The 133,980-nt window shown below is 36.5% G+C and overlaps 1 long non-coding RNA gene and 1 pseudogene across 1 annotated transcript; both read left to right on the top strand.

The window, feature by feature from the left end:
* The first annotated feature begins 63,962 nt into the window (after nucleotides 1–63,962).
* On the top strand, nucleotides 63,963–86,558 carry LOC149748889 (uncharacterized). The gene is made up of 3 exons (XR_016393518.1): nucleotides 63,963–76,188; nucleotides 77,646–77,833; nucleotides 81,667–86,558. It is a non-coding gene; the product is annotated as an uncharacterized LOC149748889 (long non-coding RNA).
* A 26,197-nt stretch (nucleotides 86,559–112,755) lies between these two features.
* LOC149748890 (calmodulin-alpha pseudogene) lies at nucleotides 112,756–120,407 on the top strand (annotated as a pseudogene).
* The last annotated feature ends 13,573 nt before the right edge of the window (nucleotides 120,408–133,980 follow it).

The following is a 133,980-nucleotide window of genomic DNA, read 5'->3' on the forward strand; positions in this document are numbered from 1 at the left end:
ATGTATCTTGGTGAATGTTCCATGTGAGCTTGGGAGGGATGTGCAGTTGACTCTTAAATAACATGGGTTTGAACTGGGCAGGTCCACTTATACCTGGATTGTTTTTAAGAAATATATAGTCAGCCCTTTAAATTCTTGGGTTTCGCATCTGTGGATTCAATCAACTTGGATTGAAATTTCCATTCATTTTACTACTACATTTTATATGAGGGACTTGAGCATCAGCAGATTTTTGTATATGCAGGGGCTCCTGGGACCAATCCCCCTCAGATACCAAGGGATGACTGTATTCTTCTGCTGTTGGATAAGTATTTTATAAATGTCAATTAGATACAGTTGATAATGATGGTGGTTCCGTTCAACTGTATGCTCACTGATTTTCTGTAAGCAGAATCTGTCAATTACTGATAGAGGTCTGTTGAGGTCTCCAACTATAATAATAGAGTTGTTTATTTCATCTTGCCATTCTATCTGTTTTTGCCTCACTTATTTTGGTACTTTGCTGTTATGCACGTACACATTAAGGATTAAGTCTTCTTAGAAAATTGACCCCCTTATCGTTATGTAATGCCTCTCTCTATCCCTGATAATTTTCCTTGTTTGAAGTCTGCTTTGCCTGACATTAATATAGCTACTCCAGCTTTCCCTTCATTAGTGTTAGTGTGGTATAGTTTTCTTCATCACTTTACTTATAATCTATGTCTTCCTTTTTAAAGTGGGTTTCTTGCAGACAACATATAGTCAGTTTTTTTTATCCCCTCTGTCATTTTCTGTTTTTAATTTTTATAGTTGCATTTAATGCATTCACATTTAAAGTGATTATGTGTATAGTTGGATTAATCTCTCCCCTTTCTGTACTGTTCTCTATTCATTGCACTTCTTATTTCTTGTTTTTTAATATTCTACCCCTTTTCTGCCTTATCTGGTTTAATTAGGCATTTTATATGATTCTGTTTTCTCTCATTTCTTAACAAATCAGTTATACTTCTTTTTAAAAAATGATTTTAGTGGTTGCCCTAAGGATGGCAACATGTATTTACAACATGTATTTATAAGTCCACTTCTAAATAGGTCTATATTATTTTATGAGTGTGTAGGTACCTTAAAATATTTCATATTCATCCCTTCTAACATTGATGTCACTCATTTCACTTATCAATAAGTTATACTCATCCAGTATATTGTTGCTGTTGTTAGTTTGAACACTTATATATTAAATCAAGTAAGAAAAATAAAAGGGTTTATTTTACCTTTATGTGTTCCCTCTCTAATGCCCTTCATTTCTTTACATAGATCACAGTTTCTAACCTGCATCATTTTCTTTCTCTGAACTTTAAAAAAATTAAACGTCTTTAAACATTTTTTGAAAGGCAGATCTACTGGTGAAAAATTCCTCATTTTTGTTCATTTGAGAAAGTCTTTATTTCTCCTTCATTTTTGAGGAACAATTTTCCTTAATACAGAATTCTAGCTTGGTGATTCCTTTATTTCAACATTTTAAATATTTCGCTCCACTCTCTTTTTGCTTGCATTGTTGATGACAAGAAGTCTGCTATAAATCTTATACTTCTTTCTTCATAGGTAAGGTGTTGTTTTTCTGTGTGTGTGTTTCAAGATTTTTTCTTTGATTTTCTGTAGTTTGAACACAACATGCCAGGTGAAATTTTTTTTATTATTTATCCCACTTGGACTCCTCTGAGTCCTTGATCTATGGTTTGGTGTCTGTCATTATTTTTGAAAAATTCTTAGCTATTTTCACCTCACAAATTATATCAATCTTGTGAACCGAAATCACATGTTTTTTATTACCAATTCATACTCTCCTCTAATAAGCCATTCATCATAGAAGACCTGCCACCTTACACTTCCTCTAGATCCACCTCTGCTGAGACCATTGCATCAAAGTGAGAACTAATCTCAAACTGATTTTTCCAATTTTCTCTTTGCACAGTGCTGAGTAGTGGGAACTTTAATTGTAACTGATCAATTTTTGTCTTTTATATAGTGTGCAGAATGTTTATTTGCACAAAACATAAATAACGTGTGTATATATATGTGCATGTATATGTTATATATATATATATATATATATATATATATATATATATATATATATAAATGTTATGATTCCTTGCTTGGAAGGATGGAATCTAGGGCAACAAGAAAAGGGGGAGTGAGACATGGTCTTCCTCTTATCTTTACCTTTTTTTCTCTCCTTTTCTTTTTTTACCTATTTATTTAATTCATCTCCTGCTACAAGAAAAGTGATGGAAAATCAGTCTACTGGTCATCATTTGATGCAAATAAAGAACATGGGCTTAAGGTCCTATACATTTTACTGGTCCATGTGCAAGAATAGTCCAAATCTGAGCTGTGGTCCATGATGTAGAACAATGGTCCAGGTTTTCTTTATTCATCTTCATTGCAGGTCAGAAGTGGCTTCAAATGAGGGTTATGGAATAAAGAATGGTTACCGTATCTCTAGGAAAAGGGCTTGGACCTGATGCAGAGATGGGGATAGGCAAAAACTTGGGTTCTTATGTTTTCTCTGGTGCAAACAGGAAGGCATTCAGCAAGCTGACTCCCACCCTGGAGAACATGACAAAGTAAATAGGGGCCTTCCAAGTGTGAGCTAAGCCCTCCTTGCTTGAGGCACCTCTAGACATGGGAAGCCCCAGATGTGGTTGGGACATGCCTAGAACCCCGGAAACCCAGAGTCTAGCCATCACTCCATTTTCGACCTGATTCAAAGCTATCATTGCCTCTTTATTATTCTAGAGATTATAAAGAAATTATTATTCCTGATTAAAAACAGAATTATCAAATTTAAAATCATTGTGATAGCAGTAAGCAGCAAGTTATATTCCTTAGAAAATCAATGCAATGAAATACATATTCGTCATACATACATACTCAATTTTTCTCAGAATTCAGAAGAAAATAATAGAAACTAGGTGTGATGAGAGAATAGTTAAGTGAAAGAGGGTGGAAAATAAAATCCAATCTACAGAAAATTGTAACTTCATGAAACAGTCACTTTTACAAATTACAAGATTTTTTTTTTAATCCAGAAAGTGACATAGTTATTTATCAGTTACTAGTTTCAGATCCCTTTCAACATTTCTGAAGACACAAGTCAAGATGAAGCTGATAATTGCCCAACATTTGATCTGATAAAAACATAATGCTGCAAACGAAGGAGATCCTCTGGTGAATGGTGGACTGAGGGGGGAAAAATGAAGCACGTTTTCACCTCATGGAACTGAGAATGCATGAAGAAACGCTGATAAAATATTTGATTAACTTAACCACAGATGTTCACAAACTGAGTTTTAAATAGATATTTATGGTTTTCCAAAGCAACCAAAGCAGCAGCCCATCTTCATGGGATCAGCTAGTGAGTATCAAAATTATTTAATACACTCTATCTCCTACTGTCAAAAGTGAATACTCTCAAGTGCTTGGCCTTTTGTAGAATAGTGGTCAAGGACAAACTTGAAATGTGTTTTCTCTTGTACAGCAAGTTAACATTTTCTGTTAAGTTTCTGTTTTCTCTCGAAGGACCTACTCTTCTCTTGATGGTAAGTTATTCTCTTTAAGGACACGCTGTCCCCCCGCCCCTCCCCTCAACTACAGTAGTATACTTTATTCAGAGATTTCTGTAGGGCACAAATATCATGATATGATAATGCAAAATACATATGTACATTTTAGTTAGCAGATGGTTGGTCTCCTTATATAGATTTTAAAATACAAATCAAAATAAAATTCAGATGGAATAAGGACTTAAATATATAGAGCATAAAATTACTGAAATAATACAGGAGATAACAAACTCTGAGCTACACAATAAAAGCAGACATAATGATTTGGTTAAACACCAAAAGCTTCAAAAAGTTTAAACAAATCTCAAAATAGAGAAATAACTTCTGCAATGCAAAATAATCAATATAGGGGCAAGAGATTTCATTAAAAAATAAAGGTAAATATTATATTGAATAAATGCCAGGAAGAAGAAATTCAGGAAAGCAAATGTAAAAAATGTGATAAATACAATGAAATGCTCAAACTAACCAGTCAGTGTTCAACACAACAAAATTTAAAATAAAAATAATATGAATGTTTTGTCTATACGTTTAATTCATGAAATTTGTTAAATGTAAACTATTCAAATTGATGGAAATATAAACATTGGACTAATATTCTGAATTGTTTTGGATTTTGCTTTCTATTTGATGGTAAGATTTAGAGACTTTTTCATGTCTGTTTATAGATTTATAACTTTTTCAAAATACCTTCATAGCACATATTCTGGATTCTTCATAATTTATTTGTCATTCTTATGGGGATTTCGAGTTGTCCTCACTTGGTTGCTATGCCAGCAATTCTATACGAGAAAACCTTATCCATACAATTTGGTTTCGATGTGTTTTCTTAGCGCTCATTAATTCTCCTGAAGAAACCTGCTCCTGTTCCCAAACTTTAATTCAGGAAACACAAGGATCGTCACCTAATTTTAGAACTTTGTTTTGTGTTATTGAGCTCTGTATTGTTAATTTTATGATCTCACAGTTCTTCCTCAGTTTGGTCTTATTTCCTTATGCTAACAAAATCTTCTTTTGAGAGCTAAAAAATATTTTTTATTCTTACTGAAGATGCACTTAAAATATTTTTCATTAACTTTTACTTTTGTTGTTGGCACCAAATTACTGAGAAAAGGGCAAAAGAAACAACTTTATTCAGCCATATAGAATTACAAATCAGTTTGTTGATATTTAGTAATATTGGTTCTTATTATCCATTATCCTAAATTAAAATTTAGTATATTTACAGACGCTCAGAAACACTAGGAAGTTAAAATTACATATTATTTCTTTGCTCTTGAAATTACATTTGATAAGCTTTTGTATTTTTTAAGGAACAATCTGTGTCTTCACTTTTTGATGTAGCATTACATTAAGAACATTTTCCATGTTATTAAATATTTTTTGAAAGCATGTTAATACCTACAAAACATTCCATCTTATGCAAGTGCCACATAATTTATCTGTGCCTTTATTACTCGATATTAAATGTGTTTCTAATTTCTTCTATCCCCAAACATTCTATAATAAGCATTCTTGCACATTAATCCTTGTTAATTGCTTTATTTCTTTAAAATAATTATTATAATGCTATATAAGTAAAGTATGCTGTGGGCACTCAAAACCATAGAGAAAACAGTACATCTAAATGTATTAGTGTTTAAGAATCATAACACATCGAGGGGGATTTTAAGTGAATGAACCTAGTGATTAATTTTAAGAACATAAAACTTGAGACAACCAGATATTGTGTGCTCCCTAATGTGAAGAAATAAGAAGTGTAGCACATCAACTATGAAGAACTCTTACCAATCAAATCTGAATCAAAACTGTAGTTCCCAATCACTAATTTGTTAAAAAAGAAAAACATGAAAATCAGAGAAATATGTTAAAAATAAAACAGGAATACACACAGAAAAATGCAAAATTTTGTTAACTCTACAAGGCAAATGACCACCCACAAGGAAGAATAAACTTCATGGAAAAAAGAGAGAGGGACAACGTATAGATTTAAAGACAAGAGAATAATCAACCAAGCTATCAATATTCTGAGCCCTGTTGGGATTCTGATTTCAATAAAACAACTTTGGAAATAAATTATGATACATCATGCAGATATATACACTGACTAGATTTTTTAATATAAAGGGTTTATTGTTAAATTTGTGGCTGGATAGCTGGAAAAGCTTTTGTCTTATTTTGTATTATTTTAGTCCTTATGCTATTTTTTCCCCGATGAAATGTTATGTTTAGGATTTTCATCTATACTATTCAGGGGTTAAAGTAACTCTGAAGTAATCCTAAAGTAACCTTAAAGTAATCGTGTTTTGGGCAGAGCCAAAACACGATTGGACATATGTTGATAATTATTGATCTTCTCTATATTTACATATTTTTTGAGAATTTAAAATGCCACAAAAGGGAGCAACAGGAAATGAGTTTACTATTTCGGTGGGGAATAGATAATACAGTCTTGTTATATATATATATGGTTTATCCTGAAGAGATTTGGGAAAGGGAATGATATGATGGGATTCACAAGTGAGAGTGCACTCTTATGAACATGGACATGAATTCATCCAGGAGCAAGGAGACCATTAATACCTTCCTCAATTTCTATAGTTCCAGTCCCCTCTCTGTCACACTCTTATGGGCTATAATTTCTCTACAGAATGATAATAGAATGATAAAGAATATAAGAATGAATTAAAAATGAGATGTGAAAGCCAAAGGGACTCCTTGGTAGAGGCAAAGAAGCCCTCGTTTTGCAGCAGGAGTGCAGAGAAAGCCAAACATGAGGCCTGAGATTTATTAGTCTGTGCGACTAACTTCAAAGGAGGTTAAACTTGGCAGATTTGTTATACCAAGGGCATTGCCCCCATCGGGAAAATCTGAAGCTTTAACACACAGAATCTAGACATGCGGATGATTGCTCCTGAAGATTTTGATTCCTCTGACTCTTCTGAACCTTCTAAGCCTGCAGAAGTGTTCCATTCCTTTTTGCTAAGAGCAGTCATCTCAATAATCCTGAAAGGCAGCAGATATACCACTCAAGATCTGCCCTCACTTTCCCTCCTGGCCACTTGGCTTATACCTAGGTTTTAAGTCACAATATCAAGCAACTGAGGATGCACTTGGCTTCATAAACAAAGTAGTGTAATTTAAAGATGCTGCAAATCTATCTGACATGTATCAGTAGCCATCTGGGATGTATGAGTGGCACTGTGTTAGAAGATTCTTTATCAAAGGGACTGGAACATAGAATTGGAAAGGGAAGAATTTATTTACCTGAGAATATTCTTTGGAGATAAAGGATTTAGTGTCCTGGAAAGAACCTCAGGAGATTGTACAAACTAATAAGGTGGCTCCCAGTGGCATGGTACACACAGTGGCCAAGCTGAGCAAAATTGAAATGCATGAACTGCAATGTCAGATGATGGATAAAGAAATTTAAAAGTTCAGAGAAGTAGACATGCTAGAATGGATGTAATATGTACAGTCAGAAGATAAGCATGATGGTTATGTTCCCTGGGAAGGCCCAAAGGACACAAAATTTATCAAGGCCATATGAATGGCCTGGTGAGACAGGAAGCATCATTAAAAAGTTCAGGGGCTTCCCTGGTGGCGCAGTGGTTGAGAGTCCGCCTGCCGATGCAGGGGACGCGGGTTCATGCCCCGGTCCGGGAGGATCCCACATGCCGCGGAGCAGCTGGGCCCGTGAGCCATGGCCGCTGGGCCTGTGCGTCCGGAGCCTGAGCTCCGCAGTGGGAGAGGCCACAACAGTGAGAGGCCCATGTGAAAAAAAAAAAAAAAAAAGTTCAGTAGTGTCTCTACTTTTCATTTTAGGGCTGGAGATAGAAAATACTGTTACAGAATTTATCTAGCTGAAAACAATGTCCATGAATGGACTTTAAAATAGTAGAGCCTAGGTGGCAGCAGGTAACTGTCAGTAACCAGGTGGTACTTAACCACATATGTTGTGATCACTAGCAAAGTTGGAGTAATAGCCCTGGGAACCAGATACACAGGGACTTACAAGGATGGTTAATAGAATATGACCTCGCTAGGGGCAAAATAGATTGGTGGCTGACAAAGTCACTACTCAGCTTGAACCAGCAGAAGAAATCAAGGTTTGGTGATTGGACGTCTGAGGATAGCCACCCTAATAAATATGTCATGATTCCTTGCATAGGTTTCAGACTGGGGACCATTGTTCAGAATCAGAGCCCACTAAACAGTGGTTCCAAGTGGAACAATTGCAATACCATAGCATGTATACAAAGCAATGATTTGCTGCATTTTTCCTCAAGAAAATTATGGCCATTTACTCACTTGACTATAAATTGGGAGATGGGGATTACTCACATTTTTAGCACTGTTGGTATAGGTTAAGGGTTTCTGTGATATTGAACTACGAATACTTTGAAACATTATTGTGGCCTTCCTATATGTATGGGGGCATATGGGAGACAGGTAATAAATCACTTACATAGACCACCTGATTGTCATTTCCCTGGACCCTGAATGTTTAATTGGTATTAACATACTTGGAAGTTAGTACAACTTTCAGATTGGGTCCTTGGTTGTAGATAACTACCAAAATAGGGAAAGCCACATGGAAGCCTCTGAAACTGTTCCTGTCATGAGAAAGTAAGTAAAAATATATAAATAAAAATTGTGTCATATATGTATTATATAGAGTTTAGGAGATTTATATCAGCCATGAGTTTCTAACAGATGCAAGGATGGTGGTCCTTATCACATCCCCAGTTAAGTTACCTAGCAAAGATCTTGCAAAAACCAGATGGATCCTGGAAGGTGACTGTAGACCGCTGCAAGCTCAGCCCAGTAGTTGCCCTGATTGAAGTTGCCATGATGGATGTGGTAACTTTGTTAGAACAGACAGAGCCTCAGGTTCTGGTATATGGACATTGTTTTGGCATATGCATTCTTTTCTATTTCAGTAAGAAAAGAGGATCAGGGAGAGTTTTTGCTCACTTCAAATGTGTTATTTTTTAGAGCTAAGAAAAATTCTAGTAGAGATTTGCTGAAAAGATAGTGTCAGAAGCTCATTTTACCATTTTGGTATCATTCTTTGACACAGGGAAGTTGATTCTTTCCTCACATGCACCTAACATACCTTGTTTGCCTTTTGAAAATTTATGCTGCTATTAGACATCAAAAATTATATCACACGGAAATGTCTTCCTGGGAGGGTGTGCTGTTACTGTTGAATCATCTTTCTGTGGTATCATTAGGTACAAAAGCTTTGAAGTAAGACCTAAAGCCAAAATTCTCACAGATGTTGCATGAAAACAGACTTCAAAAAGGCTCTCTGCTCTTTCACAGGCAGGTAAACATCTGTGAGAGAGAAAAAAGAAAGCAGGAGAGACAGAGAGAAACTCACTTAAAGGCTTAACTTTGAACAAAACAGGCCTTAGGCCTTTTCTTTCAAATTGATGTCTCTATTTATATGACTTCCTTCCCCCCTACTAGGTAACAATTGAAGTCTCACTTTGTGAACTAATTTACATTGACCTCTTCCTTAGCCCTCAATAGTTCTTTTTAAAGTGAGGTTTGTTTTCCCTAATGAGGATCAGCTGTGAGCAGGGGCAGCCAAAATAAATTCCCTTTAACAAGCTGTGCCTCTGCTTAGGCTGAAATTTGGAGAAGAGGAGAGGCCAAGAATACATAAAAGATCTTGAGCCTGCCGGTTAACATTGAAGATCCTATAAATGCAATGTATTTAGACTCACCACATTTTTCTTTATTAAGGAATTATTATATTCCAAACACTAAAGCTACAAAATGAGGATAAACAAAGCCATGAAAAGAAAGACCATCTTTGATAGCTCTTGGGCCATAAATTAAACTTTCTCTATTTTTAATAAGTGTACGAAATTTAGATCAAGGTTCACTTTATTAAAATTATTTGTTTTTCTTTGTCTTTTCATTTTATCAACTAGTGGCTTAGAAGTACTCATGCCATCACAAAATGAAGAACAAGAAAACAAAACTACAAATTAGAAAGGGTCAGTCTATCAGGATTATAGCTTGATCTCTCAAAGCCTAGAGCTTACTAAAACCTCAAAATAATTTCATCAAACAATGTTATAACTGGAGATAAACAGCCCAGTTTTCTTTAAGTTTTCAAGTCTCTTGTCTTCTATTATTAGTTTGTCATATGATTTATTTTTCAAAAAACAAGGATCTATCAAATTGTGCCACTAAATCTCTTCTCTACTTTGATCTTCATTTATGATTTAAGGCAAAACAGCCTATGTGATGCTCAGCTTTATGGAATGTAGATTCTTTCCTCTTCATGTATAAGCCAAGCTTCCTTCACCTCCAAGCATTCTGGAACTGATTGATGGCAAGCCTACCTCAAAAAGTCTTTTCTTATCCTCAGTAAGAATATAACAATAAATAGGAAGAAATGATGATGCTACTGAAGCCTGTGAGCACAGCTGCTCATTTCATCAGTTCTGCTGTTACCTCTGGCTCAGAGGTTCCATTTTCTCTGCTTCTATGGGATGTGTCAGGACTGCTCTGACAGCAAGCCCCATAGGCACATGGCATAAAGCTTCTTGCTTTTAAAGCCGGCTTTTACTGGCTCACCAGTTGAGTGTAGTAGCAGTTCTAATAATAACTGGGGAGCTAGTAGAATAATCCAAAAAGTGCTGCCCTCAAATTCTGAGTTAATGAAAAGAAAACAAACTTAGAGTAAACACATCATACTCTGAAGATAAAAGAAAACATATTCTTCTAGTTAACACTAATTATATGAATATTATTATTATCGTATTCTTTTTTCTTAAAAGCTCATGAGCTTTGGGTCAGAAAAATGTGGGTGGAAGTCCTGACTTTATAACCTATGAGCATTATGACTAGAGAAATTAGAATAATCCTATAATGTCCTTGAAATTCTTGAACTCAGCTACAAATCGCTTGGTCTAATCATATGCTGATTAAGATTTTGTGATGTTTAAATAACATAACATGTATTCATGATTAGGATTATGAGGGACACAGAAGTAATCACTCAGCATGGATTTTTTTTGTCTTTAAAAACAAAAAAACATTAAAACTCTTTCTCTCTGCCAGGTTAAATATACCTACCTTAAAAGCAGGGGGTTCCCTGACTTCTTTCTCCATTTCTATAGATTTTGGTGTTTTATTGGCCATAATGAATTGAATCATGGCCCCCAAAATATAGGTCCATGCCCTTATATTCAGAATGTCTGAATTATTCCTAGTATGGCAAAAGATGTGATTAAGTTAAGAAACTTGAGAGGAAGAACTTATCTTGGATTAACCAGGAGGGCCCTAAATGCAATCACATTTATCTTTATGAGGGAGAAACAGTTTTGAGACAGAAAAGGAGAAACACAAACACAGGAGGAAGAAGCTGTGTGACCCAGAGAGACTGGAGCAGTATAGCCACAAGCCAAGGAACACGTGGAGTCACCAGAAGTTGGAAGTGGCAAAAATAGACGCTCCGCTCTAGCTTTGGGAGGGAATGTAGCCCTGCCAACACGTTGATTTAGGACTTTTGGCCTCTAAAACCGTGAGACAATAAATTTCTATAGATTTAAGGCACCGGTTTCTGATGTTTTTATAGGAACCACAGGAAACTAATGCATTGCCATTTTATCACTTTGCGCATTCCAAGTGTATCTTGGCAACTTATCGATAGACTGTTACGACCTTGAAAGTGGAAATCACATCTTACTCCTCTTTGTGTAGAATTCAGTACCTCGCCCAAGTCTTTACACTTAGCAAGGTCTAGAACAAAATTCCCAAATGGATTAATAAATGCCATCATCAGTGAGAGAATTATTCTGGACCCAGCTCCTAAATACAATGATTAAGAATACTGATTTGGTGAAAAGTCAGCAAAATTGAACAATTATCTAGATGTGCCTTTTGGGGAAAGGATAAAATGAAACATGCATTTTAACACTGAAAAGATTTAAAAGTCACATAGGAAATAACTGTTATTGACTAATCTAAGAGATGAACTGACAATCTAAGAGAAAAATTCGTAAAAGGATTTTTGTATATTGTGTTGATTGTACTTCTGGGTTTTAGTCCAAATTGTAAGGAGGCTGAAAGTTGTTACTTGCTTCCTCACAACAGGAAAAGTGATGACTAAACTGAAAAGCAGCAACTCTTTTTAGAGTCATCAGGGAGCTAAAGCCACAAGGCAAACTGCTGCCCCTAAACCTGGAGAAATAGGAGAATACAGAGAATCACAGCTTATTGGGAGTATAAACCCAGAAGTGGAACAGAATCCCATCACTGGTGCCAATCCCAGTAGGAACACAAACTGTATTGACAGAGTGCTAGAGGCTCAGTGTGCACTAGCTTGAGAGTTAAAATCTCCATGTGGCCCCAATCTTTTATATGTTTTACCTCTAGGAGTCCCATTAGATTCTTACTGTGAGGAATAGAGGAAAAATTCTCTCATACTTCTGGCAGGGGGAGGGGAAAAGTCACTATTCTGAAATATGCCCACATGTCCCTGTTCTTAACAAAGTGCACCCTCAAGGGAAACTTTTACCAGAGCCAAACAGTTTGGAATTTATCTAAGCCTAACCTCACTGGCAGAAGAGAAATACCCAACTCCAGCCCTCCAGCTCTTTGAAAGAGAAGAAAATCGTAGATGATATGTTTGAGTACATGTTCAGGAAGCAGAAATACAATGAAAGAGTAATAACTGTTACAGCTGGTCAGAGAAGTTACCACCCAGAGTGACTGCTTAAGGCATCCTGGCCATTACCCAGTCAATTTGATAAAGAATCCAAGAAAGATTCAACACCAAGACCCAAGATAATTACTGAGGGATGGACTCCAACAATATTACTGAGTTAAAAACAGGAAAGCATGAAGATCAGGAAACAAGGGATGGGATGTAGTAGAGGAAGTCCTAAGTTGAAGATGAATGGAAGTTCAAGGAAGAAGACTGCTGCATGAGTGGAGAACAACCAGTTCAAAGTGTAACAGAAGAGCCATCTGCAAGAAAATATTATGGTTGGGAAAAAGTCTAATTCTAGAAGGAGAATAGATCTCTGGATCATTTGGGGAAAATTTAAAAATAGTTACAGAAAACAAGACAAAGGAAGCACTGAAGTATTTTCTCCAGGAAAACACAAGAAAGACACAGGAAAGATATTCAACTGTGTGCACAACTGGGTCATGCAGTGAACACACTTTACATGTTTTTTTCCCCTATATATGTGTATTTATTTGTTAATTTTATTAAGCAAAGAGAAGAAAAGAGCTATTCTTGTTTCATAGGGGTGAATTTGTTTTTTAAAAAATAATATTCATAAAAGTACATACTGCAGAGGTTTCAGCTTGATTGATAGTGATTTGCAGATATATCTAATCTACTGAACGATCTCAGAATTTCATAAACTTTTACTTGTGAAGAAACATTTTACATAAAACGGCCCTTTGTTAAATTTTGGCCTAGCCAGTTTTTGGTTTTTGCAGCAAAATTATTTGGTTAACGTATTAAAATACAACTATATGGTTTCTTTTTCATTTCTCTTTATCTAATCTTATTTCGTGTTTTTTTCCCTTCAGTTTTCTACCTCATTACACTTTCCTCCTTTTATAATCTCATCCCTTTTTAAAATATGGAACTGATTCTCTTCTAAATAATACACAGTGAATATGTGCATAGATGGAAATTAATTGGGAGAGTTATTACTTCTAAAAGAGGGAAAGGAAAATAGGATAACAACATAGAAATGTGCTTCCTGAACTGCCTTTTCTGTAATCTTTCTTTTCCATTATGGCACATCTATTTTTTTTTCCTCTTTACTGTGTATGCCTAGATTCTGTATCATTTCAAATCCATTTTTTCTGGCACATTATGTTCCAACATAGTGCCATTTTTTTGTTCTTAAACAGATTACTTATTTCTTATATCTTCTTGGGTCTCACTTTGTTTCTCCCTCTGATGGGGAACAAAACACTTCAAGAAATCCATCACTGTGCTCTTAGAGTGGTTTTCCTTAGGCATTGTTTGAAGTTCTCAAAAAAAAATGATTCATATAAATTATGCACATTGTTACATAAAAATGCAAACTAAAGATGAATATAGTATATTCTATCTTCAGAATTCTCAGCTCAATCATGTAACGTTTATAAAGATATTATATATCAATCTTTCTTATAAAATATATTGTCTAAGAAGTTCCACATTAATAATAATCAATTTATTACTAATAACTGACAAATAAATACCACTATTCTTTGAGGCCTATATATTTTTTTTAATATTTATTTATTTGGCTGCACCAGTTCTTAGTTGCAGCAGATGGCCTCCTTAGTTGTGGCAGGCCGGCTCCTTTGTTGCAGCACGTGGGCTCCTTAGTTGCAGCAGGAGGGCTCCTTAGTTGTGGCACATGAACTCTTAGTTGCGGCATGCACGTGGGATCTAGTTCCCTGACCAGGGATTGAACCCAGACCCCCTGCATTGGGAGCATGGAGTCTTATCCACTGCACCACCAGAAAAGTCTCTGAGGCCTGTATTATTACATGCAACTTACATATGAGGAAATACAGAGTTTAGAGATATGAGTAGTTGCTCTAGATGACACAGTTCATAAATAAGAAATGGTGCTGAAATTTAAACATATAAATATTTAAACCCACACATATTTAAATCCAAATTTGGTGTATATATTAAATATTGATAGATATTGTAAATATTGATAAATATTGGTGGTAATCTATTACATTTCATGATAATTTACATTGTATAATATTTATTTGATTTTGACCATTTTTTAGCCTCACAATAGGCTGGCTGAAAGGAAATAAAGAAGATAACTTTTCTATTAGAATAAAATTCTATTTTTTTAATCCATGATATGGAGTTGAAAACTAAAATTCAAAAGATCAATAATGTATACATAATAATGGGTAATATTGGCTTCTTAAATTGTCAAAAGTAAATATGTCAGAATAAGCCCGTGTAAGGTTTAATTATAGGCTCAAATAGATCCATCCCTACAAGCAGGGTAAAGCATTTTCACTGACAGACCATGGAGTCCCTGTTATTGAATTCTGCTCAATACTAAAACAGTCATCAATTTGGTGACTTAAACGTTTAATTTTCTAAAGACACAAGAGTGAACACCTAGTGGAATGAGAATTGTGCACGCAATTACAATTTGTATTGTAGACAACAACCAAACACGGCAAAGTGACATAAAATAAGGTTTGCATGGACTGAGATATTTAACATGCTCTTGACTGAGAATGTCTAACAATGTAAATATATTACTTTTTCCTTGTGGATGTATAATAAAATTTAATGAAAAATCTCAATGGGTATTATGAAACTTAATTAAATAATATAAAATTAGTCTGGAGAGGAAGTTTAGGATCATTTACCATACTTCCCCCTTTTGTGGTCCAAGTCCCCACAATGCCTGCTCTTCTTTACTGGGATTTCCAGTCCATTCACATTTCGACTTCCTTCCATCATCTTCTCATTTCTGTTTCTATATTTTAAATCCCTTGGCTTCTGATTCCAACCTCTCTTTTCCTAGTGCTTGAGAAAGTGTTTTGCCTGTTTTTCTTTCACAGTCTCAGCCCAGTTACACTTACTTCTGGACATATTCTTTAAACTGACTTCTCCAGGCCTAGGCCAGCTGTAAGATTATAGGGAGAAAATCAAACATCCAAGTGTGTGGCTACACTTGTGAACTGTCTGCCTCCAATTGTTTGGCAAAACCACAGTCTCCTTCTGCTCAGTCAACCTCACAATCACTGGGGGAGGATCTAAGTTTTTTAATCCTTCCAGGCCTTCATTCCAAAGCCTCATTTCTCCTTTTTTTTTTTTTTAAACATTTTTATTGGAGTATAATTGCTTTACAATGGTATGTTAGTTTCTGCTTTTTAAAAAAGTGAATCAGCTCTACATACATATATATCCACATATCTCCTCCCTCTTCAGTTTCGCTCCCACACTGCCTATCCCACCCCTCTGCATAGACACAAAGCACAGAGCTGATGTCCCTGTGCTATGCGGCTGCTTCCCACTAGCTATCTGTTTTACATTTGGTAGTGTATATATGTCCATGACACTCTATCACTTCGTCCCAACTTACCACTTCCCCCTCCCTGTGTCCTCAAGTCCATTCTCTACGTCTGCATCTTTATTTCTGTCCTGCCCTTAGGTTCTTCAGAAACAGTTTTTTTTTAAAATTCCATATATACGTTTTAGCATATGGTATTTGTTTTTCTCTGTCTGACTTACTTCACTCTGTATGACAGTCTCTAAGTCCATCTACCTCACTACAAATAACTCAATTTCGTTTCTTTTTATGGCTGAGTAATACTCCATTGTATATATTGCCACATCTTCCTTATCCATTCATCTGTTGATGGACACTTAGGTTGCTTCCATGTCCTGGCTATTGTAAATAGAGCTGCAATGAATATTGCGGTACATGAATCTTTTTGAATTATGGTTTTCTCAGGGTATATACCCAGCAGTGGGATTGCTGGGTCGTATGGTAGTTCTATTTTTACTTTTTTAAGGAACCTCCATACTGTTCTCCATAGTGGCTGTATCAATTTACATTCCCACCAACAGTGCAAGAGGGTTCCCTTTTTTCCACACCTGCTCCAGCATTTATTGTTTGTAGATTTTTTGATGATGGCCATTCTGACTGGTGTGAGGTGATACTTCATTGTAGTTTTCATACTTCATTGTAGCATTTCTCTAATGATTAGTGATGTTGAGCATCCTTTCATGTGTTTGTTGGCAATCTGTATATCTTCTTTGGAGAAATGTCTATCTAGGTCTTCTACCCAATTTGGACTGGGTTGTTTGATTTCTTGATATTGAGCTCCATGAGCTACTTGTACATTTTGGAGATTACTCCTTTGTCAGTTGCTTCATTTGCAAATATTTTCTCATATTCTGAGGGTTGTCTTTTCATCTTGTTTATGATTTCCTTTGCTGTACAAAGCCTTTTAAGTTTCATTAGGTCCCATTTGTTTATTTTTGTTTCCATTTCTCTACAAGGTGGGTCAAAAAGGATTTTGCTGTGATTTATATCATAGAGTGTTCTATGTTTTCCTCTAAGAGTTTTACAGTGTCTGGCCTTGCATTTAGGTCTTTAATCCATTTTGAGTTTATTTTTGTGTATGATGTTAGGGAGTGTTCTAATTTCATTCTTTTACATGTACCTGTCCAGTGTTCCCAGCACCATTTATCAAAGAGGCTGTCTTTTCTCCATTGTATATTCTTGCCTCCTTTATCAAAAATAAGGTGAACATATGTGCGTGGGTTTATCTCTGGGCTTTCTATCCTGTTCCATTGATCTTGATTTCTGTTTTTGTGCCAGTACCATACTGTCTTGATTACTGTAGCTTTGTACTATAGTCTGAAGACAGGGAGCCTGATTCCTGCAGCTCCCTTTTTCTTTCTCAAGATTGCTTTGGCTATTTGGGGTCTTTTGTGTTTCCATACAAATTGTGAAATTTTTTGTTCTACTTCTGTGAAAAATGACATTGGTCGTTAGATAGGGATTGCATTGAATTTGTAGAGTACTATGGGTAGTATAGTTATTTTCACAATGTTGATTCTTCCAATCCAAGAACATGGTATATCTCTCCATCTGTTTGTATCATCTTTAATTTCTTTCATCAGTGTCTCATACTTTTTTTATTTTTGCGGTATGCGGGCCTCGCTGTTGTGGCCTGTCCTGTTGCAGAGCACAGGCTCCGGATGCGCAGACTCAGTGACCATGGCTCACGGGCCTAGCCACTCTGCGGCATGTGGGGTCTTTCCGGACCAGGGCACGAACCCATGTCCCCTGCATCGGCAGGCGGACTCTCAACCACTGTGCCACCAGGGCAGCCCTCTTATAGTTTTTTGTGTACAGGTCTTTTGTCTCCTTACATAGGGTTATTCCTAGGTATTTTATTCTTTTTGTTGCAGTGGTAAATGGGAGTGTTTCCTTAATTTCTCTTTCAGATATTTCATCATTAGTGTATAGGAATGCAAGGGATTTCTGTGCATTAATTTTGTATGCTGCTACTTTACCAAATTCATTGATTTGCTCTAGTAGTTTTCTGGTAGCATCTTTAGGATTCTCTATGTATAGTATCATGTCATCTGCAAACAGTGACAATTTTACTGCTTCTTTCCCGATTTGGATTGTTTTATTTCTTTTTCTTCTCTGATTGCTCTAGCTAAAACTTCCAAAACTATGTTGAATAATAATGGTGAGAATGGGCAAACTTGTCTTGTTCCTGATCTTCATGGAAATAGTTTGTTTTTCACCTTTGAGCATGATGTTGGCTGTGGGTTTGTCATATATGGCCTTTATTATGTTGAGGTAAGTTCCCTTTATGCCTACTTTCTGGAGGGTTTTTATCATAAATGGATGTTGAATTTTGTCAAAAGCTTTTTCTGCATCTATTGAGATGATCATATGGTTTTTATTCTTCACTTTGTTAATATGGTTTATCACACTGGTTTGAGTATATTGAAGAATCCTTGCGTTCTTGGGCTAAACCCCACTTGCTTATGGTGTATGATCCTTTTAATATGCTGTTGGATTCTGGTTGCTAGTATTGTGTTGAGGATTTTTGCATCTATATTCATCAGTGTTATTGGCCTGTAGTTTTCTTTTTTTGTGAAATCTTTGTCTGGTTTTGGTATTAGGGTGACGGTGGCCTCGTAGAATGAGTTTGGGAGTGTTGCTCCCTCTGCTATATTTTGGAGCAGTTTGAGAAGAATAGGTGTTTAGGTTTTCTCTAAATGTTTGATAGAATTCGCCTGTGAAGCCATCTGGTACTGGGCTGTTGTTTGTTGGAAGATTTTTAATCACAGTTTCAATTTCACTGCTTGAGATTGGTCTGTTTATATTTTCTGTATCTTCCTGGTGCAGTTTTGGAAGGTTGTGCTTTTCTAAGAATTTGTCCATTTCTTCCAGGTTTTCCATTTTATTGGCATATAGTTGCTTATAGTAATCTCTCATGATCCTTTGTATTTCTGCAGTGTCAGTTGTTACTTTTCCTTTTTCACTTCTAATTATTTTGATTTGAGTATTCTCCCTTTTTTCCTTGATGACTCTGGCTAATGGTTTATCAATTTTGTTTATCTTCTCAAAAAACCAGCTTTTAGTTTTATTGATCTTGGCTATCATTTCCTTCATTTCTTTTTCATTTATTTCTGAACTGATCTTTATGATTTCTTTCCTTCTGCTAACTTTGGGGTTTTTGTTCTTCTTTCTCTAATTGCTTTAGGTGTAAGGTTAGGTTGTTTATTTGAGTTGTTTCTTGTTTCTTGAGGTAGGATTGTATTGCTATAAACTTCCCTCTTAGAACTGCTTCTGCTGCCTCCCATAAGTTTTGGGTCATTGTGTTTTCATTGTCATTTGTTTCTAGGTATTTTTTGATTTCCTTTGATTTCTTCAGTGATCTCTTGGTTATTTAGTTGTGTATTGTTTAGCCTCCCTGTGTTTGTATATTTTACAGTTGTTTTCCCTGTAATTCTTATGTAGTCTCATAGCATTGTAGTTGGAAATGATACTTGATACAATTTCAGTTTTCTTAAAATATACCAAGGCTTGATTTGTAACCCAAGATATGATCTATCCTGGAGCATGTTCCATGAGCACTTGAGAAGAAAGTGTATTCTGTTGTTTTTGGATGGAATGTCCTATAAATATCAATTAAGTCCATTTTGTTTAATGTATTTAAATATTAATTAAGTCCATCTTGTTTAATATATCATTTAAAGCATGTGTTTCCTTATATATTTTCATTTTGGATGATCTGTCCATTGGTGAAAGTGGGGTGTTAATGCCCCCTACCATTATTGTGTTACTGTCCATTTCCCCTTTATGGCTGTTAACATTTGCCTTATGTATTGAGGTGCTCCTATGTTGGGTGCATAAATATTTACAATTGTTATATCATCTTCTTGGATTGATCCCTTGATAGTTTTATTTTAAAGTCTGTTTTGTCTGATATGAGAATTGCTACTCCAGCTTTCTTTTGATTTCCATTTGCATGGAATATCTTTTTCCATCCCCTCACTTTCAGTCTGTATGTGTCCCTAGGTCTGAAGTGGGTCTCTTGTAGACAGCATATATGTGGGTCTTGTTTTTGTATCCATTCAGCCAGTCTTTGTCTTTTGGTTGAAGCAATTAATCCATTTACATTTAAGGCAGTTATTGATATGTATGTTCCTGTTACCAGTTTCTTACTTGTTTTGGGTTTGTTATTGTAAGTCTTTTCCTTCTCTTGTGTTTCCTGCCTAGAGAAGTTCCTTTAGCATTTGTTGTAAAGCTGGTTTGGTGGTACTGAATTCTCTTAGTTTTGCTTGTTTGTAAAGGTTTTAATTTCTCTGTTGAATCTGAGTGAGATCTTTGCTGGGTAGAGTAATCTTGGTTGTAAGTTTTTCCCTTTCATCACTTAAAATATGTCCTGCCATTCCCTTCTGGCTTGCAGAGTTGCTGCTGAAGGATCAGATGTTAACCTTATGGGTATTCCCTTGTATGTCATTTGTTATTTTTCCCATGCTGCTTTTAATATTTTTTCTTTGTATTTACTTTTTGATAGTTTGATTAATATGTGTCTTGGCATGTTTCTCCTTGGATTTATCCTGTATGGGACTCTCTGTGCTTCCTGGACTTGATTGACTAATTCCTTTCCCATATTAGGGAAAGTTTCAACTATAATCTCTTCAAATATTTTCTCAGTCCCTTTCTTTTTCTCTTCCTCTTCTGGGACCCCTACAATTCAAACGTTGGTGTGTTTAATGTTGTCCCAGAGGTCTCTGAGACTGTCCTCAATTCTTTTCATTCTTTTTTCTTTATTCTGCTCTGCAGTAGTTATTTCCATTATTTTATCTTCCAGGTCACTTATCCGTTCTTCTGCCTCAGTTATTCTACTGTTGCTTCCTTCTAGAGAATTTTTAATTTCATTTTTTGTGTTGTTCATCATTGTTTGCTCTTTAGTTCTTCTAGGTCCTTGTTAAACGTTTCTTGTATTTTCTCCATTCTATTTCCAAGATTTTGGATCATCTTTACTATCATTACTCTGAATTCTTTTACAGGTAGACTATCTATTTCCTCTTCATTTGTTTGGTCTCGTGGGTTTTTACCTTGCTCCTTCATTTGCTGTGTGTTTCTCTGTCTTCTTATTTTGCTTAACTTACTGTGTTTGGGGTCTCCTTTTCACAGGCTGCAGGTTTCTAGTTCCCATTGTTTTTGGTGTCTGCTCCCAGTACCTAAGGATGGTTCAGTGGGTTGTGTAGGCTTCCTGGTAGAAGGGACTGGTGTCTGTATTCTGGTGGATGAGACTGGATCTTGTGTTTCTGGTGGGTGGGACTGCGTCCAGTGGTGTGTTTTGGTGTGTCTGTGACCTTATTATGACTTTAGGCAGCCTCTCTGCTAATGGGTGGGGTTGTGTTCCTGTCTTGCTGGTTGTTTTTCATAGGGTGTCCAGCACTGTAGCTTGCTGATCGTTGAGTGGAGCTGGGTCTTAGCATTGAGATGGTGATCTCTGGGAGAGCTTTCACTCTTTGATATTATGCGGAGCCAGGAGGTCTCTGGTGGACCAGTGTCCTGAACTCGGCTGTCTCAACTCAGAGGCACAGGCCTGATACCTGGCCATAGTGCAAAGACCCTTTAAGCCACACAGCTCAGAAAATAAGGGAGAAAGAGAGAGAAAGAGAGAAGGAAAGAAAGAAAGAAATAAAGAAAGAAAGGAGGAAAGGAGGAAAGAAGGAAAGAAGGAAAGAAAGAAAGAAAGAGAAAAGGAAGGATGGAATGATGGAGGGAAGGAAGGAAGGAAAGAAGGAAATAAAGTTATTAAAATAAAAATTAAAATAATTAAAAAGTAATTAAAAAAGGAAAAGAGAAAAGAAAAAGAAGAAAGCAGAGAGCAACCAAATGAAAACACATATCACCAATGATAATAATCGCTAAAAACTATACTATAAAAAAAGGAAAAAGGAAAAGAAAAAAACGGACAGGCAGAACTCCAGGATAAATGGTAAAAGCAAAGCTGTACAGACAAAATCACAGAAAGAAGCATACACATGCACTATCACAAAAAGAGAAAAAGATAAAAAATATATATCTATATTAAAAAAAGGAAGAGAGCAACCGAATCAATAAACAAATATACCAATGATAATAAACTCTAAATACTAAACTGAGATAAACAAAAAACTAGAAACATATTAGATGCAGAAAGCAAACCCCAGGTCTACAGTTCTTCCAAAGTCCACATCCTATCTTGGGATGATTCCTTGTCTATTCAGGTATTCCAGAGATGCTGGGTACATCAAGTTGACTGGAGATTTAATCTGCTGCTCCTGAGGTTGCTGGGAGAGATTTCCCTTTCTCTTCTTTGTTCTCACATTTCCCGGGGTTCAGCTTTGGATTTGGCCCTGCCTCTGCGTTTAGGTTGCCTGAGGGCGTCGGTTCTTCACTTAGACAGGATGGGGTTAAAGCAGCAGCTGATTAGGGGCTCTGGCTCACTCAGGCCGGGGGGAGGCAGGGGTACGGAATGCAGGGCGAGCCTGCAGCGGCAGAGGCCGGCATAACGTTGCAACAGCCTGAGGTGCACCGTCTGTTCTCCCAGGGTAGTTGTCCCTGGATCACGGGCCCCTGGCAGTGGCGGGCTGCACAGGCTCCTGGGAGGGAAGGTGTGGATAGTGACCTGTACTTGCAGACAGACTTCTTGGTGGCTGCAGCAGCAGCCTTAGCATTTCATGTACCTCTCTGGTGTCTGCACTGATAAGCGCATCTCATGCCTGTCTCTGGAGCTCGTTTAGGCGGTGCTCTGAATCCCGTCTCCTTACGCATCCTGAAACAGTGGTCTCTTGCCTCTTTGGCAGGTCCAGACTTTTTCCCGGACTCCGTCCCAGCTAGCTGTGTGGCATTAGCCCCCTTCAGGCTGTGTTCATGCAGCCAACCCCAGTCCTTTCCTTGGGATCTGACCTCCGAAGCCCAAGCCTCAGCTCCCAGCCCCCGCCCATCCCGCCGGGTGAGCAGACAAGCTACTCGGGCTGGTGAGTGCTAGTTGGCACCGATCCTCTGTGTGGGAATCTCTCTGCTTTGCCCTCCTCACCCCTGTTGCTCTGCTGTCCTCCATGGTTCCAAAGCTTCCCCCCCACGACCCCCCCGTCTCCACCAGTGAAGGGGCTTCCTAGTGTGTGGAAACGTTTCCTCCTTCACAGCTCCCTCCCACTGGTGCAGGTCCCATCCCTATTCTTTTGTCTCTCTCTCTTTTTTTTTTTTTCTTTTGCCCTACTCAGGTACGTGGGGAGTTTCTGGCCTTTTGGGAGGTCTGAGGTCTTCTGCCAGCGTTCAGTAGGTGTTCTGTAGGAGTTGTTCCACATGTAGGTGTATTTCTGATGTATTTGAACTAACTGCTAAAAAATCTAACTACTATATAACATAAACACACCTTTTTTATTGAAATATAGTTGATATACTTTATTATATTAGCTTTAGATGTACAGCACAATGATCCAATATTTTTATAGATTATACTCCTTTTAATGTTATCATAAAATATTGGCTATTTTCCCTGTGCTATAAAATATATTCTTGTGGGGCTTCCCTGGTGGTGCAGTGATTGAGAGTCTGCCTGCCGAGGCAGGGGACATGGGTTTGTGCCCCGGTCCGGGAAGATCCCACATGCCACAGAGCGGCTGGGCCCGTGAGCCACGGCCGCTGAGCCTGTGCATCCGGAGCCTGTGCTCCGCAACGGGAGAGGCCACAAAAATGAGAGGCCTGTGTACCGCAAAAAAAAAAAAAAAAAAAATATATATATATATATATATATATTCTTGTATCTTATTTATTTTATACTTAATAGTTTGTACCTCTTAATCTCCTACCGTATCTTGTCCCCTCCAACCTTTCCTCTGCCCGCTGGTAACCACAAATTTATTCTCTATACCTGTAAATTTATTTGTTTGTTTATACTCATTCATTGGTTTCATTTTGTAGATTCTACATACAAGTGATAACAGCATTTGTCTTTCTCTGCTGTCTTAATTCACTAAGCATAATACCCTCCAAGTCCATCCATGTTGTTGCAAACAGCAAAATTTATTTATGGCTATTATTCCATAGTGTGTGTGTGTGTGTGTGTGTGTGTGTGTGTGTGTGTGTGTCTATCACTTATTTATCCAATCATCTGTTAATGGACACTTAAGTTGCTTCCATATCTTGGCTATTGTAAATAATGCTGCTGTGAACATTAGGGTGAATGTAACTTTTCAAATTAGTGTTTTTGTTATCTTTGGATATATACCTAGGAGTGGAATTGCTGGGTCACATGGTAGTTCTATTGTTATTGTTTCGAGGAAACTCCAAACTGTTTTCATAGTGGCTGTTCCAATTTACATGCCCACCAAAAGGGTACAAGGGTACCCTTTTCTCCACATCCTCACCAATATTTGCTATTTCTAGACTTTTTGATGATAGCCATTCTGACAGGTGTGAGGTTGTATCTTGTGGTTTACAATTGCATTTCTCTGCTGATTAGCAATGTTGAGCATCTTTTCATGTACCTGCTGCCATCTGTATGTAGTCTTTGGAAAAATATCTATTCGGCCCATTTCTTACTTGGCTTTTTTGTTGTTGTTATTGACTTGCGCGTAGTATTTATATATTTTTGATATTAACTCGTTATCAGTCATATTATTTGCAAATACTTTCTCCTATTCAGTAGTTTGTCTTTTTGTTTTGTTGATGTTTTCCTATGCTTTTAAGTTTAATTAGTTCCCAATTGATTATTTTTACTTTAGTTTCCTTTGTTCCGGAAGACAGATTCAGAAACATATTGCTACAATTTATGTCAAAAGTGTTCTGCCTACGTTCTCTTCTAGGAGTTTTATGGTGTCTGGTCTTAGATTTACGATTTTAATCCATTTTGAGTTTATTTTTGTACATGGTGTGAAAAAATATTCTAATTTCTTCTTTTCTATGTAGCTGTCTGGTTTTCCCAGCACCACGTATTGAAAAGACTGTCTTTCCCCATTGTATATTTTTGCCTCCTTTGTCAAAAATTAACTGACCAGAAGTGCATGGGTTTATTTCTTGGCTCTCTATTCTGTTCCATTGATTTACTTGCCTGTTTTTGTGCTAGTGCCATGCTGTTTTGATTACTGTAGCTTTGTAATATATTCTGAAGTCAGGGAGCATGGCCACTTGAGCTTTGTACATTTTTCTCAAAATTCGTTTGGTGATTTGGGGTCTTTTGTGGTTCCATATAAGTTTTAGGATTATTTGGTTTAGTTTGGTGAAAAATGTCATGGGTATTTTGATAGGGATAGCGTTAAATCTGTAGATTGTGTTGGGTAATATGGACATTTTAACAATATTAATTCATGCAGTCCATGAACAAGGCATCTCTTTCCATTTCTTTACATCATCTGTCATTTCCTTTATCAGTGTTTATTAGTTTACAGAGTATAGGTCTTTTCTCTCCTTGGTTAAGTTTATTCCCATGTATTTTATTTTTTTTGATGTGATTTTAAATGAGATTGTTTTCTTTCTGTATCCTCCTGATTGTTCATTATTAATGTATGGAAAAGCAAAAGATTCTTATGTATTAATCTTGTATTCTGTAACTTTACTGAATTCATTTATTACTTCTAATAGTTTTTGAGTAGAGACTTTATGGTTTTCTATATACAGTATCATGTCATCTGCAATTAGCGAGTTTTACTTCTTTCCTTCTAATATGGATGCTTTTTATTTCCTTTTCTTTTTTGATTGCTGTGGCTAGGACTTCCAATACTATATTAAGTAGAAGTGTCAAGAGTGGGCATCCTTGTCTTACTCCTGATTTTAGAAAAACACTTTCAGCTTTTCCCCATTGAGTATGATATTAGCTGTGGGTTTGTCATAAATGGCCTTTATTCTGTTGAGATATGTTTCCTCTATAGCAACTTTGATGAGAGTTTTTATCATGGATGGGTGGGAGGTAGAGCTGGAGATGAATGGGCTAGTCCCAGAGCCAGATGTGAGCCTGGGTTTCTCCTATACTTAGTGGCCACCAGCCACCTATCAGGGATGGGTGCAGGTCCCAAGTTGCTGGAGCAGAAGCCCTGAGGGTCAGGTCCAAGCTGGCTCCATTCCCTCAAAGTGTGTGCTCTCCCTGGCAACAGCACCTTTGCCCCAGAAACACCACTGAAGCAAGAGGGGCTGGAGTGGGTGCCTGGTGCAAGCCCAGGCACATACTGGGCTAGTTCCAGCTCACCATTCAGAGCTCCAGATAGCTCCCAATCCACCATCTCTGTGAGTGTCACCAATGGCTGCCCTTGCCCTTTCAGATGCAGTGCCATGTCCAAGGAGGCTCTGTGCCCCCAAGTGGGCACTCCTCCATAATGGCAGCATTTGCCCTAGTGCTGGAGCTAAAGGGGGCATAGCTGGCACTCAGCATGGGTAGAGCACATGCTGGGATGATCCTGGCACATCAGTGAGACTTCCAGACAGTTTCAGTCTGTTTCATCTACCTTGTTGCTGGGAATAAGTAGTAAGTAAGCATTTGCATGTTCTTCACAAATGAAGTTTTGGTTTCTTACAGCCTTCCTATAAGTCCCACTGGCTTTAAACCAGCTAAGGGGACTCACCTTTCTGGAGTCAGACCCTAGGGCTGGGGTACACATGGGGTTGGAATCCCTCACTCCTCAGAAAAGTTCTCCAAGCTTGTGATACACTGCACCCCTTCTGTGTCCTATCCTAGGGGCACAAGTCCTGACGTGATTGCTTCTCTTTTCCTACCTGACTCCATGTAGATCTTTCTCTACAGCCTTGGTTGTAGAGATTCTTTCTGCCATCCTCCAGTTTATTTTCAGTGAGAGTTGCCCTACATGTATTGTATTTTTGACGTGTTAATAGGGGGAGGTGAGCTCTACATCCTTCTACTCTGCCATCATGACCTGCTTTTTTTTGGTATTAATAAGGGTTACTAGGGGATGGACAGATCTGCTGTTTTCCTATTTTAGCAGTCCAACCAAGTGTAAGTGCTGAGAAGAAGGAAATATGATATTACATCCATCTTCAGTCCTCACAGGGGTGCTAGTAAAATTCTGATGAGTCTACTCCATGGACTGATTATCTCTAAAATTTCCTACTTCAAATATTCATGTATTAATATTGCTGTCATTTGAATAATTCTAATTACTTTTCACTAGGCAACACTAATATCTCTATCATTATCAAAATTAACCATTGTTTTGGTATCTTTATTTGTATGATTAATCACTTAAGAGATTCAGACATTTAATAATCAAATAACTAATTTGTGTTGAGTACTTTCATTTATTTCCATTTATGGAAGAAGAAATTAAACAACTGGTGTATCATGTACATTTCTAAATTTCCATTCTCATACTTGTTTAATCTGAAAATTGAATCTAGGCTCCCTGAATTCATGGTTAACATGCTTTATCTACTACTTTCCAGTATCAATAGAAATGTGCCCCATTTAAAAAATCTTCTATTTCTAAAATCAGTAGGAATTTGGATTGGAATCTATCAGTAACTATCAAAAATCATGTGACACTTGAAAAACCTAAAATAGAATTCTTTATTTTTCATTAAAATGTTTCATTTTATAGAATATAGTATAATATTTAAAGCTAAAATATTATTTTTTTCTAGGTAGTTCCATTACCTGGAAATGTCACTTTTTAAACATTTAAATGATGATTTAGAAAGAAGTCAAGACTCATCAAATATCATATTTACCTGTGCTTTTAAGACAATGGATCAACTTTAATTTTCTTTTTTTAAAATTTTTATTTATTTATTTTTAGCTATTTATTTATTTTTGGCTGCATTGGGTCTCCGTTGCTGCATGCAGCTTTCTCTAGTTACAGTGAGCAGGGCTACTCTTCATTGCAGTGTATGGGCTTCTCACTGTGGTGGCTTCTCTTGTTGCAGAGCACAGGCTCTATGTGCACGGGCTTCAGTAGTTGTGGCACATGGGCTCAGTAGTTGTGGCTCATGGGCTGTAGAGCACAGGCTCAGTAGTTGTGGCACATGGGCTTAGTTGCTCCAAGGTATATGAGATCTTCCCAGACCAGGGATCGAACCCATGTCCCCTGCATTGGCAGGCAGATTCTTAACCACTGTGCCACCAGGGAAGTCCAACTTTAATATTCTTATACTGACTTTAACATCTCCAAATTTTCTTTGTACAAATTTCACCTTTGTAAAACATAATATATTATTAAAACATAAAAGTATCAAATTTTATCAAAATAGAATTAATTCACCCAATTAAATTTTAGCACATTTTAAAATTCTCAAGAATTTTCTAATTTTTATTAGTTTTACATTTTTATTATAACATTTTAAATGTACTTTGTATTTTTAATGCAATTTTCGATTAAAATATAGCTCCTCTCCTCTGGGAGCTCTCTATATAATTGGAGAGTCAGACAGATAAATGGATAAGAAAACAGTGTGTTATTTGCCATGCAGAATAATTATGGAAGGTGCAACAGTAATATTAAGAAAAAAGAGGCTAATTATTGGTATTGGATAAAAGTCAGAAAGCCCTTTGTAGTGGAGACATCTAACGTGAATTTAGAACATGATTACAGTTTACCATGAGAATAAAAATATAGAATTAATTATCTAGGAGTAAGTAGATTCACATAAAAGAGGGAAAATGTCCATGTCCGTAATGCAGACACAAAATGCATGATATACAATGTGAGCACTTATAAGTCTCTAAACAAAAATTTTTAATAGAGACAGCATTTTGACAACTTTCAGTGTTAAGAATATTATTCTCTGTCAATAATATTTTTTTAAATAGAAAGAGAGAACAAAACATTTGAATATGTTTAAAGAGATATCATTCTGATTACTAACTCTAAAGATAAATGTAACAGATTTATAATAAAAGCAACTTAAAGCCCAGAGTGGCTTCCTGTCAACAATATTTATTCTTTAAGGAATGCATGGAAATGATAATGGATTAAAAAAAAGAAAAAAACTAAAAAAGTACAAAAATATAGGGAAGTCTGTTTGCTTTGCATCTGACTGTGGACACATTCAAAGAAACACTGGCAGAGACAAGAATAGTGAATTAAAAAAAAAAAAAACACCCTGAATTGAAAGAAACATTCTATTCTATTCAAAGAACTTAATTCTCAGATATTATTAAAGACATAAAATAAGAAAATATATTTTTCTCTGATGAGATTAACAAAAATTAAAACAAGACAAAACCTAGTTTTGGTTCAGGCTCTTCCAAATATTTGTGTTGGGAATTTAAATCGGTACAATACTTTTGGAACACATACCCTTTCCCTATTAATTCTGTTTTTGGAAATTTACTTTGAATACATTGTCTCACATATGTGTTTTTATATTCAACATTTAACAATATATAACTGATATCATGCAGACAAAACAGGTTACTATTATGAGAGAAAATTGAAGAACCTCTGTACAATCTACTGGTGTCAGGATTTCACAAGAGTTTTTGTGCTTTTTTTTTCAACATTTTAACTCTCACATGCAATTTGCATAATTTACCTGTATAAATTAATAAATTAAATCTTAAATGTAGCTCTCCCTCGGATTCACAAGACAAAATTAATGAATCATATCCAAAACCATGAAGAGTTCTGCAGACAATACTCTAAGTGTTTTGCACATCCTGACTATATGGAGTCCCTTTAATATTTATTAATATCAAAGATAATTAGTGGTCTGAGGAATGCACTTTGTGAAATACTGAGCTATATCACAAGCCTTATGAAGACATTTATTTTAAGTAAAAGTTAAGGACCCCTTTCAGGAATTCATCATCCCAAACAAAATAATATACATTGGTAGAGAAGAAGTCTCTTCTTTTTCTTTAATAAACAATCCTAAACTTGTCAAATACATAAGCACATACGTGGAGATTCTTGAATCTCCAAAGTAAATCTATAGATGTAGTGCAAGAAGGGCAGTATGGGACACAATTACTGTGCTCACCTCATCCTAGGACTAATGAAGCATGAGAGAAATAGTTGTGTACACACATCAATTTGTCATCTTTACATAGCTGCATTGGAATTTTCCTATCTGACACTCTCAAGGTTGGATGAAAAATCACATATATCAACAATATTGAGTACAGAATATCCATAATTGGAGGTCAACGTGTGATTAAAGTTAAAGCCAGATTGGATTCACATCATACACCATAAATGACAGGTTCAGAAGTATAATGTTATACATTATTTATTTGTGTTTATCAAATTATTATAATAACATTTTAATAAAATTTATAAAATTCATTGATCTGTATTTTCTAGATATTTTACATGGATGTGTATGACTTTGATAATAATGAAAAAAGAAAAAAGGAAAGATGTACTCATTTTAGAAATATTTTCCTCAAAAATAATTTTAAAATGTGTTAGAATTTAAAATCCTCATGCTACACTGATGTCACACGCATAAGAATGATTTTCATCTTAACAAAACATGTCAAATGTCTGTGCCAAGATCTTTACCCTGTGGTGCCTTTGTTTTATGGAGCCATGTCTTTCAAAATATCTGTACCTGTGTCTCTTGACTTTATCATAATGCTTGCATATAAGTAATGATCAATTATCAGTTTAAAAACAATGGATATAAGAAGCAAATTATTGTTCCAGTGATTGCCAGTTACACCAACTTTGTGTAATATACTGTGGTACACACATGTTATGAGGTACTGTGATGGTTAATTTAATGTATCAACTTGAATGGTCTAAGGGATGCCCAGATAGCTGGTAAAACATTATTTCTGGGTGTGTCTATGAAGAAGTCTCATGAAGAAATAAACATTTAAATCAGTAGATTGAATAAGGAAAATCTGCCTTACCAATGTGGTGGTGGATGCGGACATCATCCAATCCATTGAGGGCCCAAATAGAACTAAAAGGCAGAGAAGGGGCAATTCTCACTCTCTTAAGATGCAACATCCATTTTTCTGCCCTTGGACATCAGAACTCCTGGTTTTCATCCCTTTTGACTTTGACTGAATTATACCACCAACTTTCCTAGATCTCCAACTTGCAAATCCCATGTAGTCAGATATCTCAACCTCCCAAATTACAAGAGCCAATTCCCATAATAAATCTCCTCTTATATATCAATATATCCTGTTTCTCTGGAGAACTCTGATGAATACAGATGTCATCCACAAACATCATTCTCTCTAAAAAACCTAATCTTAATACATATGTATATTTTGTCTATTTCCTGAAGACTGTACAAGCATTGCAACTAATGAATTCCACTTATTAGTATTTAGTACAAGAATCAAATACATAAAATCTATTATAGTTCATTTTAGCTTGGACTCACTGCTTTGGAGGAGGAAATACATGAAATGAAAATGCTAAAATATTTTGAATGAGTAGAATTAGAATACAGTTCTAGATTTCTCATTAAGTCCATGTTGGGAAAAAATACCAAACTTTTAAGCAAATATTGCAAATTAAAATATTTGATTTCATATTCTATAATAACTACTGGTTATATTTTCTAAAAGTACTGTTTGTGTATACTTTGTGAATCTGATGCTATGTAATGTACTGAAGAAAGGAGAGGTATTGTATCAAAATGCTTTAAGAAGCCTGGAACTAAGTATATTTTCGAAGTGTTCATGTGAAGAAAGTAACTAAAACTGTAATGTATTTTCATAAAATATTTTAAATACTTTGCTCAGGAAAATCTTACTGAACTGAAGAGAATAATAATTGAATTATAATTGCATGCCTTTATAAACCAAGCTACATTTACTGGCTATGTGTAAATATTAGAATAAAACATTAGGTTGAGTTTTTTCTTAAACTTTATGGAATATTTTCAGTTCTCTAAATAGAAAACTAGTTACCAGATATATCTTATATAGAGTGTGGAAACATATTTTCAATTTTGAAGTATCAATGAGTAATTTACATGAATTAATAAGGAAAAAATGTAGCTAGAGAGGAAGGCCAACTTGTAAAGCTACCAATTCAGTTCTACCAAGTTTTGTTTTATTTAGACTCCATTGTTATTCTCCCATTCTTTAGTTTTGTTAAGGTTTTTCCAAATTTCAAGATTGTTCCCACTGACTAATCTTATTAGGAAGTTTTATTTTGTTTTTACTACTGATTTCTCTGCTCCTTGCCTGATGGTAGTATTATTTTTTAGTGCAATTGTTATTATAATCAAATTTTTAAAGGTATAGAAAGTTAATAGTACTTTGGATATTCAAAGTCAATAAATGTTTTAAAAGTTTATATATTTCATATATATTTCAGTTGTTTTCATAAAATGTATAACACATTACTGATAATCAAGGAATTCCCCTATCCCAATCATTTTCTTAACTTCCATAGGCAACCATTTATATGCCTTGGACTTGAGTCTTTTTCATCTCTTGTTCTATCCCTATCTATCTATCTATCTATCTATCTATCTATCTATCTATCTACCTACCTACCTACCTATCCTCCCTATTATCTATCTCTGTGTCTATAACTATATCTTATATACATATATTTATTTGTATATGAATTTTTGTATCATCTATCTGTATCTCTGTATATATAATCTATATATTTGAATGTCTATCTACAAAACCAGTGCAGATTTATATAGTCATATATGTTTTTGCTCTTCTGATGAATATTCATCTTCAGATGGCGCTATTGTATTATGTTTCAAATTTACTTTTTTAAAAAAATTCTTAGATTAAATGTTCATATCTTTTTATCATTCTGGTTTCTCTTATGTATTTTTAAAAATCATTTGTTAATTTTTATCTGCAGTTTATCATTTATATTGACATACATTAAAATAATTACTGGATGACAATGTTTTACTGTTTTATGTATTTTCTGTTATTACTGTTTTATGTTTTATTACTGTTTTATGTATTACTGTTTATTTACTGTTTATTACTGTTTATTATTGTTTATACTGTTTTTTACTGTTTATTTACTGTTTTATAAATTACTGTTTATTTACTGTTTTATACTGTTTATTACCGTTTTATGTATTACTGTTTTATGTATTACTGTTTTATGTATTTTACTGTTTTATACATTTAAACCTATATTTAAACATTTAATATATATATCATATATTAAACATATTTTACTGTTTTATGTATTTTCTATCATATTTTTTATATATTTAAACATATATTTAAACATGTAGGGTATGTTTTATCACTAAACCCATAATTTTGTTTAATTTGAAAAATCTACTTATATTTGTATATGCTGTTATTATTGAGTGTTGTTTAATTCAACCTTATACTAGGCATAAATTTAATATTCCATGTTATTTATTTTTTCATCTGTTTTTAAATTGAAGTGTAGTTGATTTACAATATTGTGTTAGTTTCAGGTATACAGCAAAGTGATTCAGTTAAACCTATATACATTCTTTTTTAATATTCTTTTCCATTAAGCTTTATAGGAGGATATTGAATATAGTTCCCTGTGCTATACAGTAGGACCTTGTTGTTTATCCATTCTGTATATAATATTTTACACCTGCTAACCCCAAACTCCCAATACATCCCTCCCCCACCCCTCCTCCCCCTTGGCAATTACAAAAGTCTGTTCTCTATGCCTGTGAGTCTGTTTCTGTTTCATAGATAAGTTCATTTGTATCATAGTCTAGATTCCACATATAAGTGATATCATATGGTATTTGTCTTTCTGACTTACTTCACTTAGTATGATAATCTCTAGTTCCATCCATATTGCTGCAAATGGCATCATTTCATTCTTTTTTTATGGCTGGGTAGTATTCCATTGTATATATGTACCACATCTTCTTTATCCATTCATCTGTCGTTGGATGCTTAGGTTGTTTCCATGTCTTGGCTGTTGTAAATAGTGTTGCTATGAATATAAGGATGCATATATCTTTTAAAATTATAGTTTTGCTTGGATATATGCCCAGGAGTGGGATTGCTGGATCATATGGCAACTATATTTTTATTTTGGGGGGAACCTCCATACTGTTTTCCATAGTGGTTGCACCAACTTACATTCCCACCAACAGTGTAGGAGGGTTCCCTTTTCTCCATACCCTCTCCAGCATTTGTTATTTGTAGACTTTTTAATGATGGCCATTCTGACCAGTGTGAGGTGGTACTGCATTGTAGTTTTGATTTTCATTTCTCTGCTAATTAGTGATGTTGAGCAGCTTTTCATGTGCCTGTTTGCCATCTGTATGTCTTCTTTGGAGAAATATCTATATAGGTCTTCTGCCCTATTCTATGTTATTTCTGATTTTTTTTTCACTTTTAGGCTTTTAATGTGCCTTGTATGTATTTTGTAATTCCAATTGTGCTTTTCACAATAAAAGCCAATACATAAAATGTAAAGACAATATCTAATTTCCCTAGTATGTCTGTTGGTATAAATATGAACAAATTGCATATGTTTAAGTCTGTGAAGATTTTTATTCTTTTCTGGTGACAGTGTCTATTTTTATTAATTATACATTCTTCTAAATTACCATACTTTATATGTCTTGATATTAGATAGGGCATGTCTGTGTTAATTTGTTCTTTTAGAGTTATTTTGAGTAGTCATGCAACTTAATAATTCCTTATGAAATTTAAAATTCCTAATTAAATACATTTTTGTTAAATTTTATTAAAATTTTGTTAAGTTTATAAATGAGTTTGGTAGAAATTGACATCTAAACAACTTGTACCTTTCAATCTCACACAAATTTTTTATCTTTCTCTTATTTGTGCTGTATGTTAATATCTTATATTTTGTTAGATATATTCCTAAGCATCATTTATTTGGGTGCTTTCATTAACATAATCCTTTTTAAATTAAATTTTCTGATTTTAATTTCTGGCAAGTAGAAATGTTATGGATTTTTGTATGTTTGTCTGACTTCTGCCACAACTGATAAACTCACTTATTAATTCAAATATTCTGTCATTGGATTCTCTTGAATTTACTGTGCTGAAAACTTTATCATCTGTAAATCACTGCAACTTTTTAGTCTTTACTTTCTACTCTCCATGCTTTTTAGTTGTCCTCTCATCCTCTCTCCCCTCATTCTTCTCCTTATCCTCCTCTTTCTGCCTTATTTTTTAAACCTTATTATATTTAATAAGGACTTAGGAGTTAAACTAAAATATTAAAGAGGTGGAGGAATATAGAGTATTTTTAATCTCTAACATGTTAATACCCCTTTGGTCCTTATTGTTCTTTGTCCTCTCCCTACCCCTCCTCCCCTTTTTTCCCCTCCTCCCAAGAATATTATTATTTTTACTAGATGTAGTGTTTCCATTTCATTTTTTTCTTTGATTCAATAAAATTTAGACATTTTATTTTAAATTTCAGACAAATAGATTTGAGGAGGTAGGACTACTTAGGTGATTTAGGTTTGTAAATGTTTTTTGAAAAGAATGTTCTGTCTACATTTATTTGTGTGCAAGCTTTTAATTGTGCTCTTCAAATATATTCTACATTTTCTTACTGTTTCAAAGCAAGGAATTTTAAAACTTATAGTTTTGTGAATTTTTCACATCTCTACTGAATTGTTTCAGAATTTCCTTTTTGTATTTCAATTTAAGGTATATTCGGTGCATAAAAATTTGTGATTATTTTATCTTTATGGATGTTATTCATTTAATCATTAGTTAAATATGCATTCTTACTCTCACTTATTTTTATCTCAGTTATGTTATGCTGCAGTTGATAGTGATATACAAACTTTTTTGAGAGTTGGAAATATTTGCCAGGTAGATAGATATAGATATACATATTGATATTATTTATTTGTTTAAAGTTAATACTTATTTAGCTAAGCAATGTAGTGACCAAGTTCTTTGTCATTGTGTCATGTATCTAATTCTGCATTTCTGTTTCTTTTTTTCTTTTTTCTAAGGCTCAACATTCTGGGTTTCCTATGGGGAGATGTTTAGAGTTTTATTTATATAACGAATTATTACTTCAGAAAAAAAAAGTCAGAATTTTCAAATACACAGAGATCATTACTGATTTATCTATACTAAATTTGTGGACAGCTTATCTATTACATAAAGTATATTATGTCTATAGTTATAAGTGATTGACAAGTCCTTTTTTAAACAAATTTTTAAAATTTTGGTGAAATACAACAAAATATAACAAAATTTATTTAACCGTTTTAATTGTACAGTTCAGGGGTATTAACTATACTCACTTTTTTGTGTAACCATTACTACCAACCATCTCCAAACTCTTTTGTTTTGCAAAACTGAAGCTCTGTATCCATTAAATACTAAATACCTGCCCATTCTCCCCTTACCCCTGCCCCTGAAAACCACCACTCAACTTTCTGACTGAATTTAACTACTCAAGGTACCTCATATAACTTGAACCATGTAGTATTTGTTTTTATGGGAGTGGCTTATTTCATTTAGCTTAATGTCCTCAAGGTTCATTCATGTAGTAACTGTGTGTCAGAATTTTCTACCTTTTTAAAAGTGAGTAATATTCCATTGTATTTGTACACCATATTTTCTTTATACACATCTCTGTTGATGAACACTTGGCTTGCTTCTACCTCTTGGATACTGGGAATAATGCTGCTATGACCATGGGTGTACAGATATCTCTTTGAGACCCTGCTTTCAATTTTTTGGTGTATATACCCAGAGGTGATATTGCTTAATCATATGGCAATTCTATTTTTAAGTTTTTACGGAAGTGCCATACAGTTTCCCACAGCAGCTACACTATTTAACATTCCCATCAACATTATACAGGATTCCAGTTTCTCCACATCCTCACCAGTACTTATTTGCTGTTTTGTTTTGTTTTATAGTAGTGATCCTAATGGGTTTGAGGTAATATCTCATTGTGGTTTTTATTTGCATTCCCTAATGATTAATGATATTGAGCATCTTCCAATGTGCTTGTTAGCCATTTGTATATCTTCTTTATAGAAATTTATTGAAAGGTTTTGCCCATTTTTGAATCAGGTTGCTTATTTTTTGTCATTCAGTTATAGGCAGTCCTCTTGGTTTTCATTTCAAAAAGGTTCTTGTAGAATACAATATACATGTGTGTATATACATCTATGTTATATATAGAGAGAGAGGATAGTGTTTTAATAAAGTAATAGAATATGATAAGATGATATATCTACATTTAAATTGCACGAAGGTTATAATACAATGGAATACTAAATTTTCCAAAGAAAATAGTAAATGGTATATAAGAGGATACATATTTTCTGAAATATGGAATAAATATGAAATATAACTGAAAATATTTTCCTCAGTTACCAATTTAATTCATTTTTTATAAAGAAGTACTAAACGTATTCTGCAATAAAAAATTTTTTTGGTCAAAACTCAGGGGCCACTAAGAAATGTAATATACTCATTTTCTTTTATCTTGCTTTTTTTCCCCTTCAAATATATTGTGATTAAATAAACACATATTCAAGTACTAAAATATTGAATTACTAATATGTTAAATTAATATAAATGAAAGCATAAATTCACAGATTTGAAAGTAAAAATTACATTGATCCTTACACCAAAGAGTAGCATCTTTGAAAATATCACCATGATAACAGAAAAAATAATGAAAATGCATTAGAAAATAATATATTCACTTAGAGTAATAAAGGGGATGGACTTCCCTGGCCGTCCAGTGGTTAAGTCTCCACGCTTCCACTGCAGGGATCACAGGTTCCATCCCTGGTTGGGGGACTAAGATCCCACATGCCACGCAGTGCAGCCAAAAATATAAATAAAATTAAGTAATAAAGGGGAAATGCATGCAGATGTAAACATTATAAAATAGTATATTTAATTTGATATAAGCACATTCTAAAATCTCAAGTAGATGATTTGACAAGGAAATATAAATTTTTAAAAATTGTGTGAAGCAGAAGCAAACCTGGATGGAATCTGTAATGTATAATGATCATAAAACCAAAACAAAACCAAACAGATATAAAACCAAAAAAAAGCTTAGTATATTTTAGGACAGAAAGCTTAGGATCGGCCCCAAGACATTGAAATTTAACTGACCTCAACTAATGCTAAATTCTGCAATTAAAATTGTGGTTTTTTTTTTTTAACATACTTCACAGTATTGAAATTAAAAAGAGCTTAGAATAATTGGTGAAAATAGAAAACTCTCAGATGTCTTTCATTCTTACTGTCATCCATCTGTGAGCCACATCAAAAATTACACTTAATTTGAGGTCACATTTTCTGACTGATTTCCCTAATGTAGCAAATTTTATATTTATGACTATGCAAGTATTATCTACAACATGGACATTTGTATGGTCCAGTGGTTAAAGATATAGGTTTCCAAGTCAAAATGTCTGATTAAATTTTTGCTTTGCCACTTATTCTCCATGTGAACTGAAGCAGATGTCTTAAGTTTCTAAATCTGTGTACTTTTATTTATATTATAGGAGCTATGATGATAATAAATGGCCATCTTTCATAGAATTACTGTGAAGACTAAAAGAGTTAGCATACGTGAAGTCACACATACTCTGAAAAGTTCATGGTACGAAAACACATCTAGAAAAGAGGATTGACTAGCACAACAAGATTTGGGGTGAACAGGGGTCTAAAGCTCAGATCTACCGCTTACTAATTTCCTATGGGCTAATTGCACTATAAATTTGTGTGTTTATATTTAAAAAGGAAATATTATTTATTTCATTTCCCAAGGATTGTTTTGAGGTTTTAATGATTTAATTCATGCAAAGGGCTTAGTACAGGGACTAGTAAAGAAAACAAGTCAATATCAACTACTGTTTAAATAAATTATAACCATCAAAATATTGTTTTTGCAATATCTTCCTTTCATTCGCATGTACCTCACCTCACCCTCACTGTAAACCCAATTCATGCTTCCCACTGTGTGTGACTGCAAGCTGTATGTACATGACTGGTTGAAGGGTGATTATGAAAGCACACACACATAGACACACATAACACCAGTATAAGACACAATACTTGTGTGTGTGTACACATATTTACTTCATACAGATTATGAATATATTCATCTAATTTATTTGAATTCTTCCTGAGCTACCTCACAGTAGGTATCATGACATGATACTCAATTCAGGCTGTGACTTGGAATTATTCACTCATATACGAGTATGATTAAGCAGTCTTATGGTATGTCAGTTTGATAGATTTTGTAAGTTACTGAAATTGTTACTTATTTTACATTCCCTAGTTTTTTTCCAATTTTTTTATTGTTTTAAAGCACTTTCAAATATTTAGAAGAGATTTATAGGCAAATCAACAGTTTTGCAAACATCATTAAGGCTTCTAATATAATTTGCTCCCAGTTCTAGAAACATCTGTCATTTGATACAATGTTTTATGTTAATTCATGGAAAAAAGAAAAATGCCACATAAAATGAGATATATTTTATTATAATAAATTATGGAAACATAGTTTTATGGAACCAACTTAAATACTTACTGGTATTGTAAACAAGTTTAGGAAGATAAATGCCAATTCTATTTTTATTTTTGCGGTACGTGGGCCTCTCACTGTTGTGGCCTCTCCCGTTGTGGAGCACAGGCTCCAGACGCACAGGCTCAGTGGCCATGGTTCACGGGCCCAGCCGCTCCGCGGCATGTGGGATCTTCCCGGACCGGGGCACGAACTTGTGTCCCCTGCATCGGCAGGTGGACTCTCAACCACTGCGCCACCAGGGAAGCCCCGATAAATGCCATTTTTAATGAAGAATTTTCTCACAATTGTGTTATGAAACTAAATACTACATGAATATGTCAGAACCCAACAAATTTTATACAAAGTGTTTTTCACTGGGTAAATTCTAGAAGTTCAGAATGAGATCACTATGTCTCCTCATTAGGGTTTTAAAAATACAAAATTTACCTAATTTACCTATGTCATGATTCAAGAACACTTCATAAGAATGACATTAAAAAAAGAAACATGGAATTTAGACAGTAGGACAGAAACTTTTCCTTTTTAGTTAAATTGTAATAAACTGTATTGTCAATGAAAGTTTACCTAAACTTTGGTAAATTATCAAGCCCACAGTTTATTTTTAAATGAATCATATTTTACATTATGTATCACATACAACACATAGCACCTTAATTTTATACTATTTTAGAGTTATGAGCCACTTTGAATAATTTTCTTAATATTAATTCTATAATGTGTAATATATACTTGTTTAGCTATAATGGTCATTCTCAATGTGTTTTAAAATTCATGTCAATCAGTTTTTAATTTCTTCTAAAGAGAGGCATATGTTTATGATCATATAATTGCTCTAAATTGTGTTTAATGTTATAGAAGATTGAAACAAGTTAAAGTCCCTGAATAGCCAAGGCAATCTTGAGAAAGAAAAATGGAGCTGGAGGAATCACGCTCCCTGACTTCAGACTATAATACAAAGCTACAGTAATCAAGACAGTAAGGTACTGGCACAAAAACAGAAATATAGATCAATGGAACAGGATAGAAAGCCCAGAGATACACCCAGGCACTTATGGTCAGTTAATCTATGACAAAGGAGGCAAGGATATACAATGGAGAAAAGACAGTCTCTTCAACAAGGGGTACTGGGAAAACTGGACAGCTACATGTGAAAGAATGAAATTAGAACATTCTCTAACACCATATACAAAAATAAACTCAAAATGTATCAAAGACCTAAATGTAAGACTAGAGACTATAAAACTTTTAGAAGAGAACATAGGCAGAACACTGTTTGACATAAATCACAGTAATATCTTTTGGGATCCACATCCTAGAGTAATGAGAATAAAAACAAAAATAAACAAATGGGACCTAATTCAACTTAAAAGCTTTTGCACAGCAAAGGAGACCAGGAACTAAACAAAAAGACAACTCACAGAACAGGAGAAAGTATTTGCAAATAATACAACTGACAGGGGATTAATCTACAAAATAAACTATACTTCATTAAAAAATTAATTAAAAAAATTTTTTGTAAGCATCAAAAAAAAAGATGTGATACATATACACAATGGAATACTACTCAGCCATAAAAAAGAATGAAGTAATGCCATTTGCAGCAACATGGATGGACCTAAAGATTATCATACTAAATGAAGTAAGTCAGAGAAAGACAAATATCATATGATATCACTTGTATGTAGAATCTTACAAAAATGATACAAATGAATTTGTTTACAAAACAGAAACAGATTCACAGACATAGAAAACACTTATGGTTACCAAATGGAAAAGGTGGGGGAAGGATAAATTAGGAGTTTGTGATTAACATATACACACTACTATATACAAAATAAAAAGGACTGACTGTATATAGCACAGGGAACTATACTCAGTATTTTGTAATAAGCTAAATGGGGAAAGAATCTGAAAAATGATATATGTATACCTGAATCACTTTGCTGTACACGTGAAACTAACACAACATTGTTAGTCAACTATATTCCAGTGTAAAATAAAAATTTTTTAAAAATCAAATAAATGGGTTGAATGCAATGATTTATTAAATATGAATATTAAAACAGAATGATTTACTACATATTATAATATGTACTTCAATAATGCAATGCATAAATGTAAAAATATTTTCAAAATATGTTTGGGTGTAAACTGTACCTAACATTTAAGCTTGATGTCAGGCCAACCCCATTTGTTTACTAGATGCTCTATTATTCAAATCAGAAAATAGAAAAGTAAGAAATGAAAGTCAACAAAAATATGCTTTCTGAATCCAGGCAGGATATATCTGAATGCAGAGATCACAGTTTACTTACCAGGTGAACATGCCTGTAACTGGAACATTGTTATTTATCATTCCAGGGTAAAGCTTAGACAATCATGTTGTATTGCTTCAATTGCTTCACCAATGCTCCAGCAATGCTTTGTAACAAACACTCCCAAGCTCAGTAGTCTCAAACAACACGTTTTTCTCTATTACAGGTCTATGTATTAGTAGAGTGGCTCTGCTTCAGAGTACTGGCCAACTTGGTTTGGCTTCGGGCTGCAGTAGGTTTCAGGTCTGTTCCTGGGTCTCTATATTCTCTTTGTACCAGCAGCTAGCTAAGCATGCTTTTTTCATGACAGATCATTAAAGCACAGACTGGAAACAAACAATGCTTCTTAAAGCCCTGGCTCAAAACTGGCCTGTAAGTCTGCCCATATTTTCTTGCCCAAAGCAAGTCATGTGAATACAGACAAATCAGTGGGACTGAAAAGTACATAAAATAAAGCATGTGGAGCATTAAAACCTCACATGGCAAAGTGTGAACATATAATTCCAATACAGGGAGAGAGTAGAAAACTGAGGATAATAACCCACCTCCCCCGTCACACACACACAAACCTAGTCATTCTGTCCAAATTTATGAATCAGACAAGAAGATATACCTCCTCAGTAGTGGAGTGAGGAAAAAGTTAGTAAGAGGCTTAGGGTTACTAATGTATCTCTGTTCACAATATAAAAATATCAATAACAGGGAAGAAAAATTCCCCTTTAAAAACTGGTACATAATTATTGCTGTACTGAGTAACAATGATAATACAATTAGCATAAAAACAAGTTTGATTTAAATAGGGCCTTTTCAGAGAGTCAGGAAGGATAATTTCATCTTAACTGAAAATGAGAGACAATGATTATTTTAGATGTCAAAGATCACACACATTGCAATTTCTACAGGCCTCATTCCTTGACAGGTTAAAGAAATTTAGAGGAATTGAAACAAAGATTCCTTCGAGCCCCATTGTTCTACTTTGAAGTTATTACATCACAGATTTTGCTCCAAAATTTATGTTGGGACTAAGACCCTTTACAGAATTTGGACTTTTAACAAGAAAATACTATTCCAAGATGCATTGTGTGTGAGCGAATTGATTGTCTCATTTTTGTATACTGCTAGTTGTATACTGTAGGAGAATTTAACCGGACAAAACAGTGGTATTTACGTTGTCAGATTATCAGCTCAAACACTTTTCAGGGATGATAGTTTTTAAAAAAACTTAAATGAGGCTAAAAAAGGGAAAAATAAATATAGAAACAGATTAAGTTTTTCTTAAATGCCTTTTTGGAGCGTATTTTAAAATAACTCCTGGAATGAATAATATATATATATATATAATATACATAATATATCTAGATAGAAGCAGAACAAAGCCTACCCCTGAATCTTTGAGTAGATTAGAATCTTTGTTCTAGATTAGTATCTTTGTTCATTTACCTGCTTTAAAAGTTCCTTTCCTTTCAAAAACCGACATAAAACTGACTTCCTACAGCACCATTCACGAAAAACTTTTCATAAAGTAAGCAAAAATAGGTGATTGTGATTGATGAAGGTTAAATTTTGCCTGTAGCAACAGAGATTTTTGTTTTTAATATAGATTTTTGCTGAAACTTTTTAAAGATTATAAGCTACTTTTGTTTTATTAAGGTATCCATATCCATTCAATACTGAGAATATTGATATTTTAAAGTTAATAAATTTCATCAGCAACAAAATATCACTTGTTCATTTAATATATTAACATTTTTTTAACATCTTTATTGGAGTATAATTGCTTTACAATGTTGTGCCACTTTCTGCTGTACAACAAAGTGAATCAGCTATATGTATACATATATCCCCATATCCCCTCCGTCTTATGTCTCCCTCCCACCTTACATATCTCAACCCTCTAGGTGGTCACAAAGCACTGAGCTGATCTCCCTGTGTGATGCAGCTGCTTCCAACTAGCTGTCTAGTTTACATTTGGTAGTGCATATATGTCAATGCTACTGTCTCATTTCGGCCCAGCTTACCCTTCCCCCTCCCCTTGTCCTCAAGTCCATTCTCTACATCTTCATCTTTATTCCTGTCCTGCCCCTAGGTTCATCAAAACCTTTTTTTTTTTTTTTAGATTCCATATATATGTGTTAGCATATGGTATTTGTTTTTCTCTTTCTGACTTACTTCACTCTGTATGACAGACTCTAGGTCCATCCACCTTGCTACAAATAACTCAATTTCATTTCCTTTTATGGCTGAGTAATATTCCATTGTAAATATGTGCCACATCTTCTTTATCCATTCATCTGTCAATGGACACTTAGATTGCTTCTATGTCCTGGCTATTGTAAATAGTGCTGCAATGAACATTGTGGTACATGACTCTTTTTGAATTATAGTTTTCTCAGGGTATATGCCCAGTAGTAGGATTGCTGGGTCATATGTTCCTTGCTAATAGGTATTTCAAAAGGGATATATTACAATGTATGAGATTCACAAAAATATAGCATGAAAAACAGAACAATTACTTAAAAGAAACACAAAAAATCCTTGTACTTAAAGTTTTTGCAAATTCTAAAAATAAAATGATATAATGTAGTTAATCATGAACTAAATGGTATTCTTATGCAAACAGATGGAAGGATTCCAAACACAGTTTCTTATAACACTCCTAAATAGAAGTTAATGGCAATATCTTTGCTGCATTCTGATGGTTATTTTTTTTTAACAGGAGTAGGTTGTAGATTAATGGATGGGCTTCATAACTGTTACAATAGCATTTTTTTCTTATTTATGCTTTTGGAAGCTATTACAAAATTGATTGCTAAACTGTGATGTGTTGAGAATGTATTATCTACCATGCTCTGTGCTAAGGATTGGCATACAATTGGCCTTTTGATGCTTTACAGGAGACTTGCAACTTTTATAATTTGCTTTAAATCACACAAGTAAGGATTAGTGTACAGATTCAAACTCATACTCTAGCTATGTTATTATAATCCCTGTGTAATATAACTTAGTTCCCTGCAATAAACATTGCCAGATGACATAATGATTGTGTATCCAAAATGATTTAGATATGCATCTGTCAATGAAGGTGATTTTCATCAGCACAAATTCACTGCGCATCTATACTGATTCTTTTTACTGTCATTAGATAAAGAATGACTATACCCATAATAGATGTGGCAAAAAAATGAAGGTACTGGGCACTCTGTAGAAAATTAAAAATAAAAGTTATCTTTTTGCTAAAAACAAACCAATTACATAGAAAGTATTTTCACATTGCACCAATATTCATTAAGGCTATCAACATATCCTTAAAGAGGCATTCTACATCTAAGTAAATTTGGAAAACACTGAATTAAACACATTTAAAACTCTTGCAGGAATTTTCAGAGCATTTAATATGCAAACTCATAAATGTATGTCACTTAGAAGTTAATATAATATTCACCGTACCTCCAATTCAAATTGTTACAGAATCACTGTTTCCCTCCTCACATTTTTTTAATCTCAAGGAATTAGAGTTTCACCAGTACATGCATTGCAGTTAGAGGAAGACTGGGATGATATAAGAAGACTTCAAGGCAGAGATTGAAAAGTTGTGAAAATGGTTAAATTCATCTAATTGGAAGGAAGAGCATAGATGTTTCAGCTATTTTGTAATAAAAAACTCAAAGACAGTGAAAAAAATGTTACTTGATTAGAAGAAGGCTTCCATGTAAGAACATATTATTTCTGCTGTCATTGAGATAAATGTCAGTGAGGAAATGAAATGTTGAATATAGATTCAAGGAACAATAAATGAATAAGGCATCTCAAAACCGAGTAATAATGTAGAGAAAATATTGTAAGAAAAATTGTATTATATTTAGTAATAAGTATCAAGGAGGTGGAGGAAAAGACAATAATACATGTAAAAGAAAAAGGGAGTAATTTGTAGATCAAGGACCTCGAAGGTGCCTATCCTTGGAAAGGGTATGGGATGCTGCTTTCTATGAGGCAGAAGGGCACTAACTCAGAGGTTCTCACCTATGACCACTTGCTCAGCAGCTGTCACCTGGGGACTTGTTTGAAATGCAAACTCTTAAGGCTCTGTCTTAGCTTGGTTTGCGATAACAAATTTCCATAAACTAGAGGGCTTAGACCAAAAATATTTTTTCACAGTTTTGGAGGCTACAAGTTCAAGATCAGGGTGCTAGCATGAGCAAGTTCTTGGTGTGAGCCTTTTACCTTGTTAAGAGAGGGCTGCCTTCCTACTTACCTCTAGAAGTGGAGGGGTGGGTACCTGGAATCTATGTTTTTACAAGCCCTTCCAGGTGTGTCTATTTTTCCTTAATTTTGAGAACCAATGCATTTGATGTTAATTCTGAGGATATATTGATGTTTTCAAAAAGATAGTGTATCTTCAAAGCATTTGACATGAAAAGCTCAGAAAATATAATGATCAAAGCTTCAGCCTTTAAGAAAGAATAGATTAGGTCACTGATTGAGGATGAAGAAGAGTGAGGATTAAGGACTCCTGTGAAATGCGATGCAATTTTTACAAGATATAAATTAAAGGAAAGAGGAAGATACCAGTGAAACAAGATGAAGTATTTGATTTACTTAAACCAGTTTCTCAAAAAATGTTCTGCAGGGACTTCACTGGCAGTCCAGTGTTTAAGACTCCGCATGGGTTTGATCCCTGGTTGGGGAACTAAGATCCCACATGCCACGCGGTGTGGCAAAAAAATAAAAAATAAAAATCTACAGCCTAAAAGCATGAATGGTGAAAGCAGACAGAATGGATGACACATAATCAGGTGTCTTTTATTTTTACTGGCTTTGCTGGGGTTCTCCAGAGAGCTTGTGATTCTGTTGTGCTATTAGCATTGAAAATAACAACCATTTTTAAATTGGATTATTTTGCTATTGAGGTTGTATGAGTTATTTATATATTTTGGATACTCACCCCTTATCAGATACATCATTTGCAAATATTTTCTCCCATTCTGTACTTTGCCTTTTCATTTTGTTGATCATTTATTTTGCTATGCGGAAGATTTTTAGTCTGATGTATTACGCTGGTTTATTTTTTTTTTGCGGTACACGGGCCTCTCACTGTTGCGGCCTCTCCAGTTGTGGAGCACAGACTCTGGACACGCAGGCTCAGCAGCCATGGCTTATGGGCCTAGCTGCTCCGTGGCATGTGGGATCTTCCCGGACCGGGGCATGAACCTGTGTCCCCTGCATTGGCAGGCAGACTCTCAACCACTGTGCCACCAGGGAAGCCCCTACTCTGGTTTATTTTTTATTTCATTGATTGTGCTTTAGGTGTCATATAAAAAAAATCATTGTCAAGACCTTGTCAAGGAGATTTTTCCCAGTGTTTTATTCTAGGATTTTTAAGGTGTCAGGTTTTACATTTAAGTCTTTAATCCATTAGAGTTAATTTTTGTGAGTATGTAAGATAGAGGTCTAGTTTTATTCTTTTACATGTGAGTTCCTGATTTTCCCAGCATCATTTATTGTATATACTGTGTTTTCTCCATTGAGTATTCTTGGCTCCTGCTATCACCAAAGAGATGAGACAGCAAATGCTGGCAAGAATATGGAGAAAAAGGAACCCTTGTGCACTGTTGGTAGGAATGTAAATTGATGCAGCCACTATAGAAAACAGTATGGTGGTTTCTCAAAAAACTAAAAATAGAACTACCATATAACTCATCAATTCCGCTTCTGGGTATATATCTGATAGAAACTATCACTATGTCAAGGAGATACCTGCACTCCCATGTTCCATTATTTACAATATCCAAAACACATAAACAACCTAAGTGTTCATTGAGATAAATGGATAAAGTAAATGTGAGATATATACATACACACATAGAGAATGAAATATTATTTAGTCATAAAAAAAGCAAGGAAATCCTGACATTTGCAACAACATGGATGGAACTTGAGGGCATTAGGCTAAGTGAAATAAGTCAAACAGAGCAAGACAAGTACTGTAGGATCTCACTTGTATATGAAATCTATAACAAAACTTATAGAAAAAGAGATCAGATTTGTGGTTGCCAGAGATGGGGCATGGGGTGGAAGAATTGGGTGAAAGTTGTCAAAAGGTACAAACTTCCAGTTATAAGATAAAGAAGTACTGGAGATATAATGCACAACATGATGGCTATAATTAACACTGCTGTATGGTATATTTGAAAGTTAAGAGAGTATACCTAAAAGTTCTCATCACAAGGAAAAAACATTTGTGAATATATAAAGTGATAGATGTCAACTTATTGTGGTAATCACTTTGCAATATGTGTATTCAAGTCATTATGTTGTAAATGTTAAACTTATACAATGTTGTATGTCAATTATGCTTCAATGAAATTGAAAAAAAGAAAGGAACATCCATACAATCCTGACTCCTTAGAGGAAGGCGTGAAATTAGAACCAGAAAGATGTCTGAGAATATAGGAGGGGACTGAGATTTAGATTTCCCCACAAATGCGAAAACTAGATTCCTTAGTTGAGATGCTGTTTTCAGATATAAGGATACTTAGGTTATCATTGATGAAACAGTTCCAGGTGATAAAGACCTGTGTGGTGCCAGTGTTAATGAATAATTTCACTAGACTTTGGCCAACTGTCACGGGGACTCAGTCAATTTCTAAAACTGTATATCTCCTTGTTTACAGTTTCCTTTGCTGTGCAAAAGCTTTTAAGTTTCATTAGGTCCCATTTGTTTATTTTTGTTTTATTTCCATTACTCTAGGAGGTGGGTCAAAAAAGCTCTTGCTGTGATTTATGTCAAACAGTGTTGTTCCTACGTTTTCCTCTAAGAGTTTTATAGTGTCTGGTCTTACATTTAGGTCTCTAATCCATTCTGAGTATATTTTTGTGTATGGTGTTAGGGAGTGTTCTAATTTCATTCTTTTACATGTAGCTGTCCAGTTTTCCTAGCACGACTTATTGAAGAGACTGTATCTTCTCCATTGTATATCCTTGTCTCCTCTGTCATAGATTAGGTGACCATGTATGTGTGATTTTATCTCTGGGATTTCTATCCTGTTCCATTGATCTATATTTCTGTTTTTGTGCCAGTACCATATTGTTTTGATAACTGTAGCTTTGTACTATAGGCTGACATCAGGGAGTTTGATTCCTCCAGCTTTGTTTTTTTTCTCTCAAGATTGCTTTGGCTATTCGGGGTCTTTTGTGTCTCCATACAAATTTTAAGATTTTTTGTTCTAATTCTGTAAAAAATGCCACTGGTAATTTGATAGGTATTGCATTGAATCTGTAGATTGCTTTGGGTAGTACAGTCATTTGGATAATATTGAATCTTCTGATCCAAGAACATGGTATATCTCTCCATCTGTTTGTGTCATCTTTGATTTCTTTCATCAGTGTCTTATAGTTTTCTGAGTACAGGTTTTTTAACTCCTTAGGCAGCTTTATTCCCAGGTGTTTTATTCTTTTCGTTACAAAGGTGAATGGGATTGTTTCCTTAATTTCTTTTTCTGATCTTTCGTTGTTAGTGTATAGGAATGCAAGAGATTTCTGTGCATTAATTTTGTATCCTGCAACTTAACCAAATTCATTGATGAGCTCCAGTAGTTTTCTGGTGGAATCTTTAGGATTATCTATATATAGTATCATGTCATCTGCAAACAGTGACAGTTTTACTTCTTCTTTTCCAATTTGTATTCATTTTATTTCTTTTTCTTCTCTGATTTCCATAGCTAGGACTTCCAAAACTATGTTGAATAATAGTGGCAAGAGTGGACATCCTTGTCTTGTTCCTGATCTTAGAGGAAATGCTTTCAGTTTTTCACCATTGAGAATGATGTTCACTGTGGGTTTGTCGTACATGGCCTTTATTATGTTGAGGTAGGTTCCTTCTATGCCCAGTGTCTGGAGAGTTTTTACCAAAAATGAGCGTTGAATTTTGTCAGAAGCTTTTTCTGCATCTATTGAGATGATCATATGGTTTTTATTCTTCAGTTTGTTAATATGGTGTATCCCATTGATTGAATTGCACATACTGAAGGATCCTTGCAGCTCTGGGATAAATCCCAATTGATCATGGTGTATGATCCTTTTAATGTGTTGTTGCATTCTGTTAGCTAGTATTTTGTTAAGGATTTTTGCATCTATATTCATCAATGATAGTGGTCTGTGATTTTTTTTTTTTTTTTGCGTTACGCGGGCCTCTCACTGTTGTGGCCTCTCCCGTTGTGGGGCACAGGCTCCGGACGCGCAGGCTCAGCGGCCATGGCTCACAGGCCCAGCCACTCCGCGGCATGTGGGATCTTCCTGGACCGGGGCACGAACCCGTGTCCCCTGCATCGGCAGGCGGACTCTCAACCACTGCACCACCAGGGAAGCCCTGATTTTTTTTTTTTGTAGTATCTTTGGTTTTGGTATCAGAGTGATGGTCACCTTGTAGAATGAGTTTACAAGTGTTCCTTCCTCTGCTATACTTTGGAAGAGTTTGAGAAGGATAGGTGTTAGTACTTCTCTAAATGTTTGATAGAATTCACCTGTGAAGCCATGTGTTCCTGGACTTTTGTTTGTTAGAAGACTTTTAATCACAGTTTCAATTTCATTACTTGTGATTGGTCTGCTCATATTTTCTATTTCTGCCTGATTCAGTCTGGGTAGGTTATACCTTTCTAAGAATTTGTCCATTTCTTCCAGGTTGTCCGTTTTATTGGCATAGAGTTGACTGTACTAGTTTCTTAGGATGCTTTGTATTTCTGCAGTGTCTATTGTAACTTCTCCTTTTTCATTGCTAATTTTATTGATTTGAGTCCTCTCCCTCCTTTATCTTGATGAGTCTGGCTAAAAGTTTATCAATTTTGTTTATCTTCTCAAAGAATCAGCTTTTAATTTTATTGATGTTTGCTATTGTTTTCTTTGTTTCTATTTCATTTATTTCTGCTCTGATCTTTATGATTTCTTTCCTTCTACTAACTTTGTGTTTTGTTTGTTCTTCTTTTCTAATTGCTTTAGGTTTAAGGTTAGATTATTTTTCTTGTTTCTTGAGGTAGGATTGTATTGCTATAAACTTCCCTCTTAGAACTGCTTTTGCTGCATCCCATAGGTTTTGGATCATCGTGTTTTGGTTGTCATTTGTCTCTAGGTATTTTTTGATTTCATCAGTGACCTCTTGGTTATTTAGTAGTGTATTGTTTAGCCTCCATGTGTTTGTGTTTTTTACATTTTTTTCCCTGTAATTTATTTCCAATCTCATAGCATTGTGGTTAGAAAAAATGCTTGATATGACTTCAGTTTTCTTAAATATACTGAGGCTTGATTTGTGACCCAAGATGTGATCCATCCTGGAGAATGTTCGATGTGCACTTGAGAAGAAAGTGTAATCTGCTTTTTTTTAGATGCAATGTCTTATAAATATCAATTCAATCTGTCTGGTCTAATGTGTCATTTAAAGCTTGTGATTTCCTTATTAATTTTCTATTTGGATGATCTGTCCATTGGTGTAAGTGAGGTTTTAAAGTTCCCCACTATTATTGTGCTACTGTCAATTTCCTCTTTTTTAGCTGTTAGCATTTGCCTAATGCACTGAGGTGCTCCTACGGTGGGTGCGTATATATTTATAATTGTTTATCTTCTTGGATTGATCCCTTGGGCATTATGTAGTGTCCTTCCTTGTCTCTTGTAACATTCTTTATTTTAAAGTCTATTTTATCTGATATGAGTATTGCTACTCCAGCTTTCCTTTGATTTCCATTTGCATGGAATATCTTTTTCCATCCCCTCACTTTGTATGTATCCCTAGGTCTGAAGTGGGTCTCTTGTAGACAGTATATATATATTGGTCTTGTTTTTCTATCCATTCAGTGAACCAGTGTCTTTTGGTTGTAGCATTTAATCCATTCACATTTAAGGTAATTATCGATATGCACGCTCCTATTATCATTTTCTTAATTGTTTTGGGTTTGTTTTTGTAGGTTCTTTTCTTCTCTTGTGTTTCCCACTTAGAGAAGTTTCTCTAGCATTTGTTGTAGAGCTGGTTTGGTGGTGCTGAATTATCTGGGCTTTTGCTTGTCTGTAAAGCTTTTAACTTCTCCATCTAATCTGAATGCTATCCTAGCCAGGTAGAGTAATCTTGGTTGTAGGTTCTTCCCTTTCATCGCTTTAAATACATGCCACTTCTTCCTGGCTTGTAGAGTTTCTGCTGAGAAATCAGCTGTTAACCTTATGGGAGTTCCCTTGTATGTTATTTTTCATTTTTCCCTTGTTGCTTTTAATGATTTTTCTTTGTCTTTAATTTTTGTCAATTTGATTAATATGTGTCTTGGCATGTTTCTCCTTGGATTTATCCTGCCTGGGATTCTCTGCGATTCCTGGACCTGGGTGGCTATTTCCTTTCCCATGTTAGGGAAGTTTTCGACTGTAATCTCCTCAAATATTTTCTTGTGTCCTCTCTCTCTCTCTGTCCTCCTTCTGGGACCCCTATAATGCAAATGTTGGTGCATTTCATGTTGTCCCAGAGGTCTCTTAGGCTGTCTTCATTTCTTTTCATTCGTTTTTCTTCTGTGGCAGTGAATTCAGCCATTCTGTCTTCCAGGTCACTTATCTGTTCTTCTGACTCAGTTATTCTGCTATTGATTCCTTCTAATGTATTTTTCGTTTCAGTTATTGAATTGTTCATCTCTGTTTGTTTGTTTTTTAATTCTTCTAGGTATTTGTTCTTTAATTCTTCTAGGTCTTTGTTAAACATTTCTTGCATCTTCTTGATCTTTCCTCCATTTTTTTTCTGAGGTCCTGGGTCATCTTCACTATAATTATTCTGAATTCTTTTTCATTTAATTGTCTTTCTGGGGTTTTATCTTGTTCCTTCATCTGGTACATAGCCCTCTGCTTTTCATTTTGTCTATTTTTCTGTCAATGTGGTTTTCGTTCCACAGGCTGCAGGACTGTAGTTGTTTTTGCTTCTGCTGTCTGCCTTCTGGTGGATGAGGCTATCTAAGAGGCTTGTGTAAGCTTCCTGATGGTAGAGACTGGTGGTGGGTAGAGCTGGGCGTTGCTCTTGTTGGCAGAGCTCAGTAAAACTTTAATCTCCTTGTCTGCTGATGGGTGGGGCTGAGTTCCCTCCCTGTTGGTTGTTTGGCCTGAAGTGACCCAGCACTGGAGGCTACGAGCTCTTGGTGGGGCTAATGGCGGACTCCAGGAGGGCTCATGCCAAGGACTTCTTCCCAGAACTTCTTCCAGTGTCCTCGTCCCCACAGTGAGCCTCAGCTGCCTCCTGCCTCTGCAGGAGACCCTCCAACACTAGTGGATATGTCTGGCTCTGTCTCCTATGTGGTCACTGCTCCTTCCCCTTGGGTCCTGATGCACACACTACTTTATGTGTGCCCTCCAAGAGTGGAGTCTCTGTTTCCCCCAGTCATGTCAAAGTCTTGCAGTCAAATCTCGCTAGCCTGCAAAATCTGATTCTCTGGGAATTCCTCCTCCCATTGCTGGACCCCCAGGTTGGGGAGGCTGTCATGGGGCTCAGAACCTTCACTCCAGTGGGTGGGCTTCTGTGATATCATTGTTCTCCAGTTTGTGAGTCACCCATGCAGCAGTTATGGGATTTGATTTCATTGTGATTGCCCCCCTCCTACTGTCTCATTGCAGCTTCTCCTTTGTCTTTTGATGTGGGGTATCTTTTTTGGTGAGTTCCAGTGTTTTCCTGTTGATGATTGTTCAGCAGCTAGTTTTGATTCCAGTGCTCTCGCACAAGGGGGTATACTCTTATACTTAATTGGCTAAAATAACTTTTACTCTATTTTCACAAGCTAAACACATTGAAAATTCATTCATAATCTTTCTAAATCCCAACTAAAATTGTCAAACTGGTTTCTATAATTGTGTAAATTCATCTTCTATTGTTGATCACTCATGTTGCAAATCTTAAAGAATCTTATACATTCACTCTCTTTCTTCCACATATGCATAGTCAAAATTTATCATCAGTTTACTTACTATTGGCTTCTCATTTCTATATCCAGTGCTTTGCTCTAGTTTTTTCTTTACTCATTCCATGTGTTCTAGTGCAATTTTTTTTGAAATCATTGTTTCTAACTTTCAGTCTCCTTCATTGAATACTGGCAAATATATTTTCATAAAATTCGTTCCTAAAAGCACTCCTCTGTAAAAAGAAACCTGAAATTTTTCTCTTGGTATATAGAATATATTAACAGCAAGTAGCCATGGAATTCAGGATTCTCTAAAATCTAACTGAAGTTTCCTCTCCACCTTTTGCTCTTATTGTGTCTTCATGTAAATTGTGTTATTCAGCCAAGTCAACATCTTTTTTATTCATCCCGTCCTCTGCTTTTGTCCATGCTTATTAACTCTGGCAGAAAATACCTCTCATTGTTCTTTTGAAAATACTCCCTTCCTTGGAAAAGAATTGCCTAATTTTCTTTCAAATCAGAAGTTAATTTGTTTCTTTTGTATCCCATAGCATTTAAACATTTTATACTTATTACATTCTGATCTTACTACAGTTTTATAGGCATGCCTTTATCTCTTGTCAAAATGTTTCTTTCTTCAGAGTTGAAATGTATCAATTCCTACGTATATATTTGTATATATAGTATAACTTTTAAACTCCATTTGTTGTCAAGCAAAGGAAATGTTGGGTAATTGTCTAAAATGTTTTTTTTAAGTCGTTCTTCTGATATTGATGAGTGACAATGTAATATTCACATTCTTGTTCTTTAAATGGAAGGATTTCAGTACCCATTACACCATTACATACATGGAGAGGGATTGATAGTTGAATTACTATATTAGTTAGAAGACATAGATAAATGCCAAATAAAACCACACCAGTAAGAATTTTAAAACTGAAAATATGCAAGACAAACACAATAAAATGTTATGTAATGTGTACAAGTAAAAGTGTTGCTAGTTTTCTGAATGCATTCCTCAGAATAAAGGGAGATTTCTATTGAAGTGTCATTGACATTCATATATCTGGAAACTTTAATTGGAGTAACTATTATTTATACTTATTTGTAACCAAACCACAATAGTCATTGTTTACAAGGTTAGAGTTCAAATCACTTTATGAAGAAATGCCACTGAAATACAAGTTTCTAAACTATACCTCATGTAGGCACATGTCTATGTATGCTTGGAAATATGAGAGAAGTAGTTTGCATGTAAATCCTGATATTTCTACGATTGAAATGAAAAAAAATTTTTTTGATAAAGAAGACAAAAGAATCAGAGTGGTTTTCTAAAAATATGTTTAAAATATTTACAAGTCCTTCATCAGATTTATGTTTTATGGATATTTTCTCCAGCCTCTGGCTTCTCTTTTCATTTTCTTACTGGTATCTTCTGAAGAGTAAAACTCTTTAAACTTTGTCTTTTCATGGTTAAAGTTTTATGTATCCTAAGAAAATTCTTCCAAACCATTGAATTCAAAAATAATTTCCTATATTTTAGAAGTTTAAATTTTATTGATTCTATGATCCTTTTAGGGATAAACTTTGTAGTTATATGAAGAAAGGATTGGCTCAGGTTCATTTTTCCACATGGGTATCCAACAGTTCCAAAGCAAAAAATAAATGTTTCATGATTCAACCACATTATATGTTTTGTTAAAAAAACAGTTAAACACATATGTGTGTGCCTATTTCTGAGCTCTCTACTCTGTCAATTTTGATGTATAATTATATCTTTATAGTTTTATAAGTCTTGAAATTAGATATTAGACCTCTAAATTTGATCTTTATTTTCAAAAGAGTTTGGCTATAAGTTCTTTGCATAACACATATACACTGTAGAATCAGCTTACTAATCCTTACAAAAGAATTTCTTGAAATTTTGATTGGAATTATAATGAAGCTATAGAATTATTTGTTGATAATTGATATTTTAATATTATTGGATCTTCTGATATGTATTATATATTTTCACATTCAGGTTCTCTTTAATATCCTCAACAATGTTATATAATTTTTATATACAAAACTTTGCCACATTTTAAATTTATCTCTGAGTATTTCATGTTTTGATGCAATTGCAAATGGTATTTTTTTCAATTTCACATATTATGGTATATAAAAATCTATTTTTTGTTGCCTTAGTAAACTTCTACCTTGCAGCATTTATTTATTAGTTTAGATAAAATTTTTGAGGCTTCTTGGTGTCATTCTGCATAAAAGATAACACCCTCTGCAAATAAAGAGAGTTTAATTTCTTTCTTCCAACTATAAACTTTTTACTTCTTTTTCTTCTCTTATTGCACTGGTTAGAAAATTATGTACAATATTAAATATAAATGTTAAAAAAAATCCTTTGCTTGTTACTGATCTTAGTGGAGAGATAGTTCACCTTTCACCAATAGAAATGGTGTTAACTATAGGTAATCCAAGTTGAGGATATTCCCTTTTATTCTTACCTTGCTGAAAATTTTTATCACAAATGGGTATTAATTTGTTGTCAAAAGTTTTTCTCTATTTACCTTTCATTGATATTTTGGTTTTCTTTTTATTTTCCTACATTTACTTTTTGTTTAGATTATTATATTTTAGTGTCTTGAAGTAGATGATTAAGACACTGATCTTATATATCTTTTCCTTTTTTAATTGAAGTATAGTTGATTTACAATGTTGTGTTTGTTTCAGGTGTACAGCAAAGTGATTCAGTTATACATATATCTATTCTTTTTCAGATTCTTTTCCCATATAGGTTCTTACAGAGTATTGAGTAGAGTTCCCTGTGGTATACAGTAGGTCCTTGTTGATTATCTATTTTATATATAGTATTGTGTATATGTTAATTCTAACCTCCTAATTTATCCCTCCCCACCACCTTTCCTCTTTGGTAACCATAAGTTTGTTTTCTGAGTCTGTGAGTCTATTTTTGTTTTGTAAATAAGTTCATTTGTATCATTTTTTAGATTCCACATATACGTGGTATCATGTAATAGTTGTCTTTGTCTGACCTACTTCACTTAGTATGAGACTCTCTAGGTCCATCCATGTTGCTGCAAATGTCATTATTTCATTCTTTTTTATGGTTGAGTAATATTCCATTTTATATATGTACCACACCTTCTTTATCCATTCATCTATCAATGTGCATTTAGGTTGCTTCCATGTCTTGTAAATAGTGCTGCTGTGAACATGGAGGTGCATGTATCTTTTCAAAGTATGGTTTTGTCCAGATATATGCCCAGGAGTGGGATTGCTTGATCATATGGTAGCTGTATTTTTAGTTTTTAAGGAACCTCCATACTGTTCTCCAGAGTGGTTATACCAATTTACATTCCCACCAACAGTGTAGAACCTTTTCCTCCACACCCTCTCCAGCATTTATTATTTGCAGATTTTTTTGATGATGACTATTCCGACTGGTGTGAAGTGATACCTCATTGTAGATTTGATTTGCATTTCTCTTATAATTAGTGATGTTGAGCATCTTTTCATGTGCTTTCTGTCCATCTGTATGTGTCTTTGGAGAAATGTCTATTTATATCTTCTGTCCATTTTTTGATTGGGTTTTTTGGTTTTTTGATATTGAGTTGCATGAGCTTTTTTACATTTTGGAGATTAATCCCTTGTTTGTTGTTTCATTTGCAAGTGTTTTCTCCCATTCTGTGGGTTGTCTTTGCTTTGTTTATGGTTTCCTTTGCTGTGCAAAAGCTTTAAAATTTAACTAGGTCCCATTTGCTTATTTTTGTTTTTATTTTCATTACTCTAGGAGGTGGATCCAAAAAGATATTGCTGCAATTTATGTCAAACAGTGTTCTGTGTATATTTTCCTTTCAGAGTTTTAGAATATCCAAAGTTATATTTAGGTCTTTAACACATTTAAGTTCATTTTTGTGTATGGTGTTACAGAATGTTCTAATTTCATCTTTTACTTGTGGCTCTTGAGTTTTCCCAGCATCACTTATTGAAGAGACTGTCTTTTCTCCACTGTATATTCTTGCCTCCTTTGTTGTAGACTAACTGACCCTAGGTGTGTGGGTTTATTTCTGGGCTTTCTATCCTGTTCCATTGATATATGTCTGTCTTTGTGACAGTACATGACTCTTTTGATTACTGTAGATTTATAGTATTGTCTGAAGTCAGGGAGCCTGAGTCCTCCAGCTCCGTTTTTGCTTCTCATGATTGCTTTGGCTATTCAGGGTCTTTAGTGTTTTCATGCAAATTTTAAGATTTTTTTTGTTCTAGATCTGCAAAAAATGCCATTGGGAATTTGATGGGAATTGGAATGAATCTGTAGATTGCCTTAATGTAGTATAGTCTGACGCTGATGAAAGAAATTGAAGATGAGACAAACAGATGGAAAGATATACCATGTTCTTGGATAGGATGTGTGTGTGTGTGTGTGTATATTCTTTTTCAGATGCTTTTCCCTTATGGCTTATTACAAAATATTGAGTATGGTTCTCTGTGCTATACAGTAATTGGTTATCTATTTTATATATAGTAGTATTTAATGCTATATGTTTTCTTCTAAATAGAACATGAACTTCTTCCCATACATTTTGATGTTATGTTTTCATTTTTGATTTTATTAAAAATGCATTCCAATATCCTATCATTCATCAATTTGTTATTTAGAAGCATGCTATTTAATATCCAAAACTTTGGAGATTTTTCAATATCTTTTGTTGATTGCTGGTTTATTTTCACTGTGGTAAAAAGAGTATTCTTTTTCATGCTTTCTTATTTACTGAAATATAGCTATGGCTCAAAATATGGTCTATTTCGTGATCTATGTACACATAAAAGAAATGTGTAATCAGCTGTTGTTTGCTGGAGTGTTGTATAAATGCCATTTAAGTTAGTTGGTATTGATCAAATCATCATTTGCCCTTAACTCTTTTTGTCTACTTGATTTTATCAATTATTGTGAGAGGAGTATTAGACGTCTCTAATTATAATTATGGCTTTATTTCTCTTTTCAGTCCACTTTTTTTTTCATTTACTTTGAAATTTTAGGTGCATGTATATTTTAAGATTTTGACTGTTCTGGCTGAACTAAATCCTTTGTCATTATGATATATCACTCTTTCTTTCTGGTAATATTTACTGTCCTGAAATTTTATTTGCCTGATGTTAGTTTAGCTTCTCCATCGTTCCTTGGATTTTATCAATGATGATCTTATTATATCCTATTACTTTTAATAGAATATCTTCCTTATTTAAAATGGGTTTATATAAATAGCATATAGTTGTATCTTTTTCATTTAGTCTCACAAATCTTTTTAACTAGAGTCTTTAGACAATTTATATTTAATATAAATATTAGATATTAGCTTAAATCTAGATTCTTGCTTGATATTGTCTATTTCTGTTTGTTTATTTTTTCTGCTATTCCCTTATTTGCTATTATTCCTTGTTTTCATTTTTATTACTCTAAGGTTTACTTATCACAGTAATAGATGGTAATACTATGTATGTCATAAATTCAAAAACACATAATTGTTTGCCTTTAAACAATCATATTTTAAAGAGATTAAAAATGAGAAAAAATTTTTATATTTGCACACATACACCTATATGTTTCCATTTTTTATGCTCTCACTTCTTGAAATACAAATTTTATATGGGATATTTTGTCTCCTTTTTTAAAGAATTTGCTTTAACTTGTCTTAATGCATGTCTGTAATGATTAATTATCCCAGATTTGGTTACTCTCAAATAGTCTTACTTCAGCTTTATTTTTCAATAATATTTTTGGTAAGTATTGTGTTCTGGGTTAACAATTATTTTTTCTTTCATTAATTTAAGATGGCATTTCATTTTTCTTCTCATCAGTTTGATTTTTATGAGAAATATGTTATGACTATCTATGCTCCCTGTATATAATTTTTGCTCTGGCTGCCTTTATGAATTTTATCTTTATGACTGGATATCAGTAATTGGATCATGCTATTTTCCATATGTTTCTTTCATTTGGGCTTCATCAAGTTTCTTGAATCTGTGTGTTTATAAATTTTATTTAATTTGAAAAAATTTCTGCCAAGATTTCTTCAGATACTTTTCTGCCCACCTCCCTCTTTTGTCCAAGGGTACTCTAAGGATCTTTTTATTATTTTCATTATTTTTCTATTTTTGATTCATTTTTTCCACAGTATCTAATCTTCTTTTATCTGATCAGATTTATCTACTTTTCAAAATTTCAGATATTGTATTTTTAATCTCCAGAATTTTTATTGTTTATTTCTATATCTTCTATTTTTTCTCATTATGTGTATCATTTCCTCTGCATCTTAGAACATATTTAAAAGATCATTGTTTTAAGGTTCCTTTCTGTTCTAGTTCCATAATGATTCTTATTTCTGACTCTTTCCATTATCTTAATTTTCTTGCTTACTAATCCCACTTTCCTGCTTTTTTACATGCTGAATAAATTTTGACTGGACACTAGAAATTCTAAGTTTTACATTTTTAGTGTTTGATTTTGCTTTATTTCTTCGAATTGTATTATATATATATTGAATTTTATTTTATTTTTTATACAGCAAGTTCTTATTAGTAATCCATTTTATACATATTAGTGTATATATGTCAATCCCAATCTCCCAATTCATCACACCACCACACCCCCTCACCACTTTCACCCCTTGGTAACCATACGTTTTTTCTCTAAATCTGTGTCTGTATTTCTGCCCTGCAAACTGGTTCATCTGTACTATTTTTCTAGGATCCACAAATATGTGTTAATATATGATATTTGTTTTTCTCTTTCTGACTTACGTCACTCTGTATGACAGTCTCTAGATCCATCCAAGTCTCTACAAATGACCCAATTTCATTCCTTTTTATGGCTGAGTAATATTCCATTGTATATATGTACCACAACTTCTTTATCCATTCATCTGTCAATGGGCATTTAGGTTGCTTCCATGACCTGGATATTGTAAATAGTGCTGCAATGAACATTGGGGTGCATGTGTCTTTTTGAATTATGGTTTTCTCTGGGTATATGCCCAGTAGTGGGACAGCTGGGTCATATGGTAGTTCTATTTTTAGTTTTTTTAAGGAACCTCCATACTGTTCTCCATAGTGGCTGTATCAACTTATATTCCCACCAACAGTGCAAGAGGGTTCCCTTTTCCCCACACCTTCTCCAGCATTTGTTCTTTGTAGATTTTTTGATGATGGCTATTCTGACCAGTGTGAGGTGATACCTCATTGTAGTTTTGATTTGCATCTCTCAAATAATTAGTGATGTTGATCAGCTTTTCAAGGGCTTCTTGGCCATCTGTATGTCTTCTTTGGAGAAATGTCTATTTAGGTCTTCTGCCCATTTTGGGATTGAATTGGTTGTTTCTTTTACTATTGAGCTACATGAGTTATTTATATATTTTGGAGATTAATCCTTTGTCCATTGATTCGTTGGCAAATATTTTCTCCCATTCTGAGGTTGGCTTTTCTTCTTGTTTATGGTTTCCTTTGCTGTGGAAAGGCTTTTAAGTTTCATTAGGTCCCATTTATTTTTATTTTATTTCCATTACTCTAGGAGGCAGATCAAAAAAGATCTTGCTGTGATTTATGTCAAACAGTGTTCTTCCTATGTTTTCCTCTAAGAGTTTTATAGTGTCCAGTCTTACACTTAGGTCTCTAATCCATTTTGAGTTTATTTTTGTGTATGGTATTAGGGAGTGTTCTAATTTCATTCTTTTACATTCAGCTGTCCAGTTTTCCCAGCATCACTTATTGAAGAGACTGTCTTTTCTCCATTGTATATCCTTGCCTCCTTTGTCATAGATTGGTTGACCATAGGTGTGTGGGTTTATCTCTGGGCTTTCTATCCTGTTCCATTGATCTATATTTCTGTTTTTGTGCCAGTACCATATTGTCTTAATGACTGTAGCTTTGTAGTATAGTTCAAAGTCAGGGAGTCTGATTCCTCCAGCTCCATTTTTTTCCCTCAAGACTGCTTTGGCTGTTCTGGGTTTTGTCTCTCCATACAAATATTAAGATTTTTTTGTTCTAGCTCTGTAAAAAATGCCACTGGTAATTTGATAGGGATTGCATTGAATCTGTAGATTGCTTTGGGTTGTACAGTCATTCTTACAGTATTGCTTCTTCCAACCCAAGAACATGGTACATCTCTCCATCTGTGTGTATATTTAAATTCTTTCATCAGTGTCTTATAGTTTTCTGCATGCAGGTCTTTTGTCTCCTTAGGTAGGTTTATTCCTAGGTATTTTATTCTTTATGTTGCAATGGTAAATGGGAGTGCTTTCTTAATTTCTCTTTCTGATCTTTCATTGTTAGTGTATAGGAATGCAAGAGATTTCTGTGCATTAATTTTGTATCCTGCAACTTTACCAAATTCATTGATGAGCTCTAGTAGTTTTCTGGTGGCATCTTTAGCATTCTCTATGGATACTATCATGTCATCTGCAAACAGTGACAGATTTACTTCTTCTTTTCCAATTTGTATTCCTTTTATTTCCTTTTCTTCTCTGATTGCTGTGGCTAGGACTTCCAAAACTATGTTGAATAATAATGGTAAGAGTGGACATTCTTGTCTTGTTCCTGATCTTAGAGGAAATGCTTTCAGTTTTTCACCATTGAGAATAATGTTTGCTGTGGGTTTGTTGTATATGGCCTTTATTATGTTGAGGTAGGTTCCTTCTATGCCCACTTCCTGGAGAGTTTTTTAAATAAATTGGTGTTGAATTTGGTCAAAAGCTTTTTCTACATCTATTGAGATTATCATATGGTTTTTATTCTTCAATTTATTAATATGGTGTATCCCATTGATTGATTTGTGTATATTGAAGAATCCTTGCATCCCTGGGATAAATCCCACTTGATCATGGTGTATGATCCTTTTATTGTGTTGTTTGATTCTGTTTGCTAGTATTTTGTTGAGGATTTTTGCATGTATATTCATCAGTGATACTGGTCTGTAATTGTCTCTTTTTTTTGTAGTATCTTTGTCTGGTTTTGGTATCAGGGTGATGGTGGCCTCATAGAATGAGTTTGGGAGTGTTCCTTCCTCTGCCATTTTTTGGAAGAGTTTGAGAAGGATGGGTGTTAGCTCTTCTTTAAATGTTTGATAGAATCTACCTGTGAAGCTATCTGGTCCTGGACTTCTGTTTATTGGAAGACTTTTAATCACAGTTTCTATTTCATTACTTGTAATTGGTCTGTTCACATTTTCTATTTCTTCGTGGTTCACTCTTGGAAGGTTATAACTTTCTAAGAGTTTGTCCATTTCTTCCAGGCTGTCAATTTTATTGGCATAGAATTGCTTGTAATAGTCTCTTAGGATGCTTTGTATTTCTATGGTGTCTGTTGTAACTTCTTCTTTTTCATTTGAATTTTATTGATTTGAGTCCTCTCCCTCTTTTTCTTGATGAGTCTGGCTAATGGTTTATCAATTTTATCTTCTCAAAAAAAAATCTTTTAGTTTTATTGATCTTTGCTATTGTTTTTTGTTTCTATTTCATTTATTTCTGCTCTGATCTTTATGATTTCTTTCCTTCTACTAACTTTGGGTTTTGTTTGTTCTTCTTCCTCTAGTGCCTTTAGGTGTAAGGTTAGATTATTTGAGTTGTTTCTTGAGGTAGGCTTGTATAGCTATAAACTTCCCTCTTAGAACTGCTTTTGCTGCATCCCATAAGTTTTGGATCATCGTGTTTTCATTGTCATTTGTCTTCAGGTATTTTTAGATTTCCTCCTTGATTTCTTCAGTGATCTCTTGGTTATTTAGCAACGTATTGTTTAGCCTCCATGTGTTTTGTGTTTTTTCCATTTTTTCCCCTTTGATTTCTAATGTCATAGCATTGTGGTCACAAAAGATGCTTGATATGATTTCAGTTTTTAAAAATTTACTGAGGCTTAATTTGTGACCCAAGATGTGATCTATCCTGGAGAATGTTCCACGTGCACTTGAGAAGAAAGTGTAATCTGCTATTTTTCAATGGAACGTCCTATGAATATCAATTAAATCTCTCTGTTCTATTGTGTCATTTAAAGCTTCTGTTTCCTTATTACTTTTCTGTTTGGATGGTCTGTCCATTGGTGTAAGTGAGGTGTTAAAGTCTCCCACTATTATTGTGTTACTGTCAATTTCCTCTTTTATATCTGTTAGCAGGTGCCTTATGTATTGAGGTTCTCCTATGTTGGATGCATAAATATTTACAATTGTTATATCTTCTTCTTGGATTGATCCCTTGGTCATTATGTATTGTCCTTTTTTGTCTCTTGTAATAGTCTTTATTTTAAAGTCTATTTTATCTGATATGAGTATTGCTACTTCAGCTTTCTTCTGAGTCCCATTTGCATGGAATATCTTTTTCCATCCCCTCACTTTCAGCCTGTATGTGTCCCTAGGTCTGAAGTGGATCTCTTGTAGACAGCATATATATGGGTCTTGTTTTGGTATCCATTCAGTAAGCCTGTGTATTTTTGTTAAAGCATTTAATCCATTCACTTTTAAGGTAATTATCGATATTTATGTTCCTATTACCATATTCCTAATTGTTATATATATAACTGATTCATTTTGTTGTGAAGCTGAAACTAACATACCATTGTAAAGCAATTATACTCCAATAAAGATGTTTAAAAAAAAAAGAAACAAGCATATGAGGCACTGCACTGTGCACTTTTTATACCATATCGGATTTCATAACAGACCTCTGAAGTGGGTGATTAAGTTTCCTGCCAAGGGATCCATACACAAGAAACGATAATCAGAAAAGACCAAAGTATTATTTATTACTAGTGAGCTAGCCGCTGTTACTTCATTTTGGAATTCTAACTGAGGCTTGCCTTCTCTCTTTCTCTTGCCCCCAAATCACAGATGACTAGGTCATGGGACAAGCTTAAGCTAACATGCCTTATTCTGTGAATCATAAGCTGAGCTACTGGGACAGAACCATGTGACACGTTTGTCACTTTCAAATGTAATAATTCTACCCATTGCTCCATAGATGTTCTGGTTACTGACCAATAACATTAACAGTTCCTCTTCCAAGAATAGGATGGAGGGGAAAGGCACTGGATCTCCTATACCTCCCAAACATGTGAAGGCCAAAGCATGGTGGGAGGAGAAGCATATCTCTTTGTAATACATTTTATTCCCTGTTTTATAGATGTGCATATGGAAGATTAGAAAGGCTGAGTAACTTGTCCATGTCATGTAGCCCATGCTTTTAACTTTTTTATTATACCACTTATCCTTCTCACCTATCAATTTGCCTTTTATACTGATGTCCTGAGAAACAGACCACTATATGGTATAGAAATGAACAACCATAAATAAGCTGGAAATGCATTTCTATTTACATTAACTAAGATAGTCACTTGTTATGTGTATGTTTTTGTAGGTCCTTTTCTTCTCTTGTGTTTCCCACTTAGAGAAATTCCTTTGGCATTTGTTGTAGAGCTGGTTTGGTGGCGCTGAATCTCTTAGCTTTTGCTTGTCTGTAAAGCTTTTGATTTCTCCATCGAATCTGAATGAGATCCTTGCCGAGTAGAGTAATCTTGGCTGTAGTTTCTTCCCTTTCATCACTTTAAATATATCACGCCACTCCCTTCTGGCTTGTAGAGTTTCTGCTGAGAAATCAGCTGTTAACCTTATGGGAGTTCCCTTGCATTTACTTCTTTCCCATTTGCCATTCTTTTCATGAGGTGGATTCCCCAATCGTAAACACAAAGAAAGTGTTTAATCAGAAGCAGCCGGAAGTGATTGGTGATAACTGGGATTTAATGGCTCAATCTCAAATCTAGTTTCAGTTGTGTTTCACCAGAGATTTTTCAGATTCTTGCTATGAGAGTTTGGCAGAAGACAATAAAAATCATGATTTCCTCACTTTTTTCTGATGTTTTGCTATGGCACTAAATAATATGTTCAGTATTCCCCTGGAAATATATAAAGCACTTTACGTGGTGTGTTCATCATTTGCCTCTGACTAAAATGTCCAAATGACTGAGAATTAATGAAAATCATTATGGATAGGAGCAAAGGATGTGTACCGAGATGTTCACTAAAGCATTGTCTACAATTGTGAAAATGAAAACATATATTATAAACTGTATAACAATAGGCATGAAGTATTTACTACTACATGGACTACTATGAAACCATTAAAATAATGATGTAGAAACAAAAAAATGTGAAAAATGGGTTTTAAAATAAAACAATAACACACTAATATTAGATTATTTAGTTATTATGCTGGGTCCAACCAGAAGAAAAACAAACAGTAATTTGAGCATGGAAAGTGTAATGAAAAAACTATTAATTATGCAAGAGGATTAGAGTAAGGAAGGAATGGCCAGCGACAAGTAAAGAGAACGCCAAAACACACAGTTAGCAGAAATAAGGAGAGCCGCTAACCCTCCAGTTGAAAAGAAGACCTCCTCCTCCCTGCCCACAGGACTGAGGTCCAGACCCGATTGAAAAGAGCATGACTGTGGCTCACTGGATGGTAAAGAAGCTGCTGTGGTGTCTCATGGTGGAACTTTCTGGAAATATGCCCTCTGTAAGTTGCTGGAAATCCACATTCTAGGGTTCCAGTAAAACTATGCACGGGGAGATTTCTCATCTGAGGCGCTACTCCAAAACTGCTTGATAGAAGATGCTGACGGAAGCTGTCGTCCACTGCTCTCTCTGCGCACTGCTGAAGCCGACTACCAGAGAAGTTGTGAGCCCCAGGAGCAGGGCTGAGGATGCCCTCGGAGCTGCAGGAGTGAGTGGGTGCTGAAGACGCCACCAAGAGCCTTCCCAGCAAGCACCGGGGCGTCACGAAGCAACACCTTCCTCAGGTGCCATCAATTAGGAAATCCTAACATCACACGAGCTGGACAAGGAAAAACTATTTAAAGGACCCATAGCACTTTTCACAGAGCAAGTAACAAAAGAGTGAATTTCGAGCTGAGAGGCGGTAACCAATGTTACCTCAAGAAAAATTAAATTAAAATGGAGTTTTTTTTTTGTTTTTTTTTTTGCGGTACGCGGGCCTCTCACTGTTGTGGCCTCTCCCGTTGTGGAGCACACGCTCCGGACGCGCAGGCTCAGCGGCCATGGCTCACGGGCCCAGCCGCTCCACGGCATGTGGGATCTTCCCGGACCGGGGCACGAATCCGCGTCCCCTGCATCGGCAGGCAGACTCTCAACCACTGCGCCACCAGGGAAGCCCTAAAAAGGAGTTTTTAATCACATAATCAGTGAAATGCAAATTCAAGCAATAAGATGCCATTTTTGACTGAAAAACAAACTGACACACAGAGTATATAATATTAAAACGTTAACAATGGCTCTCTTTGGGTGGGAAATTACCAGTGAATTTCTCATTTTTCTTGGAGCATTGCCATATTCCTACAATATAAATGTACATAGATTTCCAATGCACAAAAATAAAATACAATTATCAACTCAGCTACCCAATAAACTTAATATTCACTCAATAACTTTTACTCTGTATTTAATTACAGCATAAAATGTAAGAACAAATGCAATATGGATGCTGCATGTTAAAGGGACTCGATCAGTCTTACTCATTTTGTGGAATCAAGGAAAGGACCATTCAAGCGTTTCCATGAGTTTCTCTTCCATTCTACCTAAAACTCCCTCTTGCTGGAGGAATTCTGTCGATCAAATTCTAGTTATCCAAATCAACACATTTAATATATCTTACAGGGGTATTAGTGCTTTGTGTGTGGGGGGGGGGGAGGGGTGGTGGGTACAGGTGAAATAAGTTTAGGAAATGATCAATGTACCAAAGGTGAACAGGTTTACATATTATTGTTTCTATCTGTACATACCACACAGGTTTGTACAGAACTGCAACAGTGTTTGGATCTAGCTAGAGCCTGGATATGATTCTGCTTTACCAACCCAACAAGGAACTTCTTCTGTGCACATGATTGAATCAAGGTGAATGAACATGTTTGGGGGAAGTTTTAAAGGCCTACACAAAGCACTACAGCTCTGTCAAGTGATGTAATATAATTATAAAAGTTCTTTAAAAAAATTTTACTGTTGCCTTTCAGTCTACCTTCCTGTATTTTACTACACTCTACCTTATTTTAAATGTGATTTAAGGAAATGTTTTGCTCCATACTTTCTTAGTCTATCCCTCCCTTTCTTCCTCTCTGCCTTATAAAAGAATAAATATATAATCGGGCAAAAAAAAAACCCCTCCAGCTTATTTGTAAAAAAAAGCTTCAACTAGCAACCTAAGTGTCCATCGACGGATGAATGGATAAAGATGTGGCACATATATGCAATGGAATATTACTCAGCCATAAAAAGAAATGAAATTGCGTTATTTGTAGTGAGGTGGATGGACCTAGAGTCTGTCATACAGAGTGAAGTAAGTCAGAAAGAGAAAAACAAATACTGTATGCTAACAAATATATATGGAATCTAAAAAAAAAAAAAGGCTCTGAAGAACCTAGGGGCAGGACAGGAATAAAGACGCAGATGTAGAGAATGGACTTGAGGACACGGGGAGGGGGAAGGGTAAGCTGGGACGTAGTGAGAGAGTGGCATGGACATATACACACTACCAAATGTAAAATAGATAGCTAGTGGGAAGCAGCTGCATAGCACAGGGAGATCAGCTCGGTGCTTTGTGACCACTTAGAGGGGTGGGATAGGGAGGGTGGGAGGGAGGAAGACCCAAGAGGGAGGAGATATGGGGATATAGGTATATGTATAGCTGATTCACTTTGTTATAAAGCAGAAACTAACACACCATTGTAAAGCAATTATACTCCAATAAAGATGTTAAAAAAAAATAAAAATAAGCTTTAAAAAAAGCTTCAACTACAAAGGGACATGTTACCGCCTGCTACCATCAATATAATACCTAACAATTTATCATTGATGCTGTAAGAAAGTTAGTGGTGTACCTAAAACCATCTTTTATTTTAAATATCCCTTGTTGTGCTAGTAATGATTTTCCTTTATTATCCCCAAGTCATATATTTAAACCTAAAGAGACAAACCCAATTTCACTTCTCTAAATTATTCTGCTGTAACCACATGTACCCTAACTGTAGGAGATGCTTGAGCCATTTTCTACTTAAAATTCTGAAAGACTCGTGCTCACATAATCCCCACTGACACTTTTGCAAATGACCAAAAATTTCATCAAGGCCACTGGATCAGAACAATTAGTGGGTACATCAAGTAAAAAGCAATATAAAGGGTTAACACTAAGAATACCTTGAGGGAAAAGCCTAATTGTGTGCCTCTGTAGGTAAGACATCCATATTTCTTTTAAAATGCTTTTAGGGCAATACTACAGATGCATGTTAATATACGCTGCTTGATTTAAAAAAAAACTTTAATGGTGGAACATATCAAATTCAAATCACACAAGTTGCAGCGCTTGATTTTTCTTAAAAGGTCCATTTTTACTCCTTACTCTTCAATCTTGACATCACTTTTAGAATGCGTCCCCAACACCTGCCCCCTGATCCAGGCAGGCAGTGATATTTCCTTATGTCTATGTTTCTTTTATCACATTGCATCATAATCATTTACTTAATCAACTTTCTGCTTCACTACAATATGAGTTCTGTGAAGCCAGGATCCATTAAGTTCGAATCTCCAAAATTTAGTGGATTTGCCGTTTCAACAAATATTTATTAAATGTCTACTCTTTCCCAGATGTGTGTGCTGGGTATAAATAAGGTGGCTTGCCAAAAAGAGAGATGCAGTTCTTGGGCTCATGGAATTTGGAGTTCAGTGAGGGAAACAGTAAATTAACAAGAAAACATTCTAACAAATAATTACAAATTCATACAAGTTCTATAGTATAAAAGAGAAAGACGTTGCGACACATATTAACTTGGGGGAATTTCTCGGGATAAACAGGACAAGGCCACCCTTGGAGGCCACTTGGAAGCCACTTGGAAGCCACTTGGAAGTATGTGAGGCTCAACATAAGGGAATAGAGTGTGTGAAGTTTCTGAGTCCAGGAGAACTCAGCAGGAATAAATGGAGGAGTGAAGAAATAAATGATTTGGAAATGAACACTGTGGCAACATGATGGAAAGTTGAAACATTACCTGTGTCTCTAAGAAGCTTATAAACAGCAAGGAAATTGAGCCCGAGAATCCCCATCCTCTCCGTCCCGCAAGTCACTCAACCTATTTCTATTCTTTTTTCTTTTAACCAAGGCAGACATTGCTAATCAATCACGGCATTCTTCCCCCCTAAGGCTGGACAGAGCTTAAATTTTTTTCTTAATTCAGTGCTTCTGCCAACCATTACCACTCATTCAAAATGGGCACTCAAGATGATACCCTTTTGCCCTTCCTGATGTAAGTGGTTAATACCATTTTTACCTAATTAATAAACATTTGATATTGGCTTGAGGGGGACAAGAGGTAGCAAACTGAGCTAATATATATAAAGCAGTGAAGGTTGTAAATGGATAAGCAGCCTGGCTCATTACAGGTGCTGAATTGATAGGAGTGATTATAATGATACTGGGAAAATATGGGGCATCCAGTAATTGATGGGAGCTAGCATTTGAGGCTACTCCTGAGGGTGAGAGAAATTACCAAGTGGGAAGCACTGAGTCACTGAAGTCACTCTTTCATAACGTCATAGTTTTTAGCTAACATAACGTCATATGTTAGCTTGGGACAGCCAAGCTAATATTTTCTCAAAAATACAGAGAAAAGAATATCTTTACACTCAAGCAAAAAAAAAAAAAAAAAAAAAAAAGAGATCATCATCAGAAAGGATATATGCAGCTAGAAACTAGCATCTTGACCTAGTCCTAGTACATTTAGAAATGAAACCTCATCAGCTTTACTGACTTCACCACTTAGTCCGTGTACCAGAACTTCAGCAAGCCAGAGTCAGCCAGTCTAAAACATTCAGTTTTCCCCCACCTGCACTGAGTGAACCATGCATCTTAGGTATAAAATGATAGCATTTATAATTTAGTAAGAGCTAAACCCAGAAGTACTCTAACATATTATTAAGGTTGAAAATTTCTTAGAAACCAAAGAAATACAGAGGTTTAGTTCTTATGATGATATTAATTGGAAATACGTTGCATCTACTACATGTTGAGAATCTCCTTGGATATGAATTGATGCACTGAGACCTAGCCATAGGATACAGCTACCCAATCCACTGCCTACTTATAAGTTCTTCTGAATAAGATTTTATTATATAGTTTCACTTTAGAACTGCCTACGTTGGGCAGAGTAGTTTTCCTGAGTTATAGTAATAGTTACCACTTTGAGTGTCTGTTTTATGTCAGTGCCGTGCTAGGCCTTTTATATATATTATTTATAATGCATACAATAACCCAGTAAAGACTGACCTGATTTCTACCTCACAGACAAGGCAACTGCAGTTCAGAGAATTTAAGGAACTTGTTCAATTTACGTAACTAAATCAATGATAGGGATGGGACTTGGATGCAGTTCTGTCTCACTCCAGAGCTCATGTCATTTTCACTACCCTTTGTTTGCACGTTAGCTCTATCTCATTCCACAGCCACACACAGATTAGGGAAAATTAGAGGACCACCCCAGACACCACATTTGTAAGGGCCTGCCTTTAGGAAGGCGGAAAGCGGGCTAGCTTGTGGGGGAGAGAGTTGTTCCCATCTGATGCTAGGGCTTGTATAGCCTCCATCAGCCCCGGAATCTCTCTGACAGCACCCAAGCAATGTACGTGATCAGCACTTTCCACCTTCCTTATGGTTACATATGCTGATTAATTTTTCCTGGTATAGATGCTCATTTTAACAAGTCACTCGTTGTAAACAGGGCCAGGTGTAGGGCCCATTTCCTGCTCCACCCACTTTATTGAAGCCAAATACTCCATCTATATCCTTCCCGAGTTGTATCTCACAGTTATAGACAATAGGCACTGTGAGTCTTAAGCATGAGTAGATTGACATAAAAGCATTCTCTCTTCACTAAAAGGAAAAAAAAAAAAAAGTACACTTACTGGGTGATAATATGGCAGGAAGTCTGCTATATATCTTTATAAACAGGGTACCGAGGTATAATTATTCCACTTTAGCTCACAGATGCTTTCACTCGTTTCCTGATTTTCGTTTTGTTCTGTGCGGCTCACGACAGACCAATCCATTTCTGCAGAGATCAGGCCCTGCAGCTCAGGGCCGACTCTCATAGATACTCTGAATCAAGTACAGAGATGAGCAGCTGGGAAGATGGGGGAGGCGGTCAGGGAGGCAGGGAGACCTGAACAGATGAGTAATGGGGACCAGGAAGGAGGACAGAGGCTCCATACATGATTAAACATGAATATGGGCCCTCTTGCCAACCAGATGCATCATCTTTATGCAACTGGAATGACCCCTTTTCCCACACCTCCCTACGCTACACAGAATGCTTTGACTGATTTTTTTTTTTTTTGCTTTGACTGATTTTTACTGACAGCTCAGCATGTGCTATAACAGCAGTAGCACACCGAGTAGAACAGATTGACAGTGTGGCAGATACCGCCATCCCTTTCCAATGTTTGTAGGCTTTTTGAGCAGGCCGTGGGCGTCCTGTGCACCTCACTCCTCTTCTAGCAGAGGCCAAGTGATGCAGACATTAACTATGCACCTAAATGAGACTCCTAATGAGACAGAGCAGGACCCCATGATCCTTTCCCCTAACCATGTCCTCTGCCTGCTTTTTGTCTGTGGAAAAACTTTAGCCCAAAATTAAGTTTAATCAGAGAAGTGAGAAAATGCAGAAGCAAACAATAAAAGCAGTCAAACAGGACAAAACAATAATAATTTATCAGTAAGCAAAGTTAAGGACCTTTAGTTCCTCCTCAATGGCTATAGATAATATTCTGAGCCATATCCTGTGAGCTGTGTGAAACCCCACTAGGTGAAGAAGTTAAGTACATGATGACCAGACTGTAGGCATGACATAAGCTGCCACAATTCACAATTCTGAGAACTGGCCTCAAAGAAATGAGAACGAACCGACCCTGGAAGTGAAGACTAACTGTACTTAAAACAATCAAATGCTTACTGAAACTGAAAATGACATGGCACTGGCTGGAGTAACTGATGAGAGAGCAAGAAAAAAATGAAAACAAACCGTGATCAAGAAACAATCAGTCAAGTTCTGATTTTCTGTACTTAGTTTCAAAACAAATTCTAATACTTGCTTTCTCTCACACAAACTTCACAATATGTCCATGTGATAAATAGTGTGGAGGTAAAAGACAATTCATCACAGGCACATCTCCTATGAAAATAAATAAATAATAATTGTTATATATATATTTATATATATAACTGATTCATTTTGTTGTGAAGCTGAAACTAACATACCATTGTAAAGCAATTATACTCCAATAAAGATGTTTAAAAAAAAAGAAACAAGCATATGAGGCACTGCACTGTGCACTTAATTTCCTTGCGAATTCCTATATAATTCCTATATAATTCCTATATAAATTAGTGCCTGACACCACGCCCTTCTCGCTGCATGTTTAGAAGCATTTATTGTTTGTAGATTTTTTGATGATGGCCATTCTGACCAGTGTGATGTGATACCTCCTTGTGGTTTTGATTTGCATTTCTCTAATGATTAGTGATTTGCATTTCTCTAATGATTAGTGATGTTGAGCATCCTTTCATGTGTTTGTTGTCAATCTGTATATCTTCTTTGGAGAAATGTCTATTTAGGTCTTCTGCCTATTTTTGGATTGGGTTGCTTGTTTTTTTGATATTGAGCTGCATGAGTTGTTTGTATGATTTGGAGATTAATCCTTTGTCAGTTGCTTCATTTGCAAATATTTTCTCCCATTCTGAGGGTTGTCTTTTTGTCTTGTTTATGTTTTCCTTTGCTGTGCAAAAGCTTTGAAGTTTCATTAGGCCCCATTGGTTTATTTTTGTTTTTATTTCCATTTCTCTAGGAGGTGGGTCAAAAGGGATCTTGCTGTGATTTATGTCATAGAGTGTTCTGCCTATGTTTTCCTCTAAGAGTTTGATGGTGTCTGGCCTTACACTTAGGTCTTTAATCCATTTTGAGTTTATTTTTGTGTATGGTTTTAGGGAGTGTTCTAATTTCATTCATTTACATGTAGGTTGTTTATTTGAGATGTTTCTTGTTTTTTAAGGTAGGATTGTATTGATAGAAACTTCGCTCTTAGAACTGATTTTGCTGCATCCCATAGGTTTTTGTGTCATCATGTTTTCATTGTCATTTGTTTCAAGGTATTTTTTTATTTCCTCTTTGATTTCTTCAGTGATATCTTGGTTATTTAGTAGTGTATTGTTTAGCGTCCATGTGTCTGTATTTTTTGCACATTTTTTCCTGCAATTGATATTTAGTCTCATAGCGTTGTAGTTGGAAAAGATACTTGATACAATTTGAATGTTCTTAAATTTACCAAGGCTCGATTTGTGACCCAAGATATGATCTATCCTAGAGAATGTTCCATGAGCACTTGAGAAGAATGTTTATTCTCTTGTTTTTGAATGGAATGTCCTATAAATATCAATTAAGTCCATCTTGTTTAATGTATCATTTAAAGCTTGTGTTTCGTTATTTATTTTCATTTTGGATGATCTGTCCATTGGTGAAAGTGGAGTGTTAAAGTCCCCTCCTATGATTGTGTTACTGTCGATTTCCCCTTTTATGGCTGTTAGTATTTGCTTTATGTATTGAGGTGCTCCTTTGTTGGGTGCATAAATATTTACAATTGTTATATATTTTACTTGGGTTGATCCCTTGATCATTATGTAGTGTCCTTCTTTGTCTCTTGTCTTTGTTTTAAAGTCTCTTTTGTCTGATATGAGAATTGCTACTCCAGCTTTCTTTTGATTTCCATTTGCATGGAATATCTTTTTCCATTCCCTCACTTTCAGTCAGTATGTGTCCCTAGGTCTGAAGTGGGTCTCTTGTAGACAGCATAAATATGGGTCTTGTTTTTGTAACCATTCAGCCAGTCTGTGTCTTTTTGTTGGAGCATTTAATCCATTTACATTTATGGTAATTATTGATATGTATGTTCCTCTTACCATTTTCTTAATTGTTTTGGGTTTATTATTGTAGGTCTTTTCCTTCTCTTGTGTTTCCTGCCTAGAGAAGTTCCTTTATCATTTGTTGTAAAGCTGGTTTGATGGTGCTAAATTCTCTTAGCTTTTGCATGTCTGTAAAGGTTTTAATTTCTCTGTCATATCTGAATGAGATCCTTGCTGGGTAGAGTCATGTTGGTTGTAGGTTTTTCCCTTTCATCACTTTAAATATGTCCTGCCATTTGCTTCTGGCTTGCAGAGTTTCTGCTGAAAGATCAGCTGTTAACCTTATGGGGATTCCCTTGTGTGATATTTGTTGCTTTTCCATTACTGCTTTTAATATTTTTCTTTGTATTTAATTTTTGATAGTTTGATTAATATGTGTCTTGGTGTGTTTCTCTTTGGGTTTTTCCTGTATGGAACTCTCTGCACTTCCTGGACTTGATTGACTATTTCCTTTCCCTTGTTAGGGAAGTTTTTGACTGTAATCTCTTCAAATATTTTCTCAGACCCTTTCTTTTTCTCTTTTTCTTCTGGGACCACTATAATTCGAATGTTGGTGTGTTTAATGTTGTCCCAGAAGTCTCTGAGACTGTTCTCAGTTCTTTTCATTTTTTTTTTCTTTATTCTGCTCCCTGGCAGTTGTTTTCACCATTTTATCTTCCAGCTCATTCATCCATTCTTCTGCCTCAGTTATTCTGCTATTGATTCCTTCTATAGTATTTTTAATATCAGTTATTACATTGTTCATCACTGTTTGTTTGCTCTTCAGTTCCTTTAGATACTTGTTAAATGTTTGTGTTTTTCTCCATTCTGTTTCTGAGATTTTGGATCATCTTTACTGTCCTTACTCTGAATTCCTTTTCAGGTAGGTTGCATATTTTGTCTTCATTTATTTGGTCTTGTAGGATTTTACCTTGCTCCTTCATCTGTAACATATTTTTTTGTTGTTTCATTTTTTTTTGATGGGAGGGGCTGTATTCCTGTCTTACTGGTTGTTTGGCCTGAGGCGTCCTTCAATGGAGTTTGCAGGAAGTTAGGTAGAGCCAGACCTTGGTGCCGAGATGAGGACCTCCAGGAGGCCTCACCTCAATTAATATTTCCTGGCATCTGAGGTTCTTTGTTAGTCCAGCAGCTTGGACTTGGTGCTCCCACCACAGGAGCTCAGGCCTGACCTCTGGCCTGGGAACCAAGAACCCGCAAGCTGCATAGCATCATTAAAAAAAAAAGAATAAAAAAGAATAAAAGGAGCAGTACAATAACAAAGAATAAATATAAAATTAGAATAATAAAAAATGTATTAGGAAAAATAAAAATATAATTGAAACAACTGCAACTGCAACAAGGGAAAACAAAACCACACCAGAAACAAGAAAAAAAAGTGGTGGGGGGGAACAACCCAAAAGGAGCAGAACAATAACAAAGTATAGAGAATAAAATAAAATTAGAAAAATAAAAGGTTTATTAGAAAAATAATTATATTAATGAATTAACAAGAAGAAGGTAAAACAGCACCCCGACCTAAAAGAAGAGAAAAGGAAAAAAAAAAAAAGGCCTTGGCTCTTGGGGGTGGAGTTTAGGTGGGGGGGTGGAACTTAGGCAGGGGCAGGGTTTAGGGTTGGGCAGGGCCTAGCCAGGGTGGCGACGTTTGAGTGTGGGGCGGGGCCTAGACTCAGGACCCACACAGCCAGAAAAGGCCTTGGGCGTGGGGCCTAGGCTGGGCAACATTCAAGTGTGTGGTGGGGCCTCTGCCTAGGACCTACACGGAATGGGAGAGGCAGCACATCCAAAGGGGTTCTCTGGAGTGTGGATTTCGGGAGTTTGGAGGTAGGGCCATGGGTGAGGGTGTGTGTGCGGGGTTTAGGCCCAGGGTGTTTGGAGGGGGTCTCAGAAGGGGTCTCCGAGTGTAGAGGTGGGGCCCTGGGTGGGGGTGTAGGGGCAGGGCTTGGGCTCTACCTGGTAGGAGGGAGGCTCCCAGGGCAGAGGATTAGGCCTGGGAGCCCAACAGGCTCCCCGGTGCCTAAGTGGGCAGGGAAAGCGCTGGCCGTGTTCCTTTCTGTTCCTCCACGCCCTCCCCCATGGTCTCCCCCAGGGTCTCCACAGTCGCCGCTGGACCCCTAACTGTGGGCTGGTCCCACTGAGTGTAGGAACTCCTACCCCCACCCATTTGTCCCTCAGGGGTGCAGGTCCCAGAGGTCTGGCCTTTACTTTTGCTCCCCCTTTCCTCCCTCCCACTCCCTCAGGACCCACGCAGCTGGAGGGGTTTAGGTGGGCAGAGGATCAGGTCCGGGATTTCATCAGGCTTCTGGGGCCCAAGAGGGTAGGGGAAACCTAGCCACCCTCCCTTTTGATCCTCTGCCCTCCCAGTGGTCCCCCAATTTCCCCCTCCAGGTGTGGAATCTCTTCCTCTCCCCCAGCTGCCCCTCAGGGGTGCCAGTCCAGTCCCACCTCCACTTCTCCTCCCCACTCACTCTCCCCACGCCCCATGTCGTACTTGGTTGCTGGGGGTTCCTCCTGTCCCCTTAGACGTCCGTGGTCCCCTACCGGTGCCTGGTAGGTGCCCTAGATGTGCCAAGATGCGAATTCCATGCCCTCCTAGTCTGCCATCTTGACTCCCCCGTATTTTCTTTAGTGCTTTATAAGGGTAACTGTGTAATTAAGTATGAAAAGTGAAACCACTGATAGAAGTCAGTTCTATATTCACTTTAGTAACTGTTAGAACAAAATAGCTGTTAAAATATCTTACACACTGAAAGTGGTAATTGTTTTTTGATCTATGATTATGTATCTTTTGGCACAGAGAAGCTGTCCACTCTGGCCATTCATGTAGCCCTGTTTGGAATAACTTTAAAATGCTTATCTTAGATTTCTAAGTGCTTAAGGCCAATGTCCCGTTTAAAAAACATTCTTCCATACAGGTCCAGTGACCCCTTTTCAGCACCTTACTTATCTTTCTATGCCTTAGTTCTTCATTTGGTGATAACAGTAGTTCCCACCTGATAGAGTTGCTATGTGATTATATGAGGTAATGATATTTCGAATGTGCTTAAAATAGTTGTTTGGCATGTATTAGTGATGCTTCATTTAATCCTCACTTGGGACTTGTCTTGAGAGCTTAGTAAAGCACCATTCAAATATAGCACTTAAAACAGTGCCTGGCACACAGTAAGTATTCAGAATAATTTATGGAAATAATTCTTCTTAATTTTTTTCTCCTCATCTGAATCCTCCCCAGCCACATTTCACAAAAGTATCTTAGCACCTTTTATGCTCTTTTGTCTCAGGGCAGGCTTGTATTTCAGTGCTAACTTGCAGAAATTTCCTGGAAGATATATTCCTCTCCTGGGTTTTGATCTTTAAAGGCTGAGCATCCTGGAAAGATGATACTAAGTGCCTATGTTTAGGATTGGAATTTTGGAGGATGCACATTGATGGTGACAGGATTTTGGAAGGAATGGGAAGCAGTTTGAAGGTGAGATTCTAGAGGCTCCTAGTCTCAGCGTACATCCCCAGGTACATACATGGCGTAAAATCAAATAGCTTTTAGATTATAGACTTGCATAATGAGGATTTCTGCTGTGGCCACAGAAGACTGCAAGATGAAGCTCTTTCTCTAGAATGTCCTAAATTATGGGTGAACCCTGAAGGTGATACACCCAGCAATGGCAGAGATCAGAATTTCCTAGCAGCCCATTAGGCTTTTGAGGCTGAATATAATTTGATTAAATGAAAATAAAATCATTGATCATTCTTGCATACCCTATAAAATGAGATTCACAGCCCTTAACCAGAGAAATTGGGTCCTTTTATAGGCTAACTTTGTCCCTGTCAAACTGGGATATGCACCTCCTGATGATCCAGAAGGACAGTTGAATATTTAATAATCTGAGCTCCAGGATCCATTACCCATCTAATAGCTGTTCTTTGGAGGAAACGCAAATGACTTTTTCCTAATCTTTATTCAAGGATGAGTCTTAAAAAGCTCTGGAAACATAAACAGCATGAGCTCCATCGAGAATAGTGCAGAGCAAGCACACATTAAATAGTAAACTAGAAGGAATCTGAAAGAGTGAATGGTGGTCATTTTGAAGTAAAAATTCTAAACCCAGTGGTGGATGGTAGGACAGATAATGACACATCTAGTCACCACAGACTCCCTAATAAAGCATAAACCTTAGCTTTGTTGCAAGGATGAAGTAAGAATAATCTCCCTTAATGGGAGCAGCAGACCAGAGGTGTTTAATCACCTAAAATCACTGATGGTAAAATCACCTCATCGTGCTTATGGAGGCAAGGATCATTTACACACACTTCAAGTCACCCTTGACAAACAGGCTCTTTGTTGATTTCATTAAGTGCCGAACTTTTCTCACCCAGCTTGCCTCAGGATGCACACATTTCATTTCCATGCGTGTTCTGGGAGGACAGTCCATGTCATTTGCCAGCATTTCGGCCAACATATACATAATCAAATGCAGCCACCATGGAACATGGGCTGAGAAACAATCCATCCAGTGTTTAATGAGTAACATTAGCATGCTCTTAAAAGCACTAATAGCAAGTTTCATTACTGTTCATTTTAGTGTGGATGGCAGCTATCCAAAACCTAACTATGTACTAAATTCATTTTAGTAAAAGCAGAAAATAATAAATAAAATAAATGATTGTAATTACAAGTTACTTCTAGAAGTTAGACTTATATTAACATGACATTAACTCAGAAAAGAAACACTTTCTTCTTTTTTTTTTTCCAGATTACAATTTTCTTTTAGGAAACCCTTTCTCTCCTACAGTGACTTTCAATCTAATATTGTCTTCAAATTAATTTTCATTATTTTATTATAAAAGTGATGTTATTATACTTTTTGGGATTTTGATCCTGAGGATCAGAAATTGTTCAGAAGGCATTTGGAGTTTTCTATAAATTTGTTTATATTGACTTTTGCAGTATCCACTCCCACTGCTTTCTTGTGTGCCTTCCTATACTTCTTCCCTTTCCAGTCTCTTCAGGATGTTCCCCAGCTCCTTTACAGCTATGGTTCTGGATGTGATTTTAGCTCTGCAAGTCACACATTCTCACGGGGACATGGATTTGGAATTTTCTGGTGCAGATGGTGGCAGAGGTTCTCAGTTGCTGGAGTCACCAGCTTCAGCGGTGTTTCCTGATTTGAGAATCTGCTTCCTCACCATTGCAGAGGCAGTAGCTGTTGTGGCAGCCTGGTGTGGCCAGAACCTCAGTCTAGGGTCTGTTGCTTCCCTTCTCTCTAATTATAAGCTTTTCTACTTCAGGTATCTAGGAAAGATTCTATGCTCTACAGCTGAACCCTGAGTAAGACTGCCTTGGTGCCTACTTCATAGATTGCAAACATTTTGGTGATTAAATGGGATACTTGCATACAGTTTCCTTAGCCAAATGCCTGGCACAGAGTGGATAATAAATATTAGCTTCTATTTTTCCCCTCATAATGCCTAGGGTGGTTCAATGTGAACCTACCTGATAGAAAAATTAAATCCTCAGTATACTTTTTAGTTACATGGTGACTACATATGACACAGTAGAGAAAGACATAGAGACAGTGTGTTATAATGGTAGGGCCAGAGAGTGGTGAACAGTATTTAGAGTAAAATGATCTAGGTTCAACTCTCAGACCTACTTATTGTTTGGCCTTGAGCAAAGTTTTCTGGAGTTTATTTGTTCCAGCTACAGTGGGAGATGAACTGCGTTTTCTTTAATGTTTCTCAAGTTTTTAAAATTCTGAGACTTATATTCTAGCTTCATTTGCTTCTAATTTTCAGTAATGATTTGAAATAACAAGAATGTTCACTTCTTTAGATGACTCATTGTTTAAGGCGTATGATAGCAAACGATGAAGTTTTTTTTTTTTTAAGACTTGCCTGATGCTTGCCATCATAAAAGGTGAATTAAGCAATGCAAGGAAGAAAAAACATAGAGGTGAGGATAGTACATTTAACGCATTTGGGAGGGTAAAGAAAAAAGTCCTCTTAGTTTAGTTTGTCTTATCAGTGACAAACTGAAACTGGTTTTTCATAGTAACACCTGGTCATTGTTCTAAAAATATGAAACTTGAGGCCTGTTTGTTGTTGTTGTGTTTTTGTTTTTTTACAGTTAGAAACCTTGATTACAGTGCTACATTTAGAAAATTTAGAAAAGGCACTCTGAGGAACTGAAAATTGTAGAAGAAAATAGAATCTCTTAAGGGTGTAGGAAGTAGATACAATCTCTGGCAGAGAAAAGCAGTTTTCACAAAAATATAATAGAGAAAGATAACTGAACTTATTATAAAGGCACCTAACTAAAAGGGAAAAATCAGTAGAGGAAAGGAAGTTATCTCCTAGTCTTAAGCTGTTTAAGGTCTTGGGATGCCAGGAAAGATGCAAAATGCCATTTATTCTTTTTCTTTCTCTCTCAAAACTGCTCTAAAAATCCACGAGAAAGGGCTTCCCTGGTGGCGCAGTGGTTGGGAGTCTGCCTCCCGATGCAGGGGACGCGGGTTCGTGCCCCGGTCCGGGAGGATCCCACATGCCGCGGAGCGGCTGGGCTCGTGAGCTGTGGCCGCTGAGCCTGCGCTTCCGGAGCCTGTGCTCTGCAACGGGAGAGGCCACAGCAGTGAGAGGCCCAAGTACTACAAAAAAAAAAAAAAAAAAAAAATCCACGAAAAAATCAAGCCTGCCTTTTAGCTATTAAAATTGAATTTTAAAAAAATGACATGGGTTCAGATTTGGATTGACATTATTGACTAGTTACTCTTCTTTTCATACAAATGATAGCAGTATCAGTGTTTGAATCTGGCTCATTTGGTTACGAGGAAGAATTCAGTCAGATTATTGCAGTGGACAAATGATTGTTATAATTACATATGGACTCTGACTGGACCTGGAAGCTTAGGCGTAGAGAGAAATATTTTGCTCCCTCTCTGAGTCTTTGGTGCTCTGTGTCCATCTGCTGTATTCCCCATTCCAACCTCTGGAACTTATCTGCTGACGCTGGTTTTCTACATCTTCATTGTCCAGCTTGCCTATTTGCGTAGGTTACTTCTCCTAGATTATCTTTGTCCCCTTTCTACAGCACACATTTTTTCTCTAACTTGTATTTTAATCTCATGTATAACATAGGAAGCCTTGCCTCTGTTGGGGTAAGGAAAGCATTTTCCTCTTTTCTCCTCAGAGCAACTCCTTCATTTGGGAATATGTAACTAATATGATTGAGGGAATTGGGACCTGGGCTGCCAAGAATTTACCACTTCTTCTTATTCTCATTCTCTTGTTCTTTCTGTTTCTCACTAGTTTCACTTCAGAGGGAAAGAAAGAAATCCTCTTTTTTTTTTTTTTTTTTGGCCACACCACGCAGCATGGGGAATCTTAGTTCCCCAACCAGGGATTTAACCCACAGTGGAAGTGCATAGTCTTAACTGCTGGACCACCAGGAAAGTCCTGAAAGAAGTCTTGATTTTAAATTCCAAGCTGTATTCTGGCTTTACCAGAATGACAGCTGTTAAATTTTCCCTTTTGATTTCTATGTATATTGATCTACTGGTTCAAGATCCATAGGGCAGTGATTCTCAACTGGAAGTGATTTTGATAGGGGACATTTGACAATGTCAGAAAACATTTGTGATTGTCAGGACTGAAGAAGGAGATTCTACTGGCTTCTGGTCATTAGAGTTCAAGGATGCTGCCAAACATCATTCAATGCACCAGGTAACAACCCGCGTTAAAAATAACAATAATAATACTGCTACATTTAAAATAGATAACCAACAAGGAGCTACTGTATAGCACCAGGAACTCTGCTCAATACTCTGTAATAACTTATATGGGAAAAAAAATTCGATAAAGAGTAGATACATGTGTACATACAACTGAGTCACTTTGCTGTACACCTGAAGCTAACACAGCATTGTTAATCAACTATACTCCAATATAAAGTAAAAATTAAAAAAATTTTTTCTAGCCCCAAATATCAGTAGTGCCAAAGTTGAAAAATTCTGCCATACGAGAAGTAAAGGGTTTGAGATTAATTATTGCCTTTTTATTCAAAAACTATTTTATTACCGTTTCTAACTATCTAATCTCTCAATTACACCCTTCCAGATTCCCAGGGAAAGATATGAATGGTGAAGCCTATTTTTGAACTAGGCTCCACAAAGCACAGCCTTCTGCCAGTCCAAGGGTTCAAGTTCCTTAGTCCAACCCGAACAACTATGACTCACAAGGTATCAGCTATGATTATAAAATAAAACATGGACATGTTAGCTCTTGTCTCTAAAAAAGGTAGATAATTTTTTTAGAAGGAGATGTGATTAGGTAGGAATCATAAAACATGTTCAGACCAAAAAAATAAAATATAATTTCCTTAATACTTAATAACTTTTAATTGATGACAAAAATCAAGTGAGTCTTCTATCATGTACATTTTAAGCCAATATGATTCAGTAATATTGTTTTGGATATTCAGTCACTATATTTGTGAGAACACTTAATTTTTATTATCTCTGAGAAAAAGGAAAAAACTAATTACATATTGGATTAATTTGTGAGTTTCCTATTCCTTAGGTACCCTGGGGGTCTATAATTCTTACTTCCAGGAACTCTTTGTAAGCCTTTTTTCCAGAAAAGAGTTTCAGACCAGGAATGCAGAGGCAAAGCAGAACACATTGTAGATGCTAATATTCACTAGAAGAGGAGCAAGGGAGCTGTTTTCGAAGGAGTGAGAAGGAATGTTGTGCACAGATTCTGTTATGACTTTAATGGAAACAGTGCATGTCATTCCCACACAGCTTGCTGAGTACTTGCCCCTGAGAATATAGTGATTAGAATGAATGATGTGCTGGGATTAAAACACTTTACTGTTTAGTTCTATTTGTTGGGAAACATTTACTGATTCTAGCCCTGGTTTCCCTTATGATATGATTAGGCAGAGAGGAGTCACTTTCCTGAGGAAACTGAGGTCACAGTGTTCTCTCACGATATAAAGCTCGTGAGGCATGTGGAAGAGCTGAGATCATGGATTTGGAAAGGATCGCCATAGAGTTGTTAAAATAAAATTTTCTACAGATAACTTACTGATCTAGTTGACTTCTATTCAGTGATTCATGACTTGGGTACTGTTTAATCTAACAGGTAGAAAGGAGCTCTGAAGAGCAGTACAAGGTGAGAGCTTTTTATAGACCAAAGTGAGCAGGGTCAAGGACGATGTACTGGTCATTTGCTAATGGGTTAATGAGAGTTCCTTTCCTTATATGGAACAAGGAGCTGGATAAGGGTTTGGTAAGCAGGCAAGCATGATTGGTTGGTTGACCTGGGCCTTCCTTTGCTTGGAGAGCCCAGGTAGGGAAACTTAGATAAATTTTGGTTTGCTGATGTGGGGCTTAGCATGAGTGATTCCATCTTGGACCTAATCTGGTTACTTTGACAGAGTCCTTGGCCTATCACATAGTCTTTACTATGCAAATAGGGCCAGTCACTTCAGAATTTTGAGAATTGATCTCAGTATCTTTCTACTGAAGACAATAACTGCTTTCCAGCATTGTGGCAAGACATTTAAGAGCTTCCATCACAGCTCCAGTGCAACTTAACCACGTAACCAGTTCTGTTAATGCTGTCATGTTCTGGAATATTATCGTGCCTCACTTTTCTGTTTTGTAAATTTAGGAAGATTGTATCTGCTTCACAGGGTTTTTTGAGAAAGAAATGAGTTACTAATAATGACTGCAAAGCACTTGTGACAGTGTCTGTCTCAAATGTTATTATCATTGTTAATGCACGTTGAGCTTTTACCTCAGTGCTTGAAAACCTGGCAATCATTCAGTCAATGGTAGCTAGTTTTTACACAATGCCCGGTATTATTATTGCTAGAAACAAAGAAAAATAACAATTTACGTCAAGGGAGAATCCAGTAAATGATCTATGAAGGTCTATTATTGCCTAAACCAACATATGCTTTGTGATAGTGATTAGGCTGGGTGGGAGCCATCAGTCAAGCCAGAAGGATGAGGCAAATGAGGAAGCCTTTTCAGAAGACATGTGGATGATTCTAGGGAACTGGATGACGTTTTGGTTGGGGGCATAACTTCACAGTAATTGAACGCTCCCCAAATATCATTTTTAAAGTAAACTTACCTTATTACTGTTAGTTGGAGGCATAAATTTCCACTCTGTGAATGCCCTGTGCATTTGTGGATCCGATTGCAGGGTTAAACAAAATCAACAGAGTCCTTCCATCGCATTCATTTCTAATGCAACCTGTATTGCTACCATCAGCAGCAAAATAAAATCTTTTCCATTTACCTCTGACTCAAAAAGCAGAGGGAGAGGCATTTTGAGATAGTTTAAATAGGGAAATGGAGATTTAGAGGTTAAGTGATGGGTTTAATGACAGTGGTGCTTCATGTTAGTACTGTATTTCATTTTTCAAAGTATATCCTCATAAATAATCTCCTTGGATCTATACAACTAAATAGAATAGAAACAAGAATATAAGACTGTTATCTCCGTATAACAAATTAGAAAGCTGATGTTTCTCTATCAGATGTATACTCAGGCTAAACTAGAGACATTGATTCCAGCTCTCACTGTTATGTAGGGGAGCTTCTCTTGCTATCATTGTAAAGCCTACAGCATTTCCCCAGCATTGACTTTATTCTGATTTCTTTAAAAATAAACTCCTGGGCTTCCCTGGTGGCTCAGTGGTTGAGAGTCTGCCTGCTGATGCGGGGAACATGGGTTTGTGCCCAGGTCTGGGAAGATCCCACCGCAGCTGGGTCCGTGAGCCACGGCCGCTGAGCCTGCACGTCCGGAGCCTGTGCTCTGCAACAGGAGAGGCCACAACAGTGAGAGGCCCGCGTATCACAAAAAAATAAATAAATAAATAAACTCCTGCTACTCTTTCTTGAATTAGATGCTGATAGACCTAAGAAAATGAGTCTAATTCCTCTTCCCCATTAGCCCTAAAGCTAACATACCTGCAGATCTTCTAAGTTACTCTTTTCTCTAAATCAGACTTCCCTCAGTAGTCTGAACTTATCTATCACAAATTCTAGAACTTTCATCATACTTCAGAAAAATGTACTTTATCCACTTCCCTGAAGAAAGAAAACAAGTATAATTCACTCAGCTAATATTGACTGATGGCCAACAGTATTAGAATCTTATTGTGTGTTTATGTACAGTCATGAACAAAAAAGATACAGTCCTTGAAATTAGGTAATTTGCTTATTAGGGCAGGGACATAGGTGATATTCATGAAATAATTTAAAATTTTATTCAGCAGTAAGTTGCCATGAAAAAAATAAAATAAAAAACAGTGTTCTTGAGCATTATATTATATTGAATGGAGCAAGAAGTTATCCCTGAGGAAATTGCCTTTGAAAGACAAAAAAGGAGCCAGGCATTCAAAAATCTGGGACAAGAGAGAGCCAAATAAAGGAAAATGTTAGTGCAAAGATGGGAGCCAGGCTGGTGTGATCAAAGGATCAAGAGGATTCCAATAAATAAGGACTAAGTTGAATAAGGGGGCAAATGAGAAGAATTGAAGTTAGGGACATAGGCAGGGACAGATATTCTGGGGCCTTAGGATGCCCCATAAAAGGGATTTGGATTTTATTCTAAATCCTAGTGCTATCTATTGGTTTTGAGTGTGGAGAGACTTGATCTGATCTCATTTTTAAAAGAATACGCTGGCTGTTTTAAGAAAAATGAATTGTGGGGAGGCAAGAGTAGAGTCTGGGGACTAGTGAGAGGCTTCCAGTAAACCAAAAGAGATTATCATGTTCAAACAAGGACTTGATGATGCATTGTCTTGCCTTAGAGTTGGGGCGGATGGTGATTGAAAGGGAAGAATTGGACACTTCCTAGCTGGGGATTTGAGTAGCTGGGTGGACAACGCTGTCCTCACTTGAAGTAGGAAAGACTTAGGGTGAGAGAAAAGGTCTTGGGGCTGGGGACAAATGGGTAGTTCTGGTTTTAAAAAAATTATGTCTGGAATTTATATTTTGTTTTAGATGTGTTCTCACTTATATGCAGTACAGGGTAACAGTAGTTTCCCTTGAATTTGAGCCGTTATTTCTATTATATCAGCCTCAGGTTGTAGTTGTTTATTAAGCAGTCATGTGTAGAAAAAAATGTATTCAGTGAAAAACTATGCATCCTCTCTCTCTCTCTCTCTCTCTCTCTCTCTCTATATATATATATATATATATATATATATATACACACACACACACACACATACTTTTTTTTAATGCAGACTTCTTAGATTTCCCTTCTTGGTTATCAGATTCTAGCTCTGTTTCTTGTCTCTGAGCTATTTTGCAACTCTTTGTAAGTTGCAGGTAACTAATAGATATATAAACTCTTCTCTGTGCAGTAGTGATTTTAATTGAGTACCTTTTTTCTGTGGAAAACTGGTTTTGTCCACATTTGCAATTAATTTCAACATTCCTTTACTCCATATGAATTTTTCTTCCTTTTCCCTTCATTCAGTTACAACATCTGCTTGATTTCCTCATCTAAGTAAAGTAAAATCTTTAATGTGCATTCCTTTTTATATCTGTATGAGAATCATAGCTTTACTTTTTCCTAAAAATGATCTTTTAGCACAGTTCTCACCAATGGCTCATATTGCTCTCCTGGGCAGATGAACACCCATACGTTTTCACACAAACTACTGTAAAGTTGTGCTCCCGAATTCTGTATTTAATAATGTGACATTAACACATTTCATTTCATATGATGCCAATTTCCCAGAAAAATTCTGGACTCTCATGTGAAATACCCAGAATCAATTTTGCCAGTACAATTATGAATTCAAATGTCAAATGATTCATTTTATACCTCAGCCCCAAGAACATTGCACCCTCCTAGTGGAAGGGAGAATTTCTAATGATCAGTCTTTGAGCTTCCACAAGCCATTTAGTAAAATTTTAGGCACTTTGTGTACAACAGAATTAGTTTGTCAGTAATGAAAGATATCATTGAGTGTTTCTAAGCAAATTCATACATTGCCTCTATTCTCAGAAGTGTATACTTCAGTGACTAAGGTTCTGAGAGATTGTAATTCATTAATTCTTAGAGGAAACTTACTTGAAGTTATATTCTAAAACTGTCTTTTAAAAAAGATTAGCTCATGACTCATAAATTAGAGTGGTTCATTTTTTGTCTTGTCAAGGAAGAAGAAAACGTACTTCACTGACAAGGAAAAATAAACATTGCATCTTTGGCAAAGGTGCAGTTTAAATATTTAGAAAATTGTGATTCATAAGTCAAAAAAGGTAACGATATAATATCATTTCCAGAGCTATATCTGTGCAAGCACTTTTTGTACTCATATAACATTAATTGATTTTAAGGTATCATTTGTATAAGTTATTATTAACATTGAAAATATAAATCATGAAGATTAAATGACACAATTAATTTACAAAAAATAAGTTCATCTAACGTTTATTTTGTAAGACTTTTTAAAAAATATTATGCCAGGCCTGGCAAACTTTAACAAATATTTTAATTTCTTATAAATCATTTTTTGAATGTGACTATTTTAGAGGAATTATAGATGAAAACAGAGTTTTGGTTGACAAATTGAAAACTTCACAAAGAAAGAAGCATAGATTTATTGATTGATATAGCTAATATGTTTATGGCATCTGTGAGAGCCACGTATACAGGTAGATTGTGAGATGGGTTGATGATTACCAATTTTGTTTTGACGTTATGAAAATAAAAACTCAAATGTTACACAAAACTTATTCTTTGAGTTGGGGTGGATGGTTATTGAAAAAGAATAATTAGATGCTTTCTATTTTGGGGATTTCAGTAGCTGGGTGGACACTGTTGTCCTGACCTGAAATAGGAAAGACTTATGGTGAGGGGGAAGGTCTTGGGGCTGGGGTAAGAATGGATAGTTCTGTTTGTAACAAACTTACTTCTAGAATTCACATTTTATTGTAGATGTGTTTTTACTTGCATGCAGTAGAGGGTGACTGTAGTCTTCCTGGGACTTGAGCCTTTATTTCTGTTATATCAGTCTCAGGTTCAGTTGTTTGTTTAGCAGTCATGTGTGGAAAAGAAAGACGTATTGCATGGAAAACTATGCATCTTCCTTAGATTACCATCTGTAAAATGCTTACTTTAAAAATCTTAGTTGAACTTACTTTTATCCATACTGGGTTGACATTTTTGGTATATTTTTAACAGTTCTAAGACAAAATATTTCACTTGTCATTGAGAGATTATACACTAGACTTGGGGAAACGTGGGGGCTATCCTGATGAGGCCTCTCATTTACATTTCCTCATTTGTGAAAGAGAAAGTATTTAGTTTCTGGAAACTTGGGGTTGCCTCCCCCCTCTTTTTTTTTTTTTTTAATTAATTTATTTATTTATGGCTGTGTTGGGTCTTCATTTCTGTGCGAGGGCTTTCTCTAGTTGTGGCAAGCGGGGGCCACTCTTCATCGCGGTGCGCAGGCCTCTCACTATGGCTGCCTCTCTTGTTCTCTGTGGAGCACAGGCTCCAGACGCACAGGCTCAGTAATTGTGGCTCACGGGCCCAGCTGCTCTGCAGCATGTGGGATCTTCCCAGACCAGGGCTCGAACCCGTGTCCCCTGCATTGGCAGGCAGATTCTCAACCACTGCACCACCAGGGAAGCCCCCCCCCCTTTATGTTAGACTACATTTTGAATTGGCCTTAGAGTTCCTTCAAATAAAGCAACAAGCAATAAATGGATATTTTCATACTTCTATAAGCTCTCTTCTTGAAGGAGAGATCCCTTGTAGTATTCACCATTTTAGCTCCAGAACCTACATTGTTGATGGTTGAGGGTAGATCTCATAGAGGTGTCTTTGCCTCACTGGGGAGTCTTTGTATGGCTTATAGGGTACAATTCTAAGGTCAAAAGGAAAGTGGTTGACTCTGTCCCTAACATTTCTCAAGGACCTGTGATGATAGAGAATCACAACTCTCTTCCCACATTTGGTACCCTAAGAGGTAGATTTCTGTTTATTCTGTATAAGAAATATTTTTATTTATTACTTTATTTTATTTTATTTTTTTTTTGCGGTACACGGCCTCTCACTGTTGTGGCCTCTCCCGTTGCGGAGCACAGGCTCTGGACGCGCAGGCCCAGTGGCCATGGCTCACGGGCCCAGCTGCTCTGCGGCATATGGGATCCTCCTGGACCGGAGCACAAACCCGTGTCTCCTGCATCGGCAGGCGGACTCTTATCCACTGCAGCACCAGGGAAGCCCAAGAAATATTTTGAAAAGAAGCAAACATCATTTCTAATCAAAGAGATGTTTTTCAAAGGAGTTCTTCAAAATGTACATGTTCTTTTCCTTTGGGATAGTACATAAGATCTACCTTCTGGAAAGGTACACACATATCAAATCATGTGCTTCTTCCTTAAAAGGAAAAATTCATGTTTGGTCAATCCTCTTTACTTCCCATAAGGAAAAATTAACTCATTTCTTAGAGTGTCCAGAGAGTCTCAAGCTCATAGTGAGTATTTTATAGAAATTTTCTCATAATTGAAGATTAATGTTTAGTTTATGATTTTATTTCAATAATCTCTACCATATTTATTTTTAACCCATTGCACAAATAGGGGTAACATAAGTTGACTAAAGCAGTATAACAAAGATTTTATGTTTGATGGACTTGGGAAGAGGGAGGAATAAGAAGTTTTTACACCCTTTTTCTCACTTGTTCCCAGCAGTGATCTCAAGTTTCAGGACAGTCTGGATGGCAAATAGGCGAGTAGAGAAAAGTATGCTTTGTTTCTGTGGCAGTCTCAGAGCCAATGACTTCTCTGGGAGAGAGGTAGCTTATCCAGCCTAAAATTTTGAGACTGAAAACTTGGAGGGAAGCTGGTCCAAGATTTCTGCAGGATAAAACCTTTGTTGCTACTGCCAGAATAGAATAGATGTCTGGTTTGTGATATTAGTTATCTATTACATTCTTGGAAAGGCTAAATATCAGCTTCCCTGGTACCCAGCAAATGGCAATAGGTCAATTACTGCTGCTCTAAATGAATATTTTTAAGCAACTTTTTTCCCTTGGCATTATTTAAAGCATAAGTGGTTAGATTTATTTATTTATTTTTCACCAGTGTATACATGTCAATCCCAGTCGCCCAATTCATCACACCCCCCCCACACCCCCGCTGCTTTCCCCCCTTGATGTCCATACGTTTGTTCTCTACATCTTTGTCTCAGCTTCTGCCCTGCAAACCAGTTCAAGTCTACCATTTTTCTAGGTTCCACATATATGCATTAATATACGATATTTGTTTTTCTCTTTCTGACTTACTTCACTCTGTATGACAGTCTCTAGATCATCCATGTCTCAACAAATGACCCAATTACGTTCCATTTTATGGCTGAGTAATATATATGTACCACATCTTCTTTATCCATTCGTCTGTCGATGGGCATTTAGGTTGCTTCCATGACCTGCCTATTGTAAATAGAGCTGCAATGAACATTGGGGTACATGTGTCTTTTTGAATAATGGTTTTCTCTGGGTATATGCCCGGTAGTGGGATTGCTGCATCATATGGTAATTCTATTTTTAGTTTTTTAAGGAACCTCCATACTGTTCTCCATAGTGGCTGTATCAATTTACATTCCCACCAAAAGTGCAAGAGGGTTCCCTTTTCTCCACACCCTCTCCAGCATTTGTTGTTTGTAGATTTTCTGATGCTGCCCATTCTAACTGGTGTGAGGTGATACCTCATTGTAGTTTTAATTTGCATTTCTCTAATAATTAGTGATGTTGAGAAGCTTTTCATGTGCTTCTTAGCCATGTGTATGTCTTCTTTGGAGAAATGTCTATTTAGGCCTTCTGCCCATTTTTGGATTGGGTTGTTTGTTTTTTTAATATTGAGCTGCATGAGCTGTTTATATATTTTGGAGATTAATCCTTTGTCCGTTGATTTGTTTGCAAATATTTTCTCCCATTCTGACGGTTGTCTTTTCGTCTTGTTTATGGTTTCCTTTGCTGGGCAAAAGCATTTAAGTTTCATTAGGTCCCATTTGTTTATTTATTTTTTTTAATTTCCATTACTCTAGGAGGTGGATCAAAAAAGATCTTGCTGTCAAAGAGTGTTCTTCCTATGTTTTCCTCTAAGAGTTTTATAGTGCGTAGTCTTACATTTAGGTCTCTAATCCATTTTGAGTTTTTTTGTGTGTATGGTGTTAGGGAGTGTTCTAATTTCATTCTTTTACATGTAGCGGTCCAGTTTCCCCAGCACCGCTTATTGAAGAGACTGTCTTTTCTCCATTGTATATCCTTGTCTCCTTTGTCATAGATTAGTTTACCATAGGAACGTGGGTTTATCTCTGGGCTTTCTATCCTGTTGCATTGATCTATATTTCTGTTTTTGTGCCAGTACCATATTGTCTTGATTACTGTAGGTTTGTAGTATTGTCTGAAGTCAGGGAACCTGTTTCTTCCAGCTCCGTTTTTTTCCCTCAAGACTGCTGTGGCTATTCGGGGTTCTTTGTGTCTCCATACAAATTTTAAGATTTTTTGTTCTAGTTCTGTAAAAAATGCCATTGGTAATTTGATAGGGATTGCATTGAATCTGTAGATTGCTTTGGGTAGATAGTCATTTTCACAATATTGATTCTTCCAATCCAAGTACAGGGTATATCTCTCCATCTGTTGGTATCATCTTTAATTTCTTTCATCAGTGTCTTATAGTTTTCTGCATACAGGTCTTTCCTCTCCCTAAGTAGGTTTATTCCTAGATATTTTATTCTTTTTGTTGCAGTGGTAAATGGGAGTGTTTCCTTAATTTCTCTTTCAGATTTTTCATCATTAGTATATAGGAATGCAAGAGATTTCTGTGCATTAATTTTGTATCCTGCAACTTTACCAAATTCATTGATTACCTCTAGTAGTTTTCTGGTGGCATCTTTAGGATTCTCTATGTATAGTATCATGTCGTCTGTAAACAGTGACAGTGTTACTTCTTCTTTTCCAATTTGTATTCCTTTTATTTCTTTTTCTTCTCTGATTGCTGTGGCTAAAACTTCCAAAACTATGTTGAATAATAGTGGGAGAGTGGACACCGTTGGCTTGTTCCTGATCTTACTGGAAATGCTTTCAGTTTTTCACCATTGAGAATGATGTTTGCTGTGGGTTTGTCATATACGGCCTTTATTATGTTGAGGTAGGTTCCCTCTATGCCCACTTTCTGGAGAGTTTTTGTCATAAATGGGTGTTGAATTTTGTCAAAAGATTTTTCTGCATCTATTGAGATGATCATATGGTTTTTCTTCTCAGTGTGTTAATATGGTGTATCACATTGATTTATTTGCGTATATTGAAGTATCCTTGCATCCCTGAGATAAATCCCACTTGGTCATAGTGTATGATCCTTTTAATGTGTTGTTGGATTCTGTTTGCTAGTATTTTGTTGAGGATTTTTGCATCTATATTCATCAGTGATATTGGTCTGTAATTTTCTTTGTTTGTAGTATCTTTGTCCGGTTTTGGTATCAGGGTGATGGTGGCCTCATAGAATGAGTTTGGGAGTATTCCTTCCTCCGCAATTTTTTGCAAGAGTTTGAGAAGGACAGGTGTTAGCTCTTCTCTAAATGTTTGATAGAATTCACCTGTGAAGCCATCTGGTCCTGGACTTTTGTTTTTTGGAAGATTTTTAATCACAGTTTCAATTTCATTACTTGTGATTGGTCTGTTCATATTTTCTATATGGTTCAGTCTTGGAAGGTTATACCTTTCTAAGAATTTGTCCATTTCTTCCAGGTTGCCCATTTTATTGGCATAGAGTTGCTTGTAGTAGTCTCTTAGGATGCTTTGTATTTCTGCAGTGTCTGTTGTAACTTCTCCTTTTTCATTTCTAATTTTATTGATTTTAGTCCTCTCCCTCTTTTTCTTGATGAGTCTGGCTAATGGTTTATCAATTTTGTTTATCTTCTCAAAGAACCAGCTTTTAGTTTTATTGATCTTTGCTATTGTTTTGTCTCTATTTCATTTATTTCTGCTCTGATCTTTATGATTTCTTTCCTTCTGCTAACTTTGGGTTTTGTTTGTTCTTCTTTCTGTAGTTCCTTTAGGTGTAAGGTTAGATTGTTTATTTGAGATTTTTCTTGTTACTTGAGGTAGGCTTGTATAGATATAAACTTCACTTTTAGAACTGCTTTTGCTGCATCCGATAGGTTTTGGATCATCTCGTTTTCGTTGTCATTTGTGTCTAGGTATTTTTTGATTTCCTCTTTGATTTCTTCAGTGATCTCTTATTTAGTAACGTATTGTTTAACCTCCATGTGTCTGTTTTTCCCTGGAATTCATTTCTAATCTCATAGCATTGTGGTTAGAAAAGATGCTTGATATGATTTCAATTTTCTTAACTTTACTGAGACTTGATATGTGACCCAAGATGTGATCTATCCTGGAGAAGGTTCCATGTGCACTTGAGAAGAAAGTGTAATCTGCTGTTTTTGGATGGAACATCCTATAAATATCAATTAAATCTATCTTGTCTGTTGTGTCATTTAAAGCTTCTGTTTCCTTATTTATTTTCATTTTGGATGATCTGTCCATTGGTGTACGTGAGGTGTTAAAGTCCCCCACTAGTGTGTTACTGTTGATTTCCTCTTTTATGGCTGTTAGCAGTTGCCTTATGTATTGCGGTGCTCCTTTGTTGGGTGCATATATATTTATAATTGTTGTATCTTCCTCTTGGATTGATCCCTTGATCATTAGGTAGTGTCCTTCCTTGTCTCTTGTAACATTCTCTATTTTAAAGTCTATTTTATCTGATATGAGTATTGCTACTCCAGCTTTCTTTTGATTTCCATTTGCATGGAATATCTTTTCCATCCCCTCACTTTCAGTCTGTATGTGTCCCTATGTCTGAGTGGGTCTCTTGTAGACAACATATGTATGGGTCTTGTTTTTGTATCCGTTCAGCAAGCCTGTGTGTTTCGGTTGGAGCATTTAATCCATTCACGTTTAAGGTAATTATCAATATGTATGTTCCTATGACCATTTTCTTAATTGTTTTAGGTTTGTTTTTGTAGGTCCTTTTCTTCTCTTGTGTTTCCCACTTAGAGAAGTTCCTGTAGCATTTGTTGTAGAGCTGGTTTTGTGGTGCTGAATTCTCTTGGCTTTTGCTTGTCTGTAAAGCTTTTGATTTCTCCATTGAATCTGAATTAGATCCTTGCCGGGTAGAGTAATCTTGGTTGTAGGTTCTTCCCTTTCATTACTTTAAGTATATCATGTCACTCCCTTGTGGCTTGTAGAGTTTCTGATGAGAAATCAGATGTTCACCTTATGGGAGTTCCCTTGTATGTTATTTGTTGTTTTTCCCTTGTTGCTTTCAGTAAGTTTTCTATGTCTTTAATTTTTGCCAATTTGATTACTATGTGTCTCAGTGTGTTTCTCCTTGGGTTTATCCTGTATGGGACTCTCTGCTCTTCCTGGACTTGGGTGGCTATTTCCTTTCCTATGTTAGGGAAGTGTTCGACTATAATCTCTTCAAATATTTTCTCGGGTCCTTTCTGTCTCTCTTCTCCTTCTGGGACCCCTATAATGCGAGTGTTGTTGCGTTTAATGTTGTCCCAGAGGTATCTTAGGCTGTCTTCATTTCTTTTCATTCTTTTTTCTTTATTCTGTTCTGCAGCAGTGAATTCCATCATTCGGTCTTCCAGGTCACTTATCCATTCTTCTGCCTCGGTTATTCTGCTATTGATTCCTTCTAGTGTAGTTTGCATTTCAGTTATTGTATTGTTCATCTCTGTTTGTTTGTTCTTTAATTCTTTTAGGTTTTTGTGAAACATTTCTTGCATCTTCTCAATCTTTGCCTCCATTTTTTTTCCAAGGTCCTGGATCATCTTCACTATCATTATTCTGAATTCTTTTTGTGGAAGGTTGCCTATCTCTACTTCATTTAGTTTTTTTTTCTGGGGTTTTAACTTGTTCCTTCATCTGGTACATAGCCCTCTGCCTTTTCATCTTGTCTCTCTTTTTGTGAATGTGGTTTTCTTCCCATAGGCTGCAGGATTGTAGTTCTTGCTTCTGCTGTGTGCCCTCTGGTGGGTGAGGCTATCTGAGTGGCTTGTGCTAGTTTCCTGATGGGAGGGACTGGTGGTGGGTAGAGCTGGCTGTTGCTCTGGTGGGCAGAGCTCAGTAAAACTTTAATCTGCTTTTCTGCTGATGGGTGTGGCTGGGTTCCCTCCATGTTGGTTGTTTGGCCTGAGACAACCCAACACTGGAGCCCACCTGGACTCTTTGGTGGGGCTAATGGCGGGCTCTGGGAGGGCTCACGCCAAGGAGTACTTCTGCTGCCAGTGTCCTTCTCCTCACGGTGAGCCGCAGCCACCCCATGCCTCTGCAGGACAGCCCCCAACACTAGCAGGTAGGTCTGGTTCAGTCTCCTCTGGGGTCACTGCTCCTTCCCCTGGGTCCCGATGTGCACACTACTTTGTGTGTGCCCTCCAAGAGTGGAGCCTCTGTTTCCCCCAGTCCTGTCGAAGTCCTCTAATCAAATCCCACTAGCCTTCAAAATCTGATTCTCTAGGAATTTCTCCTCCCATTGCTGGACCCCCAGGTTGGGAAGCCTGACATGGGGCTCAGAACCTTCACTCCATTGGGTGGACTTTTGTGGTATAGTTCTCCAGTTTGTGAGTCATCCACCCATCAGTTATGGGATTTGATTTTATTGTGATTGCACCCCTCCTACCATCTCATTGTGGTTTCTCCTTTATCTGTGGTAGTGGCATATCCTTTTTGGTCAGTTCCAGTGTCTTCCTGTCAACGATTGTTCAGCAATTATTTGTGATTCTGGTGTTCTGGCAAGAGGGAGTCCTGATCCCTTACTTGAAACACCTATCTTTCCAAAGATTATGACAAGAAGAAGGTTCAAATAAATAATAACGTTTCTTCACTTTAATGATAACTTGGAAACTCCACTTCCTTTTGCACCACCCTGGTCTCACAGTTCCCGCCCCTGCTCCTCGGACCAGGTCCCCTATTTATTTTTTTAATACATCTTATTTGGAGTATAATTGCTTTACAGTGCTATGTTAGTTTCTGTTGTACAACAAAGTGAATCAGCCATATGCATACATATATCCCCACATCCCCTCCCTCTTGACTCTCCCTCCCACCCTCCCTGTCCCACTCCTCTAGGTCTTCGAAAAGCACCGAGCTGATCTCCCTGTGCTATGTGGCTGCTTCCCACTAGCTATCTATTTTACATTTGGTAGTGTATATATGTCCATGCCACTCTCTCACTTCATCCCAGCTTACCCTTCTCCCTCCCCATGTCCTCAAGTCCATTCACTATGTCTGCATTTTTATTCCTGCCCAGCCACTAGGTTCATCAGTACCATTTTTTTTTTTTAGATTCCATATATATGTGTTAGCATACGATATTTGTTTTTCTCTTTCTGACTTACTTCACTCTGTATGACAGACTCTAGGTCTATCCTCCTCACTACAAATAACTCAATTTCATTTCTTTTCATGGTTGAGTAATATTCCATTGAATATATGTGCCACATCTTCTTTATCCATTCATCTGTCAGTGGACATTTAGGTTGCTTACATGTCCTGGCTATTATAAATAGTGCTGCAATGAATATTGTGGTACATATCTCCTTTTGAATTATGGTTTTCTCAGGGTATATGCCCAATAGTGGGATTGCTGGGTCATATGGTAGTTCTAATTTTAGTTTTTTAAGGAAACTCCATACTCTTGTCCATAGTGGTTGTATCAATTTACATTCCCACCAACAGTGTAGGAGGGTTCCCTTTGCACCGCACCCTTTCCAGCATTTATTGTTTCTAGATACTTTGATGGTGGCCATTCTGACTGGTGTGAGGTGATACCTCATTGTAGTTTTGATTTGCATTTCTCTAATAATTAGTGATATTGAGCATCTTTTCATGTGCCTCTTGGCTATCTGTATGTCTTCTTTGGTGAAATGTCTATTTAGGTCTTCCATCCATTTTTTAAATGAGTTGTTTGTTTTTCGATATTGATCTCCATGAGCTGTTTGTATATTTTGGAGATTAATCATTTAGATTTATAACTAGAACCAAATATATACTTAAGGACAACTTGTAAATATGAAAAATAATGATTTTGACTATGTATCCTAAATATAGAAATTACCTAATGAATATATTTAAAAGTAATTTTAATCTTCATAGCAGTGATGTGGCCCAGGGTTATTTTTAGCAAGGAGAAAATTAGACAACCACTTGTATACAAAGAGTATTGAAGAAATTGTAGAATATCAGTTTTTCCTTTAAGATCGGTATACTTTTAATCAGCTTGTGTTAGCATAGGAGAGAGAGACCCCAAAAAAAGTAAAGAATAATTATCAAAAGTATATATACCTAGTCTTCAAATTTCAACTGGATTGAGAAAAATTATATTCTTCTAATAATTTCCCAAATGGCAACTCCAGAAGTTTTTGGAAAATCCCAGTGTATTATAGGCACAATTACTTTTCAGAGTAAATTAAATCTAGAAGCCTTGGCTTATTAAACCCAGACTTTTCAGATTTTGTAACCTGTTATTTTACTGATTTTTTGGAGCAGGGGAAATAGAAAGACTCTCATACCAAAATTCACCAAAATTTCTTGACCAGCTAAACTGGTATTGAAAGTAAAATCATGCATTTTTAGAAGTATTTTTTTAATCTTTAAAAAACAGTTTCAATGGAACTTCACTATTATTTAAAGAAGAAAAAAATCAGTATGATTTTTGGCATTATTTTCAAATTTGGATTTATGAAACTGTTTAGCAATGCTGTGAAACAAATTCTTTTTACTGTATTTTTTTGAAAAATATCTTTTAAATAACGAATCGAAAATTTTTTGGCTGGAATTTGTTGCTATAATTCCATAAAAGGACATCAGTTGATCATGCTTTTCTTCTGAGGTTGGGGAAATTTTACCTCTTCTACTTTATACTCCTGTGATAGGAGCATTTAACATTTAAATGCTCTTTTAACTGATCTGGCATATTATAGGTTACAGGGTATGAGAGGAAAATTAAGTTTACATATATACCATATATAAAGCAGATTTTCATTAATAATACATATTTATTTCAAAAGTAATAGTAATGGTAATAGTAAGTAATAATAAAGAATGGATGATCAGACAAGAGTATGATAACCATGAAGCAATATCAAAATGATTTTTTGGTAAATAATATGGTTTGACGTATGAGAAGTGGTATGTGTTGAAACATGAAATTCTTCAAGCATTCTTTGATGATGATAGCATTCCTTAGGAATTTTTAAAAAATATTTTATGTACACCAAAAATACCAGTTTCACATTTTATCACTGTTAGAAAAAAAGGCTTTCCAGTAGTTTTCCTTTGGGTTGTAATTTTTTCCAGGGGCAGAAACTATGACAGATTATCCATTTCCACAAAAGTGAAGCTAGTCCACCATTCTGTGTTCAATCAAAGGTACAGTTCATCTATAAAGTGTTGTCATTGTGTGTTTCATGTAGAGAAAGAAACTAGTATGTCATAAATGCACTGCAGTTATTTTCCATTTCTTGTTTCAGCAGCAATAAAAGGAGAGAGAGAGTTACACATTTATTTACTTGTCAGACTGGACAAAGTTCTTCAGAAAGAAAAATCGTATGCTACCTTAACCACTTTAGCAATTTTTGCAATCCAAAAGGAAAAAAAAAAGATTGATTTCTGTTTAACCTGTTTTTTTTTATTCTGTGGGTAACGCTATTTTTTTTTTCCTAGACATTTCTCTCCCTCAAAATTAAGGAGTTATTTTAGAACCATTTTACAGTGTTTCTTGAAAAACTAAAGTTCTCTAGGAGACTGTCTGTTCTGTACTTGAATATGTAAGTACTAACCATGTCTGAAGGTATTGAGATAATAGATACATTCTGTTTACGTGCTTTGTAGTGAGTTATTGTTCTTAAGCCTGTAAGATGCAGCTACAAAGAAGATGTAAATGGAGAATTCACTCAATAAGCCAGAAAGAGTGTTACCAAACTAGACCTTTGGGTCCACTTGCCCACACACAGTAAAGCCAAGCTCTTGTGAAGGAAAGTGCAGCCTTTATTGAAAGGCCAAGTAAGGACCTGAACTCTCCCATGGATTTCAGGGAAGGGTTTTTAAAGGCAAGATGAGGGAGATAGTTGCAGGGTGCCTGGTAAGCTCCTGCATAATTCTCTGATTGGTTGATGGTGAGTTAACAGGATGGCAAGGGATTAACATCATCAGTCCTCAGGCCCCAGCTGGTCTGGGACCTACGTGCTTATAGTCATCATGCAGTTAGCTTCTTCTGTCTAGTGGGGGTTTTAGTATATGCAAAACAACTCAAGAGTATGTGTCAGATGCTGTTATCTATGTCCTTCAGGGAGGAACTAAAGATTCTGTGACTGTAAATTGTTACCATTTCTTCTGGTCCAACTACTATTTTTTGTTACTATGTGTTCACATTCTTTCAATCATTAATTCTTGAGCCAGCCTTTTATGACTCAGTGGAGGCCTGGGGGAATAAATATTTTCTACAAACAAGAGGCAGGCGGAGGACATGTGGCCGGGGTGGGGGTGGTGGGGACGTTTGTCCTGGGAAGGCCCCACAAGGTCCTGCTCAGTTATAAGAAGAGAGAGAATTCTCTTTTTAGGCATTTATTAAGTATAACACTGTGTTCACTTTTTAAAATCTAATAATTGGCATCATTTGGAGAATAATACACTAATTCTAGAGGCAGAACAAAGAAAAGGTACATTGCCTCCCTTTTAAAATATTTACTTCTCTAAGTAAAATCCAAAGAAAAACACAATGTAGATATGGGATACAATATCTTTCATAACCAGCAATGGTGATAAGACTTTCCAAAGAAGGATTCATCTACTTCAGTGAAGCTCCATGAGCCTATGGGGAAGAGCCCTTTTCTGCAACTTGCATTTTTAGATATTTTTAACATCCTATGGAGTGTGGGTTCCTGGTGTTATCATATGTCAGGCCTTATTAATCAGACCATTTTATACAGATTGCCATCTGCAAACACATCTGTAACTGGGTCAACGTTGTTCTGATTAAATTACCATGACTATTTTTCTTTCTTTGTCTTTCCTTTTTAAACATGGGATGTGAAGCCTCAGATTCATACTAACGTAACATTTATCATCCATATGTGCCAATTTTCTTCTTTGAGGCAAAGCATGACAAATCATTTAAGTGTTCACATTAGGAGTGCTAATCCTCTATGTCAGGAGAAGTCAAACTATAATCTGTCAGCCAAATGAAGGCTGCAGTTTATTTTTCTATAACCTGTAGGCTAAGAATTGTTTTTACATTTTTACAAGGTTGTTACCCCCCAAAAAAAAGAATCTGTGATGGCGACCTTGTGCCATGCAAAGCGTAAAATATTTACTATCTGGCCATTTAAGAAAAAAAAATTGGCAGATCCCTGTTATATCTGACGGCATTTATATATGCAAACATACAAAATGTTCCTCTTTTGTTAAATCTCTCATTTTCAGCTCTGACATTTTTTCCTTAGGCTTGCAGCCTATTACCCTTCTCTTGTTTCATATGCCATAGGCACTAGAGAAGAGTGTGTTGTTGCTCATGTGTGTAATCAAATGAATTTAAATACAATTAACAGGGCTTCCCTCGTGGCACAGTGGTTGAGAGTCTGCCTGTTGATGCAGAGGACACGGGTTCATGCCCCGGTCCGGGAAGATCCCCCATGCCACGGAGTGGCTGGGCCCGTGAGCCATGGCCACTGAGCCTGCGCGTCCGGAGCCTGTGCTCCGCAACGGGAGAGGCCACAACAGTGAGAGGCCCGCGTACCGCAAAAAAAAAAAATAATAATACAATTAACATATGTCCTTTGTTTTTCACCCCTCTAGTGATGTAGTTAATTTAGTAATATTTGATTTATTTCATTCATTTTACCCAGAAAATATTAATAAACTATATATGTGTACAGCAAATAAGGTACAACCCCTGACCTCACATGCTTATAGTTTGTGAAGACAGAAAATTAAATAGGCATCACAATCCCTTATCAAAATATTCAGTCCTACTATATAACGTAGAGCAGGTCATAGTAGAGAGACAAAATCAAATGGTGAATATTATGGAAGGCATTTGGAGAACTTGAACTCTGCATTCTGAAGGCCTACTTGAAATTGTCCAAATGTAGGAGAAATATAGGGAGAGGAAGTTTATGTAAGGTTCCAGGGTTGTAGAGAAATGGTCCATTCTAGAGTGAAAACGATACAGTGCATGATTGGAAAGCTGGACATTTATAACCAAATTTCTAGCTTCATAGAGCCATAAACAGGGACAATGTGATTGTCCCAATATTTTCAAGAAAAAGTAAATAATTTTCTAGTAGTTGTAGCTTATTATTGACTTAAAAAATAAAGAAAAGAGAAAGATGGTGATAAAACATATATTTTCATGACAGCAAATCATTAGACCTTTTGAGAAACCCGTTTAACTAGAAAGCAGTTGTTCCATTAGAAAATAAAGCTCACTGGCAGTGTCATTTGGAACTTATAAGCAGTGTCAGTTTTCTTCTCTTAGGGAGTAAATGGTCAGCCATGCAGGTGTTATCAACAGTAATGAGGCACTTCAGACTAGGGGATGTAGAGACCGAAGAGTGGGGTTTCATTTTATTTTCTCCAGTACATACAATCTTATTAACTTGAAAATTAAAGCTAAATAGTTGGTTTCCCATTGCTTACTCTTAGCTGTGCTGTAGCCACTAGCCAAATATGACTATTAAAATTCAATTAACTTAAATTGATTTGAAAACTCAGTTTCTTAGTCACACCAGCCACACTTCAGATGCTCAAGAGCTACATGTGGCTAGTGGCTACTGTATTGGGCAATGGAGATTTGGACATTTCCATCATCATAGAGTGTTATCTTGGAAAGGACTGGCAGTTGCATTAATTACAGTAAAGTCATTTCTGTTAAGTTCTCTAAATAGAAGTTATTTGTCATATACCCATTCAGACAAGTTTTTCTTTTGTTATTGTACTTAAAGGGTTCAATCTTTGAGTTTCAGTTCTTTTTGTCTTAGCTAGATATGAATTCCTTCAAAGTTTTCTTCTTCACATGGGATCCACAACATACAAAGCATTTGCAACAATATTTACTTCTCAATACTTAGATATTAAATGTTTTCATTGGAAGTTAACATAAAGAAAACATGAAGTTAACATAAAGAAAACATATGAAGTTAACATAAAGAAAAGCGCCTATAGCTCAGTAAATCATCTCAAAGTGAACCCATACATGGACCCTAACTAAAGTCAAGAAACAGAATATCCTTTGCTATAATTGTATTTATTGAGTAATTAATGTTTTTGAAAGAGTAGATTTTTAGGTTCTTTCTGTTTTTTTAATGTGATTAAATTTAAAGCTTCACTGAGTAAATTTTGGTTTATTCAAGAAATAGTTAGACAGTTTTTTAATTATCAGTTTTTCTCTTATTTTCTTCCTTCATGATGCTCATAATGTTGGCCTCCTTTGTTAATTATATTAATTCTCACCTCCTTAGCCATAGTTTAGAGATGTATATGGAGCTGAGGGGAGTGTAGACAAAGGCCAAATAATAAAATATTGAAGTTATCATATTCTACAGTTTAATTCTTTGACTGTTGGTTTTTACTAGCATTCCATATTCTGAAAATCTGAAAAACACATCTAAATGATACAACCACATACTAAGTGAGAATGGCCAGATATATTATTAATTTTTTTAGAGTAACCTTTTCTTTGAAGTATAACAGTCATGCAGAAATGTAATCCAACATCAGAGACGTTGAATGTCATTAAAAATATTCTTCCACAATCTAAAAAGCTGCAAGGTACTCCATCCCACAGATGTACCATGATTTAGCTTTCTAACTCCTGTTGCAGTTTTCTGGCTTTTTACCTAGTCGTCTTACCCCTCTTTCCATAATTCTGCAAAAATGAATTCATCTGTGTTTAATATCTTTGTGCCAATTTCCAATTTTTCCTTAGAATAAAATTCCTAGAGGCGGAATTTCTGAGTCAAAAGGCATGTGCATTTTTTGTTTGTTTGTTTGTTTTTTGCGATACGCAGGCCTCTCACTGTTGTGGCCTCTCCTGTTGCAGAGCACAGGCTCTGGACGTGCAGGCTCAGCAGCCATGGCTCACGGGCCCAGCCACTCCGTGGCATGTGGGATCTTCCCGAACCGGGGCACGAACCCGTGTCCCCTGCATCGGCAGGCGGACTCTCAACCACTGTGCCACCAGGGAAGCCCCCTAATAAACCATATCTAAAATAAAATTTCACTGAATCAGTTTGAGAAGTAGGCCAGTCTTCATCGTAGGTGTTTAACAGCAATGGTAGTTTGATAGTTTGAAGTGAAAATTAATTTCCACAGGTATTCATCACAGTTTTACTTATTATAGATGAAGCATTCTTAGTTGAGTATTCGTAGACACTTAGGATGAGCTTTAAATTATTTGACTCCCTGAAATAGTATGCAAATCCTGAGGTTGTGTATATATTGGGATGGTCCATACCTTGATCATATAGATTAATCTACTTAATTTCTAAATTTGTTCTTCCTTCTCTATCCCTGTCACCACTTCCCTAATTCAAGGCTTCAGCATGTCTTACACAAATTGGTTTGTTGTACTTGGGCAGGGGAACATGGCTTGTCCCACTAAAGCCATCTTTTATATAACCATTGGAGAGCTCTAGCAGCTATGGAAAATACATGGTAAAGATGAATATAAGCATTAATTTGATTATCTTGTCAATTCCCTGTAGTGGTTCGCATCTGAACTATAACTGGTGAACAGGTTTTGCTGTCATCTGCTCCAGGTGGAAAAGTACATTCTTTGTCTCTCTTTACTTTGAACTCAGTGTTTTCCAGCTCTTTGGCATGTTCTTTCTTATCCCTGTCCCCTTAGATATCTCTATTAATACTATATAATTTGACTAAGGCATTCCCTTCTTTTCTTCAGGAATCCTTCACAGGCTGTTACTTTTCTTCATGCCTCTCTAACTCATACCTGGGACTATCCCTATCATTATAATTACCATAGCATGTGTGTGCAACTTTAGTGTGTGTGTATATCATGTTTCACTTGACATTGATCTTCTTGAAAGTAGGGCCTATGTTATTAATTTTTATATTCCTGGAGTCAGGCACAAGACCTGGGACACCAAAGGTGCTCAATAAATATATGGCAAATGAGTGAATGAATGAAAATGGATTTTCAGGTCTGCTCATTAATTTAAAATAATTCATTTCAACTAGAACTTGTTTTTATAATATACACATTAAAGACCTGATAATTTTAATTCTAATAATATGACTTCTGAAATTATAATACGTTTAACTTGGTGAACTTTTTATGGTAAGAACATGCAAGTCTCACAGTCATATGTGTCTGGAGCCCTTTACACCAGCATTTGAAGAGATCAGAAAGGTCATCATTTCACAACTGAGGAATGGGTGGGGGGTGTTAAATTCAGTGGGTAGGTGTGAAGCAGCATGGTATTATATCACGCCAATTTACCAGTACTGTACACCAGGGTCAAAGACATTGGACCGCTTTGATCCTTACATTTCCCCTCTTTAAAGTGAAATAATGATGACCAGTTCACAGAGAGCTCCTTTCATCGTTTTGGTATATTCCCTACCACACTATCTCCAATGTAGTTTTTTGTTTGAATTAATGGGGAAGAAAAGGAAAGGAAAGTAAGAGAGAGAAAAAAAGGAGAGAATGAGTTAAAACTACAAAACTTATAAAAGTAGTAGAATCTAATATTTATTGTTATCTTTTACTGTTTGTGCTTTTTAAGTTTGGTGACCACATAGTATTCCTTAACGAGAATGCACCATATGTGTTTAACAGCGTCCCCATTTTGGGACAGTAGGAAAGTTTCCATTTTTAGCCACGTACGTGTAATACGGCCTTGAGGGTGGAGCTTTGCCTGTATGTTTGGAATCACTGCCATACTGTTGGCTCTGAGGGATGGAAGGCTCTCCTGTAGATACTCCAAAACTCTGCACCTGTGTGCCTTGCCGCAGCAGTGTGTCGGTCCCTCTTCACCAGCAACTCTCTGACCATCCATTACAGTTGAGAGTAGCCATCTTTCAAGAGAATGGAAACTGTCTCATCCCCCTTCATACACTACTTGGACCTTCTTCTTGTGCTCATGAGGCACTTTTGAGAACTTGACTCTCTCTTGATCCCTTCAAGGGGATCCAGTATGTGTGGTGGCATTTCTGACATCTGAGAGGGAAACAGCTGTATTTGAAAATATGAAGTTAGTAGATGAGCAAGATGCTCTTTGGGAAAGAAGAAGAATGAATGTTTTCTTTGAGAAGTTGAGCAGTCACTGTAACGTACAGTAGACGATTCATGTCTCTGTGTAAATTGAATTGTGATTATCTTTCCCATACACTCAAAGCCTTATTTATTTTGAGTAGATTATATAGATGCTGCTATCCACAGGATGCAGAGAGGATCCTATGTAATGTGTCAGCCTCGACACTGCAAAAGAAAGAACTCATTTGCTTACCATGTTATACGTATTGGTCTGCATTTCCCCAGGCTGTGAATTACTCCCTTCCAGGGAATTTCTGCCTTGGAAGGATCATGAACTCTTTGAGGGTACCAGCAAACCAGGTAGCAGATTCACCTTTTGTGAACTAAAATTCTAAATCCAGAAAAGACGATGAGAGTTCTGAAGTCCATCTCCCTATCTTTGTAAGAGGATCATCTCAGTAAGGAATGATTAAGGTTGTGATTTTTAAGGAGGCATTCCTAGATTCAATTCCTTCCTCCATAAGGTTTAAAATTCCTGTATGCCTCAGTTTTCTCATAGGTAAATAATATCTACCATATAGTTTATTATGAGGATTAAATGATAAATAGAACTTAGATACTAATAAGAACTCAATAGGGAATTCCCTGGCAGTCCAGTGGTTAGGACTCTGTGCTTCTACTGCAAGGGCCACAGGTTCAATCCCTGGTCTGGGAACTAAGATCCCGCATGCTGTGTGGTGTGGCCAAAAAAAAAAAAAAACAAACAAAAAAACCCCACAAACTCAATAAAAGCTAGCTATCATATTATTAGTCTTATTATTATTGTCATTATTAATTTGATGAGCTTCAGAAAAAATTGTGCACCTTTCTTCATGCCGTTGAGACCTGGCTGTCCCTTTAAAACCTGCTACTCTGAAATAATAACCAACCCCAAGTAAACCTAGTCAGTGGAGAAGAATTACGGCCATTTTCTTTCCTTTTTTTTTTTAACTTTAAAAAAAGAGCATTACAGATAACCCCAGTTATACAGATTTTTTCTTGTGTCATTCCATTTAAGCTCTTAGGAGCACAAAGTTTTAGGTCTCTAGTCTCTTAAAGTAGTAAATTGTTTAAGCAAGAAAATAGCTGCATTGATAGGATCCTGATTAGCTTATTGGCATTTGGCTTTGTGGATGCAAATGCTGAGCGAAGATTTAGGATGCAAAGATTTAGGAAAGCGGTGTTTAAGACCAGCTCTGCCTCTTAGCGTTGCGACTGTGGACTACTCAGTGCCTCTCCTTTGCAGATTCTTATCCAAGTTATGGGACTTGGTAATCTCTGAGATACCTAGAAGAGCTAATATCCTGTGATTGATTCAGAAAGGAATCATGCTTTAAAGAATGGGGAATGAATTCTGCTCCCAGTTCCTCAGGTAAACTATTACTATGGTATAATAAATTGTTGGGAACATTATTCTAATTTTCCTTGCCATTGGATAGATACAGCCATTGAAGCATTTCAGGTGAGAATAGCTTGTCTGGACAGCACCACAAAACCACTGCTGGGCTGGATTAAGTTCCTGACATAACAAGCTGATATAAAAGGTTATCAGAAGTGAGTTAGCCACACAGAGGATTGGCAGGTGTAGCCACTATCAGCAAAGCTTTGTTTGTCAACAGTGTTCCTAAAGGAATCGCCTTCTCAGCAATGCCACTATCCCTGCAAAGTCATTCTCTCTGTAGCTTTGAGAAACTCACTTCTTGGTACAGCCAAACCCTTTTCTATTCAATGTGTCTGCCATCTTTTGAGAAGAGCTTCCACCATAACGTGTCATGTTCATTTCTGTGACTTCATAGTATTTGGCACTTTCTGGGTCTTGAAACAAACACAGTGTCAGCAAACTCATTTCTTCATCCAGGAGGAAAGGGCCAAGTTGTTGTTGCCCAGTTGTTGCTGGTGGACAGAGGCTCTGTTTCCAGGTTTTCAGCATCCTGGTATACCTGTGTTTACCTTGGAAACTAAGACATGCTGGGGTTTTCTGTTTTTATTTTTGTTTTTTAATCAGGGGTATAGTTGCTTTACAATGTTGTGCTAGCTCCTGCGGCACAGTGAAGTGAACCCGCCATATGTATACACATATTCCCCTCCCTTTTGGATTTCCCTCCCATCCAGGTCACCACAGAGCACCAAGTAGAGTTCCCCTTGCTATACAGCACATCCTCACTAGTTTTCTATTTCATGCTGGCTTTATCTCAGAAATCACTCTTATCCCTGCACCTCTTGGTTCACCTGTGAGTGAAGACTAGAAACTTCTCTTTTTATCTGACCTCTTGTTTAAAGAAGAAGAGTATTTTGATGTTCTGTTGACACACTGATTATGGTGGAGTAGTGTCTGCCTCAGCAATTAGGGTTTAGTCAGCACTTAGGGCAGAAACCATGTGTAGTGAAAAAATGCCTTTAGAAATCCGTTAAGTTTGACATAAAGTGCAGCGTAAGTAGATTTGTGTACGATTCTATGAAGTAAAATACGTATATGAAAAATACATATCTTCAGACTAGAACTACACTGCACACACTGCAAGCTGATTACTCTGAGAGAGGTTCCCAGGGACCGACATACCTTGTAGGCACAGTTAATTTGTGTCTCCCTGTTCACTACCCTCCTGGTTATATTTAGTGCATGGAAGGGCAGGCAGACTCACTTAGGCTACTTAAATTCTTGTTTCTCTCCTTCTCTCTTTATCTCCCTAGATGTGTACAGTTAGAATATTATAAGCTAAATACCCAAATGATGTGGCTCCTCTATAGCTAGGGTTAGCTCTGTATTCATAGAGGGGAAAGATGATTTAAAAGATGTTTCAGTAATAGGCTGCTGCAGAGAATCAGTTTAAATTACTTTTTTTTTTTTTGCGGTACTAGGGCCTCTCACTGTTGTGGCCTCTCCCGTTGTGGAGCACAGGCTCCGGATGCGCAAGCTCAGCGGCCATGGCTCACGGGCCCAGCCGCTCCGCGGCATGTGGGATCTTCCCGGACCAGGGCATGAACCCGTGTCCCCTGCATCAGCAGGCTGACTCTCAACCACTGAGCCACCAGGGAAGCCCTAAATTACTTTTTGATGCATCAAAGAACACTTATTGAGCACCTATGTTACGGACTCAGTGTTTTGTGTGCTCCCTCGAAATGCATATATTGAAACCCTAACCCCCAGTGTGATGGTTGGAGGGCCTTTGGGATGTAGTTAGGTTTAGGGTGATGCCCTCATGATGAGATTCGTGTCCTCATAAGAAGAAGAGACAGGAGAGTCAATTCCCTCCCCACAAGCACACATGGAGGAAAGGCTATGTACGCACAAGCTGGAAGGAGGCCCTCTGTAGCCAGGAATCAGCTCTCACCAGACACTGAATCTGCTGGCACTTTGATCTTGGACTTCCCAGCCTTCAGAACTGTGAGAAATAAATGTCTGTTGTTTAAGACACCTGGCCTGTGGCATTTTGTTATGGCAGGCTGAGCTGACTAAAACAACTTACTGTCCTCTTGATCTAGATTTTTTAAACCAGGGAAAGAATGCTGTTGCCTGCATGTGAATGTAAACGTGATACATAATAGAGATGACATTACAGATCACTGAAGAAAAAAATGGACTGGTAAATAACTAACCTGGAAGTACTATGTTATCCATATAGAAAAAAAAAATCTATACCATTCAAATATAAAAAAATCTGTTGCATTTAGGTTAAATACCTAATTATGTAAATAAAATATTAAAATTTTAAAAATAAAATGTAAGATGATTTCTTATAAACTTAGAATAAGAATGAGTTTGTTTAATGAAATATAAAATTCAAACCTTGAATAAAAGAGTTGACACATTGATCCACATAAAAATATCCTGTTCAATAAAAATCACTATAAACAGCCAAGTCACAAACTGGGAGTAGATGTTTGCAACACATGTAAACAATGTAGGATCAATATTTCATATTTATAAAGAATTTCTATAAATTAGCAGGACAGTAACTAATAGGAAAATGGACAAATGAGGATCGAAGCAGGCAATTTCTAGAAGGGACCATACTGGACTGATGGATAAAGAATGGATAAGATGTTCAACTTCACTAGAAATTGGTGAAATATATGAGAAACAAGGAGATCTAGGAAATCGGTAAAATATTTTAAATTCTTACAATACCAAATGTTGGTAAGGGTGTTTAGAAAGGGACATTTTTAGACCCTGTTGTCTTTTGCATAGCTTGATAAGCCTAATTTGCAGAACAATTGTGTAGTATCTAGTAAGTAAAATTGTACCCATTTTTAACCTAGCAGTTCTGTTACTAGCTGTGATTTTAGAAAAACTCCCTAGTATGTGAGCAGGGAAACATATACAGACTTAATTATGGAATCATTTGCATTAAAACATTAAATACAGTACATAATGTTTATTACAAGGTCTTTCTTTTACTTGTTTTTTCATGTATTTATTTATTCAGTTTACATGGTCTATACATAAAATCACTTTAAAACCTCTAAATTATCTCATGTCCATTAAATGGAAACAGTAATGCTAGGCCTGTTTAAATTACAAGAAAAAATCACTCTATACCAATAAAGTGTTTTAAAAAACCAAGGTCAAAGGAAGTAGTCTTGGGGGAGAGGCATTCCTGAGCTGGTGGCTGGATCCCAGGAGCTGCTGGGCAAAAGAAAGAAAAAGATGCTTTCAGACAGGAGTGGTTTGATTAGAGCCCAGTGACACAGCTAAAGGGAATTAATCATAATTACATGTCTCAACATAGTAAATCTCAAATGCAGTGTCAAGAGACAAAAAAAAAAGCATATGCCATGGCAAAAAGACAAAAAGACTAACGGCATTTATCGGGTGTTATTCTATGTTGAGCATATTGTAAATACAGTTTATATAAAGTTTAAAGTAACAGGGAAAATATTGCAAATATTGTTTAGGGAGAAATATTTTGTAAAAGAATAATATGGACAGTAATGATAATCACCAAAGTCATTAGAGGGAGTGCCTGGGAAAGGGCTGGTGGGGGAGGATGTGGGAGATTGAGCAGCAGTTCACAGAAAGCTTTAGCTATATCTCTATATCTGTGAAGACCTAGTCCATTAAAAACAAAAAGTTTTGAGGCAAATTTGGCAAACTGAATCTGTGGTGTGGTGAATATATGAATATACATTACTTTTTCCCCTAGGTAAGTTTTAGTCTATTTGAAATATTCTAAATGTTTAGAAATTTTAAAATTGCCATTGCAGTTATTTTTGCAATGTGTTTAACTTAGCAGCTTTGTGAAATGTATGGCGACACAGGGTAAATTGCCCTATACTTAATATCTCCAGTGGTAACAAGGCATGATTTAGAAATTTCACCCAGAATTCACCTCTGTAAACTCTGCAGTAACGAAGTAGTTAAGTTCAGGACTTCTATATTGATCAGGATTGCTTTGAATATAATTCAAAGATTAGTGCTAGAGGAATACACACCTGTGGGAAGGCAGAGTGAACTAAGAGGACTCAGATCATCTATGGATTCACTGCATATTTACATTTTTATATATTTACAGTGGAAAAAAGTTAAGTTGCACAATGAAAGCATTAAGAAATATGCTTAAAACTTCCTGCTCAACAAAAAATGCTATAAACAAATTTAGTCAACTCACACACTGATTTTAAAATCATTAAATCTGAAGACATTGCCTCCATTTTCTTGAGTTTAGTTAGGACACTTCTGGCTGCTTAATATGAATTTTCAGATTTAAATTGGAGTAAAGAGAATGAATGAAGAATATGTATAAAAAATTTATAGGTATCTTTAAAATTTTTTCTATTAGTTTTCTTTGGTTACATTTAGATATCATGCCAAAAAAAAAGCAAGTACTAAGAATGGAAAACAAAGATTTTTCAGCTGAGAGGATTTATGACTTTATTATCAAATATGTAGTCAGTCATTCAAGCAACAGTTAGTTATTGAGTATCTGCTCTGTGCCAGGTACAGTTCGAAGTGCTGAGGAAGGAGCAGAGAACAAAGTAAATGAGAAACCCCTGCCCTCATTTTATTTATGCTCGAAGGAGGAAGGGGTAGAACTTACTTTCTCATCGTCTAGTGCCCATATACAAGGAAACCTACTAAATGGTAATTGAGAATCTTTGTGGTTTTGGGAAGGAAAGGGGTGGGGGGAGTGCACTGAATGGGATTTCTTGGATAACCGTAATTACAGAAGGAAAACACGCACTGGCTTCTCCTATTATATAAATGAGAACGTTTATAGTAATTTTCTGAGAATGGCATTCTCAAATGTTTTAAGTGCAGAAGAAGAATAAATGGTCGAGTCTGCTTTTCAGCTGTGCTATGACTGCCTGTTTTACTCTTTTTCCTTCCCAACTCTACTGAGCTTATTACTTAATTGATGGGTTTTTCGTTTTCTTTTTTTTCCCTGAAGAGTAAATTATTGTCTTTATTCAGTAAGGAGTTCAAGTGAAATGTAAAGTACTCTTTTATTCAACTAACTCTTTACTTTCTTGTTAAGACCTCCTGTGTGTGTCAGGCACGGTCCCAGGCTCTGTGTGTTCAGAAATGCACAGCTCCTCCTCCAGGGGGTCTGTGGTCTAACAGGCCAAATGCCAGTGCCAGTTGTCGTGCAGCATGGCAGGTGATCTTAAGGAGGGATAGACATAGTTCTGAGTGAGCAGTCCTGCCTGAGGTTCAGAAGCTGTGTAGCTGGAAGATTTTTTTCGTTGTTGGGGCTTCAAAAATGAGTGATGGTTTGCCAGATGTGAAGTGTGAGGTGAGCTTCCCAGCAACTTCACAACCCCATGACTCCCGTCAGTCACTCAGTGCATTCGTTGCCTCAACGTGCCGTAGCTTCTGTATGTCATTCATTCGGTCATTCATTTATCCGTTGATTTATGCCATCAAATTTAGTATATGTATTATACTCCTTTTGTGGGCCATTTGCTAAGCAGTAGTGAAATGTGTAAGAAAGATGCTGCATTTACCTTCATTTTATATGTCAACACCAATGGCTAGAGTTATTGGCACATAGGCATTCTAATCCAAAGATTTTTCAATTCAAAATATTGGGTTGGCCAGAAAGTTCCTTTGGGTTTTTTGTAACATCCACGGAAAAACCCGAAGGAACTTCTGGCCAACCCAGTGTGTGAGTTATTATAGTCAGATGGGTAACATGACTTGGTTTTGAATAGAAGTACTTAGTTATAGTCTACAGTGGACAAGAGCATTTAGAGGTTATATAATGCATCTGATCATAGTATCGAACCTGATCAGAAAAACAAAGAAAACAGAATTCTTCTGGAGCTTGCTTTATATACTTGTTTCCACACAATCCAAATAATTCCCATTCACTGCAATTCTGGGAGAACATAAGAGCACACAGCAATTTTAGGTAGGTTATCTTGTTGGTTCTGACAGCGTCCCTATGGATCATGAATATAGACTCCATGACTTTTCCAGAAACATAGGAATAGTATGTGGTAGAACTCTAACTTGATTGTAGTGTTCACTTCACCATGCCCATGAGAGAACTCTGAAATTCCTAGATGCCTCTCATACTTCTTTTTCTTCTGATATATCTTTTTATAGTTTTAAAGTAACGTTTTTTTCCTTACATAGCTTTCCTTTAACAAGAAGGCAAATATTTTCTTTTTTTTTTAAGTAAAATAAGTAAAACAGTGGGGTAATGTAGCTACCAATATAAAAATGTTTACATTTCTAAAATATGGTAGATTTAGGGAACTGTGAACATAGCCATTTGTGTGTGTGTGTGTGTATAGAAATATAGCTTCAATAAATTAGATTTCGTCACAAATACAAAATTATATTTTTTAACATATTGATATTTCACTTCATCATATGATATAACCACGTGCTGAAAATGAAGAAGAATTTGGAATTTCAAAGACACACGCAAAAGTATAATACATCAATGGTCCTCATTCTTCTTGGTGAATCCTTCCCTTTTAGGATATTTCCTTTCACTGAAATGACTGGACATAAGGCATGTCAATGCAAAACATAAGTGAAGAATTTAGAGAAGCTAAATTTTACCAGGGGAATAGATGGGAAGTAGAGATTAAGGAAGCAGGGAGCCATTGAAAAATGTTGGGTGGAATTGAGAGGGGCTTAATGTAACTTAAGGGAGATGGGCTTTCAAGAGAGCTCCGAAGTCGGACGAGTGGAAACAAGAAAGTGATAGAGAGCTATAAGGAAGGGTCAGCAACTGTTTAGTAACTGTGCGCCTCTGCAAGACCCCAGTGCCTGGTGTTGTGGACTCAGTGGAGTTCTCAAGATTCTTGGGGTCTGGAAAAACATGTTCTCGTCCGATGAGAAGAAAAGATCTAAAAAAGATAAAGCAAGTCTGAGAGGTGGAGTAGAAATTGAAATTTAGGACTATTGTTGTCAGTGGCACACTATGAGCAACTTTTAAAAGGCTTGTTAGGGTAAAAATGCACTTTTTGGCTTTTTAAGAAAGCATACTATGAAGAAAGAAATAATTGATCATATACTCAGAGCTAAGCATAACTATTGGCTTGCTGTCCCTCCCATAACAACCAAAAATTGAGGGGAAGGGAGAGCAAAGATGCTGATCTTGGGAGCTTCAGATTGCCACAGCAGCCAGCAAACAACGATTGGACCGTGGATCAGTATTTCAAGCAAACAGTCTTGACTGTTTTACCAGCATAATCCCAGGATCTTCACTTTAAGCCAATGTTCTTTGCCCTAAGAGAGCGTCACGCAAAGCATTTGTTTCTTTGTGAGTGAAGAACAATTAATTTAGTTCAACTCACTTCGTTGAGCATGTACTATGTGAAAAAACCATACCTAGTCCATAAATCGTAGTTCTCCATGACCATAACCACTGGAGGCTGCTGTTCCAGCATACCAACAGAGGCAGTGAATCTCTAGAAGCAAAACAATCTAGGCCAAAACAAATTAGTAAAGGATGTCTGAGGGTAAGTGGTTTTTTTTAATTGATATAAAATTTATATCCAGTGAAATGCACAGTTGAGTACTCTCTTCTACATGATTTTTTTTCCACCTTGAATTCTGTGAAACCAGTTTGCCCTGGTCTTTCTCCTACACCTTTGGCTATTCCACCCCTCTCTCATCATAGTTACCTATCGCTTCACTAAATGTTGATATTCCAATGTCTGACTCCTTCTCTTCTCAGGTTACGTATTCTCTTTATACTGTGTTGCTTTCAATAACCTCATCAGCATCACATCTACAAATCTAGACCCTATTTCCCATCTGCTCCATTCGTATATATCCAGCAAGCAATGGGACCTCTTTGCTTAGTGGTCCCATAAGAACTTTAAATTTGTCATGTGCAAGAATGAACTTATTGCCTCTCACTACAAACATGCTTTTAATTATGTTTTCATTATTAGCACTAATGAAAACATACTATTCAAAACAATTCAAGCAATCGAGCACTTTTGTGTGATAAGGGATGTGTCAAACATTATAAATCAGGTAACCCTCTTTTGGGAGAACTGATAGTTTAGCCATTTATTCACGCCAAACCTGGCCATCATTCTGGAAATTTCCTCCTTCCTCATTGCACCCACCCAGAATCCCCCCAAAATTTCACCTCCCCCTCGTCATCGTGGTCCTTGCTTCTTTCTCTAGAATCTCTCAAATCTGTTTCTTTCTTCAATCACTGTCCTTGTCAAAAATCTTTCTACTTTCTTTCCAGACTTCCACACAGGGAGTATTGTTACAACAGATTCAGACTCTGTTCCTTAGGCATAGAGGTAACGGAGGGATGAATTCTGATTGGAGATTTACTCATCAACCATGTATTGAGTTTCTGTTAGGCATAAAATAAGTCTATTAAAGTAGCAGAACAGAATTAGTCCGAGTGGAGCAAGCGAGCTGAGTGCTTGAGTAGTCGAGTCCCGGAGACCGGTAGCGCTTGCAGCATGGCTGACCAGCTGACTGAAGAGCAGATTGCAGAATTCAAAGAAGCTTTCTCACTATTTGACAAGGATGGTGATGGAACTATAACAACAAAGGAGTTGGGAACTGTAATGAGGTCTGTTGGGCAGAATCCCACAGAAGCAGCTACAGGACATGATTAATGAGGTGGATGGATGCTGATGGTAACGGCACAATTGACTTCCCGGAATTTCTGACACTGATGGCAAGAAAAATGAAGGACACAGACAGTGAAGAAGAACTTAGAGAAGCATTCCTTGTGTTTGATGAGGATGGTAATGGCTATATTAGTGCAGCAGAGCTCCGCCATGTGATGACAAACCTTGGAGAGAAGTTAACAGATGAAGAGGTTGATGAAATGCTCAGGGAAGCAGATATTGACGGTGATGGTCAAGTAAACTAAGAAGAGTTTGTACAAATGACAGCAAAGTGAACACATTGTACAGAACATGTTAAATTTCTTGTACAAAATCGTTTATTTGACTTTTCTTTGTTTGTAACTTATCTGTAAAAGGTTTCCCCCTATTGTCAAAAAATATGCGTGTATAGTAATTAGGACTTCATTCCTCCATGTTTTCTTCCCTTATCTTACTGTCATTGTCCTGAAACCTTATTTTAGAAAAATTGATCAAGTAACATGCTGCATGTGGCTTACTCTGGATATATCTAATAAGCCCTTCTGCACATCTAAACTTAGATGGAGTTGGTCAAATGAGGGAACATCTGGGTTATGCCTTTTTTTTTAAGTAGTTTTTTAAGGAACTGTCAGCATGTTGTTGTTGAAGTGTGGAGTTGTAACTCTGCATGGACTGTGGACAGTCAACAATATGTACTTAAAAGTTGCACTATTGCAAAACGGGTGTTTTATCCAGGTACTCGTACACTATTTTTTTGTACTGCTGGTCCTGTACCGGAAACATTTTCTTTTATTGTTACTTGCTTTTTAAACTTTGTTTTAGCCACTTAAAGAAAATCTGCTTCTGGCACAATTTGCCTCAAATCCATTCCAAGTTGTATATTGCTTTATTATCTTCATGGTGCTATGTCCCTCTCTAAATCATCTAGTTTGTTATCTGGTTTCCTACTTTATAGTCTTTCTCCACTCTCGTATGTAAGCTTGCTAAGGACAGGAGTGTGTTCTAACTTGTTCATTACTCCATCCTTGTTGTGTAGATACAGTGGTAAACACACAGTAGGTGCTCAGGAAATATTTGTTGCATGTTAACAAGTAATCTTCCCTCCAGCCTTAAATGAGAGTTTTTGACTGGCGCAGTGATTCATATTCACCTCTGCGGATTTGTATAATACCATTATGAAATGTTGCTGGGTGTGGTATCTGCCTCATAGGGATATAAGGATGTTATAAGGATTAAATGAGATAATGTATATGAAAGTTACTTTGTTAGAGAAACAAAAACTTATAATAGTATTTATGATCACTCTCCTGATTTCACAGATGAGCAGATGAGAAACCTGGAGCCCCAGTGGGTACATAATCACCCAAGGGCACAGATATCAGCTCTTACATCTTCTGCCAACCATCACAAAGATGCTTTTACATATTTTTTTCCCCTTTATGCTGAATGTCCCTCACTGAAAGGTCATAAGGATGACAAAGATGTTTCTGAAAATTAGAAAGGGAGGAGTAAAGCCACTTTTTGTTGAGAAACAGCGTGCAGATCAGTGAAAACAGCCACAGGGAATATAGGAATGAAAAATTCAGGGTAGAATTTGGCCTACTGGCCCAGATGGGAATAAACTAGTTGCGATGTTTAATGTGAAGCTATAGAAAAGTTAATAGGTTTGTGAACAAATGTTCCAAACTCTCAGCTCAGTGTATGATTTCCCAATTCAAGAAACTTTTCTACCCTGAGGGTAACAAGTTTTACTCAGCTTTTGTGCAAAGAAACTGCCACTATTTCATATTTTCTTTTCTTTTTCTGTTTCCTTAATAAAAGTATTCAGTATTACTTGGTGGAGTTCTGCCCTATTGTTTGATATCATGACACTTTCTTCCAGGCAGTGCGGTGTCCTGTCATTGGGAGCCATTGGTGCTAACCAGAATGGTGTACAGTACCAGGGAGTATGCTAGTATATTGAGTTATATCTCATATTCTTATGTAATTCACAAACCAGCCCTTGAAAAGAACTCAATTTCAGACCTGTGTGATGTCATTTGTGGTATACTTAAGCCACACTTTATATTTAATTTGATATATGCTCATTAAAAAACATTATCTTACTTGCTTTAGGGTCACACAACTAGTAAGTGAAGGAACCAGTCTTCCAAACTCCATTATTTGCATTTTTAAAAATTGTTTAGCATTTATATGAAGGCAAAAATTAACCTTCCAGCTCTGTTATCAATTTCTGTATCCCAGTGGATATACCAATGTCCTCTGAAGTTGCATAGCTCTGATTTGTCATGAGGTGGCAATGTAACAACACCTTGAATTGGATCTATGATGAATTCCCCCACCTTGGTGAATTTCTGAGGGAGCTGTCCAGAGCTGAGTTTGCTATGGAATGGCCACTGAGTGAGGAGGCATGAGAACAGACTTCTAGGGCTTGAATATTTGGTTTTATGCATATCCAGTCTTAGCTTCTAGCTGAAGAATCCTAATGTGGAACCCTAGGAGAATTTACTTTCTGGATTTCAAATACAAAAGTTCAAAGCAGTCAGGTTCTATTTAAAAAGCCCACATGCAAAAGTAAGTGAAGTACCTTGAAATTGCCAGTGAAGAGGTCATCCTGAAATCTACAGAGTAAAAAAATGAGTTTTAGAGGAGGAAAATATGTTTTCAAATAAGGGAATGTATATTATAGCTTTTCAAATTCCATTCATTCAGAGAAAGTGAATAAACAGGGATAAAAGACCTTGAACAAGACTCTTTTTCATGTCTATTTCAATAAGAACTTTATTCAATTTGTGGTACTATTAAATAGGAATACAATATTAAATAGCTTAAAACTTATAGTGGTATTTCTTATATCCAAATATGTGAAAAGAATTTTATATAATTTATTATGGCTCATTCTGAGGTGGCTCTGAAATTATGAATTGTGAACACTGTCTAATACTTTTCCCTAAAATATTAATAAATTTATACTTATATATTCTTAAAAATTCAAATATTATATTAAAATAATGTTCATATTATCATTTAAAGATCTAGAATGTAATTTCCCAGTCTTGATTTTAATTCGATTATATGAAAGCTGAAAATATAAGATTGTAACACTTTTTCTTAGATTGTGGTTATTTTTTAAAAAGTCATTCACCTGTTGAATCATTCAGTAGATATATAGTGGCACATTCCAAGCTGTGGTCACGTGGTTCCAGCCTCCATTAGACTTATAGTCTAGTGCAGGAAAGGTTAAGTAAACTGAAGCTTAAAATGCACGATAATAAGTGCTATGATGGGGTTGGTACAGCGTATTATAATCACACACTGCAGGATCCTCTTATTTGAATTTGGTGGGGGGGCTGGTCAGAGAGAGTTCCCAGGGAAAGTGATATGGAAGGGGATACCTGAAGTATTAGTAGAATTCAGCCAAGCAAAGAGATGGAGAAGAATCTTTCAGTCACAGTGAGCATAATATGTGAAAGTATGGAGACAAAAGAGGATGTGGTGTTCTTCGAAGAGAAGTTAAATTTAACTAAAAGTTAGAATTCTTAAAAGATAAAACAGGGACTGGGGATAATAAATAAGACTGAGGCAGTAAGCTGAGGTTGTACCATGGAAGCATGAACATCCTTCTAAGAGCATTGGGATTCTGTAGTAAGGTTTTAAATAAGGAAGCTGCCTGGTCAGGTTCACATTTTAGAAAAGTCATTTCAGTGTAAAGAAAAGATCACAGTTAGGTGAGAGCCTAAGTCTAGAGGCTGAGGGACTCTTTTGGAATCTGCTACAGTGGTTCCAGATGATACATGATGCTGGCCTCAACTAGAATAGCACTAAGTGTTGATGGAGAGAAGTAGCTGGAATCATCATTTTTTAGAAGATTAAATTGAGAGAGCTTCACAGCTGTTTGGAAGTAGAGGAGGGTGAGAATATGAGGTCAGGGAAGCTAATTAGATTTCTGGAATCTGCAGCAGTGGTGGCTGGTTCCACTTCCAAAGATAGAAAACACAGAAGTTTGCAAGTGAAGGTAGTGAGATCATTTGGGAGCATAGAAAGTTTTATGTTTCTGTAGGACTCTAAATGAAATGGCTAGCAGAAATTTGGGCCTGTGGATTTTGAAGCTCAGGAATGAGATGTGACCTAGAGATATAAAGTTTAGAACTTTTATCAGGTGGATGGTAATTGAGCATTTAGGAATGGATGATATTACCCAAGGAAGATGTTGAAGAGATTCTCAAACTTTGGGGTCAGATGAATTACCCAGGAGGTGTGATAAAATTCAGAATCCTGGGCACCAACTCCAGAGTCTTACTGAGTAGTTATAGGATGTAGCTCACAAATCTACACGCTTGACAAATAGAGTTCCTTACCATGATTTTGATGCAGATGATCCTCTGACCCCACTTTCAAGTAAAAGGAAAAGTGGATCTTGCATAGGAGCCTAAGTAGTATCAGCACATAAAAGATGGACAGAGGAGGAGGAACCCGGAAAGAAGGCTGGTGAAGAAGTAACCATAGGTGTGGAAGGAAAATTAAAAGTATAAAATATCACTAATTACATGGAAAGAGAATCAGTATAAGAGAAGGAATCATCGACAGGGCCAGAAGTGTTGAGACAGGAAGTAAAGATAAAGGCTGGAATACACCTACTACATGTAACAAAAAGGAGGCCATAACAAAGTTGGCAAGAATAGTTTCAGTAGAATAATGTGGGCTGAAGCCAGATTGCAGTGGGTTGAGGGTTGAATATGATATGAGGATGAAGAGACATGAAGCAGAGACAAAATCTTTTAAAAGTAGTTAGAAGGGATGGAGGAGGTTGCTACAGCAGGATATGGGTAGGGGTGAATGTTTTAGGAAGGAAACAGCGTGAGTCAAAGTCTTATCTCACCCTTGGCCTGCTCTTATCTCTAATTTTTTTGGAGCTTTTCGTCTTATCAACTTATGAATGGATATATTACACAATTCAGCAATTAAAAGAATGGGTTGTGTGTTAAGTTTATGTCGAAATTTCTAAGAAACTACCAAATACTTTTCCAAAGAGCTGTTCTGTTTTACATTTGGATATTGGGGAGCAAATTAAGGTGCTGCTTTGTGTTTTGTGCATTATGGTTATGCCAAAAAATACTGAAATATGCCTGAATATTAGCCTGACCCCTAGTGGTTGTCCACATCCATGGGGCTAAACGTGGAACTGAATTTTTCTATGCTTTCCATCACATGAGCTGCCACTCCACCTCCATTGTTTCTTGCAAACACATAACAGTAGAGAGATGGTGTAAATATGCCCAAACAAATTTAGATGGTGTACTGCGGGGTCCAGTGGGGCAGAAGGAGGGAAGTCCTTACACCCTGCTACCTGCTTGAGATCAATACCTGCTGTCATAGCTTCAGCATCACCACCATCCGGGGGACTTTGAGAAAAATACTGAACTTCATTTAAGCTCAATTTCCTCATATTTACAACGACGATTATAGTAATACCTACCTTAGAGTGATTAAGTGAGGTTAAATGAGATTGTGTATGTAAAGCGCCTAACACAGTTCAGCCCAGAGTTGACATTCACGAAAGAGCAGGTGTTCATATTTCATAATGATAAAAACAATCAATAATGTAGTCAAATCCTACAATGAAATTTTATTCATGATATTTTTTTTCTGGTTCTCATTTGCTTGCATTCCATGTTAATGTTCTCTATTTCAATTGGAACCTCTTTAAATTTAGGACTGGGTTTTATTTGATAAAGATAAAAGCCACAACCATACCAACAATAACATTCTCTATTATTATAGAGTAACTATATATCAAGACATTGCTAAAATATTTCTTATGTAAAATTTAATGCTGAAACAGTTTTATGAGGTAGGCAAAGATCTCAGATGGTCTATGTTAAAGATTTTCATCTGTATCTTTTTCACCCAGACCCCACATCTTGACTCCTTGATGTGCTGGCCCTGCCAGTGGCAATGATAATATCAGTTACAGATGGTTGATACAAGAAATACAAAGATTATGTACCAAGTATTGATATTGATACTGATATTGATAAAGCTAGCTTTCTTCTCTTTGAGCTTTTCCATTCTAGAAAGCTAGCTCTCACCGAGAAAAAAAGCTACCTCTTATTTAACCCTTGAGAAACAAAAACAGAATGAACAAAAATCTATTTGCTTCTTTTATTACCCCAACGATACTAGGGCTGACTGTTGTTATTTTTAATTATTATGTTTCCAGGTATTTTTCCCCCGCACTCAACTGACTGATTAATAACCACATAATTTCTCTTTAACAATGACTTCTTCAGCTTATGTCAGAACAAATAATGAACATCCAGAACTATAAAGGACAAACCAGAACATTAATCCTTATGTCCCTTATTCATTGGCCAACAAACTTACTAGGCCTCTTACTGAACTCATTTGCGCCCCTAGGCAACTTTCAATAACCTTAGGCACAGTGGTCCCTTTATGAGCAGGCACTGTGATCACTGGCTTCTGCCATAAAGCAAAAGCATCTGTAGGCCGCTTTCTATCACCCGGGGCACCAATCCCTCTTATCCCTATGCTAGTAATTATTGAAACTATTAGCTTATTTATCCAACCAATAGCCCTAGCCCTATGACTAACAGACAGTATCACAGCCGGTCACCTGTTAATTCACCTAATCAGAGGAGCATCCCTTTCCCTATTAAGCATGAATCCTCCCACAGCCCTCATTATATTTATTAGTCTTGTTCTTCTCACTTTTCTCGAATATGCAGTAGCCCTTATTCAAGCTTACGTGCTCACCCTGTGAGTGAGCCTCTACCTACACAATGACACCTAATGACTCACCAAACCCATGCATATCATATAGTAAATCCTCGTCCCTGACCTCTTACAGGAGCCCTCTTAGCCCTTCTCTTAGCATCCCATCTAGTCATATGATTCCATTTTAACTCAACTTTTTTATTATCCTCGGGCTGATTAACTAGCATGTTAACAATATGTCAATGATGATGAGACATCACCAGGGAAAGCACTTTTCAAGGCCATCACACACCAGTTTCATTCAAAAAGGATGTTGATATGGCATAATTCTGTTTATTATTTCAGAGGTTCTCTTTTTTATAGGCTTCTTCTGAGGTTTTCATCACTCAAGTCTTGCCCTTACACTTGAACTAGGTGGTTGCTAACCACCAACAGGCATTCACCCCCTAAATCCATTAGAAGTACCACTTTTCAACACCTGTCTTACTGGCCTCTGGAGTACCTATTACCCAAGCCCACGACAGCTTGATAGAAGGAAATTGTAAGCATATTCCTCAAGCTCTTTTTATTACAATCTCCCTAGTTTACTTTACACTACTGCAAGCCTCAGAATATTATGAAACAGCTTTTACAATCTCAGATGGAGTACACAGATCAACAGTCTTCATAACCAAAGGTTTCCATGGCCTACACGTGATCATTGGCTCTACTTTTCCTCATTGTCTGCTGCCTGTGCCAACTACAGTTTCAAATCATTTCAGATTTGAAACCACTGCCTGATACACTTTGTAGACATAGTATGGCTGTTTCTATACATCCCCATTTATTGATGAGGGTCTATTCTGTTTTTTCTTTTATTGGGGTATAGTTGTTTTACAATGTTGTGTTAGTTTCTACTGTACAGTGAAATGGAGTTGAGGGTGTGTTCTTTTAGTATCAATTAGTTGTCTTCCAGTCAATTAGTACAATCTGAAAAGAATAATAAAGCTTATAGCATTAACCACAAACATAGTACTAGCTTCACTACTTGTACTTAGCGAATTCTGACTTCCCCTACTAAAGACAGATACAGAAGTATCAAGTCCTTACAAATGCGGATTTGACCCCATAGGATTTTCCATAAAGATTTTCCTGGTAGCCGTTACATTTCTCCCCTTGATCGAGAGAAATTGCCCCCCTTCGGCCCCTGCCCTGAGCAGTCCAAACTAGCAACCTAAAAACAATACTCATCATAGCACTAATCCTGATCTCACTACTAGCAGTAAGTATAGCCTGTGAGTGAACTCAAAAGTGATCAGAATGACACAAATATGATAATTAGTTTAAATGAAAACAAATGATTTTGTCTTGTTAAACTATGATTAAACTCATAATTACTGAGTATCTTTTGTCTACATAAATATTATTCCAGCATTCACAGTTTCCCTTATAGGGCTATTAATTTATTGATCTCACTTAATATCTTCTCTGCTATGTCAGGAAGAAATAATATTATCATTATTCATTATAGCAACCCTAATAATTCTAAATGTCCATTTCACTCTAGCTAGCATAATACTCGTCATCTGACTAATATTCATAACCTGAAAAGCTGCACTAGGTTATCCCTGCTAGGAATATTATCAAACACCTATGGCATTGATTGCATCAAAATACAAACCTTCTCCAGTGTTAAAAATTACTGTTCTATTATATTCATGCCACTAACATGTTTATCAAAAAGCAATATAATTTGAATTCACACCACAACCTACAGCATACTAATTAGTTTTGTTAGTCTTTACCTTTCTAACAACAGCCTTAACTTTAATCTTCTCTGACCCTCTGTCAGCACCTTTACCAACTCGAACGGCATGACTCTTACCACTAACACTCAGAGCTAGGTAATTCCAGCTACCTAAAGAATCACTGGCTTGGGAAAAAAGCAAACAAACTGTCTATTACTATATTAATCATACTACATATATTCTTAATCTTAACATTCAAGGCCATGGAAATGATTCCATTCTACAGCTTATTTGAAGCAACACAAGTCCCAACATTAGTTATTATTACTTGATGAGGAAACCAAACAGAACGGCTTAATGCAGGACTCTACTTTTTTATTTTACTCACTAGTGGCATCCCTTCCACTTCTAGTTGCACTAATGTCTATCCAAAATACTACAGGCTCGCTAAACTTTTTAACAATGCAGTACTGAGCCCAAACAATATCTAACTTTTGATCCCATATTTTCACACGATTAGTGTGTAAAGTGGCTTTTATAGTAAAAATACCCCTTTATGGGTTACACCTATGATGTCAAAAATGCACGTAGAAGCCCTTATCGCCTGATCTATGATTCTTGCAGCCCTACAACGCAAACACGGTGGCTACGAATCACAATAATCCTGAAACCCATAGCAAAGTATGTAGGGTACCCATTCCTTATATTGTCCTTCTAAGGAGTAATTATAATGAGCTCAATCTGCTTGCACCAAACAGACTTAAAATAGCTCATCACATGCGCCTCCGTTAAGCACGTGTCACTTGTCCTAGTAGCTCTTCTTACCCAAACACCTTCAAGTTCCATAGGAACTAGGACCCTAATAATCACCCACAGCCTCACATCGTCTATATTATTTTGCCTGGCAAATTCAAATTATCAGCGTGTTCATAGCTGAAACATAATTTTAGTCCGTGGTCTACAAACATTTCTTCCACTAATGGCAACATGATGACTACTAGTAAATCTTACAGACCTAGCCCTGCCCCCAACAATCAACTTAATCAGAGAACTATTTGTAGTAATATCTTTCTTCTAGTCCAATATCACCATTATCCTCATAGGGGCTAAGACAGTATTACCGCCCTATACACTCACTCTGTATTAATCATAACACAACGAGGTAAATATATGTATCATACCAACAATATCAAACCACCATTTACATGAGAAAACACCCTCATAACTCTTGACCTATTACCCCTTCTGCTCCTATAACTCAACCCAAAATTATTTTGGGACCTAGGTACTGTAATAGAGTTTAACAAAAACATTAGGCTGTGAAGTAAAAGAAGCTTAAATCTCCTTTTTACTGAAAAGCTTAGCCTTTTCTCAGGTGAGCCTCCTCACTCTGGAAAGCTAGCTCTTACCCAAAGCCAGCTACCGCTTATTTACCCCTGAGAAACAAAAACAGAATGAGCAAAAATCTGTTTGCCTCTTTCATTTCCGCAAAGATAATAGGGCGCCTGTTGTTATTTTATTTTATTTTTTTAAATTAATTAATTTAGCTATTTATCTTTGGCTGCGTTGGGTCTGAGTTGCTGCACGCAGGCTTTCTCTAGTTGTGGCGAGCCAGGGTTACTCTTCGTTGCGGTGCGTGGGCTTCTCATTGCGGTGGCTTCTCTTGTTGTGGAGCACGGGCTTCAGGCTTGTGGGCTTCAGTAGTTGTGGCTCGCGGGCTCTAGAGTGCAGGCTCAGTAGTTGTGGTGTATGGGCTCAGTTGCTCTGCGACATGTGGGATCTTCCCGGACCAGGGCTCGAACCCCTGTCCCCTGCATTGGCAGGTGGATTCTTAACCACTGCACCACCAGGGAAGTCTTGTTATTGTTTTAATTATTCTGTTTCTGAGCATTTTATTCACATCCAACCAACTCAGCTACCTCCTCAATGAGGAGAAATGTGGGCATCTGTGACCTCCTCAGACTCAGTATCTCACGAGCGTTTGTTACTCTGGAGAAGAGAAGACACAACACCAGGAATGGCCAGTACCTGATGATTATTCCAATCAGCCATTTGGCAATTTAAGATAGTTGCATTCTTTTTCCCACCCCACCCTAAGCACATTTATTTCCTTTTTTTTCACTGTAATAGCTGAGTTTCACCCTAAAATAGTCAAAGGATTCTATTCACATTTTGTCCTTGTAGATTAATGATAGTGTTAAGACACACAGTTCCTTCATGGAAAATAAGAAAGCGTCTTCTTGGCCACATGTGATTAGCACCATCCAGACTTCTGCCTCACATGCCTGGTGAGGCGTGCATTCTCTTCAGTATCCAGTTGTTTTTCAAGAGAGATGTGTAAATTAAAGTAGTGACAACGATGTTAACATATGTGTTAGGCAACAAAATAGATGGCGCTGATGCAGATGGTGTTACAAGTTGTATTTTCAACTTGGGTCTGCATTTGGAAAATATTTCTACTATTTCCTTCCTTCAATGTCATCAATTTTAATGGCTTCTATTCCATCTAATTTTTAAGCTGTAAATATATTCTAGTATTTGAAAAGGAAATCAAAATGATCCTTTGTAACAGAGGCTGAACCTAGTTTGTTTTCTCAGCAAAATTAGCCTTCAGTTTATATGTATCTAAATGCTGGATTATGAGTTCCCAAATCCATAATTTATCCTAGAATTCTTCAGTTAATAAAAACCGATGTGAGAATAAGTTTGTCTCATATGATTATTAAAAAACCTCTGAGCAAGCATTTAAATATTAGGAGATTTCATATAAAAAATCTTCCTTTGGGCTTCTCTGTCAAATCAATGGTTTCGAAATGCTTTCAGAGACCTGAGTAGGACCTGGACAAGTCATACGCACTAACACTCTCCTATCAGCCTGAGAGCCCCTGGACAGTTTTGACTTTTGCTTAATATCAGCGGATATTTAGTCTACTGAAATATTTTAATCCATCTTTCCCTGTAGAAATTTAAACCTAAATTTAAAGGGGCTTTTCTAATGCAGTTCAAGCCAACAGGTATAATTCATTTTAAAGGTAATTTTTAGGAATAGCTTCAAAGTGTCTAGGCAAACATTTATTTAATTTCCTATGTTTCTGTAGAAATGATAATACCTAACAAATATTACTTACTCTTTGTCACATGCTGTGGTTTACATATCTCATATTTTAATTCTTACAACAAGCCGTAAGGTAGGTGCTAAATGCTATTATTAGTTTAACAAGGACAACCTGAACCTTCAAGAGGTATGTACATTGCCCAAGGTCACAAAGCTTGCAAGAGGTTGAGCTGGGAAAATCTTTTCTCTAAAATTCATGTTCTTAACCACTCACTGTCTTACTCTGACATATATGTTCTAAACTAGTTTCAAATGTATCTTTAAAAATAATTTAAATATGGATACTTTAAAACACATAAATATATAAATAGGGATATTTATATAAAGAAACATTTATCCTCGTTCTGAAGTAAAGGCTCCAGATACTCTCTGCTCCCTATGCCCCCTTTTAGGTCACAAAGGGACCTCTTTTTATGCATTGTCCACCAAAGGGGTCAGGGTTTGAATTCTCCCCTAGTCTTTTCCTTTTTTCCCTGTTGTAAATGAATTATGTATATGCCCTGAAGTAATTAGCAAAGACGCTGATGTTCAGGTGAATTTTAAACTAATTAATCTGACCTAATTCCTGTCAAGAATAATTAGGAGAAAATATATCCTCCCTGAGCAGCTCTTTCAAGCTAAGATGCTAAAGCACGATGTCTCCTGTGTGTGCACTGCATGTGCACTGCGCGTGCACTGTGCTAAAAGTGAGAGGGCTATTTACTTAATGGTTTTAGAGGAAATGCTAAAATGATACCTCTTCAATTGCCACCTGGGCATCAGCTCTTCAGTTTCTATATCTGAATAAAAACAAGAAGCTGAACTAGCGACAGGGATTCTGACATGAGTGATATCAGTGACTCCTTAAGACATTGTGGTTTGCAATTAAAACTTAAAAACTAATCCCTCCTCTTCCAAAAGGCTTTTGAATGAAGTCGCATGCCCCATTTCACAGCCTGTTAATTTTCTTATCATAAGAGCTATTCAACTGTCTTCTAACCCTCTCTCCCATCCCCTACCTGTCCTTTTTTAAATGTTTAGCATCCTTAGTAATCTAATTAACTGGTGAAATTTCTCATGTAATAACCAAGTCCTAAGCGGTATGTTTAGAGAAAGATATTTTAGGAAAAATCGATAAGCAAGCTTTACCCACAGATGCAGTTTGTCAAGAAGGGGAGATAATCTCTGGTTGCAATGACGGCAGGTTTGAATATGATGACGTTTGCTGTCCATGATTGTCTGGAGCCCTAACCACTGCTCTGTCACTGTATAGCAACCTCTCTGCATGCCCTCTAACCTTGCCTTCTAATATATTAAGGGGCTTGTGGAAGAGGAGACCACTGGAGAACTTATATCTCACATCGCCACGCAGTTCAGAGTTAATAATTTCCTTATTAAACCTATGAACCCTTCACATTTTGTAGTCCTGCCTGCCCAACCCCCTTCTAAGTTAGTTTCTAGGCAAACCAATAAACATTGAATTACATTAAGCTCCTTATTTCAAGGCTGCAGTTCAGGATTTTGCTGCATATTTGTTGGCTCATTTATGGAGACTGCAGCATAATATTCATTAATTCTGTTTAATCTTCAGTACTTCAGTGATTTGATTCTCAACCACATTACCTATGCCAGTTTGTCCATGTTTAAACCACCCCAGTGCTGTGATGCTGTTCTATATGTTGATTACCCAAAGGTTCTGTGAGCTCTAGTCTGGAATCACAGAGGCAGATTATCCACCATTTCCAGTTCTTGGTGATCACTCAGCACTTGAAGGTAACCTATTAGAAAATTAAAAATGTCAGCATCTGTCTTGAATGGCCAACATATCTGTAGCTGAATTTTAATAAGAAAGAACGTGCAGTTTAGGAATAGTCTGAAAAGGTAATAAGCATTTGCAAAAAGAAGGACATTGTTTGCTTTGACAAATTAAGGTTTTGATGTGAAAAAGAGGTTCTTGGAAATATCCCTTTATTGATATGAATCAAGGAATTGAGGTTTTAATTTCAAACTTACCCAGCACTATGTGAGAATGAATATTAATCTTCCAGCAGAACTGTTCTCTGTTTTGAATGTTGAATGTTTTGAGACATTCTCTAAAACACTCTTGCAAGTACTCTCTTGCTCTCTCTTTCTCTTTCTCTTTGTGTGTGTGTATGTGTGTGTGTGTACATCTACGTCTTCACAACCAAACAAAAACATAAATTAAATGTTTACTCTCTAGTTTCATAACATAAAGTAATCACTGATATTGGTCACACTGAAGGGTGGCTTGGAAAGGAGAGAAGTGAAATCCTTTCAAATGCCAATTCAATATCTTTCCTTCACCTGCTTTCTGGTGGGGAAGGGTGTATAAGGCTGGGTGAAAAAAGTCAATTGAGTAGTTTTTGCAGGCTCAACCAAACTGTAATAGTTAATAATAGTTTTACTGGCAGGATCTGGAACGGTGGTGCTCCTGTGTGTCGCTGGTGATGGAGGCTCTGCCAGGATTTCTCATTGTGCCCCCATCACTAGTGACACAGGAGCACCACTGTTCCAGACCCTGCCAGTAAAGCTACTATCCATCACTGAGAATTTGCGTGCATCTGTTCTAACAGCTAGTATTACTTTTCACTTCTAAAAGTACCGTGAGCCCTGTGATAGGATAACTTGAATCAGTAGAACCACAGAACACTCTTCACTGCCCGCTGTGTGCCACATAGTACTGCAGATTCCAAGGATTCTACAGTCATTAAAACAAGAAAGGGCCCTACCTCCATTCAGTTGTTAAAGTAGCAGGGAAAACAGACAAAAACTATTGCAATGAGTCTATTAGTTATGCACATGTAAAGAAAGGCAAAATAGAAATTCAATGGCTATGGAACACACAGTAAGATCTAAATTACTCTAGCAATGATGAATATATTTTTTTATTTATTAATGCTTATTTCCAAATGTTAGATTGTACAAACATAAATCTGGATTTCATGTTACACTGAAGGAACTGTGTACAGAGTAGGCTAGTAGACTCAGTAGGTTAAACTGTTTCTTTCTTTTATATATATATAAATATATATATATGTATATTTATGTATTTATGTATGTATGTGTGGCTGCGTTGGGTCTTCCTTGCTACGCACAGGCTTTCTCTAGTTGCAGCGAGCAGGGGCTACTCTTCATTGCGGTGTGCGTGCTTCTCATTGCGGTGGCTTCTCTTGTTGTGCAGCACGGGCTCTAGGTGCACGGGCTTCAGTAGTTGTGGCTCACGGGCTCTAGGGTGCAGGCTCGGTAGTTGTGGTGCATGGGCTTAGTTGCTCTGCGGCATGTGGGATCTTCCTGGACCAGGGATGGAACCCATGTCCCCTGCATTAGCAGGCAGATTCTTAACTGCTATGCCACCAGGGAAGTCCCTAAACTGTTTCTTAAAATAGGTGTTTTGTTTTTTTTTTCCTTTGAGCTATCAGGGTATTTAGAAAACATTTCACCTAATCCTTCTCCAGGTAAGGAGAAATGTCTTATCCAAACTAATAATACCATCTTTTTAAATGAATGGAATATTTAGTGTATGCTAGGAACTACGTTATTCTCTACTTTTAACCAATTTTTATTGTGAAATTTAGTATCCTTAAGGATGAGTCTATAATAAAAGATATGTAGGTCACTGATTTATCAAAAAAAAAAGAAAAAAGACACGTATGTAATGCCACTCAGGTCAAGAAATGGATAATTGCTTGCTTCCCAGATTTGCTGAGCAGCCCAGCCCACTTCTGACTCCATTCCTTCCCCCCTCCCTACTGCCCTTCTTCTGAGGGTCATGATTATAATTTAGCTTTTCTTTATAGTTTTACACATTCACATGCATTCAAAAATGATGTTTTTAGGGCTTCCCTGGTGGCGCAGTGGTTGGGGGTCCGTCTGCTGATGCGGGGGGCGCAGGTTCGTGCCCCGGTCCGGGGGGATCCCGCGTGCCGCAGAGCGGCTGGGCCCGTGAGCCATGGCCGCTGAGCCTGCGCGTCCAGAGCCTGTGCTCCGTGGCGGGAGAGGCCGCGGCGGTGAGAGGCCCGCGTACCGCAAAAACAAACAAACAAAAATGATGTTTTTAAATGTACTTTTAACTTCAGATAAACTGATTTGTAGTAGTGTGTATGCCTTTATGTCTATCTTCTTTCACACAACTCAACATTTGTGATAGTAATTCATGTTCTTTTTTGTAGCATTACCTTGGTCATTTTCATTCTATTGTATGAATGTATCACAATTTATTCTACTGTAAGTATTCTAAAATTAATCCATTTTAGAATAAATGGCATTTGTTCGTCTGACTGATATGAATAGCATAACTCTAAATAGTCTTGTGCTTGTTTCTTGGAACACATGTGCATATATTTCTATCTCCTAATTCTCAAAATTTGGTGTTATGCTATATCCCACACTCATGTTTCTGTAGAATTCAAAGATATATTCTTATGAAAGAAAGTTGGAAAGGAAGGACAGGCTGAGGTAACATAATAGAACCAGATGTACTGAATTGGTTGCCTGATTGCAGTCTCACAGATTTTTGGTTCAGTATCTAATGGGTTAAGCTGAGTTCCTTCACGTGTCACTGAAACAAATGAATAGAAGAAGTAAATGATCAGTGTCATCTTTATCGTTACTAATTCTTTGTTTAACCTTTGGTAATATGGGTGAGATGCAATGCCTTCCTGCTCTTATGCTTGGTTCAACCATTTTTATTGCATTATTTCTGTTCTTTTGTCTAGCTAAGTTTTTCCCATCACAGAATATGCTGTTCCCTTTGCCTGAAATATGTTCTTATTGTAAAACTTTGGTCGCATGACTAACTCCTTTTGTTATTGAGGTAAAGCTGACGTACAGTGTTAGTTGCAAGTGTATGACCTAATAGTTCAGCATTTGTATACACCGCTAAGTGATCACTATAAGTCTAGTTACCCTCTGTCACCTTACACAGTTACAAACAATTTTTTTTTCTTGTGATAAGAACTTCTAAGATTTACTATCTTAGCTTCTTTCAAATATGGAACTCCTCCCTTCCTTCTCAGGATCATTTCATCTGAACTCGGAAATCTTCTTTGATAGCCCTACTGCCCCCAGTCACTCTCTATTACATTTACCCCTTATAATTGCTGTTAGTTAATTCATCTCTTTAATGGTTATCTTGTTTATAGTTTATTCTTTTTTCTGGTCCCTCCTTTCCCTGCCTTCCAGAAATATAAGCACCAGGAATCTCATTTCTTTTGTAGAACAAGTTAGCTACAGTATGTGGAACAATACCAGTTCATAATAGGTGCTCAATAAATGTCTAATGAATAAATGGAAGAAAGGAAGGTAGAGGTTTGGAAGGAGGCCAAGCAGTAAAGAGACTATTTGCATGTTTCAAAAATGCTGTAATTCTTCATGACAGGTATAAAAGAGGAGATTTGTGGATTCAGATCTTATAAGGAGACTAAGCAATCAAAGATACCAAACCATTGAAGGTTAGAAAGAAGCAGGGAGCTCAGTGTTTCCACACAGTGAGGCAGACTGAAAGCAATAAGGGAAACCAAAAGCCCAGGATGGTGTGTGACTGTCATTCCAATGTTCTATATATCTCTTTGCCAAGCTGTACATACATGAATTCCTAACAGTCTGACTAATGTTCATCTCAAAGAAAGAATCTGAGTCAAAGTGACCTCAGGGTTACTAGCCATGGAAACAGAGGAGGGAGAGTGTGGTCATTAGATGCTGTTGTCAAAGAACAAAGGAGGGACAAAAAATAGAAGTTTGGTGCTCTCCCACATTGATTTGGAGGAAATTGGCCAACATCCAATGTGAGCAAGGCAGTTGGGTAACCCTGGGAGAATGAGTCGTCTTGGCAGGCTCTGCAGAAGTGCCTGCTTGTGTCAATCATCACTGTAATGACAGATACCAAGGGTCAATATTTACAAGGGTCCACTAGGATGAGTAGTAAGATGAGTCTAGGAGTGGTCCCCAGGAAATCACAGAGCAGTGAGGCTCATAGAAGAGATATAAATTCCAGGAGTTGACCAAACTGTTAGCTATAAAGGAAATGTATATTTAACACATGAAGAAGAGAGAGCCAAGTACTACTGTAGGCAGATCCAATAGGAATGTAATATAATACTTGTGGTTACAGACAGGGAAAATGTTTAAATATCTGTAGTGTCAAACTGCCATATATTAACCCTTTAGTCAAACACGGTTTCTACCCATTTAGGCTATTTTCCTTCCCTGCCAAAGATGGCAACTTTCATTTTACCATGTTAGTGAGTAAGGGAAATGACTCATTTTACAGACAACTTGGCAAGACTATAAGTAAGAAAAGGAGGGCATGAACTGTGTCCTGTAGGTAACAAAATGCTTTTCTAAAGTCATTGCTGGGGAAATAGTAAAACATTACAACCCAGGAAGTCCAGGTAAATTATATGAGAGAGTAGTCAGTAGATGTCACAGGGGAAAACTACAAGCATTTCTGAGACAAAAAGTAAAAGGCTTTGATGTGATGTCTCTGACACCTAAGTGGAGCAGGGAATCTGAGGCAGAGATCCATGCCTCTCATTTGTGAGAGCTCGAATAGGGAGGGTTGTGCTGAGTAATTTTGCTTGGCAATGAACTTAATACCTCCCTCCTCTTCCCCTCCCCCCAAAAAAAGCAAAATTAAACTAGG

Source organism: Delphinapterus leucas, chromosome 6, assembly GCF_059928025.1.
Source record: "Delphinapterus leucas isolate spDelLeu-1000000601 "Yukka" chromosome 6, BTC_Dleu_Yukka2, whole genome shotgun sequence".
In the NCBI taxonomy this organism is placed as follows: domain Eukaryota; kingdom Metazoa; phylum Chordata; class Mammalia; order Artiodactyla; family Monodontidae; genus Delphinapterus; species Delphinapterus leucas.